The sequence below is a fragment of the Galleria mellonella genome, unplaced genomic scaffold (genome assembly GCF_026898425.1).
Source record: "Galleria mellonella isolate WM207_F2 unplaced genomic scaffold, CSIRO_AGI_GalMel_v1 utg6482, whole genome shotgun sequence".
Taxonomy (NCBI): domain Eukaryota; kingdom Metazoa; phylum Arthropoda; class Insecta; order Lepidoptera; family Pyralidae; genus Galleria; species Galleria mellonella.
In genome coordinates, this window is record NW_026442137.1 from 188,116 (window position 1) to 332,294 (window position 144,179).

The 144,179-nt window shown below is 37.3% G+C and overlaps 5 protein-coding genes across 5 annotated transcripts; 3 read left to right on the forward strand and 2 right to left on the reverse strand.

Moving 5' to 3' along the window:
• Positions 1-6,559: 6,559 nt before the first annotated feature.
• On the reverse strand, positions 6,560-27,531 carry LOC113509957 (structural maintenance of chromosomes protein 2). The gene is made up of 22 exons (XM_052900357.1): positions 27,204-27,531; positions 26,986-27,135; positions 26,451-26,612; positions 25,786-25,896; positions 25,508-25,629; positions 25,086-25,242; positions 24,696-24,887; positions 23,847-23,982; positions 22,660-22,835; positions 20,389-20,572; positions 19,067-19,140; positions 18,183-18,329; positions 17,626-17,847; positions 16,914-17,056; positions 15,823-15,922; positions 15,037-15,149; positions 14,552-14,780; positions 13,598-13,792; positions 12,899-13,099; positions 11,334-11,549; positions 10,719-10,928; positions 6,560-8,895 (listed from the first exon to the last, which is right to left on the reverse strand). Exons 1-22 carry the CDS (start codon positions 27,369-27,371, stop codon positions 8,782-8,784), a joined length of 3,522 nt encoding a protein of 1,173 aa, XP_052756317.1. The 5' UTR covers positions 27,372-27,531; the 3' UTR covers positions 6,560-8,781.
• A 2,237-nt stretch (positions 27,532-29,768) lies between these two features.
• On the forward strand, positions 29,769-49,403 carry LOC113510203 (nuclear pore complex protein Nup133). The gene is given in 24 exon segments (XM_052900362.1): positions 29,769-30,157; positions 30,249-30,367; positions 31,406-31,490; positions 31,492-31,564; positions 31,566-31,609; positions 32,155-32,354; positions 33,702-33,817; positions 34,529-34,763; positions 34,866-34,985; positions 35,396-35,548; positions 37,342-37,495; positions 37,617-37,704; positions 37,786-38,084; positions 38,495-38,658; positions 38,835-38,977; positions 39,404-39,628; positions 39,908-40,050; positions 40,580-40,725; positions 41,415-41,548; positions 42,373-42,606; positions 43,698-43,898; positions 44,392-44,502; positions 45,327-45,435; positions 46,446-49,403. Coding segments are annotated over 24 exon segments (3,570 nt in total). The 5' UTR covers positions 29,769-30,050; the 3' UTR covers positions 46,613-49,403.
• A 2,424-nt stretch (positions 49,404-51,827) lies between these two features.
• Positions 51,828-106,489, forward strand: LOC113520073 (uncharacterized). The gene is made up of 5 exons (XM_052900359.1): positions 51,828-52,094; positions 84,925-85,070; positions 85,316-85,502; positions 104,313-104,546; positions 105,409-106,489. Exons 2-5 carry the CDS (start codon positions 84,957-84,959, stop codon positions 105,498-105,500), a joined length of 627 nt encoding a protein of 208 aa, XP_052756319.1. The 5' UTR covers positions 51,828-52,094; positions 84,925-84,956; the 3' UTR covers positions 105,501-106,489.
• Positions 106,490-115,031: 8,542 nt separating this feature from the next.
• On the reverse strand, positions 115,032-118,172 carry LOC113520072 (uncharacterized). Its single transcript, XM_026905337.3, has 3 exons — positions 118,013-118,172; positions 117,073-117,246; positions 115,032-115,163 (listed from the first exon to the last, which is right to left on the reverse strand). Exons 1-3 carry the CDS (start codon positions 118,130-118,132, stop codon positions 115,083-115,085), a joined length of 375 nt encoding a protein of 124 aa, XP_026761138.1. The 5' UTR covers positions 118,133-118,172; the 3' UTR covers positions 115,032-115,082.
• A 14,376-nt stretch (positions 118,173-132,548) lies between these two features.
• Positions 132,549-138,956, forward strand: LOC113520071 (lipase member H-B-like). The gene is made up of 2 exons (XM_026905336.3): positions 132,549-132,780; positions 137,805-138,956. Exons 1-2 carry the CDS (start codon positions 132,627-132,629, stop codon positions 138,728-138,730), a joined length of 1,080 nt encoding a protein of 359 aa, XP_026761137.1. The 5' UTR covers positions 132,549-132,626; the 3' UTR covers positions 138,731-138,956.
• Positions 138,957-144,179: the final 5,223 nt, after the last annotated feature.

Sequence of the window (144,179 nt, forward strand, 5' to 3'; positions counted from 1 at the left end):
ACCTAAGTCCTTTGGAATGGCAACGCATGGGGGTATCATGGGCGAAACAGTATACTCTGTTATGTCTATGGTACTGCTCATGTCTATAGGCGACGGCTACCACTTTCCATCAGGTGGGCCGTCAGATTGTTTGCCATTCTAAGTTGTATAAAAAAAAGTAATGCAAATAAACTATATATCTATCATGCTGTTAGAAATCAAAGCGAACTTCTGTTTTGTGCGCCAAATAAATGAAACAAAAAAATGTTATTGAAACATAAGTAACGTATTCTTATAGATTTTTTTTTCAAAAATCAAGATAAACATTTTTAAAATGCCATTGTAGAGCTCAGAATTTATAGACTTCTCTAACTTCATCAAGACAAAGTCGCAAACGGTATTTTCACAAAATCACGTTAAACAGTTGTGGTGGATTATTTATTTACATCTTCATTAAATTCTTCTAAAACAGACAATAGGCACTTAGACTGTAGATATATTTTAATACTTGATGCAACAACTCTTAGTTCAGAATTCAAGAGATCCTATATGCGTCGCGCCTAAACTAAGCAATAAATTGTATTACGCCCAGTAGTGCTCAGCGAATTTTCACAGTCCTATGATCTCGGTCTACCCTCACGTACCTCACTTACTCCTGCTGCGAGATAACGTTAAATATACTCTTCGAGCTACTTTTAAGAATTAAGATTTCAAATAAACTACTGTATAATACAGATAACATATTTAAATTCAAATGATCTTTATTTAAATACACTTGTTTGAAAACATTTTTTAAATCGTCATTTATTATATACCTATATGTTAAAATAATATATATATATATATATATATATATATATATATATATATATATATATATATATATATATATATATATATAATTCTCGTGTCACAATCCTAGTTGCCGTACCTCTCCAATACGGTTTAACCTATTTTGATGAAATCAATATGTCCGAAATTAAGATATTGTCTATTTTTTATACCCTTAAGTAATAAGGGTGGCCCACCCCAAAAAATTTTTCCCTAAAAATAATAATTTATATGGCAAACAGTATACTCTGTTATGTCCATGGTACTGCTCATGTCTATAGGCGACGGTTACCAATTTCCATCAGGTGGGCCGTCAGCTTGTTTGCCATTGTAAGTTGTATAAAAAAAAATTATGCCAAATTACCTGGAATTAATATTACGTACGATAGTCTGAATACCTAAAGGAATAAATTGCTGAAACTTTGTCCAATAATTTAATATTAAGCAATTCTATTTTTATTGATTATTTATTATATTATTATTTGTAGTCCACTATTACCTAATCCCTTAAAATGGGGAGAAACGGATTGTTAGTAGTGGGGTCAAATAGTCCCATTACTAGCAATATACTCTGTCAGGTCGACCTCCACGTGGTCCCCCCTGGAAACCATCGTGGCCAATTCTAGTTGAATTCGTCAGAATGGGCTAACTGATCTGCTTTCATCCTCATTAGTCATCTATCACTGGTGCCCCGCCAGTGTATACAAATAGCGCAGACGGGGTTACCATACCATTATCACCCATTAGAAAAAAAATCCCTTAAAATTGTTATATTTCTTTCCATACTGTACAATTATATTTTATTTATTTAACTCTTTATTGCACCATAAATAAAAATATACAATGACAAGTGAATAATTCAAGTGAAATACAGTAACATAAATACTGATTGAAATATACACATAAAGGTATAAAAGGCGGTCTTATCGCTAGGGCAATCTCTTACAGACAACCTTTAGTTAAAGGAGAACAGATAGAAATGGGCAGGTGGCGTAAGAGTGAATTAATAATTTTTCGTGCATAAAATACAAAATTATATTAAAGTAAATGGCATGTGCGTTAATATTATATTATATTTAATGTTTGTTATATATGTTATAATGCAATATGCTGTTGGTATGTTCCTATGAATAAATAAATCTCTAATTATCTAAATAAAGCATTTTGTGTCTCTCTGTGTATTTGCAAGTACATGGAAGCTGCAGGCAAGTAAACGTGTCATATTTCATATTCTTACGTAAAGCATCAATTCCAAATATTAAAGTTTACTTCGAATAGTAAAAGTTTTATTTCCCACATGCCGGCCGAGGGTCGTGCGGTCCACGGGATATAAACATTCCCGCAGACGTAATAGAATTTTTACTTACGATGGATGGCCCCCACCTGCAGGACGCGCCATACATACAAAATGTTTGGTGGAATATTTATGATATAACACGACGAGGTAGAACGACGACGGCGAGAGGTGCTATCAGAGTAGAAACAGTTTGGAAACTAGTTATGTTAGCGAGTAACATAAATGCTAGTTTCAAACTAGAATGCCGGTTATATGCAAACCAAATAACAGCTATTATGAGGTTCAATTGCATCTAGAAGGGGGGAAAGGGATTGTTAGTAATGGGATCAAATAGCCCTATTACTAACAATATACCCTGTCAGGTCGATCTCCACGTGATTCCCCCTGGAAACCGTCGTGACTAGTTCTAGTTTAATTCGTCAGGATGGGCTAACTGACTTACTTTCATCTTCATCTGTCACCCCTTACTGGTACCCCGCCGGTGTATACCAATAGCGCAGACGGAGTTACCATACCATTATCACCCATTAAAAAAAATGGCATCTAGACCAGTGTTTCCCAAACCTTTTTGTGCCACGTCCCACTTGAACATTTCTAAAATTTTTATGCCCCCATACATAATTTTTCCCGACAAAGTTTACTTGACGATTCTAATCGCCCAGTTGATATTTTGGTAACGTTAAACGAAATTTTACCTAATAAGTATATACAGCATTTTTTTTTATTTACTTTCTTTACGTAGCATTGCATTTAAATGGCCCGGAGCAAGAGGGTTAAAATCGCTTCGAGTCCATTTTCTAATATTTTTTTTTTGATGGGTGAAAATGATATGGTAACCCCACCTGCGCTAAAGGGATACGCTGGCGGAGCACCAGTGAAGGGTGATAGATGAGAATGAAAACAGGCCCGTTAGCCCATCATGATGAATTCATCAGGAATTAAACATGATAGTTTTCAGGGAGAACCGCGAGGAGGTCGAGCTGGTTGAGTATATTGCTAGCAATGGGATTCTCAGTCTCCATTACTAACAATCCCTCCCCCCCCCCCTATTTTCTAATTGCCTTGTATAACACTATTACTTTATTTTCAGGTGATATTTTAAGGAAATGCTTTACATTTTCTTTATGCAACTTAGAATGGCAAAAAATCTGACGACCCACCTGATGGAAAGCGGTGACCGTCGCTTACAGACATGAGTAGCACCAGGGACAGCCTTACACAGGAGTAACCTTTCTGATGGTAAACGATTACTGCAGCTTGTAGACGCCTGTAAGAGCAGGAGTGCTATAAATAGGTTTTTTTTTTTTTTTTTTTTTTTTTTATAGAACTTAGAATGGCAAACAAGCTGACGGCCCACCTGATGGAAAGTGGTATCCGTCGCCTATAGACATGAGCAGTACCATGGACATAACAGAGTATACTGTTTCGCCCATGATACCCCCCATGCGTTGCCATTCCTGAGGACTCAGGTGTTATTCCTCTGTACCCAGTAAATTCACGCCATATCCCACCCTTCAAACCGAAACACAGCCATGCAAACACAACTGCTTCACGGTTGAAACACGAATGGGACAGAGGTACCCAAGCAATCGACTTTTGTACAAAGTCTCCCTCTGGTTACAGTATAAAGTCGAATAAATTAAATTCCTTGTAAAATGAAAACCTGCCGAGATATTTCCAAGAGACTACAGCATGGGGTTCTTCAAAAAAGGGGTAAAGAGGTTTCTTTAGGGTCGGCAACGCATACGTAATGCTCCTGGTATTACAGGCGTTCATAAACATCGGTAACCGCTTACCATCAGGTGGGCCGTATGCTTGTTTGTCACCTCAGTGGTATAAAAAAATTCTAGAAAAGAAATTGAATGTTTATTTCTTAAGAAACATGGGTTGAATGAAAATTTGAGCATTCCATAATTTGCTAATTAATAATGCTTAAATTTCCTAATTTTGCAAATGGACCAGAAAAATTTGACAAAAAGTTTTGGTAAAAAAAATCACTTATTTGGTAACCACCAACTCTCATAGTGGATAGTATTTCAGTTTCAACCACTTTTCATGAAGATTTTTATTATGTCAACACTTAACTTTAATAGATGCAGGTGACTCGGTACCGTTCCTTATGGCGGTCTATGGGGGAGGCCTACGTCCAGCAGTGGACAAATAACGGCTGATATAATGATGACGATTCTTTTAAATTGTACTAAATTTATCATTATATTTATTTATTTATACTATATCGCATTAATTCTAAAAACACAGGGGGAAAGGGATTGTTAGTAATGGGGTCTAACCGACCTATTGCTAGCAATACACACTGTCAGGTTGACCTCCAAGCGGTTCTCCCTAGAAACCATCGTGGTTAATTCTAGTGAAATTCGTCACGATGGACTAACTGATCTGCCTTTTCACTTCTACCAATCATCCCTCACTGGTGCCCCGCCAGTGTATACCGATAGCGCAGGCGGGGTTACCATTCCATTCTCATCCATTAAAAAAAATCTAAATGTAATGTGATACAATAATTTAAAATTGTTTCACAAAAAAATAAACATTAAATAATAATTTTGAACAAACCACTTGTTTTAAAAACTACTGATTTTTATAAAATTTCTTTGGGACCAATCTGATATCATATCTTTTTAGATAAAAACACATTTACTAAATCGGTTTATAAATGATTGAGTTATGAGGTAACAAACATAATAGAAAAAATACACCCGAATTTTTTTTTTTGATGGGTGAAAATGGTATGGTAGCCCCGCCTGCGCTAACGGGATACGCTGCCGGAGCACCAGCGAAGGGTGATAGATGAGAATGAAAACAGGCCAGTTAGCCCATCATGATGAATTCATCAGGAATTAACCATGATAGTTTCTAGGGGGAACCGCGAGATAGTCGACCTGGTTGGGTATATTGCTAGCAATGGGATTCTCAGTTTCCATCACTAACAATCCCTTTCCCCCCAATACAACCGAATTAGGAATCTCTTTGTTTTTTTAATCGGTTGAAAAGCGACTTTATCGCCAAACAATTTTTTCCGACAACAAAAACAACCTAATATTAAGAAAAAATAAAATACAAAAAGTAAGTATATTTTGTTAAATTATTGTCACAAATGTGGCAAAGAGTAGCGCAGCGAATTATGGAAGTGGCGTGTTCAGGCTGCCAACTGGATAGTTGTGGCGCGGCTGGCAACGGACCGCCGCTTGCTAAGCGTCCCGTCCTATAATCCGGCGAGGTATAATAAGACACTGAAATGTTTAAGGGCTAGGAAATATATTTGAATTTGTAAATATATTTTAGTCGACTGCCAAATAAGTCTGTTATATCCATGGTACTGCTTATATTTATAGGCGACGGTTACATCCATCAAGTGGGCTGTCAGCTTGTTTGCCGTTCTAAGTTGCATAAAAAAAAAGTTTTAAAAATTAATGTAAGATGCCCAGCAGTGACTATTGCAATATAAAATCTACTATTGATACCGAATCATTCTCATATAGCACAAGTAGATTTTTTTAATGGATGATAATGGAATGGTAACCTCGCCTGCGCTAATGATATACGCTGACAAGGCATCAGTGAAGGATGATAGGTGAGAATAAAAAGACTGGTCAGTTAGCCCATCGTGATGAATACACCTGGACTTCAACATGATGGTTTCCAGGGGGTACCACGGGGAGATCGACCTGATAGTTTGTTTCTTTATTTATTTCTTTATTTATTTTCTTATTTATTTATTTTCTTATTTATTTATTTTCTTATTTATTTATTTTCTTATTTATTTATTTTCTTATTTATTTATTTTCTTATTTATTTATTTTTTATTTATTTATTTTTTATTTTCTTATATATTTATTTTTTTTATTTATTTTATTTTGTTATTATACTAACAATCCCTTCCCCCCATACACAAATAGATTGCGATCCACAATCAAGAGCAATACATCAATCGTAAAAAATTCATATAAGTCGAATTTGAAAATTTTGTACAAAGTACCTAGCTCTTTTATATATACACGCACAAACGCGTGTTCTAAATATTTTTATTATTATTCTTTCTTTAAATAGTTGTACAACACTTAAATGCATACATTTATGTTTTAATTTCTTCAATGTATGGGCGGTGGTGACTCTTACATACTGTAATGTTTACAGACTAATAATTTCACCGTCACTTTAAAATAAATAAAACGCTATTTCAGGACGCGAGATTTCTTTATTTTAAAACACGGACACTATAATATTATGCTCTACAACTAGGCTTTTGCTGGAAATTCAGTCAAATTTGATGTATGGGTTCAATTCTTGCCTACTGGAATGGAAATCTAATCTTGCAATTTCAGTTTTTAATAAAATCAGCTCCCTTACTGTACTCCTTTGAGTACTTACCGCCTTTTTTACTAGTTATTTATTATATATATAAGGTACACCTTTGAGAAATAAAACAACCCATTGTATATATAAAAATATAATATTTACTGAAGTAATTTATACAACAGTGCACCGAGCTTAGAAGACGAGTTCGACTTAACATGCGTTAGTATTATGACTATATCGAAAGAAAAAAACATCAAAAGAATAATCCCAACACATACCAAACATATACAAACGTTGCTAAACCGAGAATACGATATAATCGATTATAATTACGGTACCATCGATTAACCCGTGGAGCGATCGACTTTAGGCTAGCTCGCTACACCTACAGCGTCACCGATTTTTGGAATTACTAAATTTCGATTAGAAAAGCCTAATTATAAATTTAATGAAAATGACGCTGCAAATTCGAGTTATGCAACAGACATTGCTGCATTAGCCGGTACCACATTTTGTTCGGTACAGCGCAACGTATGATGCATAAACGCTCGAGGGATTAACCGACATAAACCGTATCATTGTTTACCATTGATCACCAATCAAAAAATGTATGTTTCAAATCGATTTGAACAATCAAATAAACGAATCCATATTTAGAAGTGAACACTATCGATCAATCGATAATCGATTATTAGATCAACGAATTACATGATGCGTATGTGTTGTAATGCTTATGTTTATAGGTAACAATTCCCAATTTGTGTTAGCATGTTTATCATATCTGTACTATAAAAAAATGTTCAATGAATCTATCTATCTATCCCATTTAAGAGCTGCGCTCTTGTCGGTGGAGCTCTTGCCACTCACTACGATTTTGTTATGTACTGAACTATGTTGTTTCATTTGAGATTTCACGAAGTATGTAATTCGTAGATGGCATGATGGGTTTCGTCAGTAAACAGCAGATCTTGGGTCTAGTCAACTCGGCCACCCCTGAACATGAACGATCATTTTCCAACATCAGTAATAAAACAAATATTAATGTCCTTTGACAAAACTTAAAGAATTATATGCTTAATTCTAATTCCCATAGAGATTATTTCTGATATGATAACAATTCCTTCAATATCAATGTATGTGTCAAATATAGGCACAAAAACTTCTTTCCTTTTTCTTTAATTAGTATATTTGAGAAATAATTCTTGTAAGAAGCAATTTACAGTGGTACCTGGCACTTTGGTTATGTTTTGTTAAGAGAGAGACTGGCTGAAAACCAGCGCTGTGCAGCTGTTCACATTGCGCTGGGAGCTGGGACACTCACAGCATCAGCTGAGTTGATTCCTACTGCCAAGTATGGGACACTTGTATTCTTTCTTTCTTTATTCTTTATTGTACACAAAACATACTGTTAATCACAATTCATTTGAAACATAATGTACCAAGGCCAGCTTATCTCTAATAAGAGATTTCTTCCAGCAAAACCTTTTCATGTAGATTGTGTTATTTTAAAAGTTGTATGTTTACTGACAATAAATGTTTCTATTCTATTTTAAATACAATGCAATAGAATCGTGTCATTGACATCCACGATAGTTGAACACTCCAACACACAATATACAAGGCAAAGATTTGACACAATTTCTATCAAATATCATTTAGGATAATTTAGGAAGCAAACACTTCTGAATTTATTCGAGCCTAGGTGTTCTGGATCGTGCCTCCAGAAGTTCGTAGCCTGGTTCCTCACAAAACAGGGTATCCTAGCGAGACCTGGCGATTGCTGTGATTCTGTGACACTTATTATTATTGTCCAATGGAGATGAAGTGGACGTCAAATATAAGGTAACTTCCATTCAGGACCAGCATTGTTCTACTAGACTTGAAGCCCCTGGACAAGTTTTTAACAACACCACTATTTGACGGCAATAAGCCATTGTTCCATAAAAAAAAAACAACATCAATAGTGGTAAAATTAAGTTATTTTGATTAAAAAATAAAGTACTAAACCCATTTTGGAAAAATTTCACTAAACCCATTTGGGAAAAATTTCCATGGAACCCAGTCTGTAAGTGTATCATATTAGATAAAATAAAAAAATCCAAAGCGGTTTACAACTGACGGAATTGTGAAATAATAATAAAAAAAAAACCACCAAATTGTTTTACTTGTTAAAAAGTAACACCACTGTGTTATGAACCTGTATTTATGTTACTGTACAAAATGTTCAACGGTGTTCGTCCATTCACCTAAGGTCTGTCACTACATCTATTTCACGTCACAAATTATCCCATTACCCCTCGTGCGCACAGGCCATAAGGTCCAATATTCCGTGGCAGGCAGTGTTGTGCGGCCGAGTATCATCGGCGCGTGTTGACGGTGCGCTGTACGGACGACATGCCGTCCACGAACTTGGTCCGGAACAGCACGTTCGCGTTATTGAACATGCCGTCTTTTAACGACACTATTATGAACTGGAACAAAGAGAATCATTTCAATAATTTATGGAATTATGACCACGAATCTATCAGATCCTACAATCCTAAGACATTAATAGCTGTTCCTGGTGGTTTTGCTCGCGTGATGTCGTGCTTCCCCTTAAAAATGTAAAGTGTAGAAATTGTCAAAAATCCTCTCTTATCATCATCTGAGTGGATGCGTTGATTATATAATAGATTGTTTCAAATCTCAACATTTTAAACTTTGTAACTTATATACTTTGTAAATTATTTTAAAAATACAAACAATATATTAACGCTTTAATTTAAAAGTACAAATATGAAATTGTACTCATTTAGAGTACAATTTCATAGCTGTATTTGATAATTTTTGTTATATATATAGTACTGTAATAACCTATGAATGCTCTATGATGCCTCCAATTAAATTTCAATTCAATTAAATTTATTTCTAACAATAATACAGGGTGGCCCAAAAGTCCTTAGAAAAGTAAAATTTGAATTAAACGAAAACGGCGCGCGTGAGCGGTGCAGGGGAAGCGGGGCCAGTAACTTCGGTTTCTGGGAATTTAGTCACGATGGAGCGTTTCACCGGAGCGGACCGTGCGTTTTGTGTGCGCGAGTTTTATCAAAACAACAATTCGGCAACCGTTGCGAGGCGTAAACGCGTTACTGCTACTTCGGAGCGATATGTGGCCATGATCGAGGAGTTTTTCACACAAAAATTGCAAAACTTTCCAGGCTTTAATGCCCAAACATGGTTTCAACAGGATGGAGCAACTTCCCACACCTCCAATACTGCTATGCCCGTTATCCGTCAACTTTTTCCAAACAAAGTTATCTCTAAGAGAGGAGACATTTCCTGGCCACCACGTAGCCCGGATCTGACTCCAATGGATTTTTTTTTGTGGGGCTACCTTAAGGCTAAAGTGTACGACTCTAACCCGCGGTCAATTAATGACCTAAAAGAAAACATCCGCAGAGAAATGGCAAGCATTTCAGCAGTGACGTGACGCGCAGTCATCGACAATTTCAGAAGGCGTTTGCAAGAGTGCCGTGACTGTAACGGATTACATTTGGACGACGTTATTTACAAAAAATAATTCCCGTTTTTCTAGCTATATTTACAAATAAAAATATTATTCATAGTGTAATTAGTTTTATTTTAATTAATTTTTTTCATTACTAAGGACTTATGGGCCATCCTGTACATCGTGTGGAATATTTTTTTATAAATTATAAGAAGATATCATAAAATAATTTCCCACCAACAATAAGCTATCATCACACAGCTTACAACTAAATATCAGAAACTGATAGGCATTCTAACTGGATACTGTTTACCAATGTTTCTTCATCGAAGTTTCTAACCAACCGCTCACTATGCAGAGGAATATTGAAACTGTGCTGTGCTCATGCTGATGGAGCACCAGAGATTGGTCGTCCAATAGGTGGCATTGCTACGAACAACAGAATCCCTTCCAGAGTCTTGCAGCAATCTATGTCACCTTTTGACATTTTGGAAGAGTACAATTTTGCTGGAATAAGCACTGTTCACTAAACAAATTGTTCTTCAATGAAGTTCTAACCACTGTGCAAAATACATACAGAGACTGAAAACACATACTCATGTTAATGAAATCCCTCTGGGACTTTATCGATCTGGGACTTCATTGGTCAACTAAAGGACGCGATTGCTGTGAATACCAGAATCCCTTCCAGAGTCTTGCAGCCATCTATGTCACCTTTTGGCATTTTGGGAGTCCAAATTTACTGGACTAACCATATTCTCACACTCAATGTCCCAATAGCGAGGCGAGAGTCCCAGACAAACTAACCTGTGAGTGCTTGAAGTGCTCTTTGAGCATCTGTCCGATGTTCTGTGTGTGCGACAGGTCGAGCGCGGCGTCCACTTCATCAAGGATGTAGAGCGGCGCCGGCTTGAACAGCAGCATGGCCAGCACCAGCGACAGTGCCACCAGCGACCGTTGTCCACCTGACAGCTCGCCCAACGACTCCTTCCACGTGTTGTTGAAGCCCACCTTCACCTGATCGCACAGTCGATAGAGTAAACAACAAGCTAGTAAAAGAATGGAACTTATTGTACTCTTAAATGAAAAATTGTTACATGAAATATGTGGTTAAAGCAAAGAAAACCTTTTGCTAAACATGTGGAGCACCTAAAAATATTTCCTACGCAAAAATCCATTTCGCAATAAACATACGACACTTTATGTTATAAAAAAAAGAAGAGGGAAATTTAAAATTAGAACATTCTTCTCTTAACATAATTAACTTTATTTCTAAGATAATAAATAAAATGTGGCCAGTCTTTTATCTATAAGATTTATTTCACAAGACTTTCTGAGTGGCCAGCTCTAATGTAAAAAAATTGAAATTAGAACACTAATATTTTCCCTTTAATTCAAATTGTAGCTAGCCAGTGTGTATACCTCGAGTCCGTCGAGCACGGACTGGCCTTGCGGGGGCCGCAGACAGGCTTGCGCGCCAGGAAGCAGAGCGCTGAAGATGGAGCCGAAATCGCGGTTGACCTGTTCGCAGGCGGTCACCAGCGTGCGCCGCTTCTTCTCGTCCAGTTCCGCCATCACCTGCACCAGCTTCGCGCGGTCCGCCTCCACGATCTTCTTCTTGCGCATAACGTCCTGGTACTGTGATCACACAATTGCTATTAGTAAAAAGTAAAACAATTAAACTGTTCCACAAAATAAAACAGACTTCAATTTTTTTTATACCACAAAGGTGGTAAAACAAGCATACAGCCTGTCTGATGGTTAACAGTCACTGAAGCCTTTAATTGTGGTAAAAGTTATTTTTATTTAAAAACAAACTACTGAATCGATTTTGATAAAATTTCTATGGGTCCAATCTATATACCAATTATATGCAATCAGATAAAAAAAAGAATTTCTGAAATCAGTTTACAATTGATGGAGTTTTCAGTTAAAAAACAAAAGAAATTGTTAAAAATAAGAATCCTTTGTTTACATTTTTTTTATGCAACTTAAAATGGCAAAAAATGTACAGCTTGACTGATGTTAAAGTGGTAAACAATGATTCTAAGACATGAACAGCCTCATAGACATATTGGGATTGTTCACAGAACTTGTAATCACCTGATGCGTTATCAATCCTAAAAAATAATGTATTATGCCTCCATATCCAGCAATTTCATCGTCATTTATTTATTTATTTATTTCTGTGGTACATCCACAGATTACAAACAAAACTTTTAACAATAGAATACAACAATAGCATTATAAGTTTACAATCCAATTATAGTTGTACTCAACATTCACAGAGATGAAACAGAATAGGTTGATTTTTAATACAAAAAAGAATGAATGATAAAAACTATATAAATGTGACGTGTCAAACTTAATGGTATAGCGCTGAATAGGGTGTATAAATTTAAATATTTAGGACATCAGTTGGCCTCGGATCTCAAAGATGATGATGACATTGAACGGGAGCGGAGGGCGCTGGCGGTGAGGGCGAATATGATAGCATGCAGGTTTGCACGGTGCTCTAGACAAGTTAAAACTACGTTATTTAGATCACACGCCGAGCATCGTGTAGATTGTTTTTATGGTCACTATGCGAAAAAGGTACGCATCCCTGGAGCGCAGAATACATAGTAGCGCCAACAGCATCCTGAGTATGATAGCGAGCAGGCTGCACTGTGTGTACGTTAATCACTGCTGCGCATTTTCCAATGGAATTGTGCAGCGGTGATTATTTGTATATTATTTAATATATTATGTGTATTGTGTATGTAAATTTACTAATATTAGTTTTAAGAATAACTAACTACTACTAATAAATATTTAATGGACCGAAAAAGTCCGAAATAAAAATCTATCCTTCAAATTGAAATACATAGAATAAAAAACGAGTGGGAGATAGAGACAGTAATAATGTGAATGGAGGTGGTGGTGGTGGTGGTGGTGGTGGTGGTGGTGGTGGTGGTGGTGGTGGTGGTGGTGGTGGTGCGGCGGACCTGTTCCTCCTCCTTGCCGAGCAGCGTGTGCGCGCGCGCGTTGAGGCCGCGCGCCAGCTTGTCGCGGCGCGCCTGCAGCTGCTGCAGCCGCTGCGCCGCCACGGACGCGCCTCGACCACCGAAGTCGTACAGCCCGCCCGCCGCGCCGAAGTACTGCCGCTCACTCGCTATCCATGGATTCTCGTTCTCCAGCGCCTTCATCTATGTACCAAGGTAAAACGCCACTATATCCGAGTCTGTCAAATATCCGGCTCGAAGGACCAATATTAGCAGTATACTTACAAACCTCAGGTCACAGTATAAATAATACTACTATAAAATACAGTGTAGACACTCCCTGCCGTCTACCATACTCTAATTAATGTCTCTAGTCAACGCTTCAATAGCTCCCGGTTTCAGAAAAGGATAGAGTTCAATCCACATTATATGACATATGAAAGCACAAACTTTTCCCACGCTATCCCTAACAATACACGCAAACATTATCACATGTACAGAGGTTACTTGTTTTTATAGTTGTTATAATCACAAATAGACGTTTTTATAGTCCGGGTCCAAAGTATACTAAATACCTATGTTAGTTAAACTATTGCTAGGAAAATTGTGATCGTTTACCAATTGCGAAACCATTTTAAATAATGATAAAAATAATAAAAAAACACACAAAGTTAATTTTATCATACATATATTAACACGAACCCTCTTCTCGCAGTCGGCGGCCTCGGTCTGCAACTCCTTGATCTTGTAGTCGAGCTCCTTGATAGCGAGCTGCAGGTCGCTGCTGGTGGCCGCCAGCCGCTCCTTCTGCTGTAGCAGCCGCGAAATGTCACTGTTGCGGCCCGCTATCTCCGCCTTCTGCTTCTTGATATTTGCTTGCATTTCCTTCACTGCTTCCTGTTGTATCCAGTATAGTGTTTGAATAAACAAAACCTTACATATATTCTATGAATGTTTCTCTTAATATCAACCTATCAGGCCCATTACAAGGTAGTCAGAGAGAAATTTAATAGGTTTGTAAAAAGAAAAGAAAATTTTTAATTAAAATTAAGTTGACATAGGAATAGACACCCTATATATAATAAAAATTATTGTGAAAATCGCTTGATAATTTGCAACGTATTCATGTAAAATAGCCATTAAAAAGTCTAATTCAATCATCTTTAATCAAATAGACTTGTTTACAAACACTATTAAATAATTATTTTTCTTTAAATCTACTGCACGGTTTGGAAAATTGTAATATGCTGAGAAGAGCCCGCAAGAAACTCGACAGTTACTCTTTTATAAACAAACAAATTCAGTTTTTTTTTTATACAACTTAGAATGGCTAACAAGCTGACGGCCCATCTGATGTAAAGTGATAACCGTCGCCTATAGACATGAGCAGTACCATGGACATAACAGAGTATATGTACATTGCCATTCCTGAGGACTCAGGGGTTATTCCTCTGTACCCAGTAAATTCACGCCATATCCCACCCTTCGAACCGAAACACAGCCATGCAAACACAACTGCTTCACGGTTGAAACAAGAGTCCCCTTAAATACTTCTTGCATAATCATGCATGCCAAATTTAGCTCTAATTATCACATTAGAGCTAAATTTGGACATGGATACAAAGATACAAATATGTAATCCTATAACAATCTCACCATAGCTTTCTCATGTTCGTCCTTCGCTTCCTGCAGCGCGTTCTGTAGCGTCGCAGCCGATTCCTCGGTCTCGTTGAGGGACTGTTCGCTGCTGGCGACCGCTGTCTCCAGCTCCGAAACTTCGAGCCGCAGCGTCTCGAACTCCTGCTCGCGTTGCTTCCACGAGCTGCTGTGCTGTTCCGCGTCCTTCTTCGCTTTCTTTAGAGCCTCTTCCGCCTTTTTGAATTCCCTGTTAACAATATTTAAAATTTAAATTCCCATAAAGTATTCCAAATATGGATATATCTGCAATCAACATTTGGAAATTTTGAGCCTTGCAGAATAACACCACGCGAAGTCATTTAGTATAAGTCTTATCCAAGTTATTTGTCATTTTTTGATCTGATTTCTTCACTTTTGACAGTAGAAGATGCCTTTAAGAGTGTGCAAATGATTTGTATTCCATCCTGTAGCATTGTGCGGCACATGTAGGTGTAACGACTGACCTCTCGCGGTGGCCCTTGATGTCCTTGACCTTGAGCTCGAGTTCCCGCGCGCGCGCCGCCGTCTCCTTCTGCGTCTCCTTGTCGCGCTCCACTGCCGCCGTCAGCTCCTTCACCTACATTTATTTATTTTATAAAATATAAGTAAAGATAAATGTTTAGCAAAACAACAGTAAATATTAATATAATATTAAAAAAAAAAAACCAAACTTCATCCTCCAGAAAACATAACTATATAAATTAAATGTAATTTTTTTTTTACTGCTCTAAGAGAAGCTATTACAAGTAGACAGTCAACATTATATATTACTCCAAACAAATGTTTGGTCCAGTCATTGTAGAGTCTTCACAAGTATTATTCCTTTCTGCACATCTTGTATCGTGTTCTTAAGTGGCGATTTCGTGCTAGAAAACAATGTATACTAAATAAAGGAACACTTTACCTACGAGTCCACTAGAGGTCTATATTTAGCCATGGACAAAAAAAATGATAATGATGTTCCACAACATTAAAACTTTTTTTTAAAGAATGATAATGGAATGATAACACCGCCTGCGATAACGGTATACGCTGACGGAGTACCAGTGAGGGATGATAGGTGATTATGAAAAAGCAGGTCAGTTGGCGCCTCATGATGAATACACCTGGGATTCAGCACGATGGTTTCGAGGGGTGACCACATACAAGTCGACCTGACAGGGTATTCTGTTAGCGATGAGACTGGTAGACTGCATTATTAACAATCCCTTCCATTGCCCCTTAGATATAAGAATAGATTACAAATGGACCTGAGCGCGCAGCGTCTCGATCTCGGCGTGCGTCTGCGCATGCTCGGTGGTGGCCAGCCGCGCCTTGATCACCTCCAGCTCGTGCGACATCATCTCGTGCCTGTTGGCCATCCATATGTCAAATGCAATCAAAACTCTTAACTAGTCAAAAGTACTAATAACCAATCATTTTCAGTCACAACCACTATTGTTATATATATATATATATATATATATATATTTACACGGTACTTGTTTTACACGTTTTCGCTTTTACACGGTTTTCCAAATAAGTTTCTTTTTTTTTTTGTTTTTATCGCACTCTACTAAATGCTACTGTCTTTGAACTCGTGCGCTGTGTACACATCTCACGGGGAATCTCGAGCTTGTGTGCTGACTTGCTGCACATGCACACTGTGTCTGTATTTTTCATAAAATTAAAGTTTTATTCGGAAAATTGTATTTGAGTGAAAGTTTCACATCATATTCGTAAATTACAAAATATATATATATATATATATATATATATTTGGCATGGGTCTCTTGTTACCAGACGATATAAGCCTACATATACTATACTAATCAGGCAGTTTGATGTAATGGTTTCTTTTCTTTAAATTGCTATATTGTAGTTTATTTCCATAAAAATCGATGGCATAAAACTAGCAATATACAACCAGCTTTTTACACTACAAAATGGATGTCTTGGCCACTCCCTAAAAATGGAGTTTGACGAAGCGAACACACCCCCTGCCTTGAAATTTTGTTTAGTGTAAACATGTCAAGAAATGCATTTTTATACAATTTAAAACGACACATAAACTGACCTAGCTGATGAAAAACGATAACCAGTTGTCTAACCAGCAGTAATAAGTGGTTGTCTGATTGTTTAGCGAAAAGGCCACCTTTTATATCGCTTCACGTTAATATGTACTGTATTTATTAATTTTCTTAATGGTGCAATAAAGTGTGAATAAATAAAAAATAACAATTGCCTATAGACAAGAACAGCATCGAAATACAGTGTGCCCATCTGGATCCTTCTAAGGATAACAGGACATAACCAATACGCTCACCGGAGATCGTCTTCGTCCAGTATTGAATGTACTCACTTCTGTTGCACAGTGGAGTACTTCTCAGCGGCGTGTTGCATCGAGTTCAGCTCCGCGGTACAGCGTGACAGCTGCTCCTCCATCTCTTGCAGCTGCTGCTCTTGTTGCTTCAGCTCTTGCAGCTGCAGCAGCACTGACCCACCCTACGTAAAATGAAACCCCATACATAATATGTAAATAACTTTTTCTCAAACATGCTTGGAAATGTGAGCGTTATTTTGACAATCTTCTTTTAAATACTACCGTAGCGGCCGGCAAAAGTTGTATGAAAATCCATATTTGTCGTGTTTTACGGCCAGATAAATTACTGTGTAATCTCATATCTGTCCTGTAATTTAAAAATGGAATGACCTTTTACTTCGAAACATGGCTACCACGGGGGTAACTAATAAAAAGTTTTATTTAAATGTCTGGCTTGCAAATAGAAAGCTGTTAATTGAAAAAAAAAAACAAAGGAACATTATGGCGCGTGAAAAATTATTATTGTTCGTTATTCGTCATTGAACTTAAAAAGTAAAATTGTGTTTTTGATTTCCGCGCATTGTTTGAGAAAAGTACTATACAAGCCTTGACCATAACTAGGCATTGTTGTTGGCCGCTGCAGTATTGAACTATTTTATTTTATGGCGCCGCACGCCGGCGGAGGAGGTGGCGCTAGTACTAGGGAGGCAGAAGGCGAAAGGCGACAGGCGGCAATAGCAGCAGCAGGTACCTGCAGACGAGCGCCGCCAGACAGCGTGCCGGCGGGGTCGGTGACGTCACCGTCCAGGGTGACGGCGCGGCGCCGCACGCCGGCGTGGAAGGTGACGCGGCGCGCCGTCTCCAAGTCGCGGCACACCAGCGTGTTGCCCAGCACCCACGCCACGGCGTTGTGCGCCTCGGCCGGGTACGACACCAGGTCCAGCGCCAACTGAACGTTCTCGGGTCCGCCGCCCTGAACAATATGCCACAATTCGTTACAAACGTGCACAGGAAAATCGACAAAATAAAATGTTGTTACATTTACCAGTATTGCAAACAATACTATTTTAATCAAAATGCACTCCTTAATCAAAATATACAAGTAAATAAGTAATCTCTTGTAGACTATGCAAGAATTAGCTAGTGTATCCCAAGGATCGATTCTCAGCCCCTAGCCAAGTTCATGAGAATTTTTTCAACTATTTTATGTAATTAAGTTACACAAAATCGTCAAAATTTACCAATTGAGTACTCCACTTAAAAAACTGACTACGATTCTATATGCGATCAGCCATAATGGTTACGTACGATCTGCTGCGCGAGCCGCAGCGTGGCGGCGTCGATGACGTTCGCGGAGATCTTGTTGAGCGGGATGATGGTGGTGCGGGTCTGCAGGTTGCCGCGCTGCAGCAGCAGCTTGCTCGTCACCTCTGTATCCACCACCACATTGTATAACTGCAAATAATTGTGTGAAAACAGGTTACTCTCTAGTGACAAGTTTCTAAGCCGCCTGCGTTATACACAAAGATCTCTGACTTGGCTCACTAAACAAGAACTTTAGATGTTTTCCAAAATACAAAGTGAGTTGTTACTCAATTTTAAATTATTTTAAATATGAACATTCAGAGGTTTAAGCTGAGATCTTAAAATCTCGGGACCACAGTCAAGTGCTCTCCAATTAAAGTCACTGCTCTAAACATTAAGGTATACAATACTGTAGTACATTATTTTGATTTATCTCGTTTTCCATTTTAGCCAGCGTTTGCAATGTAAGCGCAAAAAATGTGTTTACGACATCACATTAGAAACCTCTAAATTTTATCAGTGTTTCTCTACAATATTATGCATGTATTATACATATAAACCTTCCTCCTGAATCACACTATCTACTTAAAAAAAAAAGTTGTGTAGTTTTAAAGATTTAAGCACACATAGGGACGGACAGACAGCGACAGCGACTTTGTTTTATATTATGTAGTGATTAATTCAGTCTCGCGCCACCTACCCACTTCTATCTGTTCTCCTTTAACCAAAGGTTGTCTGTAAGAGATTGCTGTAGCGATAAGACCGCCTTTTGTACCTTTATGAATTGTTCAATTGTCATAGTATATTTTTGTTTATGGTGCAATAAAGAGTTAAATAAATAAATAAATAAATAGATAACAGTGTAAATACAAAACGTATAAACTCACCCGACCGCCGGCCGCCGTTTCTAAAGCGGTGCAATAAACAGGGTCGCGCACTTCTATCAGCTTACATATTGTACCTGCAGAAATAAAATGTTCTTAAGTACTTTTTATATACAATAGTTCAACATGTGATAATACAGCGAACGCTATAAAAACAGAGTTAATACAAGTTTTACCAGAGGGAGATTTTGTACAAAAGTCTTTTGCTTGGACATCTCTGTCCCATTCGTGTTTCTACCGTGAAGCAGTTATGTTTGCATGGCTGTGTTTCGGTTTGAAGAGTGGGATATGGCAGTGAATTTACAGGGTACAGAGGAATAACACCTGAGTCCCCAGGAATGGCAACGCATGGGGGGTATCATGGGCGAAACAGTATACTCTGTTATGTCCATAGTACTGCTCATGTCTATAGGCGACAGTAACCACTTTCCATCAGGTAAGCCAGTCAGCTGTTTGCAATTCTAAATTTCATTAAAAAAGTTTTGTATATGTGCTAAAGTTTAAATAAACTCTTTATAAATAAATGCAATCGTTTATATGTCTACTGAAATTATTATAATTACTATATTAGTAAAATAAATGTTACTAGAGGACAACTGAAAAATTTTTCTGTTCAGTTTACAAGTAGCTGTAAATGGTTTTTTGTATTTATATGTATATTTGAGTATTGACAATAGGATATGAGACTCAGAATGAGAGAATGAACTTGGATTGTGGAAAAACTAATTCTGTATTTTGAAATAAAAGCTAAATTACTGAACCAATTTTGATAAAATTTCTACAGGACCTATCTAAACAATAATTCATTCAGATAAAAAAAATCCAAATATGTTTATAAATGATGGAGTATGAAATAACAAACAAAAAAATACAATGGAATTGAGAACCTCCTTGTTTTTGAATTTAGAACATTACAGGCTATCTAGGTATCTTAAAAATGTCAATGTATGCATTTTTTTTTTTGATGGGTGAAAATGGAGTGGTAACCCCGCCTGCGCTAACGGGATGCGCTGACGGAGCACCAGTGAAGGGTGATAGATGAGAATGAAAACAGGCTAGTTAGCCCATCATGATGAATTCATCAGGAATTAACCATGGTAGTTTCCAAGGAGAACCGCGAGGTCGACCTGGTTGGTTATATTGCTAGCAATGGGATTCTCAGTCTCCATTACTAACAATCCCCTTCCCCCCCTCAATGTATGCATTGTTGTCACAAAATATACTGTGACTAGTGTACTCTGTAACATTCATGTCTATGCACAATGGTTATAAGGTGTAAAAAAAAAACTAAATACAATAAGTATTTAAATAGCAAGACAGCTAACCTAATACGCGACGGGAATCGAACCCGGGCTGCGGCGGCGTGTAGTTGAAGTGGCAGCGCTGCAGCCGAGCGCTTAGCGACTCGGTAGCCTCTCGCCGGGACCGCACACTGGCCGCTAGAGTGCGCTGCTGCTGCTGTAGCTCGGTTCTACGCTCTGGACTGAACTGTATGCGGGACAGCTCCAACTGCAATACGACGACTGTTATTGTACGTACTGAGAACCAAGCTTTTATATGTATACTTTTTTTTTTAACTGGAATATAAATTATTGTATGTATTACCATTGAAGCATAGACTAGACCAGCGATTCCTAAATTTGTTTACGCAAAACCTAAATATTTCCGTAAAAAAGTCACCAGGTCTCCGCGAAATTATTTATACAGTGAAACAATTTAATTTTTCACATTAAAAGTCCAAGGAAACTATAAAATGCTATACGTTTAAAATATTTCTAATAAACGCTTTTGTTCTTATTTAAATTACATTGTATTTATTTGTAATCGTTTCATATGGGGTTCTATAAAATTAAAGGTATTTATTGAGTGTTCCATTCTATCTATCTATCCTATTTAAGAGCTGCGCTCTTGTCGGTGGAGCTCTTGCCACTCACTACGATTTTCAGCGAGTCTCTTCACCTCTTGATACGACACGACACCAACTCCTTCCTTGATCTGCCTGATGTAACTATGTCTCGGTCTCCCTCCATTATCTTAAAAATTTAGTAACTCCTAGACTAGACATCCATTAGAGTTTGGACGCAGATGCGATTTTGAGAAGGGGTGAAGTTACATCGCAGAAGGTGGAAGTGAATGTCCACACTGTACTTTAGTACTATTACTTATCATCATCCAATTAGCCAATAACTGTCCATTGATGCACATAGGCCTCCCCCTTGGGGAGGTTTTGCCAGTAATTGTCACATAATATCATTAAATTAAGGGAGTGAAACCGAATATTTTTCTTAAACAAACATTTGTAATAAATTTTGATCCTTCCATATTAACAGGTGTATCCAACTGAAGAATTAATTTAGGAAACTAAATTTTTTTATTTATTAACGATGAGATATTTTTTAAATAACTTATATTGTAAATGTTTAATATATATAAATATAACAATGTATAAAAGGACCATGATATTTTCCAACAATCCTTGCAATGTTACATTAAGGCTGCCAATTTGTTACTTTAAATTTATAGCCGTCATTCTTTTAATGTATGTGATATCGAATGTTATGCAGAGCAAGTTATTGAAGTGGAAATTTAATGATGTTTTATGTAATATTTTTTTTATTAATGTATTAGTTTGTAATCTGTTTAAATTTCTGCCAAGAAACAATTGTATTTGCATGGCTGTTTCGGTTTGAAATATAGGATATAGCAGTGAATTTACAAGGTACAGAGGAATGACACCTGAGTCCCCAGGAATGGCAACACATGGGAGGTATCAGGAGCGAAACAGTATACTCTGTTGTGTTCATGGTACTGCTCATGTCTATAGGCGACGGTTACCACTTTCCATCAGGTGGCCGTCAGCTTGTTTGCCATTCTAAGTTGTATATCAAAAAAAAACAGCACAACAAACTAAATGTACAATATTTTTAAATACACAATCGAGACTTAACACTATGAAAAAGCTTTTTACAGGTAAATGCTTCTTTATTGCCAACATTTCGACATGAATACACCACGTCAGGACTCAGTCCTGTCGCTTTTTCATTTTTAAACTTTTTCATCATGTTTAAGTACCGATTGTTGATTTAAAAATATGTATAAACAACACGAGTTTAAAATTAAATGTACAATGTTTTATGTACATTGTATATTCGCTGATAGCTACCAAAGATCTTACACAATAATATCAAGGTAATGGTAATTCTGAATAGTCGAGTGGTCGTCGTGTGATTTTAATAATATTCATTACCACGTAAATTTTTTAAACTACGTAGATGTTCTCTAAGGACAAGACCCGCTGACTATGTTTGTGTAAGTGTTCTATATAGAACCTAAAATAAGCCAAAGAAGACAGGGAAGACCATTGACACGATGGGTTTAACTATAATTATAAAAGCAGTAGCAGGTGCATTTTGGACAAGGATAGCCAAAAACAGAATAGAATGGAAAACTCTGGAGGAGGCCTTTGTCTTTGGACAAGACAGGGGTGACAGAACAGTTACTGATTGCATATTAATTACATTGAATTGTTTATTACGTTACTTCTTTAATAAAGGCTTATATTATTAATATTATTAAGTAATTTATATAGTATTCACCTGCAGCTGTTCCACTTGCGCCTGATGCCTGCCGATGCTGTCCTGGTCGCGCTGGTACTGTGCGCTGCTGGACTTGAACTCGCGCTCCAGCGTCTTCAGACGCTCCTCCGCGTGCTTCTTCTCCATCATGCTCTGCGAGATCCGCGTCGATGCCTCTGACGCTTCCGCTTTCGCCGCTGTGTTCAAATATCATAAATCAGCCCGTGATTTTGCGTAAAAAAATTTCAAACCAAAAAAGAATAAAAATTCAGAAATTCACTAGAGGTACACTTTATACAAAAGTCGTTTGCTTGGACATCACTGTCCCATTCATGTTTCTAACGTGAAGCAGTTGTGTTTGCATAGCTGTGTTTCGGTGTGAAGGGTGGGATATGGCGTGAATTTACAGGGTACAGAGGAATAACACCTGAGTCCTCAGGAATGGCAATACATAGGGGGCATAATGTGCGAAACAGTATACTCTGTTATGTCCATGGTACTGCTCATGTCTATAGGCGACAGTTACCACTTTCCATCAGGTGGGCCGACAGCTTGTATGCCATTCTAAGTTGCATAAAAAAAAATTAAACTATCACAGGAATTGAGATACTCTAATGTGTTAAGATAGTGAACATGCAAAATAAATACATTATGTAATGTACAATTAAAAAAAAACATATAGCGAGTTGAGAAGTTGTGACGCAAATGGTCGTACATGGTGGAAAGGACAAACATAAAAAATTCATAGTTTCTGTTATACATATTCTATATATTTAGCATTTTATTGGAATCATTAATGTATATACTTTGTTTGTATACACATATTATACACTAGTGATTTGCCCCGGCTTCACATAAAAAAATAAATTATATGTTTAAATAGGTAATTTTTTGATACTTTGAGTAACATTATTGTAATTTTCGTAAGGATCTATATATATATATATATATATATATATATATATATATATATATATATATATATATCAATAGGTGGAAGATTTTTTAAAATCCGTCGAGAAGTTTTTGAGTATATTTATTACAAACAAAGTTTTCCTCTTTATAATATTAATAATATAGATATAAATGAGACTCAGATCAATACAAATTATTGTAGTCTTTGGGGATGGAAACCACATGTATTTGACGGCGAGGCAGGGTGTCAAACGTGGTGATGAGTAATGTAGTAATGTGAGTAATGTACTGACCGATGAGCTGGTCCTGCAGCGACTCGGAGGCGCCCTCGAGGCCCGAGCTGACGGCCAGGAAGCGCGCCTGCGCCGCCGCCAGCGCCGCCTCGCCGCCCTCGCTCGCCGCCCGCAGCCTCTCGAACGTCGACGACACCTGCACACCACACATATCGCTTTCAAGTTTTATACTAAAACCTAAATAAAGTATACATGAAATACATTAAAAAAAATTAAAGCTCATGTTATTTATTATATTTAAATGTGGTGCTACCATTATAATCTGTAGTTTATTGTTACATTTGCAAAACTAGTAAATTTTTTAAAGTTAGGTAAATTTTGGTATAATATATTTGTAGACAAAGTTTATAATATCCTATACAATACAATCTATTTCTTATAATAGATGATTTTATTTAAAGTAATGTTTCAAATGTAATTAGTATTATTATTTTCTTTCAGCTTCTCAAAGGTTGACTGTAAGAGATCCCTTTATGGGATAAGTCTGCCATTGTACATTAAATCATTTACTAGTATTTAATTTGAGTTATGTACAATAAAGATTTTTACAATACAATACAATATTATTAAAAAAGCACTTGCTCTAAAATTAAAACATCCAAATATACTGTAGGTGTGTTTATCTATTATGAAGAAAAAAACAATCAAAATAATGTTACAAGTAATTGAAGCCTAAATACAGCTGGTCAGTATTGGAGGGAGAGGGATTATTAGTAATGGTGTTTTTGACACAACAGGACTGTTGGTAGCAATTTATTCTATTGGATTGACCTCCACATGTTGTTTTTGGAAACTATTGTGGTTAATTCCCGTGGAATTAGCCCACCAGCGCATATAGACTGTGCGTACCTGGCGCAGCACGTCCCGCTTGGCCCGCAGCGCGGCGCGGTCGTCGGCCAGCGTGCGCTGCAGCAGGCGCGCGCGCCGCGCCGCCGCCGCCGCCGCGTCGCGCGCGCCGCGCCACGCCGCGCCCAGCGCCGCCTCGCCGCGCTCGCGCTCTACCAGCTCCGCCTCCAGCTGCGCCAGCCGGCTGCCGCTCTCCTGCGCCCGCCAAACACATACTGTCACACTACGATCCACGCCGAGGGAATGATGCTATAAGGCAGGGGGAAGCACTAAGTATCCCGATGGGTAGACGTGTATCGGCTTAGCTGACCCCATATACGAAAATAAGATAAGATCTTCCTGGGATAAAAACTACCACACACCCTTCTTCTTCTCGTACCAATAAACTCTTACCTCATCCAATTTCTTGTTCATTTCTGCAACTTTCTTGTCAAGATCCTTTGCCTCTTTCTCATTGTTCTTTATGGTCTCCTTCTTAGTTTTAATATCATCCTGCACTTCTGTGACCTTGGCTTCAGCTTTCTTTGTACTCTCCTCTGCTGTTACATATCTAAACAAAAAATATACTGATAATAATAAATCAATATGAGTTACATTTTCACTTAAATTTGAAAATAAATAGGCTCTCAAGACATTTGACATTTTCGTGAATAAAACAGTTACTGCAGTATTAAATCAATAATTATAAGTCCAAAAAAAGAACAAACTGCAATTTTGGCAAAATTAGTACATAAATAAACTACTGTTTAAAAAAAATTGTAATTATTGAAATCTCATTTTTAAATCCATACAAGCATGTACACAATGTAACTTACTTCCAAGCAACATATAATCTAGTGAGATTCTCCAGTTCTCTAACAACCTTTTGGTACTCCTGGAACTGAGATCGTTCATCCTGCAGCTTCTGAAGTTTTGGAGCAATGTCCTCTATAATGATCTACAAACATACAACAGTGCATAATTATAAAATATAAATATAAGCTTATTGAAGTTTATTTGAGTAAAAATATTATTCTATTTTCAAAACAATGTTAGTTTAGGACTAGATGGCGCTGTGTAAAATGGCCAACAGTATTATATCAATGTTACCAACATCATTGAGCTCCCGTAACTTGGCATCTTTCTTCTCTATAGTTTTCTGTGCTGCCTGCTTCTTAGCCTCATACATTCTAGTGCCGGCCGCTTCCTCTACCATTGACAGAATCTAAAATTCACAAAATTGAAAATAAAAATAAGAAAAATTAAAAAAAATTCAAAATAGAAAAAAAAAATTATTCTGTTGGAATTTATATCTTTATTTTTTTATAATCTATATTTTTTCTTAAATAGAAAAAAATATTAAACAATTCTTGAAATTGAATAGATAATGAAAATTTATATAAATTATTAGATTTAAATATACTCAGTCCCCAAAATTCATATAAAATATATATAGTTACATTTTTTGTATTAGGATTATTTATTTACCTTTATTTAGGTAAATAAATAAACTTAATAGAATAGTTTAACTATCTTAATGCTATGTTAACATAAATATAACAATATACAGTCAGACTATTCAAAGTAAAAACAAACTTAAATCTTGACAAAAGTAATCAAATTAAACAATTTTAATTATAAAATTGTTTCACAACCACAATATGTTGGTGAATGTGAAATTTTATACTAACTCTATTTATAATTCTTAATATGCAATCACAATAAGAACTTCTATTTTTTTAAGTTGACAAATAAATTATAGATGACATGTAAAGCTACCTCGGGTGGTTTCATATTGAGGACTTTGGTGATCCGACCCTGCATGATGAGGAAATGAGGGTTGTTCACATTGAGCTGCACCGAACAGAACAAGTCACTCACTCTCTTGTTCTGGACATTTATACCATTTATCAGGTACTTGTTCTTGCCTCCCATCACAACCTGAAGCAGTCAATTTTATTTTCCTTTTTTTATGAAAATCTGCCAAGACACCAGGAACAACCATGCATTCTAAGAGAAAAAAATTATTAGTAATGACATCCTCCTTAGCTCGACCTCCACATAGTTCCATCATGATTGAATATCATAATGGGCCAATTAATCTTCTTTCATTCTCATTTATCATCTTTCACGGGTACGCTGCCCCTGTATACTGTTAGAACAGGTAGGGACACCACTCCATTTTCATACATTAAAAGAAATATAGCACTCACCTCTAGCAACAGCATTGTCCACTGCTATTAAATTATAGACAATTATGTTATTAAAATTTTCCTTGTGTTTTAATATTATATACCTAAATGATAATACTGACCTGTCTAGTCACAGTTATTTCATCATGATTTTCATAGCCAATAGGACATTGTTTCTTATCCCTATTGTCAAATGTGATGCTGACTGTGGCCTTGGTGATTCCTGCCTGGCCATGCTTGTAAATCAACTCTTGAAGGCTTCCAGCTCTTACCTAAAAACAAAATATACGTGTTGGCGGGAGTATAACCAACCTTTATAGTTTGCATATAAATTACTCACGTTTGACAAATTCGTTATCCCCAGCACAAAACATATTGAATCCAATATATTCGACTTCCCAGTACCGTTCAGGCCAGTAATAGCATTAAATTCAGAGTCGAAACCGGTGACTTCGACTCGGTTACCATATGATTTGAAACCGTCCAACACAATAGACTTGATATACATTTTTACTACGTTAAACACATCGATAGATTCATTAAATCACATCGCAATACTTTTTCAATCAGTATTTATTGTTAAAATCTGAAATTATTTAAGAGCGGGAACCGTTGGAATTTAGTTTTTTTTTTTTGTTGATAGATGCACGCAAACACAACCCAATGACATTGACATTTATTATTTAGTTTTTTTTTTTTTAATTAATGTTAGAAATAAAAACCATAATATATCTTCAATTATTTGTAGTTAAGTTGTATTTTAATCTAAGAGCAATTTAATTTTATTACTTCCACAACTACATCTCCATCTTTATCTTAAAAAGAATAATTTTTATCGAATCTATATATCTCAAGGTACCAAATTATTTAAGCCTGTACACGATCCGTAACTTAAGTACATAAAAATAGTTATATGCAAATGTATATAGCTATTTTTTATGTATAAAGAGAGAATGCTGCTCCTTTTTTATTATTGTTTGCGATAGTGGCGACCCATACGATTTGTATGGGTGATCGCTCAACAAATCGTGACCCTTTAGGTATCCAAGAAGTTGTGTATTGATTACACGTTCCACACCTTGAAGAAAAGAGAAGTGATGGCAATAGGCTTATAATTCGAAGGGTTTTATCTATCTCCCTTTTTAGGCACAGGATGCACGAGGGTGGTTTTCCAGTTGGATGGAAATCGCCCTGTGAAAAATGATAGTACGAAAAGAGATGTAAATACTGGACACAGTTCAGGAGCACATTGCTTTAATACTAATACCAGTATGATGTCTGAGCCATCTAACTTACTGACGTCAAGAGATAATAATTCCCACCGAACTCTACGTCATGATATGGAAATCTCTGGTATGAAATCCTCGCACCACGGGATGATAGGTGGTACAATATCTTCAGTGTCTAATGTAGAATACGAGGCAAAGAGAATGCCTAGCAAATCAACTTTCTTTTTTGCACTATTGGTCAAGTAACCATTTCGCTTCCATAAAGGAGGTAAGGATGACTTTTTTTTTTATACCACTGAGGTGGCAAACAAGCATACGGCCAACCTGATGGTAAGCGGTTACCGTAGCCTATAAACGCCTGCAATACCAGAAGTTTTACGCGCGCGTTGCCGATCCTGAAGAAACCTCTTTACCCCCTTTTGAAGAACCCCATGCTGTAGTCTCTTGGTAAAACCTCGGCAGGGAGCTCATTCCATAACCTGAGTGTTCGTGGGAGAAAACATCTCTGAAACCGCGTTATACGCGATCATTTAGGCTGTAAGGTATGAGTGTGAACTCCTTGTCGATGGCGAGCCGTACGATGATAAAAAGTGGCCGTAGGCATCATATTGAATAATTCCTCTGAGCACAATCCGTTGTATAAGCGGTAAAACAAGCTGACGGCAAAATCTCTGATGGAAAAACGTTTGATACGCCTATAGACATGAGGATCATGGACATAACAGAGTATCATAGCTCTTCGCCCATGATAGCCCCCATGCGCTGCCATTCCTGAGGACTCAGGTGTTATTCCTCTGTACCCAGTAAATTCACAGCCATATCCCACCCTTCATTCCGAAACACAGCCATGCAAACACAACTGCTTCACGGTTGAAACACGAATGGGACAGAGGTACCCGAGCAAACGACTTTTGTACAAAGTCTCCCTATGGTAAAATATTGAATAATTCCTTGAGCACAATCCGTTGTATAAGCGGTAAAACATGCAGAGTGAGGCAAAATCTCTCCTAAGACTTAAAGGTTTGATACCGCTTGCAAGCCTGGGATCATCGACAATTCTCATAGCTCTTCGTTGCATTGAGTCGAAGGGTTCAAGCTGGTATCTAAGTGCTCCCGCCCATAAGTGACAGCAATACTCCATATGGGGCCGGATTTGCGATTTGTAAAGCATTAATCGCTGATCCGGCGTAAAGTAATGCTTCGCTCTATTAAGCACACCGAGTTTTTTGGATGCCAGCTTCACCTTATCTTCGAAGTGGCCACGGAACTCTACATCACTGAAGATGTCGACACCAAGGATCCCAATGCTTTTAGAGATGTTAAGAGACGTGCCTTGTAACTGTGGGGCCACAGCAAATGGGGTTTTCTTAGCGGTGAACGGGAGACATTGGTACGACTCGTATAAAGGGCATGACTGACTTAAGTTGCTTATAGCAGCTTTAATCAGCAACCAGAAACCACGATTTCCAGAGTAATGACATGCCAGCCGCTCATCAATCCCACTGATGAAATCGAGTTTCACTGTGACGATGATTTTCATGATGAATTACATGTATAGTTTAAAAATTCCAAATTATTTATCAAATTTACATTCTATTTGTTATGGATACATTCTATGGTGGGGCAAAATCTACATTGAACATGTGCAAGATGTTACGTAAAGCTCTTTGTTGAGTTAAAAAGACTTTTTAAATAAATGGAAGTTTAAAATTATAGAAAAATACATTAAACCGCGGGCCATGAGGCATTTGAACTACGAGTCCTGTACTTAGATAAAGTACTTACTTGAAAATTTTGACAGTGCCATTATCTGGCTATCTGTCACTGTCATTAGCCGTCACTCGAGGTGATTGATCAACGATTGACTCAATTTATTTGATTGATTTTTTATTTTTTTTGTTCATTTTCTTAGTTTATCCGTTAGTTATTTTTTTAATTCTTTACTTAAATTTTTCGCCATGGATTTTAGTAATACAGGCGGATTGCGAAGTCCATTTTCACCACGAGTTCGACAATCTATAACTGGTCGAAGATCTATTGGGCTGTCTTCTAAAAAGAATCAGAGGTAAAAATTATAACCTGTTAATAACATAAAATTGTTTTAGAAGTACTAAACTCATTTTGGCACTGAGCTCTATATTTTATTATAGTTTCAGTAAATTTCTACACTCATCTGGACAACAGAACGGCGATGTCATCTATAAAACTCCAATAAGTACAATAGAGACTTATGGTTCCCCACTACCTGTAATGGTCACGGAGACACTCACATTTGGTTTGTAACATGTTTCATATCTACTATTTAAATGCATGTATTTCTGTAATTCATATCCACTTATCTAATACTTATACTTTTAGAAATAATATAAAACAGTATTTCCCATTTTCGCGCGTTTTTGCTATTTGTCAAATGCAATTTATACAGTATTCATAAATTGAAATAGTTATGAATATTTTTTTTCTATAGACTTGAATCCTCAAGTAAAGTAATGCTTATATATTCTGTATTTACTTTTGCTTATTTTTTATTAATTGTACATATATGGATATTTATTTTTTATCTAGTAGATATATATTTTTTCAATCTCTACTTGCTGTTGGCTGCATATGGCTTTTACAGCTTTACTGAATATGTGCAGGGGTAAGTGTGGGTAGAATTCTAAGTCCGCGGGAGGCAAGCGACGAAGTGTAGACCCTTACAGATGGATTGCACTGTTAGATATTGGATCACAATATGTCTAAATAAAATATTTTAAAATTTTAGGTGAATAAAAAAAAGAACAACTTATACTCTCACATACAAATGATTTTTAAAACTAATTGAATTTAATTAAAGTGTATGTATTTATTTAAGAACTCTTTATCAATGCTATATTTTTACATAACTTGTTAGATTTTGACATGTGTATCACTGGCTAGTTGGAAAAGGCTTTGTTGTCGAGTGTACTTAATTTTGAGTATTATTTTTGGAATTGTCATGTATGCATGACACATGAGGGTTTTTTTAAAGAATGATAATAGAATGGTAACCCCGCCTACGCTATCGGTATACACTGGCGGGGCACGAGTGAGTGATGATAGGTGAGAAAGACAAAGCAGATCAGTTTTTAGCCCATCATATATGAATACATACAGTTTAATTTATACCAACTTAATCGATAAGTTTTTTTCTCTTTAAAGGGAAACCACATGGAGTAGATTTGTTTATGTTATATTGCTAGCAATGGGACTGGTAGTCTGCATTACTAACAATCCCTTCCCCCCGACACACGAAGGTTGTGTTGTGCTTGTACACATTGTGAATGTGATGCAGCGAGCGGCGAGGTAAGCGTGCGGCTGTGGGCGGGCGGCTGGTGCTGGTTGGTGGCAGGGCGGCGCGTGCTGTGCTGGCCGCGCGAGGCCGCCACCAGACCCCGCCTGGTTCTTGCCCCGCTGCCGCCTGTTGGAGCTCACGCTGCCGCAGACCGACCTAAGCCCATAAGGCTGATAAAGTTGCCTTGTTCTATATAGGATGGAGCACAAGTAAGTCTCATTGCTTTTCCCTTTTATTGTTTTTAACAAATTATGACTCTCTTTAACATATATAAGAAATTATTCATTATTCATAAAATCCTTGTTTAGTTTAGTTTAATTTAGTACCTTAATGACTTAATCAATAAGTTTTTTATCTCTTTAAAGTAGTGAAAACATTAAACTTCTAAATCAAAAGATATGGCTGTTTATGGTTCCATTTATATCGTATATTCTGACAGTATATTCTGACAGTATATTCTGACAGTATATTCTGACAGTATATTCTGACAGTATATTCTGACAGTATATTCTGACAGTATATTCTGACAGTATATTCTGACATTCGTAAAGGGAATCAAAAGCTATAGGGTATTTCCTGTTGACCTAGAATCATGAAATTTGGCAAGAAGCAATGTCATGTAGTACAAGCTAAGGAAAAAATTCGAAAACCATAAATTTGTAGTTATTTCACAAAAAAACTTGATGATTTTGTATGGAACCCTCATTACGTGACTTCCATTAGCACTTGACTGGCTTTTTCCTTATTTTCCAGATGCCATCGTGTATTGGTGTATCGCCAGAAGGCATTGTTCGATACTGGCCATCAGTGGGCCAAGAGGAAGTGTATGCAGACGTGTCAGCCGAACTAGCCGGGCAGGAGTGCGAGCGACTTGGAGAACACTCCCAGGCAGGCCTGGTTCTTGCCACCACTACATGCACTGTTGTTTTACTCAATCCTGCTGTTGTTGGTAAGTATCTAGCATTTACTTTAAGCTACCTATAAAATTAGTATAAAATTAAAACTACTACGTAGGTAATATAAAATATATAATACAGAAATAAAACAAGTAATAGAAATGTCACTGGTTATTAGAATTACTATGTTTAATTTTGTTACTATTATATTTATATGTATGTGACTGACTGTGACTGGTGTGACCTACCTTTTTTTTTAATTGGTAATAATGGAATGGTAACCCCACCTGCGCTATTGGTATCCACCGGCGGAGCACCAATGAGGGACAATAGATGAGGATGAAGCAGGTCAGTTAGCCCATCGTCACGATGAGCTACATGAAGAATTCAACAAGAATTGTTCACAATGATTTCCAGGGGGAACCACATGGAGGTATATTATGTAGTAACAATACAGATAAAAGGCGCTGCACACAAAGCAAAACAAGAAACAAAAAATATACCATGGGAGACAGGCGTGACAGATATGTATGTATGTATGTACCACATGGAGAAAAATATGTAATCCGCCATTTTGATAGGGCATATAATGTTATTGATTTTATTATATTGTATTGTCATCTAAATTAAATGTGTGACCAAATTTCAGATCAATCTGACAACGGGAATGTTACGATAAGTGTTTGACCCAAATAAATAAAATAAAGCTAAATATATTGTTAAAAATAGGTTGATAATCAAAGCCTAGTGTTAGTCCATCGGTCAGTAGTAACGGTTAGAGATTGATGACTAATATGGAAAGTCATAGAACTTCTACTGATAATAATATTCTTTCTTTATCGTACACGAAATGTAATGTTAACCACAATTAATTTTAGATGTAATGTACAAAGGCAATCTTATCTCTAATAAGAAAGTTCCAGCAAACCTTTTCATAATAGTAAGTCAATCTTTAAATGTTTCACACACATACTAGTGGTAGTGGAATTAAACAAAATAATTCTAGTCAACAGTGATGTGAACTTCAGCAAAGTAACTCCTAGTTCAGTAAAATAATGGAAATGACAGACAAGCTAAGAGGGCACCTAAATAAAATGTATAATTCATTATCATCATCATCATCAGCCTTTAACAGTCCACTGCTGAAGATAAGCCTCCCCCTTGGGAGGTTTTGTCAGTAGTTTACATGCTTAGCAGGTGAATTGGTAACCACAGTTAGGTTTTAGAGATGTTTTAAGAAGGACACTGTTGCCCATTTCTCACCCACCCTTAGTCGCTTCTTACGACACCCACAGAAATGGAAGGGATGGCTTATTCTATGCTGGTCCCCACATGGCCAATGTAATAATTAAAAATTACAATTCAACAAGTTTTTAAGAGTCATCTTATTTGTGTCATAGATGGGCGAGCTACTGTGACTTGTCGCACTTTGCGACCGCCGAGTGGATGGCTGGGCGGCATCGGTCGACGTGTATCGTTGCTGTTCTTTGGCTCCATGCCTGCTCATGCAGAAACTGTAAGTGTTATAGAATATACTATATCCATAAATGATTTACACCAGAGCAAATAGATACAGTTTAGAATCAAGCCAAGCCACTAATAGGTTTTCACAAGTAGTAACAATACAGATAAAAGGCGCTGCACACAAAGCAAAACAAAAAACAAAAAATATATAAGGTGTTACTAAATTATCTGCATTCCTTGCTACAAGGCATAGTATTAGATATATACATTATGATAAAAAAGGAATTCCATGTCGAACTAGTATGATATTATTAAAAAATAAAATAAAATACTTAAATTTCTCATTCATACAATATATATTCAAACAGCCTGTGAATAAAAAAATTGCCAACTCAGTTGGTCTCTCGCTGATATTATATTTTCCGAAAATATGCCGATATTAAGAGTTTTAGAAAGAGTATTGCAGTTGTCGCTAGCACTCTTTGTTATTTTAAAATGATAAATTCTATCTACCTTCGCTTATACTATATTATAAATGTAGCACTTTATGGAATTCAGATGATTATTTATTAAAATAGTCTGAATTAGTCTGAGGAATTCCTCTACTAGAAGAACACTAACTAGTGTTCTTTAAAAAATTGTAAACAAAATAAAAAATAATTTTTGATATTTGAAACTTTTGTATACATTTAGCTTATATTGATTTTTTTGCCAGCATTTTTGAACAACAAAACACATTTAAAGTTTATGTTTATGTGTATAGAAGCTAGTGGGCGTAGTGGTGATCCCCGACAGCGGCGCGGAGGGCGAGGAGTGCGTGGCGCTGGTGGCGAGCGGCAGCGGCGGCGGCGGCGGTGGCGGCGGCGGCGGCGGCGGCGGTCCGGTGCTGCAGCTGTGGCGCGGCGCCGAGCTGCACGAGCACAGCCTGCGCCGCGCGCTCTGCGACGCGCACCTGCAGCCGCACCACCACCCCCAGCACGCGCAGCACGCATTACCCGGTATACACCAAGCTATACACCAAGTACGAACATCTTCGTACGGGACTCGTTTCACTTTGACCAATGGTAAGCACTTATCAGACATAATATCATTCTTTACAGGTGATTTGAACAGTTTGGAGATAATGGCGCTTGACGTTCGAGCGAGCGGTAACAATGGGTTGTTGTTGCTGATCGCGGCCGTCAACGTCGCAAGGTCGCCGGAATTGAGATACGCTATAGGTAATACAGTTATCCGTAACGTTCGTAGCTGTCTATTGATGTATAAGATAGTTCATAATAAATAAACACTATCGGAGATACTACATCTAGTTCCAAATTAAGTACAGTTGTACTATGAATACTAAATGACTGATTTAATTCCTTTTCCTTGTGAAAACATATTACAAAAATAAAATAACCAAACCAATACAAATGGATGTAATCATGAATACAAATATTTGTAGTGTGCGAGGATCAAGCTCGCAACCGCTAGAGCAGCATAGTCATCAGTATAAGATAACAAGGTTTTCTCAGGGTTGGCAACGCGCCAGTGACATCCCTGGTGTTGAAAACGTTAACTTATTCCAGTGGCCGCTTATCATCTACGGGCTGTTCGATTTATTGGCATGTTTGTTTGTGTATGTGCGCAGCGCACGTGTCGGTGGCGGACGCTAGCAGCCCGCGCGTGACTTCGCTGGTGGCGCTGAGGGGAGCGCCCGCCGCGCCCGACGCGCCGCCGCGCTTCCTGCCGCTCGGGCCGCGCGCGCTGCTCTACACGCACGCCTCCGTCGCGCTCGTCTCCAGTTAGTATTAGTCAATCAGTCAATGTATTTGTTTGCATATTGCTGCCGCTCAACTCTCACAACATTATTCCGAACTACATCTCTATACTAAATTTATAAACAAAGATGTCATTTTAAAGAGAATAGAAGTATATTGAGTTATAGTTATTTTTCAATATTTAAATTATATCTTACCTACAAAAATAAAAAGTGCAGTTTGAAATTGGTTGTAATCCTGGTCACGGCAACAAATTGTTAGTAAGCAAATATTTTTGAAAAATTTACATATTCTATGGGCATACCGATGGGCAGTGGCAATCGAGAGTAAGGGAGAGGCCTTAGCAGTTAGTCTGGATATTGCGAAGGCCTTTGATCGGGTGTGGCATAGAGCGCTGCTTTCAAAGCTACCTTCATTTCTCAAGGAACGTAGCATTAAGGTCGTAGTCGACGGTGCATGCTCTGATTTAAAACCTTTGAATGAAGGCTGTGTACTATCTCCGACTCTGTTTCTTCTGCATATCAATGATATGTTACAGATAAGTAATATTCATTGCTATGCGGACGACAGTACAGGAGATACATTATATACCGGTCATGCAAAGATCTCGCGGGCACATACCGATGAGTGCCGGAATAGACTTGTGTCTGAAATCGAAACTTCACTCCATCAAGTTTCGATCTAGGGTGAACAAAATCTTGTCCAATTTAACCCCAAAAAGACACAAGTCTGCGCGTTTACCGCAAAAAAGACGCCGTTTGTCGTATCTCCTCACTTTCAGGGCACTTCCCTTGATAAAAAGTCAAGTCTAGGAATTCTGGGCGTTGATATATCTTGCGACGTCCAGTTTTGCGGTCATCTGGAGGAGAAGGCTAAGATAGCTTCCAAAAAGTTAGGAGTGCTCAATAGGGTGAGACGATATTTCATGCCAGAACACCGCCTGAAATTATATAAAGCCCAAGTCAGGCCGCATATGGAATACTGTTCTCACCTGTGGGCAGGAGCGCCACAGTACCAACTCCTTCCGTTAGACCGCATTCAAAGTCGGGCGGCTCGAATTATCGATAGTCAACGCCTTACTGTCCGACTTGACCCATTGAAACTGCGCAGAGATTTGCGTCTCTGTGCATCTTCTACCGAATTTATCATGGGGAGTGTTCTGAGGAATTGTTCGGATTGATACCTGCTGCTGATTTTCACCACCGTACAACCCGCCACAAACTAAAGTTTCATCCCAATCATCTTGGCGGTCTTCCACCGTGCGTTTTTACTTTCTTCCACGCACAACCATTCTTTGGAATCAACTTCCAGCAGCAGTATTTCCGAACCGATACGACAACATGACCTTCAAAAAAGATATAATTTTTAAAAGGCCGGCAGCACACCTGCAATGCCGCTGGTGTTGTGGGTGATCATGGGCGGCGGTAGTCACTTACCATCAGGTGAGCCGCATGCTCGTTTGCCCACTGTGTTGTAAAAAAAAAAAAAAAAAAATTCTTCTGGTGGATGTCGTCTGATATTTGTCATGCGAATTATGCTGTCAAATCCAGAAGGAACATATACAATTCTTTTTAAAATCAATTTTATTGCCGAAAAAGTCTCAATTAATGACTATTAAAGTAACTCTAAAGCGTCTTTGAAGGATCGTTACTTAAAACCAGTCCAAATGTGTTGACGCATTTTTCAATACATTGGAAGGTATTTGATAATTTGGTAGGTCTGTATTTTCTGTGTTTAATTTTTATACTCGTATAATTACAATTTCGATGTGTTTTGCCAGTAGCAGACTATTTAAAAAAAAATGTCATTTTTACAGGCACTGTGTCAAACGATAAGCCAGACATTATCGACGTGAGCAGTGAGGGGGACCGTATACTCGGGGCCGAGTTATGTAATGGAGTTCCGTTGCTGTTCAGCAAGAAGCACGGTGTACTCGTACTCACTACTACTGACAGCTTAGCGCCGCAGCAGTGAGTACTTTATTATCGAACTATTAAAATATCGTCACGATCAAATTACTAGGTATATTGATACCTAGTAATTTGATAGTAAGGAAATTTAGTTCTAAAAAAAACTTACTTTTTGTTATAGAGGATTGTGTGACTCCCCTTTGGGTTCACCGTGCCCTTCTGACATGTACGACAGCAATTTATCACTATATGAAATCGATCCACACGAGGTAATTTACTAATTATATTGTACATAGCATTTATCATGTTAGTAAGGTATTCTTATAATTTTGATAAATTTATTTTTATAGGTTAGTATGGTCACGACGGACGCATGCGGCAAGTTGAAGACGGCATTCTTGTTCCACCTACGACGCGACACGGCCGCGTGCCGCGCGATCATTGACGAACTGTTCCCCGCGCCGCCCGCTCCCGCGCCGCCCGCCGCCGGCAGCGCGCCCTCGTCCCCCTCGCGCCGCGCACCCTCCGCCACCACCACCGTCGCTACAGACGAGGAACAGGACGAGCGCGACGTCGACGCGGTGCTGGACCGGACGGTGCTGAAGATCGCCACCGAGATGCTGGACGACATACCGGCCGGGGATCCCAGGTAATACTCCGTTTTAGTCACTGGTAAAATAAATATTATTGATTTTTGTATTGTTTTTATGTTGAAAAGTAGATTAAGTGTAGGGAATGAACTAAAATCTAAATTTTCACTGAACTAGGTAGGTTTGGGCTGAAAGAATAATAAAAATAACTACAAATGCATTTGAATAACAAAAAAAAAAAAAAAGATTTTCGCAATATAAACAATATTTCATTTCATTTATTTAGTGATACATAGGTAGATAACAATGGATGGTAAAACAAGATAAGTCCTTTATGATCAACCTCATACATCGAGGTATATAAATTTACAAACATATAAGAAAAAAAGAAATACAATATTTATTTATTTACATATTATAGTAAACATAAGTTTGTTGAGGGAAACGTGAGGTTGAATTGCGTGTTCAGATGGAAGCAGCGCGTGAGCGGGCAGGCGACCAACATCGCGCTGGGCAGCTCGGCGGCGCTGCAGGTGGCGGCGCAGCTGCGCGACAAGCAGCGCGCCCTGGCGCTGTTCGTAGACTTCTTGCGCGCCACCGGCCTCGCGCGCCGCCTCGGCCTCGTTACCGCACGTACGTACGCAGCATGCAGCGTCACATTGCATAGTGCGCTGCAGTTCGCATTCAGCTGACTCATTGCACATCTTAAATTTAATATAGAGCACTAAATTAATAAAAGTTCAGTATTATTTATAGACATTAAAAGATTGAAATATACTTAGAAGTATTTTGTAATTGATGATTTGCAGAAGGGGATGTGGGTGGCGGTGACGGTGTTGTAAGCACGTGGTCTGCGCTGGGTAACCTGGCCGAACAGCTGGCGGCCGCGATAGCGCTGCGGCGGCTGCAGCAGGCCTCGTACGGCGACCTCATCGACGCCGCCATATATCAGGTAATGGACTATCCCACCGATTTTTCCTCCCACGAACACTCAGGTTGTGCAATGAGCTCCCTGCCGAGGTTTTCCCAAGAGACTACAGCATGGGGTTCTTCAAAAGGGGGGTAAAGAGGTTTCTTCAGGGTCGGCAACGCACGCGTAATATATCTGGTATTGCAGGTGTTCATAGGCTACGGTAACCACTTACCATCAGGTGGGCCGTATGCTTGTTTGCCACTTCAGTGGTATAAAAAAAAAAAAATTTATATTAATTGCATTATATGTACTATGATCTGTGATATATGATGATACTATGATCTCAATAAAGAATACATTTACAAAATTTGCTGTTATTTCTTTTTAATGGAAAATTGTCTCAGTGTATGTTCAATATCATAAATAGATGTACATGACGTAGAAAATGAGTATGATTGTTTGCAGGTGGTGTGCGGGTCGGGCGGCGCGGGCGCGGGCGCGGAGGCGGAGGCGGAGGAGGAGGCGAGCGTGGCGGCGGCGCTGGCGAGCGGCGCGCTGTCGGCGGCGGACGTGTGCTACCGGCGCGCGGCGGCCGCGGGCCGCGTGCTGCGGGCGCTGGCGCGCGCGCCGCCGCCGCCCGACGCCGCCGCCGCCGCGCTGCACGCGCGCGACACGCTCGCCGTGCTCACCGTTAGTATCCGCGCTATGTTGCTCTATGTGGCTCGTGGGAAACGCCCGTTAAATCGGACATACACCATTTGTAGTCGATTGGGCCTACTTGACTTTAGAGAAGCTACTGTTCTATTATTTGTGAAATAATAGTTATGCCTGAATTATAGACAACTCTGTGTAATTAACGAATCATGTGATGTCATTCGATTTCTAGTTCGGGTCCACTTTTCGGTAACCAAAGCACCTGAATAATACCCAATGTAATTTGTAACTTCTATTTATACTACAATGTGGCAGAGTGTGCTGTCGGAGATGCACCGCTGCCGCGCGCAGTGGCAGGCGCAGCCTCCCGCCCCCGCCCCCGCCACGCCCTCCGCGTCCGCCCTCGGCCCGCGAGCCTTGCTGCCGGCGCTTGTAGAGTTCCACTGTCGCGCTCTCACGTACGATACAACACATTCATAATTTGATCACAATATTACTACCACAATATATAAGTTTTTGTTACAATTTGTATAAAACTTGTAATGATGTAGAAAAGCTGATAAAATTAATGTTACAGTCAATAATACCGTCGTGTACAAAATACACGTTTGAATGGGTGTTTTCCTGTGAGTTATGTTTTTTTTTTTTGTACGACATAGAATGGCAAACAAGCTAACAGTCCACCTGATGGAAAGTGGTAACCGTCGCCTATAGATATGAGCAGTACCATGGACATAACAGTACACACACATACTGTTTCGCCCATATAACCCCCCATTGCGTTGCCATTCCTGAGCACTCAGGTATTATTCCCCTGTAATGCACCCTGTAAATTCACGCCATATCTCACCCTTTAAACCGTAACACAGCTCTGCAAACACAACTGCTTCACGGTTGAAACTCGAATGGAACAGAGGTAGCCAAGCAATCGAGTTTTGTACAAAGTGTCCGTGTGTGTATTGCAATGTGCGTGGGTGGCGTCCGCAGCGAGTGCGCGCGCAGCTGCCCGGACGCGGCGGTGCGCGCGCAGGTGTGGGAGGCGGCGGCCGCGCTGGCCGACTGCGTGCTGGCCGACGTGCCGCCCGCCGCGCCGCACTACCGCCGCGTGCGCGCCCGCCTCATACGACCCTTCGGTCAGTGCGCGTCCCTCGCACACTCTTGCATTATAATAACACATGCATAAAAATAAAAAAAGTAATAGAGAAAACAAGTGATGCACACTCTAGTGTCTCTAAGCTTATGACATCTTATTTTTACACAAAAGTCTTTTTTTTTTTACAACACAGAGGGCAAACGATCATGCGGCTCACCTGATGGTAAGTGACTACCGCCGCCCATGATCACCCACAACACCAGCGACATTGCAGGTGTGCTGCCGGCCTTTTAAAAAGGAATATACTCTTAGTCTAATGTTACTTAACCCTCTGACCGGGCATCCCGCGATTTCCGCATGCAGTATCTACTAGTATAAATTTACGCATCCCACGATTTTGACGTACTCGCATTTTTATTGTTTATTGACTTTGTTATCCCGCAATTTTTGTTTTGGTACATTGACATTGTTTCTCAGAATGTCGCTGGATGGCTAAATACTTGTACTGCTATTTGTTGTCAAAGCGATGTGCGAAAATGAAGCGAAAAAAAAATACGCGGTCAGGGGGTTAATATTATTGATAATGTAGAATAAAAGGATGTGATTTAATTAATTAACGCATTACTAGTACAATATTTACAAGAACGTAGACTATATCATGCTGGTCTATGCCTATGATCCGGCTCGAAGGATTATATTTTATTTGAAGTTAACATGCTTTGGTTGCAGTTGAGGAAGGTCAAACGGAACGCGCGGCGGCTCTCGCGGAGAAGTTCAAAGACTTCGAGATGCTCATAGAGATGTGCTACAAAGCCAATGATATGGAGCGTCTCTACACGTATATAGACAAGTACATCAATGAGGTTAGTCAAGCTGCCTTTAATGGATGTATAAATAATTTAATGGGGTTTTTAAACAATTATTTAGTTCATTAGCTTTAAATTATATAGATTGAGTGTCACTATTTAAATGCTTTGCCAAAATAGGTCAACATTTTTATCCATGTATGCGTAAATAGGGGTCTTTTTATGGGTGAAAATGGTATGGTAATCCCGCCTGTGCTAACGTTGGCGGAGCACCAGTGAAGGGTGATAGATGAGAATGAAAACAAGTCAGCCCATCATGATGAATTTATTAGGAATTAACTATGATAGTTTTTAGGGAGAACTGCGAGGAGGTCGACTTGGTTGGGTATCAGTCTCCATTATTAACAATTCCTTTCCCTCTTGCGTAAATAGGGTTACCATAATGTACACTTATTACTAAGTACATGGGAAAAATTATACTGTATGGTTAAATTGAAAAATAAAAACGATAGATGTATATATATATATGTGTGTGTATGTTATTTATAATGATGTTCTTTATTGATTACTGTGATATAATTTTAAGCATATTAAAATTATTAAAAATAGCCTATTTTTTTTTAAATAATATATTTATAATATTGTGTAAATGATACAGAAATAAGAGGGAAAAAATTCTATTTAAATTTAATTAATCAATTTGATCTGAGAAATTATAGGTTTTGGTGATGTTTTAAGGGCGATTTTGTTTATCGTTTGATTATTAAGTTTTCTTATTGGTCTGTTACGACGGTGACGGGAGAGGAAGCGATAGTTCATTGTATGCTAGCTTGTAGTCGTATTTGGAGGAGGTGGAGTTACGAGGTGTGCGTGTCGCGCAGGGCATGGCGGAGACCGCGTTCGCGTGGCTGTGGTCGCGCGGCGGGCGCGCGCGCGCGCTGCTGGTGCGGGCGCTGGGCGCGCGGCAGGGCGCGCGGCTGCGCGGCTGGCTGCGCGCCGCGCCCGGCCGCGCGCCCGCCGCCGCGCTGCTGGCGCTGCACGCGCGCCGCCACGCCGCCGCCGCCGCCGCGCTCGCCGCCCTCGCCGCCGACCGCCGCTCGCGCGCGCGCGCCGCCGTCAGTACACCCCGCGCTCCCTTATACCGTACTCGTTCAACATCATCATCATCCTACGGCTCGCCATACACAGGCTGCTCGTCCTCATCTCCCACAACCTCAATACTCGCGTACTGCACGGTGTCAGACATGTTTCCCACGTCAAACACTCAGCTTGTAGAATGAGTTCCTTGCCGAGGTTTTTCCAAGAGACTACAGTATGAGGTTCTTCAAAAGGGGGTAAAGAGGTTTCTTCAGGGTCGGCAACGCGCGCGTAATACCTCTGGTATTGCAGACGTTCATAGGCTACGGTAACCGCTTACCATCAGGTGGGCCGTATGCTTGTTTACCACCTCAGTGGTATAAAAAAAAATTAAAAATATTGTAAATGTAAAAAAATACAAAAAAAGAATAAGTTTTAAAAAAAAATCCAGTTATTACCAAAAATAAACGATAATACTAAAGTAACTGCAAATAAATATAAATAAAAAATTAAAACATGTAAATGCACCAACCTTCCAAAATAAAAATTTCATAAATACTTTAAACTTACTTTTTACAGCACGTTAATTAATGCAATATATTATTACAACCTTCTTTGAGATAAATCAAAATTGCCGTACTGGGCAGATACATGCGGGCAGCGGCAGGCAAAAGTTGTAGAAAATCCATATCTGTCGTGTTTTGCGTTCAGATAAATTATTATGTAAACTCATATCTGTCCTGTAATTTAAAAATGGAATGACCTTTTACTTCGAAACATGGCAACCAAGGAGGTAACTAATAAAAGGTTTTATTTAAATTTCGAACTGGATTGCAAATAGAAAGCTGTTTATTGAAAAAAAAATATAAAGGAACATTATGGCGCGTGAAAAATTATTATTGTTCGTTATTCGTCATTGAAGTTAAAAAGTAAAATTGTGTTTTTGATTTCCGCGAATTGTTTGAGAAGAGTACTATACAAGCCTTGGCCACAACTAGGCATTGATGGATGTGCCTTGGCTACGCCTCGGCCCACATTTGCACGTTCGTCCATCAATGCCTCAGTTGCTGGCCGCTGCAGTAATGTACTATTAATTACCACATCACCAATTGGTTCACCTTGGCGACAGACGATAGCGTCGCTGGCGAAGTTATGCGCGGTGGCTTCGGAGGACGACTGGACAAAAAGCAGCGCCTTCGCCGAGGCCGAGTGGCAGCTGGCGCTCGCCGACCACGTGGCGGCGCTGCCCAGCGAGCTGCGGCTGCGGCACGGGCTCGGCGGCGACGACTCCGACGACGGACCCATGCCGCTGCCGGAGGAGCTGGTGCAGGTAAGCACCATGATGGCAACTGGAGACATTACTGGTGATGGTGGTGAAGGGATAGGCATGAGTTTTTTAAAGTGAAAATTTCTTCATTGGCGTAGTGCGTTTTTTGAGATAGAAAAAACCATTGAATTCGCGGCACTGTTACCATTACCGTAACGTCACGATGGGCCAACCTGCTGGGCTGACCTGCTTTTATTCTCACTAGTCGCCTCGCCAGCGTATACCGGTAACACAGACGGGGTTACCGTTCCATTATCACCCATTAAAAAAAACCCTGGCTTTTTTTTAATGGGTGATAATGGTGTAATTGGTAAAATTTCTATGTACTGACGTACCACACCATAGTTAGGAATAGCAATGTATAAAAAATGCATGTGTGTTCAATGTGTTTTATAATATCCATGGTGCCTTTCATGTCTACGGTTCGACGGTTGTTCTTTTCCATCAATCCATATACTGAATTACCGTTTACTAATTCGTACAATAACATTTGCAGATTTACATAGAATCGGACAGCAAGACGCTAACAGAATACGACTATAAGAAAGCTCTAGACCTCACCGACTACGTGCAAGACATGGAGCGGAGAGATGACCTTCGGCTTAGGGTATGATTTGTTTTCACTGGACATATTTGCACAACGCTATCTATTTTTTTTTATACAACATAGAATGGCAAACAAGCTGACGGCCCACCTGATGGAAAGTGGTAACCATCGCCTATAGACATGAGCAGTACCATAACAGAGTATACTGTTTCGCCCATGATACCACCCATGCGTTGACATTCCTGAGGACTCAGGTGTTACTCCTCCGTACCCAGTAAATTCACGCCATATCCTACCCTTCAAACTGAAACACAGCCATGCAAACACAACTGCTTCACGGTAGAAACACGAATGGGATAGAGGTACCCAAGCAATCGACTTTTGTACAAAGTCTCCCTCTGGTAAAACCCGAACCTACTTTTTTGTAACAAATTACTACAGAATAAATACAACTTTTTATAGTAAAAGAATATTTAAAAAGACAAATTTTTGTATTGTGCTGGAATCGAATCTGTGTTTATCGAAACGTGAGGTCATTTGTCTTTGGTGATAAACGATTGACGTTACAACGTTTAATTTATATCATCATTATTATGTTAGCCTTTAACTGACCACTGCTGGACATACGCTTCCCACTTGAGGGAGGGGTTTGTTAGTAGTTGACACGCTTGGCTGGCGGATTGGCAGCTGTAGTTAGGCTTTGGAGATGTTTTAAGAGGGACGCTGCTGCCCATCCCTCGCTGTCACTTAGTCGCCTCTTACGACACCCATGGGATTAACCTATTTATGCCAAGACCACATGACCAAATCGTGTACGGTAAATTCCCGTTGTCCAATGATATATAAATGTTTTATCGGGCTGGTCTGGCTCCTGTGTGCGGCAGGTGTGGTGCGCGAGCATCCGGCGGGACGCATGGGCGGCGGGCGGCGCGGCGCAGGAGGTGCTGCGCGAGAAGGTGTTCTTCCGGCTCGTCGACCTCGTGCACCTCATGGGTGAGTGCAGGCGTCCGTAACGCGAACGGGGGCAAGTGGCGAGGGACAGTAATAAAAGTGAAAGTAAAGCAAAAGTGAAAATATAAACTAATAGCAACAAACTACCGCCACATGATCTAAAAAGACTATAACGTATGGCTTTTTGAACCAACTTTAAAGAAGGATGTAATTCTGAATTCGGTTGTATTTTTAATGTTTGTTATTTTTTTTTATACAACTTAGAATGGCAAACAAGCTGACGGCCCACCTGATGGAAAGTGGTAATCGTCGCCTATAGACATGAGCAGTGCCATGGACATAACAGAGTATACTGTTTCACCTATGATTTGCGGCGCCATTTATAAACCGATTTGGAATATTCATTTATATATGAAAGGATAAACTTTCAGATTGGTATAAATGTGCTCGCCTTTTATAGGTACTTGTATCAGATCTAATCTATATATATATATATATATAACTCAAAAACGGGCTCACCTAGCCAAACCAAATGTTTACACTTTGTTCGAACTATTTAGTAGCTGGTTTATGTGAAGTTTGCACAAAATCAGTCGAGCGGCTCTTCATTTATCACATTTTTTGTAACAAATGAATTCATTAAATGGCGGATCATTTTGTTAATGGGGATTTTTGTGTCAAATTCAAACTTTTTTTAAGATGGGTATTGTGCTGTCAAGTTAAAACTTTTTTCAGTGTTGACAGTACAAGCGTATTTTTATGTCATTCATGCGGTCATTTAAAATTATTTGTTTTTATTATTTCACTTTATACGTAGCGAAGCACGTACCGGGCCGCTAGTTTTGTTAAATTTTTCATTTAATGTCATACATATTAGAAATTGTATTAAAATCACTTTAGTAGTTTAATTTTTAAATAACTGATTTTGATACAATTATAGTTGATTTTTTTTTTTTTGTAAAACACAATCTTATGTATGTTTATTCCCGAAGCTTTGTTTAAATAATCAGCACTAGTAAGGTTTAGTTTGATGGTGATTGAATCTGGCGCAGGCGGCGACGTGGAGGTGCTGCTGCCGCCGGCAGAGGACGTCCTGACGGCGCCGGAGCTGGCCGAGCTGGCATCCGACCCGCAGTTCCACTACCTCATCAAGTACGGCTACCAGTGCATCCACACCAGCCGCACCGCCACCGACCAGCCGCTCACCGTCGACGCATAAACCGCCTGATAACGGTCAAAGATCGACGTGTGGTCCCGCCATAGATTAATTCTCTTAACGTCTCTTACGATACCCACGGCAAGGAAGTGGTGGCCCATTCAATTCCGGGACCATATGGCTGACTCCATTCTCTCTAATCTCATAATATGACTGCGCGTATCTGTAAACTTCTCTCAAGTCTTAGGATGGGTATTACATAAGAGGTCTGGGGTAAGCTATCAAACTTTACTATATGGTTATTGAATCTCGTGAAATACACAAACATTCTTGTACAGGATTTTTTCATAAACTCCTTCTCAGAAATATATATTTAATAAAGGTCCAAGGGTGCATGACTTCTTTCAAGTGGGTATTAATAAATTTGCTGATACATCTCTGTATTTATATTACTAAATAGCCAAAAATAAACTTGCTTCTTAACTGTGAAAGTCTTACTCCGCGGTTATCACAGACTGTTCTAATTATGATTACAAAATTAAAGCGTTACATATTGTTTAGCAATTGAATATATGTATTTGTTCAGCATTTATAATATGATTTTAAAATTTGATAATATTTATGTATTCAAGAATTATTTGTTGTCGTATGAAGAGTTAAAAAAACAGATTTACAGTAAATACTTTATTTTAATATTTAATTAACTTTTTAAAATGTTTGTTGGATGAAATCTCTTAGAGATAAACTCGCTTTTGTACATTACGTTTAAAATCAATTGTTCTTACGTTTGTGTACAACAAAGAATATGAGTTCTAATGTGTTAAACAAACCGGCGCCTGCGACTTCATTCTCGTCAAATATCTAATAATGTCTCCCAGTGTGCTGTTCTGTTACAAAAAGTTTAAATACAATCAACGTGTAAAGTGTGGGGGAGGGATAGTTAATTATGCGGACTACCAGTCCCATTACTAGCAATATGGGTATATCAAGTCGACCTCCACGTGGTCCCCACTGGAAGTCGTCATGCTGAATTCCAATATTCATCGCGATGGGCTAACTGACCTATATTTTCGTCGTCACTTATTGAAGGGGAGGCGAAGCGGGGATTTTTGCAGTGACTCGAGCGTGTCAGATAATTATATGGAGAAAATCCTTGTACTCTTTAATATATACCTCTATATCATACCTACTTGTACAACAATTAGTCCATTACCTTAAGGTTGTCTTGAAAAGATTGCTCTCAGCAATAAGGCCGCCTTACTGTACTTATACAACTGTATCGTTGTGTTTGTAAATTGTCTCGCTTATTTTCTATATTGTATAATGCAAATAAAGTATACTCATTCATTCATTCATTCATATACTTTTAATAAACTTTTTTCGTTTTAAAACATAAACTTTTGAATTTAATAAGTTTCCATGACGCTCGGGCAACTGCAAATTTAGTATAGAGAATGAAAGACAGGTCAATTAGCCCATCGTGATGAATACACTTGGAATTCAGCACGATGGTTTCCATGGGGACCACGGGGAGGTCGGCCTGCTAGGGTATATTGTTAGCAATAGGAATGATAATGCGCATTACTAACAATCCCTTCCCCCCTATTTGACTGCTTTGGACTGTTGTGCTATACCTTATTTTCATTATTTGTTCCTCACTTTAGACTTAGTCTGTTTAGAATAAATATATTAAGCTATATAGGCTAAGTAATATATAGGTAGACATGATAATGCCACTAAAACTGGGTTATCAAAACGCGGCACGGATGGCCCTTTCTTACAGCTTGGCATATATATTTATTTATTGATTAAAAATAATTACAACATCAATGTTATAGACCTAGTGTGCTAACATACAAAATTAAAATAAATATATTTAACCCGACTCGAAATATGTCTGAGCCACTTCTAATATCTTTGGCAGGCTACTACCAAAAATATCAATGGTGTTTATAATATTTAATAACCGTACTGCGAACAAACTACCCTGACATCAGAGTAGCAGCCTAGTATAACGTTTACCCTTAGATTATATAAATACAGTGTCTCCATACAAATGCTTCGACAAAAATGGCTCAACTTTTTCATACAACTTTGCGTGATAAATAGTTATGAGTGATTCCTTTATAACTTCTATATTTATTTTGTCTTATAAATTCTGCATATTTTTAACTGCGTAAACACTCATTTTATTTATTAAATAATACGTTAAGGTACATTTTATGCGTAAATATGTAGAATACTGATAAAAAAACGAGTCAAGTTAAAAAGTTGACTCGTTTTTGTGGCTAGATGGCTCTGTCTATATAATCTAAGCGTGTAACCATACCACCTGATGGGCTAACTACATTAATATTGATATTGAGATAAACTGAAAATGTAATGTAATAACATTTTTTTTATGCAACTTAGAATGGCAAACAAGCTGACGGCCCACCTGATGGAAAGCGGTAACCGTCGCCTATAGACATGAGCAGTATTATGGACATAACAGAGTATACTGTTTCGCCCATGATATTCCCCATGCGTTGCCATTCCTGAGGACTCAGATGTTATTCCTCTGTACCCAGTAAATTTACTGTCATAAGATTACTTCAGGGTAGGGGGTAGGAAATGTGTACGTGAAACACCTCTACTCCTGCAGCTTACAATGACCGTTAATCATCAGACTGGCTGTATGCTTGTTAGCCACCTTTGCAGTATACAATAAAGTCATCGCTATGTTTCAAAGATGCCTCCCGTGTCCGCAAATAAAAACTCACCATTCGATATATTCAGTCAGACTGATTTAGATTTAAGCTAGATAAGTTATTTTTAGACTTAATATAATTAAGTATAAGTTGGCAGTGTTGAAGTGTTCTTTATTGTTTAATCTCTATATGTTAACCCTTAAAAGCCTTGGGAGGAAAGGGATTGTTAGTAATGGAGACCAAAAATCCCATTGCTAGCAATATACCCAACCAGGTCGACCTCCTCGCGGTTCCCTCTGGAAACTATCATCGTTAATTCCTGATGGATTCAACATGATGAGCTGACTGGCCTGTTTTCATCCTCATCGATCACCCATCACTGGTGCCCCGCCAGCGTATCCCGATAACGCAGGCGGGGTTACCATTCTATTATCATCCATTAAAAAAAACCCTTAAAAGCCTGGTTTTTTTAAATCAAATTAAAAAAAATATATAAGTGTTACTTTACTTTACTTTACTGTGTTTACTAATTGGGGAAAATAGTAAAAAAATCAAAACGATATTTTTATAAATTTATTTTGAAAAAAAAAAAAAAACATTTGGTAACATGTAAACAGCCAAATATTAAAATAAAATCGATTGTAGGCGCCCAATGCGATTTATAACTCCGGTATCAAATTTGAAACTTCAAGTATTTAAGGGTTAAATTAATTTTATAATAAATAACTAAAACAATTTTTAATTGACGTCAAAAAGAAGGTGGTAATCAATTTGCTTGTATTTTTTGTTTGTTACCCTCATTACTCGGTCAGTTGTATTTTTATCTGATAGTTAGATAGATAGATAGATAAACACTTTATTTGAGCCATTGATGACACAAGTAAATTAACAAATGAGTTCATACAATCAAATTAATTGCATCTTTTTAAATATAAAACAAAAGATAAAATATGAAAATATGTTTTCGCCATGTGTGTCGCAGTGAGCCAAATATGCAACAGCTCAGTGATAGTTTTGCTTAAAAGCAAAGCACTGATTTTCAGCTGCAACCTAAAACTTTATTAAAATCGCTTCGGTAGTTTAGTTTTTAAATCAAAATAACAAATTTTGTCACAGTTGAAGTCGGTCTTTGAGGATCGCAATCTTAAATAGTACTATAAAGTATGCAGTAAAAAAATGCTATTGTTTGCGCTAAATAATTTAGACTGTACACACCATGAGTTGATGGGGTAAATATCATCCTTAGTTGTTTTTTTTTTTTTTAGATTTGGTTACCAGATTATCTATTAGTATACTGAAGCATTAATGTATTTTTCATAGGGTTTCACAGTTTTAAATTAGACTGGCGACTCCACCCGGCTTCGCACGTTTGCAATGTTTAAGTTTTACACTTTTCAACATATTTAAGTGAGGCTAGTTTTATTGGCGTGTGTTAAAGTACTGTACTTAAATTCTCTTAAGATTTTAAAATTAACAGTCTATTTAGCAATTTAATAAGCTTATATAGTTCCTCCGAACGTAGCACGGACTTTGCCTCTTTATTATATTAGTATATATTTCAAGGTGTTTTAGGAAAGTTTACATGGCTTTTTTTTTCAATTTGTTCTCTTTTTAATCATATATTTATATGATTAATAGTAATTAATACTTAATGCTGATAGGTGTAGGTTTTTTTTTTATACAATTTAGAATGGCAAACAAGCTGACGACCCACCTGATGGAAAGTGGCAACCGTCGCCTATAGACATGAGCAGTACCATGGACATAACAGAGTATACTGTTTCGCCCATGATACCCCCATGCGTTGCCATTCCTGAGGACTCAGGTGTTATTCCTCCGTACCCAGTGAATCCACGCCATATCCCACCCTTCAACCCGAAACACAGCCATGCAAATACAACTGCTTTACGATTGAAACACGAATGGGACAGAGGTACCCAAGACCCGGGAATAACTTAGATTAACCCACTAGGATCAGTTGGATATTGTCTGAAGATGGAGTCCAGAGTCTCCAGAACTGGTGTGCATGCGTGAGACGAGCTATGAAAGTTCATGAAGCAAGAGATGTATGTGAGGATAGAGTTTTTTGGCACTCCGCTGTCTCTGCCTTCCCCGCAAGAGACTTGGCGTAAAGATAGATAGATAGTGATAATAAATACTGTAATATTAATTCTAAGAGTATATCTAGTGAGTATTACTACTGTTAGCTCCATTAATACCTAAGTAATGCGAGTCTGATCCGTTACGTTTCTCCATAAATACATTGTAAGGACATTTGCGAATGAAGTCGCGGGCGTAGTTCTATAAGGAAACAGCCATTGTCTTGTTTTATAATTAAAAAATACATTTTTATTCTCTAATCATTAATATGTATAACATTCTTAATATAAGTTGTTAATTAATGATAATTAGTTAATTGAATTTATTATTTTTAATTAAAAATTCACATCAATCTTTGTGTTTCTCTGTCAAATTTACAATAAAAAATAATATTAAAAAAAAAAAAAAGATTTTTTTCTCTTAATTCCTGTTTCGCGCCAATACCTACTTCAAATACTGGCTGGATGTAAAACCAATAAAACAAACCATTCCTGCACTCGACAGTCGGCGAGCAGCCACCGGCCGCGTTGACGCATGCGCGCTGCGGCTTACCACGATTTACGTATTTGTTTACCACACATTCACGTAGTTCCGAATGGTGCAGTTGTCCCTCATTGTAAAAATACAATTTTTAATGTAAAGTACATGTTGATTGCTTGTGCTTTTGAAGTAAAATATTATTAAAAAATAGCAACAGTTACTGGACTGTGGAACAGCGGATTTAGTCCGTTTTTTAACCAGCTGGATCACGTAACGTAAGTAGTAGTTTAATTAAATATTTACATATTTTAATGTTTTTATTGATATATTTATTTTTTAAAATAATATACGACTATATTTTATTTGTTTATATCTAATGGCTAATTTATAACTGTACTTGCGTGCTGGTAAGAAAAGCAATCATTTTTCTTTATTGATAGGTATAGTTGATTATCATATCAAATTTTATTTTGAAAAGCAACCTTTTTATAATGTCTTGGAATTTTTAAATCAAAATACAATCAAATTTGAAATTATAACTTACGATATTTCAGTATTTTACCAATCTGTTTGCATATATGGAGTATCATGGGTGAAACAGTACACTCTGTTATGTCCGTGGTACTGCTCATGTCTATAGGCGACGGTTACCGCTTTCCATCAGGTGGGCCGTCAGCTTGTTTGCCATTATAAGTTGTATAAAAAAAAATTGTCTTGTATTAATATTTATATTATTCTATCAATTTATAACTATTGAATTTATACATATATAATCAAAATAAAAATGCTATATCAATTTTGAAAATACTGTAATTTAATGATAGTACTGTCCGTTTATTATATTTGTACTGTAACACAGGACGTGCCAAAAATGTAAAGAAGTTTTTTTTTTAAATATGAAATATGTTAACATCTTAAATCGGGAACCATTTGTACTATTTCCATTGGTTTTTTATCTAATTCTACCACTGAGATCCTAACGATATGACAAACTTGAAACTTTTTAAACATGTTTGATTGTTTATCATGTATAAAAGGCTAAATTGATTTGAAATTTAGACAGATCTAGATGTAGAATATTCTTATCTCGATACACATGGGTAAAATAGCAATATATCTCTAATAGTATAAAAAGGGGGGGGGGGGAGAAAATATTAGTATTAGATTCTAACAGCTCCACTGCTAACAATTAGGTCGACCTTCACGCGGCTTCCCCTGGAAACTATCGTGGTTAATTCATGAATACGTTACGATAAGCTAACTAAGCAGCTTTTTCATCTCACCTATCACCCCTCACTGGTGCCCCGCCAGCGTATACCGTTAGCACAGGCGGGGTTACCATTCCATTGCCATCCTTTAAAGAAAATTGGCCAACTGACCTGCCTTTATTTTTATCGTTTCACCCTGCACTGGTGTCCCGTCATCGAATACCGTTAATATTTTTTTTTATTTTTTTTTTATGCAACTTAGAATGGCAAACAAGCTGACGGCTTACCTGATGGAAAGTGGCAACCGTCGCCTATAGACATGAGCAGTACCATAGACATAACAGAGTATACGTTTCGCCCATGATACCCCCCATGCGTTGCCATTCCTAAGGACTCGGATGTTATTCCTCTGTACCCAGTAAATTCACGCCATATCCTACCCTTCAAACCGAAACACAGCCATGCAAACACAACTGCTTCACGGTTGAAACACGAATGGAACAGAGGTACCCAAGCAATCGACTTTTGTACAAAGTGTCCCTCTGTTAAGCGGGGTGAACCGTTCCATCTTCAACCATAAAAAAAAAACACAAGATAATTTTTATTGATTTACGCGAGCAATGCCGCTGGATACAGCTAGTTTAAAATAAAAGGTTCTAATGTTATACAGTCATTTAATACAAAGACCAATTTAATTTCATGCATAAATAGATTTAACGTTCGCGAACCGAAATAAAAGGTAGTCTATAACGCTCTCTAAGCTCTCTAACGCCGACAACTATGAGTTACTTTTACCCCCTGACGTTGACCGTGTGACCTGGATTCTCGGGATCATTCTAAGTAGTATTAAGATTTCATGAATGGATGGGGCAACGAGGATATCCCCAAAAGAACTAAAGTAACCGACATAGCTCGAAGGACAAGCAAGCTGAACTGGCAATGGGCTGGTCAACATATCTCGAAGAAGCGATAAATGATAGGAAAGAAAGGTTCTTGAGTGTCGACCTCGTACAGGCAAACATATAGTATGACGACCCCCCACTAAATGGAGTGACGACCTGAAATGCATTGCAGGGAGTCAGTGAATGCAGGTGGCTCAGGACCGTTCTTTATGGCAGTCTATGGGGGAGGCTTATGTCCAGCAGTAGACGGATTATGGCTGAAATGATGACGATGATGGGGCAATAAACAAATAAATTCACTTTCACATTTACAATATTAGCAAAAATTAAATCTCGATAATAGACATGGTAAAAAACTCGAATCTTAGTGGCTGTGTCCTATACGACAGGCAACAGCAAGAAACGGACGTCTAGGAATGCCATATTCGTCACATGGATACTGAACTATTCGGGTCACGTAGGTAGCCACTGTCTGCGTCTCCAAGTAGTCTATTAGGAAACTGATTTTAAAGCGTCCAATAATATGTAATAAAGTATAAATTATATTATACTTTGAATTTAACCATCTGAGATGACAGTTCAGTGTGGCAGGATTCGAATCCGCAATAGTTATCCGAGCCGACTGTGTTTCTAGTTAGACTATTTTTTTTTTTTTTAATTAGATAATAAGTACTTATAATTATTCTCCTTAATGTTTTACGCTGTTAACTTTCTTAATTGTACAATAATATGATACCTACTTGTACAACAATTAGTCCATTACCCTAAGGTTTTTTTTTAATGAATGATAATGGAATGGTAACCCCACCCGCGCTATCGGTATACACCGGCGGGGCACCAGTGAAGGATGATAGATGAGGATGAAGCAGGTCAGTTAGCCCATCGTGACGATGGGCTACGTGACGAATTCAACAAGAATTGTTCACGATGGTTTCCAGGGGGAACCACGTGGAGGTCGACCTAATAAAGCATATTGCTAGCAATGGGGCTGTCAAACTCCATTGCTAACAATCCCTTTCCCCCCATTACCCTAAGGTTGTCTTGAAAAGATTGCTCTCCGATAAATGATAAATGTAACGATACAATTGTATCGTTACATTTATTAATTGTCTTGCTTATTTCTTACATTATTTAATGCAAATAAAGTATACTTATTAATTCTCCTATTCAATGTATAAAAAAAAAAAAATCTAGTGGCAAATATCTCAAACTCTATTGTATTTAAAATTAGACCAGTTAGTTTAATTTCTGCCAATCAGCTGCGCTACAGACTCAAATAATCACCCCGAATAAACCATTCTTAAAAACAAAAATCTGCATTGAAATTGATCTGTCCGTTTAGCGGCTTTTTTTTAATACATAAATTACTTTAAATTTGCAAATTTCTGTAAGCGACAGGAATTTTGGGATATCTTTGGCAGCCATATTTTTTATCTTCATAAAATATACAGTGAAATTACCAAAGGAGATCATTCCTGTCTGGGTGTGCTTTTTAATGTGATGTACCCCGCCTGAGCTGTTGATGTACGTTGGCGGGGTACTAGCTTATTTTTTTAATGGATGATACTCGTAATAAAATGGTTACTACGCCTGCGTTATCGGTATACGCTAGCAGAGCATCAGTGAAGGATGATAGGTGAGAACAAAAAGGCAGTTAGCCTGGAATTTAGCACGATGGTTTCCAGGGGGCACCGCTTGTAAGTCAATATGACAGGGTATATTGCTTACAATGGGATTGGTAGTTTGCATTACGAATTATTCCTTCCCACGGCGGGGTACTAGTGAGGGATGTTAAACGAGGATGAAATCAGGTCATTTGATATATTGGGGCGAAATTATCATTAATTAATACCATCATTTTGGGGGGAAAGGGATTGTGGGATGAGGTCTAATAGCCCCATTGCTAGCAATATACCCTCTCAGGTCGACCTCCATGCGGTTCCCCCTGGAAACCATCATGGTTATTTCTTGTCGAATTTATCATGGTGACCCAACTGACCTGCATTCATTCTCACCTATCATCTTCCACTGGTGCCCCGCTGATAAATACCGATAGCGCAGGCGGGGTTACCATTCAATTTTCAACTATTAGAAAAATGCCATCATTTTGAGCGGAGCTCACGTGGATGTAGGTATTACCTTATGAGCTACACTTCATTACCAATACTCTCTTCCCCTCAACCTTGCTAGGCTGTCCGGGTTGCAATCACATTCAGTTGCCTTTTCATGCCGCAGTAAGTGCAACTCTAGTTTACTGGCGTGAATTTACTGGGTACAGAGGAATAACACCTGAGTCCTCAGGAATGGCAACGCATGGGGGGTATCATGGGCGAAACAGTATACTCTGTTATGTCCATGGCACTGCTCATGTATATAGGCGACGGTTACCGCTTTCCATCGGGTGGGCCGTCGGCTTGTTTGCCATTCTACGTTGTATAAAAAAAAAAAACTTTAATTTAGTGTACTTTGACGAACAAGCAGTATCCTCGAGGACTGACCACGTTGCCTTTAGTACTTGCTAAACGTTTGTAAGTACTTAATAGTTGAGATTAGAGCACGCTCCAGTAGTTACAGAGGACGCGTGACGCTATTCACTGTCGGCGATTGTTGAATGAGAAAAAGTATTGAATTACCTGGCTCATTACGATTTGTAACTGGTTCACGGTTGTGGATAAACTAAACGCTTTACATAACGTGTAAATTTGTAATATTTGTAACCCGTTGTGTACGTATCGAGACACGATCACTGTGAATTGCGATTTAAACACACTAATAGTAGAAAATGCTTATACATAAAAAAGAAACAGTGTAACCTCTCCTTTTTGGGATTTTTTTTACAAAAGGGTCTTTATATTACTTTAGTACAAAGTAAATAAAATCTTAATGCTTATTAAGACTTTAGATTGTTTATATTTCAAATCGAGCAAGAGATCGTTGGGCATTCGTTAAAATTCGTTTAGAAGGTCTTTTAAACTATCCCTTTTGTAAAAATTCCTGACAATAGATGGATATAATTTTGTCGATGCGTTATCTATTAAATAAGTTTAAAATGTAAAGATTTTTTTTTATTTACGGATTTGTTTAATTCAGGAGCTTCAAATTGTTCGGTCACGCTCGACTCGCTGTAAATGCTCTGCGCAAACTCACCGAAGGCGACATGATATTGCTTGGTCTGTTAACAAAAGATGTTTTTATAGCATTGCTGTAAGTTATAGTTGATACAGTCGGTACTTAGGTGCATGATAAGTCGTTTTATACGTAAATAACCAGAGTTAAAATGTACAATATGGTCAATAATTTATACCTAGGTATATACATATCTAATCTTTTAAGCAAATATAATTTTATCTGGATTCATTTGTATTAAAAACATAATAATAAAAATAGTAATCTGTTGTAATAGAATACAATAGGAATATCCTAATCCTTGCTAATCAGAGGGAAAAGGATTGTTAGCAATGGAGTTTAACAGCCCCATTGCTAGCAATATACCTTATTAGGTCGACCTCCACGTGGTTCCCCCTGGAAACTATCGTGAATAATTCTTGTTGAATTCGTCACGATGGGCTAACTGACCTACTTCATCCTCACCTATCATCCCTCACTGGTGCCCCGCCGGTGTATACCGATAGCGCGGGTGGGGTTACCATTCCATTATCATCCATTTAAAAAACAAAATCCTTGCTAATCTATATAAATGAAAATTAATCGCGGAATGTGTTTCTAAGTAAAATAATCGAAAACGTCTGCAACTTTTTTCTAAATATTTGTTGATATCCGAAGATGATTTTAATGAAGAGAGAATCTGAAAAATTGCTTGAAAAACATAATGACTTCATTTTTATTTTTTCATACAAATCGCTTCTAATACTTTTTGAAAGATCGACATTTGTTGGGGTAATTTGTTATAACCTATAATATGAAAGTGTGTTTGTTATTCCTACGCAACTTATTTTTTTTTATTATTGTTATTATTTTCCCAGCAGTGGGACACCATGGGCCATTTATTGATTGATTGTCTGTAACGTCGTAACTGTAACTTCCACTGAGTCCACTTTGTGTAAGCAGTGGTCCATATCTATTCCAAGTACATTGAGAAATTAATATTTAGGATTATGATGGAAAGTCTGCAGTTACCTAACTAGGCAAGAACTGCCTTCAAGCCGCAGAGTTAACAAGTAATCTAATTTGGTTATCCAGGAGCACGAGGAACAATTGTGAGCTCCATTCATACTTTAAACCAGCCTTTCCCAAAGTGAGCGATAACATCCTCTTGTGGGCGCTGCAGGCCTAAAGGGCGGTAAGAGACCCAGAAAAAATTAAGGGCGTTGTGTAGAGGCTTTGGGGGGTGATTTGTTGATGTTGAAGTAATAGTGGTTTTTAAGTAGGTGAAGAAATGGGGGCGCTAAAAATAATTTATTCTCAAAGTGGGCAGTAGACAAAATAAGTTTGGAAACTCCTGCTTTAAACGAAGACTCGGCTCGCGCCGAATGCGTCATCTATGATAACTTATATGGATGCGTTCAAGTGACGCGAGCATGAATTGAAATGCAATTAAGACGGGACTCCCCAGTCTGAACTCTCAACCAAGAGATAGTTGATCATACAAATGAATAACTGATCAATGAACAAACGTACAACAAAGATAATTATATGTACAGCAGAACCATTCGCTCTATATTCGATGTATTAAAATTGTTGTAATTGTCAATTCATTAAATACTTAGAAAATATTTTTTTACAACACTGGGGGCAAACGAGCATGCGTTTACTTTTAAGTTACATAAAAAAAAATTAATTCATGTTTGAATTATTTAACGAATATTGGGGCTGATTCCGAGATACCATTTCTTTAAACTTGTAAATTAAAATTACAATAATTTTGTCTTAAATCTATAAGAAAATTTGTTACGATGGTTTCCAGGGGGAACCTCGTGGAAGTCGACCTGATAGGGACTAACCTCCCCATTACTAACAATCTCTTCTTCATCACCATTTTTTGGTTAGCCAAGTAAGAAGCTTTCGAACCTCGCATGAGTACTAGAATTAGGTAATAATGAGACAGTAGGCACATTAGGTACCCAGCAGAAGGCATTAACAAGTGTTTATTTTACTTTGTGTGAATTTTCTGTCATACATTTTTACTTCAGCTTCGTGTCTCATAAAAGTAGTACTTATGCAATTGTGAAATTTATTTGCACGGAAATAACAAGTAATCTGCATCATTACCTACAGTTGCAATTGGTAATTGTAACAAATTAGTTTTCAAGTTTCCACGAGTTGGTTATTGATTGCATTATGCTATAAATAACCATGAATGCTTATCTATTTGCAAATGACGAATTGTACCTGTTTTTTTTAATGGATGATGATGAAATGGTAGCCCTGCCTACGCTAATGGAATACACGGTGCTCGCGTGGCACCAGTGAGGGATGATAGGTGAGAATGAAAAGGCAGGTCAGTTAGCCCATTGTGACGAATACACCTGGAAATCAGCACGATGGTTTCCAGTGGGGACCACGTGGAGGTCGACTTGACAAGGTATATGGCTAGTAATAGGACTGATAGTCAGCATTATTAACAAATTCCTTCCCCCCCCCCCCCCCCGAATTGAACTTGTTACTCGCCCCAATTTCCTATTAAAGAGATGTCTTTATATGGAAAGGGTGATAGAATTACATTATACTAGCTATTTCCCCCGGCTTTGCTCACGTGAATCAATATATAAAGTATTCTACATGTTAAGTAAGGATATAACATACCCATGTACAAAATGTTATATAATTTTTTTCAATAGTTTAAACGTGATTAAGTAACAAACATCCTAACACCCAGCCTTTACTGTCCACTGCTGAATATAAGCCTCCTTGGAAGGTTTTGCCAGTAGTTGCCACGCTTGGCAGGCGGATTGGTAACCGCAGTTAGGCTTTGAAGATGTTTTAAGAGGGACGCTGTTGCACATCCCTCGCCTTCCCCTAGTCGCCTCTTACAACACTCACGGGAAAGGAAGGGGTGGCCTATTCTATGCCGGGACCACACGGGGCTTAGGCTTTGTAGATGTTTTAAAAAGACCTCTTACGACACCTACCGTCACAAAATCGGTTCAAAATTAGCAAAAACGTTGTATAACATAAAACATTAAACATAAATACAGACGAATCGACAACTTCTTGAATACAGGAAATTAATTTCCCGAGAAATAAATCGGAAATTAATAGACATTTTAACATATCGATCAAATCGAATCAAAATCGAATTGACGACCCGAGTGCGCCGAGTCGGTCCAGTGAACGCATCATCGCCCACTGAAAGCAGCGGTAATTGTAATCAATTAGTTTCGAGTTTCCGTGACTCGGTCGCTGATTGCCGCCACAAATAATTACTGACGTACTGAACGCGAGCTGTAAAGAAACCGATATTCTGATTGTCTTTGTTATTATTTCCTTTAATATTTTGCACTCGTATGTCCCCGTACGGGGGACATCAGCCGTTTTATCGTTGCGTTCGTATGTTCCCATACAAGGGACATCGCATTGTTATGTGGATTACCTCAATTGGGTTTTTTAAAAAAAGAATTGTTTACACTCACGATATATTAAAATAAAAGACTTAGGACAAAATAGTTTTGTATGTCCTTAGGCAACCGTTCGCTTTGAAGGCTCGAGACAGATTTCAAGAACGATATGATATATTGTTTTTTAGCAATGGGGTAATTTGATCGAATTATCAGGCATCAGTAATAATCCCATTAGTAGATTTTAGATAAATGATATTTTGGAAAATTATAAAAATCCATTTGTAAAATATTTTGATTTAAAAGTACTTACTTAGGTACGTACATATATACACACATATACAAATAAAACAATCGAGCGTTAATATTCTTTGTATTATACCCCTATGTGACCTCATAAATGGCCTTGGGAAGTGTAGAAATAAAAACACCATCTCCTGTTGGGGCTTGGGGGCGCATCCGTTTGCCTACGTAACGACGACCAATGACGTAACGGTTACAAATTGGTTTCCATGGTGACATTGACTGAAAATTAGCGTTGTTCTTAGGGTGCAAAGCGGAATGTGAGGACTATCTTAATACAAAAAAAAAAAAATGCCGTTCACGATGTCCGTTTACACTAATCTACGAAACCGTTCAACCGATTGTAATGAAATTTTGTAAATGTGTATTTAAAAAACGAACAGAGTTTCGTGCCTCCAGTCAAACTGTTTATAATTACTCCTCTCTATCCAAAGGTTGCCTGCAAGAGATCGCTCTTAGCGATAAGGCCGCCCATTGTTTTCTTAGTGTAATATTTTCTTGTAATTGTTTATATTTATAATAAGTTTATTATTATAATTTTATGAAGAAAACAAAAAAGAATATCTATCTATTCATCTATTTTTGCTCTAATTTGATCTATAGGATAGTTGTTATTCAAATGAGTGAGCAAAACATTTTCGGGGCCAACTATTAAAAATATAAATTAAAAAATCATATAAACTTAAAAAAAAAAAAAAACATATTGACGGCCTTGATAACAGTGGTAACTGTCGCCTACAGACATTAACGGCACTATGAAGCCAGAAAATACACTGTAACGCCCATTCTAGTATACATTGTCTGATCCTGTATAGTATGGAAATATCTCTTACATTTCGGGGTTGCTGTTAAACAAGTTAACTAATCAGTAGCGGATAATGAGGGTGGGGGGAGGGACAGCTCGCCCTGGGCCTCCGGTCCTGGAGGGCCTCCAAACGGCTTATTTAACTTTAATTTGAATTTCATTTGCAAGATTTTAACTATATATACAAGTATATATATACATACAAGTGTGAACTGAATAAGGTTTTTTTTTCAATAGATGATAATGGAACGGTAACCCCGCCTGCGCTATCGGTATACGCTGGCGGGGCACCAGTGAGAGATAATTGGTGAGGATGAAAAGCCATATTACTTAGCACATCATGATGAATATACCTGGAATTTAGCGCAATGGTTTCCAGGGGGGACCACGTGGAGGTCGACCTGACGGAATATATTGCTAATAACGAGACTGGTAGTCAATATTAATAACAATCCCTTCACCGCCAAATATGAAAATTGTAAAATGATATCAACTTCGTAAATTGAGGCCCTCAGATTTGTTACTTTGATACTTTGACGGGCTAAGTCCGTTACTTCGGGGGGAAAGGGATTGTTAGTAATGGAGACTGAGAATCCCATTGCTAGCAATATACCCAACCAGATCGACCTTCTTGCGGTTCTTCCTGGAAACTATCATGGTTAATTCCTGATGAATTCAACATGATGGGCTAACTGGCCTGTTTTCATTCTCATCTATCACCCTTCACTGGTGCTCCGCAAGCGTATCCCGTTAGCGCACGCAGGGTTACCATACCATTTTCACCCATCAAAAAAAAAGTCCGTTACTTCGGGCAATCCCAATGTTGATATAAAGCCGATATAAATAAATATATAGTCATTATACGTAGACACACACACGCCGCCGTCCTATAAATTTCAATTGAGTAACTAGGTAATTGAAAAACGATGTGAATGTATCCGTGAGAAATTTGTTCGAAACCAACACACGATAAAGTATTATTGTCATAAATATAAATAGAAATAATTTATGTCCTTTTATTATAACATTCTAGTAGTAAAACAGGACGTTTTTTCTTAAAGAAATAAGAATTCCTTTTTATATTTATTTATTTTGTGATCCATAGGTAACAATACATAACAATGGATGGTAAAACAAGATAAGTCCTCTATGATCAACCTCATCTATCGTATCGTAAACATATTATACCATATATGTAGCAAACAAGCATACACCCTGTCTGATGGTAAACGATTACTGTAGCCTATAGACGCCTGCAATACTAGGGGTACCACGTGCGGATTGGCGACCTTGAAGAAATCTTAAAAAACCTCATACTGTAGACTTTAATAGTCTTTAAGTTGGATTGATAAAGGACAATAAATATTGAAGTTACTATGAAAATTATTGGTATGGGAGGTATAAAAAAACATTTTTTGTTTTTGAGGAAAATAACTGTATTGTGTTGACTGGAAGAGATCTCTGTCAGAGATAAGTCCACCCTTGCTCGCAATATTTATAAATACATTAACAATGTAATTTACAGGTGCAATAAAGAATTGAATATTTATATATAAATGGATAACATTGGAATGGTAATCCCGTCTACGCTATCGGTATACACTGGTAGAGCACCAGTAAGGGATGATAGGTGAGGATGAAGCAGGTCAGTTAGCGCAGGCGGTGTTACCTTAAAAAATCTTGAAAATCGTGATTAATTTATTGTTGTATTCTTTTTTTTATACAACTTAGAATGGCAAACAAGCTGACGACCCGCTCCTCAAACCGAAACACAGCTATGCAAACATAACTGCTTCACGGTTAAAACACGAATGGGACAGAGGTACCCAAGCAATCGCCTTTTGTACAAAGTCTCCCTCTGGTAAAATCCATCATGATTTTTTTTATACAACTTAGAATGGCAAACAAGCAGATGGTCCACCTGATGGAAAGTGGTAACCGTCGCCTATAGACATGAGTAGTACCATGGACACAACAGAGTATACTGTTTCGCCCATGATACCCCCCATGCGTTGCCATTTCTGAGGACTCAGGTGTTATTCCTCTGTACCCAGTAAATTCACGCCATATCTTCATATCTTCAAGCTATATCATTGCTTCCTTTGAAGACAGTGCAAAGTATAATGCATAATAAACCAATAATACCATGATAGTTCCGATCGCTTCACAGATCCAACTACCATCAGTCGGCTCATTGTTTGCAAATAACTTAAACGTTCATGTCATCCATATTGCCTAATAACGCAGCTAGAGCTATTGTTGTTTCAATCAAGTGGTAACCCTCAGTTGTAATATCATGTTATTGAATAATTATTAGACAATCAGCAATGACGATGTCAAGATTAGAATTTGAACTTGTACTGATCAAAATTTATGATTTCAAAATGATGGAGGTACTCAATTTGTTTGTATTTTTGTATTACGTGATATTTTTAATTACAAAAAATATTTCAAGTAAATAAAAACTAAACTCAACTATATACCATATTCTATTGGACAAAACGCTTATTTTCAATGGCACGAATTAGGTGAATAGAGAGAGAGAGAGAGAGAGATAGAGCATCACTTAAAATCAAAGAATAATAAAATACTGAAGTTCTCATACATAGCATCAATCGAATTAGTAGAACAAATGGTGTCCAAAGTACGTACAAAATTAATAACAAAAACTTTATTTTAGCAGGATCTTGGATAAACGTGGGGCGTGTGGCTTCATATATATATATATATATAAAAACATATAAATTTGATTAAATATTTATTTTTTAAACAATGATTTGGAACGACTTTTAAATCTGGGTAGTAAACCAACTAGGTTACAAGCATAAAATAAGGGGAAAAGGGATTGTTGGCAATGGAGCTTGCCCTCATTGCTAGCAATATGCCCGATTAGGTCTACCTCCACATGGTTCCCCCTGGAAACTATCGTGGACAATTCTTGTTGAATTCGTCACGATGGGCTAACTGACCTGCTTCATCCTCACCCTTAATTGGTGGCCCGTCGGTGTATATCGATAGCGCGGGTGGGGTTGCCATTCCATTATTACCCACTAAAAAAAAAGCATACAATAAAAAACAGTAGGTATAAATCATAAAATTTTGTTGGTTTAAAATTATAAATAAATTTGAACGAGCATACGAACTGAGGAATTACAAAATGTGATAATTCACAACAGTTATTGTTTCTCTTTGAGTCATAGGTTACTTATATCACTTTGCGGTCTCGCACCAGCTGCGGCATGTTGGTCTTCATCTCGTAAAGTCATCTTAGTGTTGAAAGGAAAACTTCCAATGTATATATGTATTTAAAATATGAAACAGCCGTCAAACGAGATCACTTTGTTCTTGACCTATTTCTGAAAAGTCTCATTTTTTAGGCGTTTATTATTAAAAGATCAATACGTAGTGCCTACGAAATATATCTGGATTTATTCCGTCTTATGAGTTGCGAAGGTTACGCTTGTTTTTCTGTACTATTAAAGGAAAGATCAAGTGGCAACTGTCATTTATCATGAATAATACCTTGGAACTGCTTCCTATTAATATTATAACTTTGATAGTCTGTAACGTTGTTTATACATAAATTTGTTACAAAATCGATTCGCATGTAATTTGGTACATGTAGAGTGTAATTCATCATCATCATCAGCCCTTAACTGTCCACTGCTGAATATAAGCCTCCTCCTTAGGGGATTTTGCCAATAGTTGACACGCTTGGCAGGTGGATTGGCAACTGTAGTTACGCTTTGGATATGTATTTAAGAGGGACGTTGCTGCCCATTCCTCGCTCTCCCTTAGTCGCCTCTACACCTACGGGAAAAGAAAGGGTGATTCATTCTATGCCGGGACCAGGCGTAATTATAAGGTAACAAATAGGAACATTTTTTTATCCAAATTTACGCACTAATAATAAGTTTACAAAGAAATTTGATACCTACTTAATCAAGCATAAATATAACTAAACTGATTTTAACGAATTTTAGTATACGAATAGACCATATTCTGGATTTATATGGAATACTTTTGTTAAACCGCGAGATATAGATAGATATATTTTTTTAAACTTTATTTCTGTAGAATAAAGTTTCTTTCTTTCTTTCTTTCATATAGAATATAAAGGCCATTCTAATGCTTCATTTGGTTTTAGTACTTAAATGCCAAACTTCACAATGGGATATTTTCGAGTCCTATTTAGTCTGTCAAAGAAACCAATCCCGATAATTTATATAATGACCCAATCTAAGTAGGCAGGTGTGCATTGCGAGTAATATACCACGGCCCACTCATCTCATTCCGCAATTTAACGTCTTTAAACGAGAAAAATCTAACCATTTATGGTGACAATTTGCCTCTAATTCCAGTAAAAAGGATTTCCTCTCTTAGTGAAATCGAATTTAATTTCAAATTGCGCTGGCTCGTCCTTCTTTATTGCTTTTAGTTCGTAAACTAGGTAAATTAGAGTAATGTGGACTTGCTACTATTTGTCTACATTGACAGTCACGTACTATCTTACCAGATTATAAAAACGTTTTATCACTTTTTTACAACTATGATGGTAAATATACGACCCGTCTAATGGTAAGCGGTTACCGTTGTCTGTAGACGCCTGCACCACTGGGGAGTTATGTGCCCACTGCCGACCCTTAGAAAACTTTATTACGTCGACTCAATCTCATTACCCTCATCTACTTAGATAGATAGATACTCTTCATTGTTTCCTCCAAAAGATTACAATAGTAAACTTATTATAGATACAAACATATTATTATAATGTATATATGTCCCATCTGTGTTTCTACCAAGAAGCAGCTATGTTTACATGGTTTTGTTTGAGATTGAAGGGTGGAAAAATGTAGTGAAGGAGGGGGTGGGAAAGAGATTGTTAGTAATGGAACAGATAATATAATATTATGGAATGGGGTCTAACAGCCACATTGCTAGCAATATACTCTATCATGTCGACACCCACGCGGTTCCTTCTGGAAACCATCATGATTAATTCTTATTACATTCATCACGATAGGCTAACTGACCTGCTTTCATTCCTACCTTATCATCCCTCACTGGTGGCTCGCCAGCATATACCGATATCGCAGGCGTGGTGACCATTCCATATTCAGCTATTTAAAAAAATGGCAATGAAATTATAGAGTATAAAAGCATAACACTATAGTCCTCAGAAATGACTACGCATGATAGGTACAATAGGTGTCACAGAGAATCCTGTAACGCATTTTTAAGTCTATAGATTATAGATAGATAGATAGATAATTTATTTACGTTATTTACAGTACACAAATTACAATAAAAAAAAAACATACACATAATACACAGTAAAAGAGATAAAAAAATGAAAATAAAAAAGCACAAATAAAAAAAAAACAAAAAAAAAATATAAACTAACAATCTCCTTTCTTTCCCTTCCTTCATGCGTGTGCCATAGTAACATAAAATGGTCACAACTCAGTTTGATGATGAGTACCGCTTTCCACCGAGTGAGCCATCAGCCTAACTGCCATTGTAAGTATCATAAAAAAAAAAAACTAGTTTTAAAGAGAGTTGAAGGTGGCAAACTCGCGCGTTGCATTTCCCGCGGTGTGCAGTATCGCGTAGGTATAACGCGCATATGTATATCGGTGCATACATTGCATATTCATGCGCTTTGTACGACGCCACTCCCGTTTCCGTGGTACACGCGGCACGTAACACGATTAGCTAATCTTTATGTAGCTTCCTCTGATGAGAGATTACTCTCATTCATATGTAAAAGGGTTTTATCTTTAGTTAAAAGTACTTAGTAGTTAACTGATCTTCCTTAATTTCTCTTTCCTTTTTTTAGAATGCTGTGGCTTTTAACTTCGTGTCTTGGCTTAGTCGAGTACTTTTTTTTTAATGGATGATAATGGAATGGTAACCCCTCCCGTGCTATCGGTATACACCGGTGGGGCACCAGTGAGGGATGATAGGTGAGGATGAAGTAGGTCAGTTAGCCCATCGTGACGAATTCAACAAGAATTGTTCACGATGGTTTCCAGGGGGAACCACGTGGAGGTCAACCCAATAGGGCATATTGCTAGCAATGGGGCTGTCAAACACCATTGCTAACAATCCCTTTCCCAATAGGAGTGTACTATCTTGACTGAAATGTCGTGAGTTCGAATTTGGCAGACTTGAAGTTTTTATAAACTTTACGTTCATGTAAAACATTAAAGAAACCAAATTATTCAGAATAAGAGTGGTAAGGTGAAGTCGCCTACACAATAGTCAACATTGAGGGAGAGGTAGGGAATCTGATAGCCCCCAGGGGGGGAAGTGATTGTTAGTAATGCGGAGTACTAATCTTATTGCTAGCAGGCGACACATGGAATACTGTTCTCACCTGTGGGCAGGAGCGCCACAGTACCAACTCCTTCCGTTAGACCGCATTCAAAGTCGGGCAGCTCGAATTGTTAACGACCGGCGCCTTACTGTCCGGCTCGACCCACTGAAACTGCGTAGAGATGTTGCATCTCTGTGCATCTTCTATCGAATTTATCATGGGGAGTGCTCTGAAGAATTGTTCGGATTGATACCTGCTGCTGATTTTCACCATCGTACAACCAGCCATAAATTCTCCTATCATTAAATCATTTCACACTGGTGCCCCGCTTAGTCCTGATAGCGCAGGTGGGGTTACCATCCCATCTATGTATGGACGGTGACTAATTCTCAGTACGGACGGTGACGGTAAAGTCAACATTGTTAACACCGCCATATCTAGTGTTCATAGTAGAACTTACAATGCGCACCCTTTTCATAGAACTATTAGGGTGCCTAGTATACCTACTTTGTATAGACATGATTTTTAAGGCGTATGTTTGCTAACGCACAGTCCACACCCGTCCTCTGTCTGGGTTGCCAGTTTATTTTGCAAAACAAAACATTAATAAAACTATATCTTAATTTAATATTCTATTTACTTTGTACGCGTGGATTTTGGGAGCATGAAAATCAATGAAACCATGTCTTTTTAATATAAAACATATACTAGATTTAAATTTCAACCTTCAGTAATATATTTGAGAAAACTGTATTCATTTTGTTGCAGTAGTTTTTGTATTAAGCCGAGATAAACATACAGACAGATAGGTAGACATACAAACAAAATAAAAAAAAATATTTGGCATCTATTGGTCTTATTAAGATCCTTTATATCAATATTTCCTACTTATCTCCTATGCACAGACAATTTTATTATATTAGGAAGAGCATATTATAGGCAAACAAATTTTTTATTATTATTATAAATGTTGCCTAGAAGAGATCGCTTTTAGCGTTAAGACCGCCCATTGTTTTCTCATTGTGATTATTTTATTATTTATTTATTTAATATTTTATTTTATATTTATATTTTATTTATTTATAATTTAAGTTTACTATTGTAATCTTTTGGAGGAAACAATAAAGAGTATCTATGTATCTACTAAGAGTTAGATAAGATATACAAATATATTAAAGTACTCTATACTATACTGGAGTGGAACATAATTCTATATAATAATATTAGTTTTAAAAATTGGTCGATAAAAATCTTATTGGAAAAGGTGCTTTTAAATAGAATCAAGTCAGATAGGGTTTCGTATCTGCGAGCAGGTATTATGTTCCATGAATGAGACATTACGCCGCGTCTCGGGACAGCTGACCGGATACAAACATACAATGACATTGTACTATTATATATAAGTTGTATATACAAATGGGGAAATAACTTGGAATTGCGACAACTGTTTTCTATAAAAAAATATGTTTACGTACCTACTTATAAGTCACGCTACTGAGTAATCAGTGACTAACTCGAAATTCCCTACAAAATGCCCTTTAATATAAATTTACTTAATCTTTTTCTATGCAATTAAAATGGCAAATAAGCTGACGGCTCACATACTGGAAAGTGGTAATCGTCGCCTATAGACATGAGCAGTACCATGGACATAACAGAGTATACTTTGTCACCCATGATACCCCTCATGCGTTGCCTTTCTTGAGGACTAAGGTACGCTTCTGTACCCCGTAATTTAACTACCATATCCTTTCAAACCAAAACGCAGTGGAGGTTGGATTAACATTTCCTTACTAATAATCCCTTCCCCTCCACTTTTAAGTATTGGATAATACTAAATTCGTGGAACAGAGATAAGTGTACTTTCTATACCATATTGGAGTAAAATATTTCATGTAACTTTCATCATAACGGGAAATGTCGATAAATGATTTTGGCTACGTAATAAAGCATTACAGTCGTGAATATATGCAATTTGTTTTAAAAAAACTGTGGCTCACAATCAATATATATATATATATATATATATATATATATATATATATATATATATATATATATATATATATATATATATATAGGTATTATATTAACTAATCGTCTTTATACATTCATTACTTGGCTTTATCGATCTGAAAGTTTGGAGCCCCTTGACCTACTTTCTTCGCAACCTAAAGGGGATCACCTGCCCTGGACCCTTCGTTCGCAGACAGGGGTGCCGGGGTCGTTGACATCAAGTCTGAAGGTCAACGAACGATACGCCGTTGAAATATTGTCCTTGTTTGATTTAAAACTTAGGAGTACGTTTGATATTTTATATTATTATGAAATTAAAATAATTACTGACCTTTTAATATAGTGTTCTATCATTGGCGAAACAGTATACTCTGTTATGTCCATGGTACTGCTCATGTCTATAGGCGACGGTTACCACTTTCCATCAGGTGGGCCGTCAGCTTATTAGCCATTCTAAGTTGTATAAAAAAAAGGAAGTTAATATTCCTTTCCCTTAGGTGTCATAAGAGGTGACTAAGAGAACATAAGGGTTAAGGATAGACAGCAACGTCCTTCTTAAAATATCACTAAAGCTTAAATGTGGTTGTCAATTTGCCTGCCAAGCGTGGCAACTACTGGCAATAGGGGGAGGCCTGTGTTCAGCAGTGGATTGTTAAAAGCTGATATGATGGTGAGCATGACGATAGTATATTTATTGCTATATATAAACCCACACTCCACTGCTGGACATACGAGTAGACTGCTTTAAGGAACAATCCTGAGCCACCCGCATTCACTGACTTCCTGCAGTGCATTTGAGGTCGTCACTTCATCTACTGGGGGTCGTACTACACTGTGTTTGTCCATACGGGGTCGCCACTCAGGACCGTTTCTTCCCCATTCACACTTAGTCCTATATTAATTATATTTTTTGTGGAGCAAAATATTGCCTATTGCGAGGTAAAGTCTACTTATAGACACATGATTCTATATTTATTCAAATATTTTCAATCTATAATAATGTGTCTACGTTCAAAGTATCTAGTGTTTGATATGTGTTTTTTATTGTTACGATCGAAGTCGCTCTTTTTTTTTTTCGGAGTGGCTCTTGTAACACACTGTTATATATACTAGGCCGCCAGCCGTCACGGTCCCTCGGATGTCGTCGACTGTTACCGCTGACCCTTCGACACACCTTCGTCTCCACTCAGCCGTGGCATCCAATTGACTGCTTTTATGTACTTAGATATTGTTTATGATGTGTCCACTCACTTCTGTAGCCTTCTTATATTCTTGTAAATAAAGTAATTCTGGAATATCTCTACTGTATTCCGTATTTTTGTGTATAAATTAGAAAAAAAAAAACACCCTCAGAATTAATTTAGCATATAGAAACAACAATATAAACAACAATAAATAAAACTTACTTTTTTGTGTATTAGCCAGCATGTGTATCAAACTACATAGATTCAAATACTGGTCTGGACGGTCCACTAAGACCTAGGATAGTATTTTTTTAATAAGTGAAAATGGCATGATAACCCCACCTGCGCTATCGGTAAACACTGGCGGGGTAACAGTGAGAGATGATAGGTGAGGATGAAAAGGCAGGTCAGTTAGCCCATCGTAACGAATTTAACGATAAATTTGTCACGATAGTTTCCAGGGGGAATCGTGTGTAGGTTGACTTGATAAGGTATATTGATAGCAACGGAGACTAACCTCCCCATTACTAACAATCCCTTTCCCCCTTCAGGATAGTGTTAGAGCTGGCCCGGACTCTACGCATCAGAGATGTGCACCGCTTTCGCATAGTAGCGTAGATAGATAGATAGATACTCTTTATTATTTCCTCCAAAAGATTAGAATAGTAAACTTATTATAAATATAAACAATTACAAGAAATAATCACAATGAGAAAACAATGGGCGACCTTATCGCTAAAAGCGATCTCTTCCAGGCAACCTTTGGATGGAGAGGAGTAATTATAAACAATTATATAGTTATGTATCATAAAATAAAACGAATTAGAAATATCTTTTACATTATATTCAACGGTACTTTTCAGTGTTACAGTCACTGTGTTGAATGTAGACTATGTAGGTACCGTAATCAATACAGTCTGAAGACTCCTCTGTCGACTTCTTTTTGTACCAGATGAGAACTTTTTATAATTTAACGGTAAACTGGAGGCCGTCAGTCACACTCACGCCCGCTGGCGGCTATTACGATGATACTAAGAGTATATCGTCAGCAGCTTTATTTATTATTTGCTATTTTATTTATTTATACAAAAATAATTAATAATCTTCAACTGATTTAAAAAATAGGAAATACTAAATTTTACTATCTTTTTTAGTGCATGTTTTTTTTTTGATGGGTGAAAATGGTATGGTAACCCCGCCTGCGCGAACGGGATACGCTGGCGGAGCACCGGTGAAGGGTGATAGATGAGAATGAAAACAGGCCAGTTAGCCTATCATGATGAATTCATCAGGAATTAACCATGATAGTTTCCAGGGAGAACCGCGAGGAGGTCGACCTGGTTGGGTATATTGCTAGCAATAGGATTCTCAGTCTTCATCACTAACAATCCCTTTCCCCCCTTTTAGTGCATGTTACATAATAATTTTGCTAATTCTGTATACATTTTAATCGATTTTTTTATACATATGTTACTGATATAAAAATGTTGTCTATCTCTCTCTGTCAGTCTGTTTATTCCGGCATTGAAAATTGATTGCCACTTTTTATTCTTTATTCTTTTTTATACACAAAAGGTTATTGAAATGTAAAAACAAACATAATAGTGCACAAAGGCGAGCTTATCTCCAATAGAGATTTCTTCCAGCAAACCCAATATGAGAAAACTGACAGTTCATTAGTAGTTACAGTCACACATGTGTACCGATCGACATAAATGTTATAGTTAAAAATAAATAAATAAAATGTTTTTACAATTGAAAAAATTTCATAGTTGTGTTCCTGCAGGTCTAACTTAAGATCATATGTTTAACCCGATACGTTATTTAAAAGTGCTCCATTTGTTTGGTTTTTCAAATTCTGAAATCCACGTGTATGAAGCGGTGGGTAAAAGACAATTAAAATAAATAAATATGGTAGTCATATACTGTAAACATGCGAAGGAATCTTGCTTTGGAAATGAAACAGTCGGGCTTTACGTGCCTTATTTCGTAACACTTATTAAAAGAATTGTTTCATTATATTTTTATAAGTCACATTGAACAAGAGAATCAATAAAGTTGTTTCCACTAAATATTTAGTTTTTTTTTATACAACTTAGAATGGCAAACAAGCTGACGGTACATCTGATGGAAAGTGGTAACCGTCGCCTATAGACATGAGCAGTACCATGGACATAACAGACTATACTGTTTCGCCCATGATACCCCCTATGCGTTGCCATTCCTGAAGACTCAGGTGTTATTCCTCCGTACCCTGTAAATACACGCCATATCCCACCCTTCAAACCGAAACACAGCCACGCAAACACAACTGCTTTACGGTTGAAACACGAATGGGACAGAGGTACCCAAGCAATCGACTGTGTATGCAACTAGTCTATTTAAACTGTTATTTAAATATTGATCTTAAGGAGATCCGATAAGATAAGTAGCGCTAAGCTCACACTGTTATCGCATGAGAGACCACCATTTATTACGGAACACCACTTAGACCGCACTTGTGAAACTTTGCATTTAGCGTCCACAGATAAGCAGCTCTCACAACGTACATAAATCCAGCTTAGACAACTTATCGGTTGCTTGCCACCCAGAAATTACCTACTATCCTATTTTTCTCATTCTCGATGTTACTTTACGTAACTTTAAATGGCAAATAAGGTAAATTTTTACTTAGAATAACAAACAACTTAGAATGTCAAACAAGCTGACGGGTCACTATCGCCTATGGACATAAACAGTACCATTTATAAAGCGCAGTTAAGAAATTCGATCATTCTTTGGATAAAAATTAATATGAAATGTATGTTTTATTGAAGAATATCATATTTATGCTTCTCTTCTCCATTTTTAATATGTTTCTCCATCCAAATAAAAGGTAGATACCTTTCATTTACAATTGCTGAAGTTGGTAGAGCGCTAAGAAGTAACTAACAAACGAGAAAATCGCTTTTATATTTATTATAATACCTATTAGTGCTATTAGTAAGGAATGCGTATTTATGTTTCTGTATAATGTATAGAGTCTATCAAAATCAAGCACCCACTTGACCTCTAAAATATACCTACATAATAATTATAATGACTTATAAAACCCTCACACCCATGTTCGTGAAAATAAGCTATAGCCATGTTACTGAAAATATTATAATTTGTAGGTATTCAGTTTTTAATATTATACTTCCACGAATCGCGTGAATACGTGTACACCAGAGGGAGACTTTGTACAAAAGTCGATTGCTTGGGTACCTCTGTCCCTTTCGTGTTTCTATCGTGAAGCAGTTGTGTTTGCATGGCTGTGTTCGGTTTGAAGGGTGGGATATGGCGTGAATTTACTGGGTACAGAGGAATAACACCTGAGTCCTCAGGAATGGTATCACATGGGCGGTATCATGGGTGTAACAGTATACTCTGTTATGTCCATGGTACTGCTCGTGTCTATAGGCGACGGTTATCACTTTCCATCAGGTGGGCCGTCAGCTTGTTTGCCATTCTAAGTAGTATAAAAAAAAATCTTATGCAAAAGTTTGTAAGGTTGGATGGATAGTTTGGATTTGTTACTCTTTCATGCAAAAACTACTAAACGAATTCGAATGAAATTTAGTACACATGTAGATTATATCCTAACTTACCAAACAGGATACTTTATGTACTAACTCACGTGGGCGAAGTCGCGGTATACAGCTAGTATTAAATAACAATTTGTGACGTGTCAGTAGATCAAAGAAGTCACAATTCAACCATTTTAAATTTAAATTCAGTGGATGTATGACAATAGACGATTATTGAATAGCGATTTCAATGACTACTTTCTTTTCAATAACATATAGATGGATCTATAAACACGCTTGGATATGCGATGGGCGACGATATGAAGTTTTATTTCGGGATATCTTTCTCTTGTATTGTTGTATTGAGTTTTGTTTCCTCACTCAGTTCTTACGACATCCCGAAGGTATAAAAGAAAGGTGAGCACACATTGTAGTCTTTGTTCGTAACCATTGAAAAATAATTACCAAAAGCTTAGAACGTAACAAAAGAATATTGATACTTTTTTAGAATGAAAGTGTTGCGTCTTTGTGTCGGCTCGTATCTAAATCTGTACTAGGATATGTGAACCCAAGTGAACGCACGCGTTTATCTTTATAAAGTTCTAACGATTGCTTATATAACTCACTGATAATATAGCTTTTTCTAGATGTAAGATTTTTTTAAATCGTTTGAATACTTTTCGAATTTATTCATTCATTTTCATCATATCTGTTATATAATTAGTTATTATTTATATATTTATTAATTTAATATATGCTATGTATGGTTATTTATATATGTATTGTATGTGATTTATGCGTGTATATTTTTTGTAAGTATATTCCATATGTTTGTATGTTTATTTATCATAAATTGGTATTTTTCAAAATATTTATTTAATTTCCAATTTTTTTTTAATCTATGCACCGCCATTTACTCTCTCTGTTTAGCAGAACGGTTGACTGGTAGAGAATGCCATCAGGCATTAAGTCCGGTCTGTAGACATTTTACAATGTGTGCAAAAGTATTAATAAATAAATAAATATCAGCCTTTAACTGCCCATTACTGAACATAAGCCTCCCTCTTGGGGGATTTTGCCAGTAGTTGCCACGCTTAGCAGGCGGATTGGCATCCACAGTTAGGCTTTAGAAATGTTTTGTGAGGGACACTGTTGCCTTTTCCTCGCTCTCCTTTAGTCGCCCCTTACGACACCCACGGGAAAGGAAGAGGTAGCCTATTCTATGCCAGGACCACACGGCCATTTTATTCATTCATACATTCATTACAATGTAAAAGTTATTTCTTGGTAATTTCATCACACGAGAACTACAGAACCGATTTGGTAATTGTTAAAAAGTCCTTAATAATTAAATTTTTAAGGGAAAAATATAACTTTGTGTCAGATTTTTTTATATAATTGTCTATAAAACGTTATATTCTGATAAACAACGGAAGAGGAGTATTGAATATCAAAGACGTAGCGTTGTGATAACAAATGATATGCAAACCGCATCCCCCACTGTATTGTATTGTCTCGAAGTGATAACTAGAGTAAACGTTATGTAGCAAAAGCTTCACTCGAGACAGACGCTGGCACCGCAATTATTGATGTATCAATTGCATAGATTTACATAATACCACATCTCTAATGTGACAGTTTCTATGGTGCCACAGGAATAAAGGATTTAAAACTGTGTTCCTCAAAAACTTAACTCCTTACTTCAATTGTGGCATAAACCAATTATTTTGGACCTGATTTTGATAACATTTCTATGGAGGCAATCTATCTCTAATCGGTCTATATATGATGTAACGAACATAAAAAATATACTTGCTGACATATTTATATTGATAACAGGTGCTTGACCTATATATATATTATATATATATATATATATATATATCGGAGAGGAATTGTTAGTAATACAGACTATCAGTCCCATTGCTAGCACGCAGCAGGGTATGTACCCTGTCAGGTCGACCTCCACGTGATCCCCCCTGGAAACCGTCATGCTAATTTCAGGTGTATTCATCAGGATGGGCTAACTGACCTGCCCTTTCATTTCACCTATCATCCCTCACTGGTGCTCCGCCAGCGTATACCGTTAGCGCAGGCGAAGTTAACATTCCATTACCATCCATTAAAAAAAATCTTTGGACCTTTCATGAAAGATAGGGCATTGGGCCTTTTAAGGCAGAGCATTGCCCCTTAATGCCTCTTAGCTACTGCCATGTCACTATATATTATCATCTGCTGGATTTTCGATATTCTTGCTACTTTAGCATGCTAATCCTACAATTATAGAAGGGACCACAATTGTTAGTTATGGGGTCAAATAGCTCCATTATTAGCAATATGGTGGCTATAACTACGTGGTTCCTCCTGGAAACTATCGTGGCTAATTCTAATTCAATTTGTCAGAATGGGCTAACTGACCTGCTTTCATCCTCATCAGTCATCTCTCACTGGTGCCCCGCCAGTGTATACCGATAGCGCACACGAGGTTACCATACCATTATCACCCATAAAGAAATCCTGCAATTATAATATACTTTGTTTTATGCTTTCATAAAGTTATTATTAATAGTGCCCTCCGTAGCAAAATCGTTTCGCTTGACCGCGTTTGAAAAAAGAAAGTTATTTCTATCAACAATGAATACGATACCGATGTAGTTCAGGATTTTTGGAGCACCAGCATTCTCTATAAATAGTTTGTTCAACTACTTAAGAATTACAGAGCAGTCCTTGAAACTGCATTATCCAGTTAAACCCCAAGCACTACTTCTAAGCAGTTAACACTCACATAAATCGTATTCTCATAAAAATATAAATGAGTGTTGTAAAGTTGAAATAGGACTTACAGAGCGGACTTCGTTATACAGGCTATTTATTGGCCATATAAAACTCCAATGTAAACTTTCGCAAACACACGCAATATATTCAGATTGTTTTGTTGCGAATAGATATAAAATATATTTATATAACTTTTATATCATAAAATATGCAGAATGTTTGAACATTTACATAGTTGTGTATCGTTCAGCTAGTCCTATGCTTCATTTGTGTGGTCCCGGCATAGAATAGGTCACTTCTTCCTTTCTCGTAGGTGTCGTAAGACTGAGAGCGAGGGATGGACAGCAGCGTCCTTCTTAAAACATCCCCAAAGCCGTTGCAGTTGCCGATCCGCCCGCCAAACGTGGCAACTACTGACAAAACCTCTCCAAGGGGGGGGGGAAGAGATTGGAGTAATGGAGACTGCGAATCCCATTGCTAGCAATATACCCAACCAGGTCGACCTCCTCGCGGTTCTCCCTGGAAACTATCATGGTTAATTCCTGATGAATTCATCATGATGGGCTAACTGGCCTGTTTTCATTCTCATCTATCACCCTTCACTGGTGCTCCGCCAGCGTATCCCGTTAGCGCAGGCGGGGTTACCATACCATTTTCACCAATCAAAAAAAGCCTCTCCAAGGGAGAGGCTTGTGTTCAGAAGTGGCCAGTTAAAGGCTGATATAATGATAATAATGCTTCATTTGTAATCCTTGCTAATAGAAACAATATTAATTTCTAATTATGTAAATGCAACAATTTAAAAGACTAAATAAATAAAGGGGGCCGCCCTAGACGGACGTATGTTGACCAAATAGGCGACGTGCTAAAGAAGGGCCGAATTAAAAGTACCCGTAACCGGCGAGCGTGTATGAAAAGATTGATGAATGTGGAAGAAGCGAAAGAGGTTTGTTTGAATAGAAGCATTTGGCGTTCCGTTGTTTCTGTCTACCCTAATGGGAGACAGGCGTGACAGATATGTATGTACATATGAATGAATAAATATTGTTATTTTCCATGTTCATTTAATTACAATAACCAATGAGTATTTGTTTTTGACTTGGGTTTTCCCCAAAAGAGGTTAAGGATAAATATACGACTGTTTCTCTTGTAAGCTTATGCTTACTATTATGCAGTTAACTATTGACAATATGGGGGGGGGGGGGGAAGGAATTGTTAAAACCAAACTGCGTTTTCCAACCCGCATATCAAGCGTGCCAACTACTAACAAAACCCTCTTTATGAAGGCCTATGTTCAGCAGTGGACAGCTAAATGTTGATAATATGATGATGAGGTGGGAAAGGGATTGTTAGTAATGGAGACTGAGAATCCCATTGCTAGCAATATGCCCTAATCAGGTCGACCTCCTCGCGGTTCCCCCTGGAAACTGTCATGGTTAATTCCTGATGAATTCATCATGATAGGCTAACTGGCCTTTTTTCATTTTCATCGATCACCCTTCACTGGTGCCCTGCCGGCGTATACCATTAGTGCAGGCGGGGTTACCATACCATTTTTACCTATCAAAAAACTATTGACAATTTTATTACATTAGGCAGTGATATTTATGCGTTTTTTTTTTTATTATTTTCTATTCAGTTAATACAGTTATCTATATGTTTCAAATACGAGTAGATTGGGGGAAAAGGGATTGTTAGTAATGCGGGTCTTTTTTGATAGCTGAAAATGGAATGGTAACCCCGCCTGCGCTAACGGGATACGCTGGCGGAGCACCAGTGAAGGGTGATAGATGAGAATGAAAACAGGCCAGTTAGCCCATCATGATGAATTCATCAGGAATTAACCATGATAGTTTCCTAGTAATGCGGGTTTAACATTACCATTGCTAGTAATATACCCTGTCAGGTAGATCTCTACACGGTTCCCCCTGGAAAATATCGTGGTTAATGTTTCAATTTGTCATGATGGGCTAACTGACCTGCTTTCATTGTCACCTGTCATCCGTCACTAGTGTCCCGTCAGCGTATACCGATAGCGCAGTCGGAGTTACCATTCTATCGTCACCAATTAAAAATACGAATAGATTTAGTAGAGTTTCGTGAAATTCACTTGAATATTTTTATATGCTGTTTATAACCACTGATAAACAATAACGTCAGTTAAAAATTAATGGTTAAAATGGTTGAAAAGTCGTCTGCTTGAGTACCTCTGTCCCATTCGCGTTTCTGCTGTGAAGCAGTTTTGTTTGTATAACTGTGTTTCGATTTAAAAGGTGGAGTATAACAATGAAATGGCAGAGTACAGAAGCATAACATCTCAGTCCTCAGGAATGATAATCCATGAAGGGTATCATGGGCGATACAGTGTACTCTGTTATGTCCATGGTACTGTTCATATTTATAGGCGACGGTTACCACTTTCCATCAGGTGGATCGTCAACTTCTTTACCATTCTAAGTTACATAAAAAATAATGTATGTTTACTTCTAGAATAGTAAAAAATCTAATTATTATCATAATTAATACTTCAGCGTAATCTCATCTGCTTCCTACGTCTAGGAATATTATAAATATATATGAGGTAATTATAAAAACTAAATAAAATTATAAGTACTATTCTTACTGTTTTGATAGATCTATTATTATTTTTATTTCATGATTAATAATATTTTTTATAGAACTTAGAATGGCAAACACGCTGACGGGGTTCTCCCTGGAAACTATCATGATTAATTCCTGATGAATTCATCATGATGGGCTAACTGGCCTGTTTTCATTCTCATCTATCACCCTCCACTGGTGCTCCGCCAGCGTATCCCGTTAATGCAGGCGGGATTACCATGCCATTTACACCCATCAAAAAAAAAAAACACGCTGACGGCCCACCTGATAGAACGTGGTAACCGTCGCCTATAAACATGAGCAGTACCATGGACGTAACAGAGTATACTGAGGACTCAGATGTTATTCCTCTGTACCCTGTAAATTCACTGCCATATCCCACCCTACAAACCGAAGCACGGCCATTAAAACACAACTGCTTCACGGTAGAAACACGAATGGGACAGAGGTGGCCAAGCAAACGACTTTTGTACAAAGTCTTCCTTTGGTAATGTCTCTTTATGAAATAGTAAATTTGTTATATTAAATTACAATAAGTCATCTATAATTAATTTTGCATGCATCACACGCATACAAATTAACCGAATTTGATATAAGTAACAATATAATTTGAATAATTGTACAATTAAATTATAATAAACCTAATATTGTTCATTGTTTGCTGTGAATAATGGAAAAACCAGGATCATCTAATTGTCCCTCCCTTCAGGGTGATTTGCTAGTAGTTGCCACGCTTGGCAGGCGGATTGGCAACTGCAGTTAGACTCTGGAGATGTTTTAAGAGGGACGCTCTTGCCCATCACTCTATTACTCGCCTCTTACGAACACCAATAGGAAAGAAAGCCTTAATAGTAACTTATATATCTCCAATTTAGGGGAGGCCTATGTCCAGCAGTGGACAGTGAATTTACTGGGTACAGAGGAATAACACCTGAGTCCTCACGAATGGCAACGCATGGGAGGTATCAAGGGCGAAATAGTATACTCTGTTATGTCCACGGTACTGCTCATGTCTATAGGCGACGGTTACCACTTTCCATCAGGTGGGCCGTCAGCTTGTGTGCCATTCTAAATTGTATAAAAAAAAGTAGTAGACGGCTGATATGATGATGACCATATCTTTTTGAGTTAGAAAAGGCGATTTTTTATCCCGATCTAGATTATTTTATTATCCTTATTAATAATTTATATAAACAATAAATATCATGCAAAACCTATTTACCTAGAACAGTCGCAAGTGCTTCATAACTGGATGCATGCATGCACGGACCACAAGGAACGTAAGTGTAACGGCTTTTAAATGCAAATCCGGGTGCGAGGGCAATGGTCACACGCCACCGTCGGCCCTTAGGGCCAATCGTGTACTCTATTCAAGCGTTTTGGCCTGATTAATGTGACTGGCGCATTTTTATGGTCCTCCAATAACATTTTAAAGCCATTACGTGTCATGAATATTTAGGATAACTCTACGCTAGGTCAGTTACGTGGTAGGTAGAAAAACCGTATGCTAATGGGGGAAAAGGATTATTAGTATTGCGATCTAACACCGGAGCACCAGTGAAGGGTGATAGATGACAACGAAAACAGGTCAGTTAGTTCATTATGATGAATTCATCAGGAATTAATTATGATAGTTTCCAGGGAGAACTGCGAGGAGGTCGACCTGGTTGGGTATATTGCTAGCAATGGGATTCTCAGTCTCCATTACTAACAATCCCTTTCCCACCTCATCATCATATTATCAACATTTACCTGTCCACTGCTGAACATAGGCCTTCATAAAGAGGGTTTTGTTAGTAGTTGGCACGCTTGACATGCGGGTTGGAAAACGCAGTTTGGTTTTAGTGATGTTTTAAAAGCGACTCTGCTACCCATCCCTCAATCATATAGTATATTTAGTTGCTTCTTACGACGTGAAAGAAACGAGAAAGGAAAGAGTCTCCATTCTATTCCGGGAACACAAGGCAATTATCGAATGTTTTTCCAATATTGTTTTGGAGCAGATTTGTTTTTATTATAACACAAGGAGCAAACGAGCATGCGGCTCACCTGATGGTAAGTGACTACCGCCGCCCATGATCACCCACAACACCAGCGGCATTGCAGGTGTGCTGCCGGCCTTTTAAAAAGGAATATACTCTTTTCTTGAAGGTTATGTTGTAGTATCGGTTCGGAAGTACTGCTGCTGGGAGTTGATTCCAAAGGATGGTTTCCAAAGAATATCGTATAAAAATACAGCTAAATCGAGATGTTCTTCTTTTGACAGAGGTACTTATTTCTATAAGAAATATGTGGCTGTGTACATAAAAGGTTTGATCAGTTATTAATTCATTCTTTATTATTTTATTCATGCACTAGGGTTGACGATAAATGATTTATCTATTATGTGTCTATTTGTAAGTGGAAATTAGCAAATTATAAACATAGTAACATATCAATAGTTAACAATTCACTGCTGAACACAGGCCTTTCCCGTAAGGGGGGGTTTTGCTAGCAAAATTGCAGAATTTAATTTTTGTAATACGCTTGATAATGGAATATTTTTTTTTTTTGGGTGAAAATGGTATGGTAATCCCGCCTGCGCTAACGGGATACGCTGGCGGAGCACCAGTGAAGGGTGATAGATGAGAATGAAAACAGGCCAGTTAGCCCATCATGATGAATTCATCAGGAATTAACCATTTCACAACAACCTTTCCCCCCATAATGGGATATTGGTATGGATGAGATATAGGTACCATTCTTGTTATTATATTTGCTGAAAATTATATAATTTATATTTGCCAAAAAACTGAATACTTGCAAGATTCAATGTTGCAAGGAGTATTCAGTTTTTTATATATATATATACATACGTATTTAAATATCTAGTGATTTTTGGGGTAAAGTGTAATCAAAACAGCTTGATATTGATTTAGAAGGACCTTATCTTATCTTATATTCGCATATGGGGTCAGCTAAGCCGTTGCACGTCGACCCATCGGAATCTTTTGTGCTTCCCCCCTGCCTTATACCATCATTTCATAGATCCTTTGTGTTACCTTAACGATATCCCGCGATTTAAGATATCTGTAGTCCCCTGGCTCTGGATAAGCCGTTTCCAGTAGACTCATGCGCATGCTCGCTAATTACAGTTGCACATCAAGTGTTCCATGGATTCCGATTTCTCCCCGCATAGTCTGCACAGTGTGTCTTAAGATAGACCCATCTTGTGTAGTATATGCCTTATTGGCATATATCCAGTTAAGGCACCCATAATGAGTCTTGCCTGTTGTCTGCCACCGCTGTAGATGAGTAGAAGGACCTTAATTATAAAAGTGTTTGGACAGTTAATAAATATGACATAAATAAGTATACAACGAGGGTGGTAATCGATTACCACCCTCGTTGTATACTTATTATACTATTATATTATATTATATTATACCATGCTCGAGCATACCATCAAATTAACGAAAAACAGCTTTGGAAGCCGGTCCATGAATATTTACAGCACTATAGGTATTATTTGCGAGTTGTCAACCATTTACATGTAGATCTTAACAGTACCCAGTAATTTTGCTGTCAAAATTTCAAACTAAAGCAACACAACATGCATGAAAGTTTGCTAGCAGATTTAACAGAAAGGGATTGAAGCCAGTGCCTCTTTTATATGACAAACATTCCATTTTGACGTGATCAAATTATTTGAGAATGGCCGTTGAAGATTTCTAATGTAGTTGTAACTTCGTGCGGAATCGCACAATGGGCGGTCAGAAGGGGTCGGGTGCGGATTGCATACAAATACCTTTATTGAGTGCCCCGTTTAGTGCATGGATGCAGTCACGAACGGCGTCGATGACTAAGGCGTATTAACTGCTAGGTCCACATAATCATGGGGTTACCTAAAATTATATATATTAGATTAATTATTGATATTAGATTCTACGCTGATATTAATTGTCCTATGCTTTTAACAATTCAATGAATATGAGAAACGACGATAGACACCTTATCGAACCTAATCTTCTAAAAATCTTCAGTAATAAATGCTCATGCTGCTTATGGTGTTATGTGTCTTATGGCTGTTCAGTAATAAATTTTCATTATGGTAATCGACCATAATGGCATACAGTGGTCGTCAAATTCAGAGGAAATCTGTACACTCTTTATATCTTAATTAAGATAGTTAGATACCTTATTCAAAATGGATAGAATCATGAGTAACTAGTGCCTGCAGGCGCAGGTAAACACAAATTCGTATCACCGTATAAATATACATATTGTTCTAGTTGGTATCAGTGTTTTTTTCGGCCTTTCCTATAAAAATGTTACTGTATATTTATGAAAGAGTATAAATGGTTTTATTTTATAAAAAATGAATTAGAAACATTAGCAAATGCTTAGAATATCTGGGGAGCATATTTTAAACTTTTATTAACTTGCGTCATCATATTAGGCGTTAACTGTCCACTGTTGAACATAAGCTTCCCTCATAAAGGGCGTTTGCCAGTTGCCACACTTGGCGGACAGTTTGGTAACCACAGGCTTTGCTGATGTTTTAAGAGGGACAGAAAAGAAAAGGACGGTCTATTCCATGCCGAGACCATTTGACAATGGTCATTGTTTAGGTATGCTTTACGTCCATATGCACGACAGTTCTTTTTAATTGTAGAACTATCAGGTTTTAACTTCTTGAGGTGGTGTGTGCGAAAACGAACCCATGTCTTCGACATATGGCACTTCGAGGGTATATTGTCTGGTTTTTGGTGGGTACACCCCCGCCTAACGGGAGGATTCCACAGTATCCATTCACCTCCCACAAGGTGTATGGGTCTGCATATAGCATTTACCAGACGTTAAAAAAAAAGGTTTTAACTTCTTAATTATTTCTCAGCCGCATCAGTTTAGTTATATAATGTTCCCCAGAGCCCGCGGTGGATGTGCACGTGAGCGATGGGATGCGGCGGCAGCGGCGGCGGGCGACGCTGCCGACGTGGCTGGCGGCGGCGGCGCTCACCGCGCTGCTGCCACCGGTCTGCGCTGACCTCATCTTCCGCGTGCCTGAAGTCGTGGTAAGGATGATAAGTACAATAGGAATGTAACTAAAAATTCCTAATCATTAGTTAATACCTCTAATGATTCAGAATAATAAGGTGCTAATTTTTAAATTCGCTCAGAATTTAAAAATTTTATATATTAGACTTTTTATACAGCTTAGAAAGGAACAATCAAGGTAAACGATTCATAGTTCGAGTCATTAGGTTATACTGTAATACCCATGTTGTTTAGATTCAAAGTCGAGCATTCTACTGTGCAGGTACAACACGCAGCTGCGTCCAAGCCCGTCGGGACCGGGAAGCCTAATAGCACGAAGACCAACGACAGCGAGCAGTGGAGCCCCGAGGACAGCATCTACGAGGTCCGCTACGAGGAGTACTACGTGGAACATGACGTGTCCACAGCAGACGCGAGGCGAGCCGCCAGGTCGCTTAAATTAGAAGACGGTGAGTGCTTAGAGTCGCCTGAATACTCTTAATCTTTGTTCATCTCCGTGTGACGATGGAATCAAAATACATCAGAAACCAGCTACGATGTTACTAGTAAAAGAGTGAATAGACTGACCTAACGATGCCCTGCCCTTGTACTGTTAGTGCTAGTACGACTAATTAGATGGTAAAATTGTTATTAATGAAAGGTGGTCTGCTATAGTTCTGGAAATGGGAGAGTAAGTTTGAAAATAAAGATCTTGTGGACAGATTACTTACCGCAGTGTTTATAGAATATAATTATGCATAAAAAAGAAATATGCCTCCATTATCAAACATCACAACATACGTTAAAAAGACATTACTCGAAAGTAGATACTGTACCCAGGAGCTTCGACTTTGACACGCTATGCATATTATGACTATTCGGATATTATGGAATTACTTGAGATAGAAACGAGTCTGCTCATGTATAAATATGAATAATAACTTGATATCGCGGTAATGGTACGGCACACTCAAGGGTGTTTTTCGTAAATATCACCATATTGCATGACGAGAACCTCGTGAAAGCCGAAATCGAGAAAAAGAGAAAATATCTTGATTTGGCTCACGAGGTGACCGGATTTTGGGGGTGACGTCCATCGAAATCATTCCAATCGTTCTATAACGATAACGTTCAACGGAACAGTCTTATTCCGACCAGTATAGAACAATACCTCAGATGGTTGGGATTCCGAGGCAGCTCACTCTCGAGAAAGCAGTGCTCTTAAATATTGCCCGCATAGTACGGCGCTTTCTCTCCCTAGGATCCTAAATCTCGGCCGACTTCTGTCGGAGGTTAGTTTGTCATCTCCTCTCTTTAAAAGGGGAGATGTGAATTTTGTTAAATGTCTAATAATAATGATAAATTAATACGAATTTTAGTTAAAAAAACACTGCTATTTTGGGATTCTAAAACACTGGTAAGAAATATTACTATTTAAAAAAATACTCAACTATATTTTTAACCAATGGTAGACCTATTGAATGGTATGAAGAATGGTAATGGTAACCTGACTATACTTGGAGCATACTTCAAACAACATATCAATACATTTTCAAAAGTTATTTATTCTTTACTTTCCAAGTTATTCTAATTATTCGTGCCCTTTTTAGACCGCCATTGTGCGTGGATTGTCACAAAGACAATTACTTGAGCCGTCGCTGCTAATTAAAGTCTATTAATTCTCACAAATTGGGACGAGGTCTCTGCACGAAACCATGTTTCGTACGTACGATGGTGTTGCTTTCAAAACCCATGTAAAAAGAAAATTGTTAAAATCCTTCCATACCATTAACAGGTTACTAGAAACTAATAAATAACTATTTATTCCTAGTTTAGACATCTATAGAGAAAGGAAAGATTAGAACAGCTAGTCTGAGAAGGGAAAAGTGGGGAACAAAAGCTCAATGGTTCAACCTTATTCTTCATCGTTGTTTTTGAGCAAACACCCAGAAGTTTATTGTTTCTTGAAACTTTGAAGACTCTTTTTGAAGAATTTTGTAACTGGGATGGAATTTTTTTTTTTGTATACAACTTAGAATGGCAAACAAGCTGACGGCCCACCTGATGGAAAGTGGTAACCGTCGCCTATAAACATGAGCAGTACCATGGACATAACAGAGTATACTATTTCGCCCATGCGTTGCCATTCCTGAGGACTTACGTGTTATTCCTCTGTACCCTGTAAATTAACCCATTTTCTTCTCCATTTCAAATATTACATATATATCAGATTTAATGACGATTGGTACAGTTATTAAGGCGTCAAGAGACAACAAACAAACAAATAAACAAACTCACTTTCACAATAATATTAAGATATAGGACTCTGGTGTGCCGAGTTGTGATGTGGGCGCCAATTTATAACGACCAATAGATTAGTGCGACGTCGCTGAATGAGTAAGCATCGCAATGAATTCCACCGTAAACTGGATGATGTATTAATAATTGTGATTGTCTATAATTATCTATTGTTATTTGCAATTTATATATTTTTTAAATGACTAGCATTTCATAATGTATGTGCCTAATACCATCTAGAGAACTTTTTTCCCTAAATACGACTCGAGTACTCAGTAATTCGTTTCTGGAAAATTGTGTAAGGTTTTATAACTAACTGCCTAAGACTGTTTTGAAGTTACTCGAAAAAAATATTTCTAGAAAAATTACTTTATTTTTTCTTTACTGTACACAAACGTAGTGTTAAGAAACATTCAATTTTAAATGTAATGCAAAGGTGAGTATATCTCTAATAAGAGATTTCTTGCAGCAAACCTTTTCATATCAATTAAATTGTTGTTTAAAAATAAAATTAGCAGTAATGCTGTTTGTGTATTATGCAATAAGACGTCCTGTAAAAAGACATATTAAAAGATATTAGAAACAAAAACGTATAGTTAACATTTAACTAATTATATATTAAACTAATAATATATAATGATTGTTTTACCAAATAATAATCTCTATAAAGTTGTTATTTCGATTATAAACCTATTGATATTATTATTTTATCAGTTTCATCAGAAGCAGTCGTGTTTGTATGGCTGTGTTTCGGTTTGAAGGGTGTGATATGGCAGTGAATTTACACGGTACAGAGGAATAACACCTCAGTCCTCAGGAATGGCAACGCATGAAGGGTATCATGGACGAAACAGTGCACTCTATTATGTCCATGGTACTGCTCATGTTTATAGGCGACGGTTGCCACTTTCCATCAGGCGGGCTGTCAGCTTGTTTGCCATAACTAAGTTGCATAAGAAAAATTATATATATATATATATATATTACTGGAGTACTTTATAGAGTAGTGACAAAAAAAAAATGCATAAACAAAATATCTTTTCTATCACGATGTTTCGGTGAAAACCGTGTAGCTACTTTCACGTGAAATCGTGACAGGCGTTCGTTAAAAAACAGTTGATTGAGGTTTTATTGCGTATTACTGAATTTAGCTTCGCAAACGATTCAACGTAAAGAAGTTCCGCTTTATTTATAAAAAACTGAAACCTATAAATCAACTTTAATTATTACACCGTTTTGTTGTTTACTTTCTTTTAAATTGGGAATTTAGTGTAAATGTGAAAGATAAAACAGATTAATAAGCTAAAATAGAATTATGTGAGTTTTGATTTTTTTTTTAATAAGAGGCTTTAACTCTAGTTTATTAGAAGTAATGGTGATATACTTTATGATACTTTATTAGTAGTGATTTTTTCAGTGTCGGCAACGCACGCGTAATAATTCGGGTATTGCAGGTGTTCATAGGCTACGGTAACCGCTTATCATCAGGTGGGCCGTATACTTTGCCACCTCAGTGGTATAAAAAATAGTATATATCTTGCAGTTTAAACCGTGTAGACCAGCATATAAAGTATCTTATGGGCTAAGTTAGGAGTTAGTTACCTAGCCGTAAACTAAAACTTATTCAAATCCGTTTAGTAATTTTTGCACGAAAGAGTAACAAACATACATGGTGTGTCCATCCATCATTGTTACAAACTTGCACATTTATTATATTTGGATTATTTTTATGGGTGATAATGGAATTTCCACTTGTGCTATCAGTATCCGTTGGATAGACTCCAGTGAGGAATTATAGACGAGGATGAAAGCAGGTAAGTTAGCCCATCGTGGTAAATTCCACAAGAATTAACAAAATTGGTTTCTAGGGGGAACCGCCTGGAGGTCACTCTGATAGGGTACATTGCTGGCTATAGAGATATTAAATCTTCTCTACTAACAATCCCTGCTTCTCTATTAATAGGATTTTTTTCTGCTACTTAGAATGGCAAACGAGCTGACGGCCTACCTAATAGAAAGTGGTAACCGTCGCCTATAGACATGAGCAGCACCATGGACATAACAATGTATACTGTTTCTCCCATGATACCCCCCATGCGTTGCCATTCTTGAGGACTCGGGTGTTATTCCTCTGTACCTTGTAAATTCACTACCATATCCCACTCTTCAAACTGAAACACAGCCATGCAAACAAGTGCTTCTTGCTAGAAACACGAATGGGACAGAGGTGCTCAAGCAAACGACTTTTGTACAAAGTCTCCCTCTGGTATTCGCGTCATTCTTATGTCATAGTCTAAAAAAATAATATTATCTATGATTTGACGATCAAATAATTTTGCACTTAAAAAGTGTATATAATAAATTTACAGCGTATAATAAGTTCATATAACGCGAGGACAGTATTTTGCACCTGATATCATCAAGTGTCGATTACAAGCGAATTAAACGAGGAAGCCACCATTATGATACATGATATTAAAGGGCATGACTGTCCGTACGTGTGAGCTACGTGCTCGTGTACTTGCTTAATTAAGAGCTCCACTCCGACTGTCATTACGAGCATTACATACGTACAGTTTACGACGCATTGTAAACGCTAAATTGGACACTTATACAGTGCCTAATTAGAATCATATATGTAAACAATTTGCAGTATCTGTGACATTCTTTTATGAAGCATTTTTTTTTTTTATGAAAAATGGGCTAAATTCTTTGATTATTTAGAAACAGTATCTCCATACAAATGCTTCTAGAAAAACGGGTCAACTTTTTTATATAATTTCGCGTGATAAATAGTTATGAGTGATTCCTTTATAACTTCTATATTTTTTTATATATAAATCCTGCATTTTTTAATGCGTTAACAGTAATTTTATTTATTAAATAATACGTTAATATATATTTTATGTATAAATATATAGAATACTGATAAAAAAATGAGTCAGCTAATTAGATAATTAGCTAACAAAAAGTTGACCATTTTTGAGGCTCGATACTCTATCTAAATCCTTATTAATATTATAAATGGAAAAATGACTTTGTTTTTTTACCTTATACCGCCCTAACGGCTTAACCAATCCCTATGAAACTTAGTATATACGTACTATATGGGATGGAGGAGGGTACAGGCTAATTTTTATCCCAGTCAAAGAATATATCTCAGTTTTTGCGGACAAATTTGCGGGTAAAAGTTAGTATTAAATAAAGAGGCGCTCATACTATAGGAGGTTAGTTTTTATTAAACGGTTTTTTAAACGGTTTTATTTAGCTCGACCTGTACGGTATTTATTTATTTGGGTCAAAATTAGAAATTGAAATTTAAGCACCTTCCCGTTGTCAGATTGATCTGAAATTTGGTACACACATTTAATTTAGATGACAATACAATATAATAAAATCAATAACATTATAAATCTAAGATGGCCGCCGATACAAAATGGCGGATTACATATTTTTCCTTAACCCCCGCAATATGGGTATCAAATGAAAGGGCTATACTAGTAAAACACGATGATTATGTCAAAATTTAAAATTCAAGATGGACGCCGTTCCAATATGGCGGACTAGGTACATATTTTTCCACAACCACCACAATATGGGTATCAAATAATAGGACTATACTGAGACACCCAGACACTAGACACTCGGATACTAGACACTCAGACGCTAGACCCTCAGACACTAGACACTCAGACACCCAGACCCTAAACACACAGACACTAGACACTCGGATACAAGACACTCAGACACTAGACACTCGGACACTAGACACTCAGACACTAGACACTCGACACTCGACACTCGACACTCAGACACTAAACACCAGACACTAGACACTCAGACACTCGACACTCAGACACTAGACACTCAGACACCCAGACCCTAGACACACAGACACACAGACACTAGACACTCGGATACAAGACACTCAGACACTAGACACTCGGACACTAGACACTCAGACACTAGACACTCGACACTCAGACACTAAACACCAGACACTAGACACTCAGACACTCGACACTCAGACACTAGACACTAGACACTCGACACTTGACACTCGACATTTGACACTCGACACTCGACACTCGACACTCAGACACTAAACACTAAACACTAGACACTAGACACTCAGACACTCGACACTCAGACACTAGACACTCGACACTCGACACTCAGATACTAAACACTAGACACTAGACACTCCGACACTCGGATACAAGACACTCAGACACTAGACTCTCAGACACTTGACACTCAGACACCCAGACCCTAAACACACAGACACTAGACACTCGGATACAAGACACTCAGACACTAGACTCTCAGACACTTGACACTCAGACACCCAGACACTAGACACTCAGACACTAGACCCTCAGACACTAGACACTCGAAACTCGACACTCGACACTCGACACTTGACACTCGACACTCGACACTCGACACTCGACACTCGACACTCGACACTCGACACTCGACACTCGACACTTAGACACTAGACACTCAGACACCCAGACACTAGACACTCAGACACTAGACACTCGGATACAAGACACTCAGACACTAGACTCTCAGACACTTGACACTCAGACACCCAGACGTTAGATACTCTGACACTAGACACTCAGACACTAGACACTCAGACACTAGACAATCAGACACCCAGACACCCAGACACTAGACATACAGACACTAGACCCTCGGATACAAGACACTCAGACACTAGACTCTCAGACACTCAGACACTAGACACTCGGATACAAGACACTAAGACACTAGACTCTCAGACACTAGACACTCGAAACTCGACACTGAAAAACTAAACACTAGACACTAGACACTCCGACACTCGGATACTAAGACACTCAGACACTAGACTCTCAGACACTTGACACTCAGACACCCAGACACTAGACACTCAGACACTAGACACTCGACACTCGACATTCGACACTTGACACTCGACACTCGACACTCGACACTCGACACTCGGACACTCAGACACTAGACACTCAGACACTCGACACTAGACACTCAGACACTAGACTCTCAGACACTTGACACTCAGACACCCAGACACTAGACACTCAGACACTAGACACTCGACACTCGACACTCGACACTCACACTCGACACTCGACACTCAGACACTAGACACTCGACACTAGACAATCAGACACCCAGACACTAGACATACAGACACTAGACTTTCAGATACAAGACACTCAGACACTAGACTCTCAGACACTCAGACACTAGACACTCGGATACAAGACACTCGACACTCGACACTTGACACTCGACACTAGACACTCAGACACTCGACACTCGACACGACACTAGACACTAGACACTCAGACACTCGACACTAGACACTCAGACACTCAGACACTCAGACACTAGATACTCAGACACTAGACACTCAGACACTAGACACTCAGACACTAGACACTCAGACACTAGACAATCAGACACCCAGACACTAGACATACAGACACTAGACCCTCGGATACAAGACACTCAGACACTAGACTCTCAGACACTCAGACACTAGACACTCGGATACAAGACACTCAGACACTAGACTCTCAGACACTTGACACTCAGACACTCGGACACTAGACACTCAGACACTAGACACTCGACACTCAGACACTAGACACTCAGACACTAAACACTAGACACTCAGACACAAGACACTCAGACACTAGACACACATCTCACCAGATGGATGGTGATGATGTGGACTTAGACGAAGCTTGTGGACGCGAGAATAGCCTATTCACAATTGCTTTAAATTAGTTGTGATTATTTTTTAATTATACGATTTTTTAAACGGTTTTGAAATATTTGTAGGTGCAAAAGTAATGTTGCGGTCCAACATTGACGTTACAAAAGGATTGGTAAATGACGCTATAGGCCACATTACAGAAATTTTTTGGCCTCAGTTCCGTCGAACCCAAATGTACGAAACAGATCTTTAATTGACTTTGGCACAGACGGCATGCACGTTATTTACCCTAAAGCCATACAGTTTCCAGCAAAATTCAATTATGATACGGCTGAAAAAAGGATGTTGCCCTTAGTTTTGTCATGAGCATTCACCGTCCATAAAATGCAGGGCAGCACCGTCGACCATGCAGTAGTATATTTGGGCTCAAAATGGTTTGAGGAAGGACAAGCATACGTGGCTCTAAGTCGAGTCAAGTCTCTGGAAGGGCTATGTATTGAGGAATTAGATTGTACTAAATTATCAGGTAAGAAACCATGTAATAATGATGCACTGAATGAATTAAATAGAATGAGGAATATTCGGTAAACAATTTCACTAAATACTAAAAACAAGAAAATAAAAATCGGTAAAAAAACTTTTAAGTTAAACGGTTTTATTTTATGTGCACTGAAAACTACAAAATAAATAAATAGTTACTTACCTATCAACCTACGTAGGTGATCTCGGTCATTAATATCTCTGATGGTAGTGGTTGTCATAACATGAACCATGTCAGCGGCCGAAAGGCAGTTCATGAGAGAACACTAACACCAGGGTTTGCTTGGTAGGTAAACTAAGCAGCCCACACTATAACAAGTAGGTATTTTGACCTTCTAGTTCAGAAATATTTTAGTACTAGGCAGAACAGCTTTTAGGCATATTAGACTAAAATAAAAACGTGGGGCCCCTCTGAAATCATACCTATAGCAGAGCATATCTTATACTTTGGTAGATCATGAGCTCGGCGTTCGCTGGTGAAGCCGTAACGGCTGGTTATTGATGGTCACAACCTCCAGTTACGATTATAGTAAGTCGATTCAGCGGAGCCTGGACTCCGGAGCTATGAGGTTTCGGATGCGACCGGGATAAACCGCTAGGATGATGATGATGACGATTATAATAAGTCGATGCAATTCACACTTAGTATAGTAGAAAGTAATACAGAAATAGTTAATGGGCCCCACGTTTTTATTTTAGTCTAATATGCCTAAAAGCTATTCTGCCTAGTACTAAAATATTTCTGAACTAGAAGGTCAAAATACCTACTTGTTATAGTGTGCTGATACCAAGCAAACCCTGGTGTTAGTGTTCTCTCATGAACTGCCTTTCGGCCGCTGACATGGTTCATGTTATGGCAACCACTACCATCAGAGATATTAATGACCGAGATCACCTACGTAGGTTGATAGGTAAGTAACTATTTATTTATTTTGTAGTTTTCAGTGCACATAAAATAAAACCGTTTAACTTAAAAGTTTTTTTACCGATTTTTATTTATTTTATTTTTAGAACTGAACGTTTTAGACCCGATTTGCACTAATATAGTATTATAAAATCTATGGCGGTACTAATGCTCTAAAATATCCACTCTTTCAGAGTGAATTAATTAAATTATTATATGAAAATTTAATCATAGAAAGATGCGTGAAACTAAACAAAGAGCGGCACTAAGCAGGCTTTTTTATGGGTGAAAATGGTATGGTAACCCCGCCTGCGCCAACGGGATACGCTGGCGGAGCACCAATGAAGGGTAATAGATGAGAATGAAAACAGTCCAGTTAGCCCATCATGATGAATTCATCTGGAATTAACCATGATAGTTTCCAGGGAGAACCGCGAGGAGGTCGACCTGATTGGATATATTGCTAGCAATGGGATTCTCGGAGACTGAGATTACTAACAATCCCTTTCCCCCTGCACTAAGCAGGCTGTGAAGAGGTACACTTGTAGGCTGTCAAAATGACGATCGCCAACATACTGGTAGAATGAATTGCTGTGAAAGTGACCTTCACGTTTGAACCATATTACCTGTTTACCATCAAGGTGGTGGTGGTGTTTGACCAGCCCGTATAACAGAAAGAAAAGTAGAATAAGGGGTACAGAATGGAAGAAAGGAAAACGACGTAACAAACGGCGAAAGTTGAAATTTGTGCGCATTGTGCGCAAAATGTATTAAAACTAACAACCTTCCAGGCTTGATTGATGTCTAGACTAGACATACCGTTCAATCGTAATTATTTGCATAATAAATACTCACATCATGTATTGTTACTAGTGTCGTACGCTGCGGACTCTACAAGCCACCTAACAATTCACAGTAGTGTCATTTTGTCTAATTAGTACCCTTTATTAATGACACACCAACTAGTACTGTATCAAGGTTAGTGGATTAAACCATAGACACATATAATAAATAGTTTTGTTCTTTTTTTTTAAATAATATAAATAATATAAATTTAGACAAAGTTGATTTACTATATTAAAAGAGAACATATAACATTAAAAGAGATTTGAAAATTAATTGTAGTTTTTTTTAATAGGTGAAAATGACATGGTAACCCTGCTTGTAGTATCGGTTTACGCTGGCGGGGTACCAGTGAAAGGTGATAGGTGAAAATAAAAAAGGTAGATCAGTTTTTTTAAATAGATGATAATGGAATGGTAACCCCACCCGCGCTATCGGTATACACCGGCGGGGCACCAGTGAAGAATGATAGGTGAGGATGAAATAGGTCAGTTAGCCCATCGTGACAAATTCAACAAGAATTGTTCACGATGGTTTTCAGGGGGAACCACGTGGAGATCGACCTAATAAGGTATATTGCTAGCAATGGGGCTGTCAAACTCCATCGCTAACAATCCTTTTTCCCCCCAAGGTAGATCAGTTAGTCCATCGTGACGAATTCAACGATAAATTAGTCAAATCGTTTCAGACAAAGAGACGTTATCGCGTTACAATTAAAAAGGAACCAATTCAAAATTTTCTTCTTTTCGGAGCAGCTTAAAAATTACTTTTGAAAAATGGTATTTTAACTAATGAATAACATTTACAATGTAATACAACATTATTGGCTATAACAACCCCGTAAAACCACCTTACCCTTTTATCAAGATTTTATAGCCTGGTAAACGAGTAGTTCATAGTTATTGGTCTTGTGACAGGGTGGATGACGTCGCCATGACGTCACGGATGACCCAGCACCCTCGTTACTCCGCAGTTAATGCGTCTCGTGACTCAGACCCGCGATAAACACCGCAACGAGCTTACGAATACACTGCTTTTTATTTTCAGCGTCCTTTGCTCGCGAAATATTTAACATGCATGTCATGTGGCGGGATAATTAAAACCGCTCTAGATAAAAGTAAATTGTATTTTATTACAATTATATTAATCTGCCAGTAACTGCCGTGTTCGGTACACGGTTTGGCAACCGTAGTTTTTTTTTTTAATGCGTGATAATGGAATGGTAACCCAGCCTGCGCTATGATAAGTGAGGATGAAAAGGCAGTTAGTTCAGTTAGCCCATCGTGACGAATTCAACGATAAATTAGTCACGATGGTTTCCAGGGGGAAATGCGTGGTGGTCGACCTGATAGGGTATATTGATAGCAATGGTGACTAATCTCCCCATTACTAACAATCCCTTCTCACCGGCAACCGTGGTTACATCTTGGCAATGTTTTCAAAGGGGCGCTGCTGCCCAACCCTCAACCATTAAATTACCATAATTCTTACGACATGTAAGGGAAAAGAACAATATATATTCGATTATTTATCCTTTCCTATCCTATATATATATATATATATGATTAAGAGATTCTTAGATGGCATACGGACTATCTGATGCTAAACGAGGTTACGGTAGCCTATGGACAATTGTAACGCTAGGGATTTCACGCGCGCGTTGCCAACACTTTCGATACCTTAATATGTCCTTTTTGAAGAACCCCATGCTGTAGTCTCTAGGGAAAGTCAAGGCAGGAAGATTATTACACAACCTTATTGTTTGCGGGAGGGAGCTCCTTTGAAACTACATTGTGCGTGATCATTCTAGTTCTTAGGTGAGAGGAATAATCGTATTTAGGATGTTACATGACAATAAATGAAGCCAAGAAAATATTGTCTGCTAGCCTTTACCGTCACTCCGTCCATGTGATCAAGAATAAAATTGTCTGTGTCCTGTGTCCGAAATACTACGTGTAAATCAAATTTCATAACGATAGGTCGAGTCGTTAAGGCGTTAACGGGTAACAAACCAAACTCATTTTCAAATTTATAATATTGGTAAGTTTACACATAATTTTTTTTTTATACAACTTAGAATGGCAATCAAGCTGACGGCCCATCTGATAGAAAGTGGTAACCGTCGCCTATAGACATGAGCAGTACTATGGACATAACAGAGTTTACTGTTTCGCCCATGATGCCCATGCGTTGCCATTCCTGAGGACTCTGTTATTCCTCTATACCCTGTAAATTCACGCCATATCCCAACCCTTCAAATCGAAACACAGCCATGCAAACACAACTGCTTTACGGTTGAAACACGAATGGGACAGAGGTACCCAAGCAATCGACTTTTGTACAAAGTCTCCCTCTGGTATTAATATTGGTAAGTTTACACCTAAATTAATAAATAGTCCTTATTCTTACGGATGTACAACAAACGTTTTGGGGAATACACGAGCATAGCTTATTGATATCCAGTGTTATTCTATGGGATAGATTATTTATTTATTTATTCTTTATTGATGATTCTACAAAAAAAATTCTGGTACAAAAGGCGGACTTAATATTTATGTAATGTAAACTTTATGTAATTTTTTTTATTAATTTTTATTAATTTAAGCTTCTGTCGTTGTTTTAATGTAACAACCTTCATATCTTAGTTATATTATATATTTACAAAGCTTTTTTTCCAAGTTTAATATAATAATAGTTCATAATATATATAAATATATATGTCATAATATAATAAATACTATGTAAATTTAAATACTTGTGTTAGTCACTAGTTTAGATATTTAGTTCCATTTTGCGTGCCAATTTTTGTTACAATATTCTTTGTATAATATTAAAATTTAAAAATGTAAATCTTTGGATATTTTATGTGCTGTGAGTACATTGCTCATACATACATATATTTAGATAGATATTTGTAGTGATGTTTATATAATGATTATGTAGCATATGTGTACTTGTAAGGAGTTCCGGTGTATTGATATCTAATCAAAAGTTTATTTTGTGCTTAAACGTTTAACGTTTTTAAATGAATGATAATGTAATGGTAACCCCGCCTATCACGCTATCGGTATACGCTGGCGGGGCACCATTGAGGGATGATAGAGAAGATAGGCTAGTTAGCCCATCGTGATGAGTACTTCTGGAATTCAGCATGATGGTTTCCAGGGGGAACCGCGTAGAGACCTGACTGGGTATATTGGTAGCAGTGAGACTGGCAGTCCGCATTACTAACAATCCCTTACCCCCAAACGTTTAAGTTAGTCACAAGCTAAGGTGATCTCAGATATAAGATGGCAATATTTTGTTACGGTATGCTTGACGTGTCCATATGTCCTGTTTGGATTGCCCTTTGTTTAGGTTCTCTGCCGTAGTGTTCCCGAACAAATATGGAGATGCGAAATTGTCCCGTTTTTCCAAGACCCAGTTACAGCTTCCAATTCTTATTTATTAATATTAAGAAAGAGTGCCTTTAATTTATATTACTTAGAATCATCATCATCAAGCATCTGCATTAAAACATTGTTTTCTGCTGACAAAAAATAAAATGATTGAAAATTACTTACTTAATTTTGCTGCAATATATTTCAAAAAGGGAATGTTGCGTTGGGTCGGCCATTTGGAGAGGATGTATGAAAGAAGAATTACGAATGAGATTTATCGAGCAAGAATGAATGGAGATGTCGGTAGGGGCCGCCCTAGACGGATGTATGTTGACCAAGTAGCCGACGTGCTGAAGAAGGGCCAAATTAAAAGTACCCGTAACCGGCGAGCGTGTATGAAAAGATTGATGAATAATATATATATATATATATATATATATATATATATATATATATATATATATATATATATATATATATATTAATATTAAGAAAGAGTGCCTTTAATTTATATTACTTAGAATCATCATCATCAAGCATCTGCATTAAAACATTGTTTTCTGCTGACAAAAAATAAAATGATTGAAAATTACTTACTTAATTTTGCTGCAATATATTTCAAAAAGGGAATGTTGCGTTGGGTCGGCCATTTGGAGAGGATGTATGAAAGAAGAATTACGAATGAGATTTATCGAGCAAGAATGAATGGAGATGTCGGTAGGGGCCGCCCTAGACGGATGTATGTCGACCAAATAGGCGACTTGCTGAAAAAGGGCCAAATTAGAAGTACCCGTAACCGGCGAGCGTGTATGAAAAGATTGATGAATGAAGAGGTCTGTTTAAATCGAAGCATTTGGCGTTCCATTGTTTCTGTTTACCCTAATGAAAAACAGACGTGACAAATATGTACGTATGTATTTTCTTAATAAATAATTTTGTTATTTCATTGAGAATCTAGGATGGTATTTGAATAATTGTTAATAATTTGATATCAAAATTGAGTTTCCTACTAATCGAGAAAAATAAACCGCTGTCCCATTTTGAGTCAAATAAAATACGATTTCATTGGGAATGCCATAAACCTACTATCAATTTTTGACGGTTCTGTGAGAATGGCAATAAGTTTCGGATATCCAGCATCCTTGGTCCCTATATACTTATCACTCGGTATACAGTGACAATGTATTCGTGCAGAGGTCGCCGGGCGGGGCGGTTCTCCACAAATTACGAGTTACGCACCCAAACGGTTCTCCTCAAGGCCTTATGTCCGAGGCACATGTTATTTGCATCTGTCACGGTATTGTTACACCATTGTCGGGCTCGACAATGGTGTGTGCCGCTTAAACGTATGTTTTACTGAAGGATATAATTATTGCGTATGTTTATATAACGGAGTTTCAATGAAATTAAGGAAAATAAGGAGACTTTGTACAAAAGTCGTTTGCTTGGGTACCTCTGTCCCATTCATGTTTCAACCGTAAAGCAGTTGTGTTTGCATGGCTGTGTTTTGGTTTGAAGGGTGGGGTTTTAAGGGATATGGCGTGAATTTACATACTATATATATATATATATATATATATATATATACACGGTGATGGTCCATCTGCGTGGGAAGAGGGATTGTTAGTAATGGAACGTTAATTCTCATTGCTAGCAATATACTCTGTCGGGTCGACCTCCACACGGAACTACCTGGAAATCATCGTGATTCTTGTTAAACCCATAAGGAACAGTCCTGAGCCACCTGCTTCCACTTATTCCTTATCTACTATCTTTATATATATTAGACTATTTTTATTTATTTATTCATTAGTACATATATGTGTACATGGTGGACTTAATGCTAGAAGCATTCTCTCCCAGTCAACCATAGGGAAGTGTCAGAATACTCGAATAAATATTATACATATATTAAGTGACGAAATAAATTTACCTAATTTTGAATCTTGAGTGTTGGCCAGTACTATTATTACTAGTAAATTTATACCACTGAGGTGGCAAACAAGCATACGGCCCACCTGATGGTAAGCGGTTACCGTAGCCTATGAACGCCTGCAATACCAGAGGATTTACGCGCGCGTTGCCGACCCTAAATCCACTTCTTTTACGAGTAAATGAGTACTTATGAATATTTTTTAGTTCACGCTCGATTGAGTATGCTGAGTTTTTTTTTTGGCTAGAAATCGGCAACCTTCGATTTGTCGTGGTCACTGGTCAATTTCGTTGTGTCACGCCCAATTAGACAGTATTGTAGTTGGGTACTTCTGATATAATATCTCTGTGTAGTTTCCATATTTGAAGAAATATAGGCTTTTCTTAATGGTGATAATATTGTAATCCCTCTTGCGCTATCGGTATACACTGGCGGGGCACCAGTGGGAGATGATAGATGAGGATGAAAGCAGGTCAGTTAGCCCATCCTGAATATTTCAACTAGAATAAACTAAGATGGTTTCCAGGAGGAACCACGTGGAGGTCGACCTGACAGGGTATATTGCTAGTAATGGGGCTATCTGACCTCATTACTAACAATCCCTTTCCCCCCCGGAAATATAGGCTTTATTTACGATTTTGTCGACGTGGCTGGTATGTATTGATCGACCGGCATATAAAGTGGCCATGTCCTTTTCTAGCTGGAGGTAACAAACAAAAGACAAACTCATTTTCATATTTAAAATATTAGGTTTTTAACCGCGACTTGGTCTGCGTGTCTGATGTTTTTTTTTTTCTTTTTTTTTATACAACTTAGAATGGCAAACATTGTATGATGTACATTTATTGACCGGCATAAAAAATAATCTTTACTATACCATACAGTACATTATTGTTATTTTTATTTTTATCCTATAGTTTATTCTATGCAACTTTTTTTATACAAATTAGAATGGCAAACAAGCTGACAGCCCACCTGATGGAAAGTGGCAACCGTCGCCTATAGACATGAGCAGTACCATGGACATAACAGAGTATACTGTTTCGCCCATGATACCCCCCATGCGTTGCCATTCCTGAGGACTCAGATGTTATTCCTCTGTACCTTGTAAATTCACGCATAAACTTAGAATGGCAACTAAGCTGACGGCCTACTTGTTGGAAAGTGGTAACCACTTATAATCTGTTATGTCCATGATACTCCATGGGCATAACAGATTATATTGTAGCCTATGATACCTCTCATGCATTGCCATTCCTGAGGACTATAATGTTATTGCCATATACACTGTAATTTTATTGCCTTTCAAACCGAAATATCCATGCAAACATATACACCAAATTTAATAGAAATTGGTTAAATCGTTAACGCGCAAAGAGGTAAACAAATAAATACACTTTCACATTTCTATTATTAGTAAGAATTATTATAAATTTTAATTTTATCTTATATAAAACGAACTCATTTTATATTTATATATTAGGGACTTGTTATATTAGAAAATAATTCCACTTTATAAGCACATACATAATATTTTGTCATTAGTTAATTTATCTGCTTAAATTAAAATTAATCTGCTTAGAAATTAATTAATCTGCTTATTAGTATATATATGTCAATAGTTATTATCTGTATACTGGGTTTTATTTTTAAAACAATATATATATATATATATATATATATATATATATATATATATATAAAAGTCGATTAGCAATTAATCTGTCCCATTCGTGTTTCTACCGTGAAGCAGTTGTGTTTGCATGGCTGTATTTCGGTTTGAATGGTGGGATATGGCTTGAATTTACTGGGTACAGAGGAATAACACCTGAGTCGTCAGGAATGGCAACGCATGGAGGGGTATCATGGGCGAAACAGTATACTCTGTTATGTGCATGGTACTGCTCATGTTTATAGGCGACTGTTTCCACTTTCCATCAGGTGAACCGTCAGCTTGTTTGCCATTCTAAGTTGTATAAAACAAAAAATCTTGATAGTTTCACCCCATGCGCCCTTTATTTCCTGAGTAACAGTGTCTATTACATTTTGCAGTACTTATGCATTTGTAAATGTGCAACATGACGTAGGGCTGTGCTGTGCTGATCAATAGCGCATCTGATGCACTACACATGCGTGCACCTTATGAGATTCATAACAGGAAGCGTGCTTTGTTTGCGTTGGGAAAGCATTCGAATGTTTATATTTAATTAGCTTTAGTTTGCAACTTCGAATGCGTAGATTTAGCAACATATAGCAGTTTTCAACTGATTTCAAAATGAAAGAGGTTCTCAGTTTGTTTGAATTTTTTTATGTTTGTCGCCTCATGACTCCATCAGTAGTGAACCAATTTGGAAAATTCTTTTTTTATCTGAAAGGATATTCTTACAGATTGGTCCTGTTGGCGACAGATCTCCTTTTATATAAGTTTACCTTTTTTAGATTTATATTTTTATATTTTGAATATGTCTTTTTGATATCTATTTTGTTTTGCTTTTTGATTGACATATTGTTGTATTGTGTACGTCTAAAGACGTTCTTGTCGCTGCCCTCCTCTCCTACCAACATTGACTTTAGATCCTATAAAAAAATTATCAAAATTAGTTCATTAGTTTATTTTTAATACATTTGAAGTCTTTTTTATGTCGGATTTTTAATAATTTACATTATAACGACTGTAGTGTAGCAGTTTATGAAATCGCTTTTCGATAGTTGCACATCAGATCCTGGCACAATTATTTTTATACCACCGAGGTGTCAAAGAAACGTACTTCCCATGTGATTGTAAATGGTTATCATAGCCTATGGAATAACACTCGCTTTGTATGCTATTGTAAACAATACAAACCTTTGTATATATGATGAAGCCTGATTGATGGAAATGGAAACCCAGCGTACGCTATCTATATACGCTGACGGAGTACCCGTATAAATGATGACAGATGGGATCAACTATCGAATTCAACAGGAATTAATCCCAATTATTGAATACAAAAGACAAGAGTATTTAAAGAACTGATTTGGTAATTAAATAATAAATCCACATGATAAGAACACTGAATTAATTAATTTAGTCCTTAACTCTTTTGTAATTATATATTTCACAATCACTAAATTAAGCACAAGTTTTCGACTCACGATTCACTCTAAGAATGCCCTTAAACCCCAAAACAAACGAACGGTAATAAATACGTAGAAGGAACACTACGAGTCAGGGGGGAAAGGGATTGTTAATAATGGAGGCTGAGAATCCTATTGCTAGCAATATACCCAACCAAGTCGACCTCCTCGCGGTTCCCCCTGGAAACTATCATGGTTAATTCCTGATGAATTCATTATGATGAGCTAACTGGTCTGTTTTCATTCTCACCTATCACCCTTCACTGGTGCTCCGCCAGCGTATCCCGTTAGTGCAGGCAGGGCGGGGTAGCGCATTCCACTTTCATCCATCAAAAAAAACTACGAGTCATTGTTTCTGTAGTTAAAATATTTCGCCATTATCGGGGCCCATTTTAGGAATTCGACAACAGGGTCGTCGTTGTTTCTTGCTCTGCCATCGGTATGCGGTGTTTCGATTGCCAACACAATAGTTTTCAAGGTGCTATGTGTTACATATTCCGGGTGATTATTTACATATTTCTTCACGTTTAGTTCCAGAGACGCTGGTGGGGTGTGGCACGTGCAGCCGCCGGGAACTAGAGTACTGCGAGACGCGTGTGCTCGCCGACCACTGCTGCTGCGAGCGGCAGGTGATGCCAGAGCCGTTCCCCTGGCTGCCGCACACCTGCTACATCGGCCCGCGGCGCTGTCGCCCCCTGGCGCACGACTGCGCCCAGTACAAGCGCATCCGAGAATGTTGCTGCACCAGGAAGCTCGCTGAGAGATGTTAGTAAATTTTTTTTCTGCTGACATCAAATGTGGTAATCAAGCACAGCTCGATACTAATCAAAAACTGATATCTATCACTGATGAAATTTTGCAATATCAGAAATATCACTCGTGCATTATAAAGTCTTATACTATAAAGAAGTTGCCTACACATTGCCTGATCATTATCTCAATATTGTTAGAGTCACGTTACCCAGTATTTTTTTTTATACAACTTAGAATGGCAATCAAGCTGACGGCCCACCTGATGGAAAGTGGTAACCGTCGCCTATAGACATGAGCAGTACCATGGACATAACAGAGTGTACTGTTTCGCACATGATACCCCCCATGCGTTGCCATTCCTGAGGACTCAGGTGTTATTCCTCTGTACCTTGTAAATACACGCCATATCCCACCCTTCAAACCGAAACAGCTATGCAAACACAACTGCTTCACGGCTGAAATACGAATAGGACAGAGGTACCCAAGCAAACGACTTTTGTACAAAGTCTCCCTCTTGTAAAATTTCTCTGCCACTTCTCTATTCAAAGGGAATCACTGTAATATAAATAAATAAATGAATAAGCAGTTTCACCATCATCATCATCATATCAGCTTTTAACTGTCCACTGGTGAACATAAATCTGCCACTTGGAGGGTTTGGCAGTAGTTGCTATGCTTGGCAGGCATATTGGCAACCGCAGTTAGGCTTTTAAAGATGTTTTAAGAGGGACGTTGCTGCCCATCTCTCGCCCTCTCTTAGTCGCCTCTTACGACACTCACGGTAAAGGCAGCGGTGGCCTATTCTATGCCGGGACCTACACGGCGTGACTACTATATTTGTCTCTTATTTATCAAAATATGTATTCCTTTCCAGGGAAGAGCATTCTATCAAAATCGACACGCCTCGGCGTGAGCGGAGCGTCTCTCCTTCTTCTGTCGATGCTGCTGTTCGTAGCGTACCTGTGACACGGGCATCCCCAGCGGGTCCTGCCAGGTCCTGCTCATGTGTAGTCATCTACAGGTTGATCTATCACCGCCACGTCCATGTTCCATTTTAAAAAAGTGCACTTTTACCTAATATGCAGGAAACTGCAGTGCACTCAGTGGCATCAGGTTACAAAGTGCTTGAGGCTCATTGTTAAAGCCCCGGTTACGTATTTGTGTTGTTATAGTGTAGTAGATTATTGCAGTCTTTCTTTACCCACGCGTTGCACTTTTTACTGTAAATACTGCAAGAAAATTTATACTGGTATCACGCATATGTGTGGATACGATCCTGTATCTCACCAACATTATCTAGACCATATGCATATAGATGGATTATGGCCTTAAAAACAGTCAACTAACAGTCGACTGACGAGTCGTATTTTATACTGCACGAACGCCTTCATTTTCTTTTATATATTTAAGACCAGAATAATAAATAAATAAACCTTTACAGCATAGTCTGTTACTTCGCTAAAGTCGTTTTTCGTGCTGCAAATAGGACATTAAAGGACAGGGTAAGAGACTAGACTAGGATTACGTTCCATCGTTCCAAGTTATGGAACTGAAAGTTTAGTATTGATAAATATAAATAAATAAAATGTTGACTAAATGATTTGTATGAAAAAAAAAATTCGCCAGTTATAATATAATCGTAGGTCCAATTTAAAAATGAGTACCATGCGTTAAAAATGAGCGCCATTTTTTTTAAATCGGCCGTTTCGTCGTCGCGTTTTTAGAAGGATACGTTATCTAGATGTTATTCATCTAAGATAATGTCATAAATTTACCAAAGTTTGAAATGACTACAGTGAGTTATGGTTTTATTAGAAAATTTTATAATTAATTTTGTAAATATGTGTTTGTTCTCTGTCGGTGTATTTGCTTCATTGAATTATGATTAAGAATATTGTATATATATATTTATATTTGTATATTATGACGAGTACTGTAACATAGCATTTAATGTTATGTCCTATATATATATATATATATATATATATATATATATATATATATATATATATATATATATATATATATATATATATATATATATATATATATATATATATTTGATATTAATGATCCCTTTTACAATTTCACGAAGACATATATCTGAAACAGAGTAATAGTATAAATAATGGCCTACGATTAGGTAATGATTATCTTTTAGACTTTTAGTTTATGCTATCAATTATTTATGTATTTATAGCAGATGTAACCTGAGGATCTACTATGAAAATTTCGGTGCCGAATGAAACACAAATTTGATGTTAAAATTAAATATTACATACCGTTTATAAATATTAAAAATGTCGTAATATCATTCCTTTGGACCTTCATGGAAGGATTTATGATTAACAATATATTAAGCTCCATTAACTGAGCCGTTTTCGGTATGAATGTGTTCGGTACGAAATTGAGTCCGAAAATTCGGAATTTCTCATTAATAACACATGTAAACTATTATAGTTTATTTAAATGATCGCGTAGATTTCCGATTCTTATAAACTATTGTTCCTTTATAATGCAGACAACTCTATGAGCATTTATTTTGTATGTTTTATCTAATTATTGTATTTATTATAATTAACATACCATCTAAGCGTGGTTCTCAAATGATCAATGCATCTTTATTTACGGTTAACTTTAGTTATAGGGTTTTTGATGTTTCTATATTCTTCAAGAATAGATTTAATAGGTAGAAGAAAATGTAAGGACAAACAACAAGATCAATGTGTGCTGTGTACCTATATATATGTAATAAGTTGTTTAATTTGTAATTAGCGTGTTAAGGATTCGGAATCCATTTTGCAATTTTCATAAATTAATATTATAATAATTTTAAATGCAATATCAAATAGTGATGCCGTATTTACAATTAAACAGAATGTTCTATTGACAATTCTTGTATCATATCTGAATTTTGTCCAAAGAGTTTTTATAACTAGTTATTTTTTTAAGTGTGTTGGCATGTTTGTTTAATATATTTATTTAAGAACAAGTAGAATTTAATATTTGTTCGTAAATCGTAGGGTGCAACTACATAGTAAAAATGTAATACTTTAAATTTTGCTCTGCTAACATGAATCGCTATCAATTGGTAAAAGACTTCAATTCTGAGTCGTCAGGAATGGCAACGCATGAAGGGTATCATGGGCGAAACAGTGTACTCTGTTACGCCCATGGCATTGCTTATGTCTACAGCCAATGTTTACCACTTTCCACCAGGTGGACCGTCAGCTAGTTTGCCATTTTAAGTTGCCATTTTGAGTATTTACAATGTTCGTGTCAAAGGAATCAATAAGTACAAGTATATACGAAAAAAGATGAAATGCTAAAGTTATGATAGTGGGCCAACGAACGGGTTCGAACTCCGAACCCAATTACCATATTGTACAATAAAATTTATGTATATACGGACTTCGAGTCCCAGTGTGCGGAGTAATAATGTTTCAATTAGTTTGAAGTGTCTATCACCATGCAACTTTGTAGCTTATTTAATAGCTACATAAAAGCCTATTTCAGATTAAGTATCCAGTTTTTTATGTAAGTGTAATGTGAACATATTTTGTGTGTGATATGCGCGAGGTATTGTATTGCCACTAGATGGAGCTTAAAATATTTTTATTTTGTGGGTATGTATAATATGCTAAATGTACATATAAAGAACAAAAAATATCGTGATCACTGTGTTCTTCTAAAAAAATATAAGTTCATATAGTTTTAATGAATTGAATGCTGTCAGTTTTGAACAATTTGTATTTATTTCATACTTAAAGAAATTTCAGACAGACTTTATACATAGCAATCCTTTAAATTTTGCTTCATAATATAAATAATATAATATTTTGTTGCGTCGATTTTTAAGGAAATGGGATAGGTTTTTGTTACTGGATGATAATGGAATGATAACCCCGCCTGCGCTATCGGTATACACTGGCGGGACACCAGTGAGGGATGATAAGTGAAAATGAAAGGGGAAGTCAGTTAACCCATCGCGATATAATACACCTGGAATTCAGCACGATGGTTTCCAGAAAGACCACGGGGAGGTCGACCTGATAGGATATATTGTTAGCAAAGGGACTGGTAAGCCGCATTACTAACAATCCGTTCCCTCCAATAGCATAGGTATATTGATCTGTCTACGAATGATACGATTTGACACGTGGTCGAAATGATCTACGTGATATCTCAAGGATTTAAATGTTAAGGAGGATCCGTCTTAATGGAATTTTAAGTTTTACTCATGAACCTAAATATTTTTTTAACACACAACCGATTTAAAAAGTAAAAATTATTTTGAACCTATCATTTGAGTACGGCGCATCCAGTTATTAATATCATATTTTTTTCTGTGATGACCTGAAATAAATATAATTTAGAAGACATCAGAATTTAACAAAATAAGTTAACATTATATTTAAAATAATCCAATAAAAACACACGTGACACTCTCTGGAACTGTAATTTATCATTACATTTATCTTCGCCTTTCATAAAATATATGGATATCTCATCAAGAGTATCAAATTAAAGAAAATATAAGCTCACGTCATTTATGAATGTATCTGTACGTGAATAGACAGATTCTTTTGTAGTGAAATATAACAGATCGGATCTATCGAATCGTGTCATTTGTTATTTTTAGAAATAGACATAAGTTAGTTTTATCGCATACCAATGTACGGCTTTTCACTAATTTTATGTGGATGTAGGGAAGTGTTTTGGGCTATTTATTTATTGTTGTTACATTCTACACCAAAGGTGTGTTTAGTTAAGGTGGCTGGTATGAAATGAGGGTATGAATGATTCTAATAGTATTTTAAAATACTATTTATAGATACAAAAAATAAAATTTCTATGTATAAATATATAAAAGTAGATATTAAACATATTTCCACATTTCATATTTGTTTATTTGTGTTATATAAATTGTACTATATAAAATGAAGTCTTAATATATATCTGTATCTACTGTAACAAACACATAGTTAATGTATTATAATAGAAATAAAAAGAACAGTAATTTAGATGGCATGAACACTTTATGGTAATTTTAGGTACGTCCGTTTACCTTATAATGACTACTAGTGTTTTAAATCATTCTGGGATCATGATCTATGACGTCATTCTAGTACCTTGGAGACTTACTTTTTGCAGAATTAATTGCAGACTTCATTTTGTTTTATTCTGTGACAGAATGTTTTTTCTTTAATAGTAAATTAATTAAAACAAGAAATTTGTATAATAAATGCATTAAATACATTTTTGTGAATATCGGTACAAATAAGAAAAAACAATTACAAATAGATACACACATACTTTATTTATGTATTTCTCAACAAATATTTACTAAGATACCAAAATATAATAAATAAGTTACCATCGTTAGTATTGACTTTTTGTTTTAGCAACCTTACCCATAATTAAAGCATGTGATCCATTCATTTCATCGCTGTATGTATGCACAGATAATATAATACTAAACTAGATGTAGCAATAGAAAATACGTAAACATACTTATTTACCAGCAAAACATAGTTATCTCACTTAACCTGACTAGGTAGGTATATTCTGCCACCAATCAGCATGTTTTTTTCTTAATGTGTTAAAATGGTATGGTACCCCGCCTGCGTTAACGGGCTACGCTGGTGGAGCACCAGTGAAGGGTGATAGATGAGAATGAAAACAGGCCAGTTAGCCCATCATGATGAATTCATCAGGAATTAACCATGATAGTTTCCAGGGGGAACCACGAGGAGGTCGTCCTGGTTGGGTATATTGCTAGCAATGGGATTCTCAGTCTCCATCACTAACCATCCCTTCCCCCCCTCCCCAATCAGCATGTTAGCTGCAGTATTCTAGTTTGAATGGTAAAATGACAGTTAAATTGTTAGGTATTGTAATTGAGGATCTTCATGCGCAAAGGTGTGCAAATTTCCATACTTAGACCTTATCATCAGATGGGAATGATCGCCTCTGTCATATATATATATATATAGTTCAAATTTTTCGCTTTCATCACTTACCAGAATACAACCCATCTTTTGGACTCTCGGCGCCATCTACCCATAAAGGTATATAATAAATTTACTGTTGCTATTGAATAAGATACTGTGATAATTATATTACTTATGTTATGTTTATACGATAATAGATGGCGCCACTCGATCATAACTTCAACGATAGATTTTTCAATTGATCATGGATTTTTAGATTTCTTATAATAAAATAAAGAAACAAACAGAATGTGCAAATAAAACCTTATTTTTCGTATAATATTTGACTTGGAATATAAGGCAATAACATTTTGAGTACCTTTTTGAACCTTCTAGCAAAGTAAAAGTTTTTTTTTCAGTGGGTTATCTGTAATACAGACAACATAATACTATAATATACGTCAACAATAATATCTACAAATATTCTAAATTTGCAAGTCGATAGAATTAGTAGACGCTGAAATATATGATTGCGACAGACGGACGAATGAACGGACAAAGTCGTAGGATAAGGACTTCTTATGGCCTTTCAGAAACATATGTTATTACAAATAAAAAAAAAAATTAAGTATGCACTGTGACACCCATGGCATCCTTCATATCCATGGCTACTCTTAAGAACTAATTGTCTTTTTTCTTGTGTCAGATAAATTTTAACCTAGGAACAGAACTTGTTTTCGTTCAACCACTTATTTTAATCTACAATTTTATTATATATTATTTTAAGAACATTTATTTACAAGAAATAATAACAAAATATTACTTAATCCAATATAACATTAAAAAATTTAAATATATATATATATTTAAAGATACAAAATTTCTTTGAGAATTCTACAATTTAAATTAATAACACATTACTTTTATGCCATATAGAAATAATATCTTAACTCAATTTTAAGATTGAATAGTGCATTAGATATTAAAAATAGCTATTGAACGATAATTATGTTCGACGATCTAAAAATCCTCATTTAATCTCTTAAATTAACTCCGTACATCATAGATTATTGAGCTCTCGATACAGGTTCATTGTACGAGGCAGTACACCAAATTATTACGCCGTCTTGATCAGAATACTGATAAATAAAATATAAATCTCTACTATATATATTTTTTTTAATGGGTGATAATGGTATGGTAACCCCGTCTGCGCTATTGGTATACACTGGCGGGCTACCAGTGAGGGATGACAGATGAAGATGAAAGTAAGTCAGTTAGCCCATCCTGACGAATTAAACTAGAATTAGTCACGATGGTTTCCAGGGCGAACCACGTGGAGGTCGACCTGACAGGGTATATTGCTAGTAATAAGGCTATTTGACCCCATTACTATCAATCCCTTTCCCCCCGGTTTGTAGGATATATACATATTACCTATTTATACGTATTTCAATAGGTTGCTTACTATAGCTGCGGCTTTATTTGTACAGCATTTTATCAAATGTACTTTTTACGCCATCTATTGTAAATTAGCATTAATCTCTTATTGACAATAGATAGTTTTGAAACAATAATAGTTTATACCCCTCATTCATAAAACGTGAAATCTACTTTAGCTATTTAAGTATTTTGTCCTTTTTTTCATGCTAGTTTCTCAATTTGAAAGACAGTAACAAAATACTGTATAGTTAAAAAGGTTTGTATGAAGTTTTAATTTTTATGAATAAGGCGGTAACTCTTTTGAAGTGTAATTTTTAAACATTTTGATTGTGTAAAAAATTATTTTTAAACACAAAAACGTCGTCTATGTTTCCTGCTTATCTTGCCTTTATGTAATTAAGTTTTTGTGATGAAGGTAAATTTTTTTGTGTGTACATATTGTGAATCTTTCACCATTCTTTCGAATTCTTTGTATCATTCTTTGGAAGGAACTAAAGAGTTTTCATTCATTCAATCAAAAATAGAGAAAAAAAGTCCAAAAAAAAATTTTCGATTTAGTATCACTAAATATCGAGAAACACCATTTCTAAAAGGGGGGGAAAGGGATTGTTAGTAATGGAGACTGAGAATCCCATTGCTAGCAATATACCCAACCAGGTCGACCTCCTCGCGGTTCTACCTGGATACTATCATGGTTAATTCCTGATGAATTCATCATGATGGGCTAACTGGCCTGTTTTCATTGTCATCTATCACCCTTCACTGGTGCTCCGCCAGCGTATCCCGTTAGCGCAGACGGGGTTACCATACCATTTTCATTCATAAAAAAAAAACATTTCTAAAAATATTTAATGTACTCGTACAGTTTACGTGTATATGTAACTTTACGATTTTCTAATATGTAAATAAGACCAAGTTGACCTTCAAGTCGTTTGGGTTACATACTTTAAATATCTAAATAATCGATTGAAATGTGTCGTAAGTTATACTACCACATGCTTAATACGCCACTTTTTATTCACGGCAGTGTTGGCCGGTAATCCTTTGTTGGCATTTTCAAATTGACACTTGATATGGCCTTTGTTTGGACACACCGAATTCTTGCTTGCATTAGAATTCTACGCTTGCTTCGTTTACTTAACATTTTCTTTGGCTAAATGAAAATAAATTATATTTTTTTGTAAGATTGAGATCAGAGATAGTGATACTGGCATGTTTATAGTCCATGTAAATGCGAAGTGCAAATTATAGTCTGTTAATAAAACTTAAAAATCGATTAATCGATAAGATGTTATGATTTATTGCTAATTTAATTTAGATAAGGCACTTTCTTCCACGCACAACCACTCTTTGGAATTAACTTCCAGCAGCAGTATTTTTGAACCGATACGACAACATAACCTTCAAGAAAAGAGCATATTCCTTTTTAAAAGGCTGGCAGCACACCTGGAAATGCCGTTAGTGTTGTGGGTGATCATGGGCGGCGGTAGTCACTTACCACCAGGTGAGCCGCATGCTCGTTTGCCCCCTGTGTTGTAAAAAAAAAAAGATAATGTTTCTGTGATAATTTTAACAAAATTTGGCTACCTTTTCATTATAATCCATTGCAGATAGACTGCATTTGAAATCATAATCAGAATTATCCTAATATTATGAAATTATAATAGTACTTATTATAAGCTTCGTTTTTTTAATATAACAGTATCATGCCACAGAATATTTGGTAAGTATCGACTGAATATAAATTAATTAAATTTTGCCAATGTCAGTGAATATCTTGAAATACTCGAAACAGACTTTGTTTAGAATCGAGATCATACCAGAGGGAGACTTTGTACAAAAGTCGATTGCTTGTGTACCTCTGTCCCATTCGTGTTTCTACCGTGAAGCAGTTGTGTTTATATGGCTGTGTTTCGGTTTGAAGGGTGGGATATGGCGTGAATTTACTGGGTTCAGAGGAATAACACCTGAGTCCTCAGGCATGGCAACGCACTGGGGGTATCATGGGCGAAACAGTATACTCTGTTATGTCCATGGTACTGCTCATGTCTATAGGCGACAATTACCACTTTCCATCAGGTGAGCCGTCAGCTTGTTTGCCATTCTAAGTAGTATAAAAAAAAAGAAAAAAAATTTTGTGGGTCATTCTATCAATCAATTTGAACTAGATTATACCCAGAGAAACAGAAGTTAAAAAAACAATAAAACATTTCGAGCCTCCCATAGTATTACAGAGCGTTAAGTCATATTATTTTGTCATTTTCGATCTTGCATCTTTGGGGATTTTTTTAATGGATGATAATGGAATGGTTACCTGCGCTATCCGTATACACTGGCGGGGCACCAGTGAGGGATGATAAGTAACTATGAGAAAGCAGGCCAGTTAGCCCATCTTAACGAATTTAACGATAAATTAGTCGCAATAGTTTTCAGGAGGAACCGCGTGGAGGTCGACCTGATTGGGTATATTGATGGCAATGGAAACTAACCTCCTCATTACTAATAAACCCTTCCCCCGCATCTTTGGGGATAGTGTTCAGGATTACAAGTAGAAAACTTCTTTAAAAAACTATTAATGACTTTGATTGGGGGAAAGGGATTGTTAGCAATGGAGTTTCATAGCTTTATTGCTAGCAATATGCTCTATTAGGTCGACCTCTACGTGCTTCTCCCTGGAAACCATCGTGAACAATTCTTGTTGAATTCGTCACGATGGACTAACTGACCTACTTCATCCTCACCTATCACTTTCACTGGTGCCCCGCCGGTGTATACTCATAGCGCGGGTGGGTTTTTTTTTGATGAGTGAAAATGGTATGGTAACCCCGCCTGCGCTAACGGGATATGTTGGCGGAGTACCAGTGAAGGGTGATAGATGAGAATGAAAACAGACCAGTTAGCCCATCATGATGAATTCATCAGGAATTAACCATGATAGTTTCCAGGGGGAAACGCCAGGAGGTCGACCTGGTTGGGTATATTGCTAGCAATGGGATTCTCAGTCTCCGTTACTAACAATCCCTTTCCCAATTATTATACACAATAAATTTTCACCCATTAAAAAAAATACTCTGATTTAATCTAGTATACCGTCTTCATAGGAGAAATGAGACAAGGTCAATATTGTTGTGATGTAATTCATAGCATCGTTAGTCTGGTTGGAGATGGAGCACTAAGAGTTCTCGTTAACTGGATCTTCAGTTATTTCGCTGTTATTGGACGGAGGCTTCTCACCGATCACTGCTGGTATCACCTGATGAAATTCAGACCATAATTGTAGGTAAATGCGCAAAACCAGTATGTTTGTAATATATATATATATATTATCACAAAAATACAGAATTACAGAAAGTATGTTACATCAGCATTCAGAAACCACGTAGGTTTATATCAATGCTAAATACATAAAATCTGTTTTAACTAGTATTAAAATCATGCAAAAAGTATTGTTTTAATTTACACTTGATGTTGCTAATAGTAATATTATAAGATTGTTGGTTTGGTGCTTCACTGGCATGAATTATAAACCTGTAATCTACATAGTCACCTCTATGGCAAATTTACGAATCTGCAGTTTTTTCAAATTTGACATTTCTTAAAAACCTACATTTTGCGTCATACTACTTATTGTGGCTTATTTTCAAATTTCTATCTCTAACGGTCAAAGAAATCGAGTAGCTCGAATCTCCATATTTTTGTGATATACCCAAAGTAAACTTACTTAACATATATTTATAGTATTTTCTATAATAAATACTTTAATTTGAAAATTTCAATAATTATTTTATCAATTTTTCAATCCTAATTTAGTTATTTTACATGAATGATTGCTATAACGTTGTTATTTAAACTGAAGTTCTCTCCAAAATACATGATTTATACCTTGGTATATTTACGAAAGTGGCACTTTCGTTAGTTTGTCAAATATTAAAGTAAATGGTTTTCTTTGGCAACTTACGAAACTGCCACTTTCGTAGATTTGCTGTCGTATAACTCAATACTTAGGAACTCTCATGTATGAAGGTGCAAATAACGAATATGCATTTATTTTTGATACTTGTAATATAATAATAATTAATTTAGCGCATTCAATAAAAAACAGAATTTTAAAACTAAAATGTTAGCACGATCTTTTACAGTAGTCTTCTGTCAAAAGTTATTTGCATTCTAATGTTTCAAAACGTTTCCCCTGTGAAATGTATCTTTTTCAGTTTCGTAAGTTTACCATAGAGGTGACAACATATACTAATATTATAAAGAGGAAATATTTGATTTTCTTCCTCTAATGTTTGTTTATTAATGTATTGTTTATTAATGGAAAAACTCGAAAACTTTAGAGATTTCTATGAAGAGTACTAGATCACTATAATAGATTCACTGAATAGAAAATGATAGCATTACGGAATGTATTGCAAATCATATAGTGCATCTCAAATTTTGTCATTCCAGTGAATTAAATTAATATGCTTTTACATCTTGTAATTTTACTGCTTTTTTCTACAATTAAAACTGAAAGACAGGCGTGCAAGCACAACTGTTTGACTTTAAAAATACAACTACGTATTTATGTATTTCAGAGGGAGACTTTGTACAAAATTCCTTTGCTTGGGCACCTTTGTCCCATTCGTGTATCTACCGTGAAGCAGGTGTGTTTGCATGGCTGTGTTTCGATTTGAAGGGTTGGATATGGAAGTGAATTTACAGGGTACAGAGGAATAACACCTGAATCCTCAGGAATGGCAACGCGTGGGGTGAAGCAGTATACTTTATGTCCATGGTACTGCTCATGTTCATAGGCGACGGTTACCACTTTCCATCAGGTGGGCCATTAGCTAGTTTGCCATTGTAAGTAGCATAATTTGTTTTTATCAAAAACCATAAATGGCATTGAAGATATACCAAATTGCAACCGATACGAACAACAACACAGTTCGTTAAAACTACCAGATGGATTTCAATAAAAATCGGTAGATATTGTGCACAGTCTTACAAAAATACAGACGAATCGAGACTCGACTGCACACATTATAAATAAAACATGAAAGTTTAAAGTTTTAATATTAACTTAAAAAGATTTATACTCGGTTATCTATTATAAAAGAATGTCACTAGTTTATTAAAAATTAAAACTCATTCGTCAACTATTCAATTGCCTTGCTTACCTGTTCTCCTAGCATGACCAGTATCTGCGCAACCTTCTTTATGGTCTCCAAGTCGGGAGGCGTCGGCAGCGGCAGCCGGGGCTCCTGCAGCGGCTGTAGGTGCTGGGTATGAGTCGCAAGTCGCGAGGTCAACTCCGACACAGCGGCCAGGGGCCGGTACTCACCATCGCGGTACTGATGTCAGACACAAAAAAAAAATTAAAATTATAGTAATTGGTAACAGAATTTTTTCATCATAATAAGCTTTACTACTGCTAGACATAGTTGGACTTCTATATAAGAGGAGATATTATTAAACGAGCCAACCGACTTTGATTCTAACTTGATAATATTGTAACAAATTTTGAAACTATTTCTAAAACAAGTGTTGTCCTCCTCTCTGGTACTTGCTGTGCCCAACAGGGTTCATAGTTGAAGTTGAAATGTTATCTACTAATCACATTATGGAATGCAATAAGAAATAAATAAATATTTGGGGTGTTTTTCAAGACTTCCTGATCTTGTGTTGGTAATTTGAAGCTCTGACTCTCAAATACCTTTCGCATATTACACATCTACATATTTTGCTATGTATAACATTTTGTATATTTTTTTTATACAACTTAAAATGGCAAACAAGCTGACGACCCACCTGATGGAAAGTGGTAACCGTCGTCTATATACATGAGCAGTACCATGGACATAACAAAGTATACTGTTTCGCCCATGATATTCTACATGTTTTGCCATTTCTGTAAACTAAGGTGTTATGACTCTGTACCTGGTAATTTAATTACTAAATCCTATCCCTCAAACCGAAACACATCTACTTGACAGCAGAAACACAAATGGGACAAAGGTACCCAAACAGAAGACTTTTGTATAGTCTCCACTGGTAGTTATCTCAGATGTTTATTTGTTAAGTTTTAGGTATTAATAAGTTATCTATCTATGTACTTACAATGGGTTCTCCAAGTGCGACCGGCAAGATTAAACCAAGTAACAACCAGAAGAGGCACGGTGACGAGCACATTGTTATCATATGAACCTTCATCAGCTGTATGCCGCATTCAACTCCCATAACGAGACCATATAAAGTGATTGTAATTGATCAATTTCTATACAATTGTTATAGTTGTTGTGATTGAAGTAAGTAAACCTGTTTTGTTAGGATAATTTTTTTATAGTTCAATGTTACTTGATGATGAATTATCTATAATATTTACAATTGTTATTTAAGTACATTGCAATTTCAATCCGTTTAACGCTTCTTTGCATAATGGTGGAAATTTCCATCGTAACATTGAATGCTAAAATATTATATAAAAGAACAACTTCACTTTAAGTTGATCGTGTCTGGATTTTTTTTTATACAACTTAGAATGGCAAACAAATAAAAAAATAACTAAAAAATACTGTTCTAGCAACTATTGTTCTTACTAATATATTATTATGTTTTTAATTAAATATCTCCTATGTATATTTATATATCGTTTGGTTATAATTTTATTATATTACTAAGACAATTAGTGAGATATTTGAATTTTGAACGCAAACTCTTGTGTTTACAAGTAGATTTTGGTTCGTTAAGAAAAACGGTAGCTGTAATCATAAAACTTTAATAAATATATAAGTATATATTTCCAAACCGATACGACATCGTAACCTTCAAGAAAAGAGCATATTCCTTTTTAAAAGGTCGGCAGCACACCTGCAATGCCGTTAGTGATCATGGGCGGTGGTAGTCAGTTACCATCAGGTGAGACGCATGCTCGTTTGCCCCCTGTGTTGTAAAAAAAAACCAAAACAGTCCAGCATTGATATGTTCATCATCGAGTAACACACACAAAAAATTACTCCTTTTTGAGGTTTCTCAAAAATGCAATATCGTATTGTCGTACCTGATTAATATTTCAAACAGGTGATGAAAATTTAATTTGTAGGTAATTAAATGTAGCGCAATAATTATAAGGAGATAAATAAAAAAAAAGAAATTCAATTCACAGTGATACGTTTAAATAAATATTTAAATATTTTTTATTACAAAAAGCGCCGCCCTATTGCCATAACTGAGAGCCTTCCGTTTCCTCATGGACAAATAATACATCCACACCTATTTGTGCAGAGTTTAAATTCATCAACAGCACCGAAACTGGCAATAACAAAACATACACACTCATACATATTTAATCATGACCAGAAATATTAGTAAACTCGGAAGTAACTCGGAAGACCAAACACAGAAAGGGATGACGTCATGTGTGGCACACAACACGCGTCATGCGCTAAGAACAAGGAATTACATGGGAGTGATAAAATTGTCAATTCATAGCAGGCTAGTATTATAGAAAATGTTATACGGCCGTATAACCCTACCAAATTTAGATACAACCTGCTTGCATACTTTCTACACAAACTGTGTCGAATATATAATCTAGTAATGTAAGATTTGTCATTGACAAATAATTGACATATCAAACATTTTCTATACACTAGCCTGCTATGAATTGACAAGAATAGTAACTAATGGTTCAAACCGAAACACAGCCATGCAAACACGACTGCTTCACGGTTGAAACACGAATAGGACAGAGGTACCCAAGCAATCGACTTTTGTACAAAGTCTCCCTCTGGTTGCTACAATAAACGTCAAACCTCCCACAAACCTATTTTAGTTATAGAACTGTTTGTCCCTTTCTTGTGTGCTAAATTCCCAATTCGGAAGAAAGTGATAAAACAATGTAATAGTTTAAAACAGGTTTCTAGAAAGTTTTAAATTTTACAAATAAAGGCATACATTTCATTACCAGCTATATCCCACCCACCCACCGATAGAGCCATCATGTCCACGGCAACAACACGAGCGTGTTTAATGAAATGTTAATTATCTTTGAAAATTGACAGGCAATTGCGAGGTTGCCTTCGACATAAATGCTCTCAACAGCGTTACTCGACAGCCGCCGTATCTTATTGTCAATATTTTTGCAACATCAACCAAGGTGAAGAACCTCAATACATTTTGAATGTCAGTTCCGGCCGGAGCTTTGATAATCAACACCAATGTCACGATGTTATCTAATACCAGTACATAGGGCCATGTGAGTTATAATGGCAATGAGATCTTACGATCGATCTATTGTATTGATATATAAAAGGATACTAATAATTTAGAGTCAGGGGGAAAAGGATTGTTAGCAATGGAGGTTGACAGCCCCATTGCTAGCAATATACTTTATTAGGTCGACATCCACGTGGTTCCCCCTGGAAACCATCGTGAACAATTCTTGTTGACTTCGTCACGATGGGCTAATTGACCTACTTCATCCTCACCTATCATTCTTGTCTGGTGCCCCGCCGGTGTATACCGATAGCGCGGGTGGGGTTACCATTCCATTATCATCCATATAAAAAAAAATTAGTGTAAAAAATATCCGATAGATGGCGTTGTAATTATTAAATATGCGCTATTGAAAGATTGCAAACACACTTGTGCCATTTATAAAGCTCTAAGTAAGAAGAAAAGATACCAAACACAAGTAAAATACTTAATTTGGTTTTAACGTCGTGAATAAAAATCAAGTATGTAGTTACTTTTTCTCTACAAAAATTGTCATCACATTAAGCCCTGATAGTGTATTTAAAACAAGTAAAAACTTTTGATATCCATTTCCTACGCAAACTACGTTGGTTCTATTTTAAATTATTTATGAATAAACAAATTAAAATACATATAAACTCTTTAACTTAATAGGAATTTCAGATGTAAGCATATTAATGTATTTATATATAAGCCTTCCCCTTGGGGGGGGTTTTGCCAGTAGTTGCCACGCTTAGCAGACGGATTGGCAACCGCAATTAGGCTTTGGAGATGTTTTAAGAGGGACGTTGCTGTCCATCCCTCGCCCTCCATAGTCATATTCAATTTAGTATCGCAGTTCTTGCGTGATGCTGGAAATAAACATACAGACAGAGACAGAGAGACAGACAATATTTCTAAAAATTATTACCTTGGCTTCTATTGGTCTTAATAAAACCTCTCATGTTAATTGAGAATAAACTTATCCCGCAGAGGAGTCTTTTACAGTCAATTTTTGAAAAGTTGAAAGAAAACTATATAATGCTCGAGGGTAAAAACTATACACCACTTACTGTACTGTACTGTACTGTACTGTACTGTATTTTATTATATTAGTAAACTAAGATTGTGTGCTGTAATAAAATACAGTATTTAGTTACAGTGAGTCAATCTGTCTAATGTGATTACATTGGACAGATCCCACTTGGATAAGAGTGGATTTCTAGTGTACAATTTAGCAATTTCCACTTTAAACGTCGCCCAGAACAATAGGTATAGAACGATACTCGTATGCAAAACAATGATATCTGTGATCATAAATTGATGTTTATCATTACGGTTATGTTGACAGTGGGCTGGCAGCGGCGTGCCGTGATGTGGGGGCGTCTCAACGGACTAGGGCTGTCAGAGATTTGTCCTTTACTCAGTTGAAGACAATTTAAATTAGTTCCAATAACATCGTGTTTTAAAATGTATAAATACAGTTTATGGTGATGAAAATTCTATAGACCTTTTCATCTTTTATATGAATTTATAGTAATTGCCATTATTTTTATTGTTCTAATATAAATGTTTTTTTATAAAGTATTCAGAGAATTAACATCAGCTCATTAACAAAGCTTCTAATAAGCACTTTGAATTAGGTTACACAATGTAATTATATTTCTTAAGTAAGTTAAGTACTACTTAAGTATACAATAATCTTCTCAATTTTTTTATTTATTTTTCATTTAACAGAATTTTTTAATATTTTTTTTATTTATTTTTTATTTCAATAGGTACACATTACAAAGAATTAACATGGTTACATAAATTTATACAGTACAATAATGTTTCGTTCAAGCTAACCCTCCAAAAATATGTGTACACAGCATGATCAAAACATAAACACAAATAATAATAAAATAACAATAAATATAACATAATAATAAATATAACAAATACCTGTTAATTAAAGTGAATAATTATAATAAATATAAACACGAAGGAAATAAAATTCATATGAGGTCTTTTTTTAATATATTCATCCTGGAAACCATTGTGGTGCGTTGGAACTGCGTGGAGGTCGAACCGATAAGGTGTATTGTTAGCGATGGGTCAGTTAGACCCAGCATTTTACCAGAGGGAGACTTTGTACAAAAGTCGATTGCTTGGGTATCTCTGTCCCATTCGTGTTTCTACAGTGAAGCAGTTGTGTTTGCATGGCTGTGTTTCGGTTTGAAGGGTGGGATATGGCGTGAATTTACAGGGTACAGAGAAAAACCACCTGAGTCCTCAGGAATGGCAACGCATGGGGGGTATCATGGGCGAAACAGTATACTCTGTTATATACATGGTACTGCTCATGTCTATAGGCGACGGTTACCACTTTCCATCAGGTGGGCCGTCAGCTTGTTTGCCATTTTAAATTGTATAAAAAAAAAGTCCCTATGATTGATTGAGAGAGAATGCTCTTAGCATTAAGACCGCCATGTACACATATTTGTACTAATAAATAAAATCCCTTTCCCCTCGGGAGGCTTATGTTCACCAATAGACAGTTAAAGGCTGTTATGAAAATTAAAGTGCTGGTGGCAACCCTACGTGTTGCCGTGAGACGTTTTGCGCGGCGCGGCGCTGCGGTGGCGCGCGGCTCCAGTCAGTGAGTGCTTGCTACATAAGTGCGGTGGCGTGGCGATATCGCATCGCATCTGTAATGCGACCGCACGACACGACATCTTGCGGCTGCGGCTGCCAGGGTTGTTGTCCTCCGTTTCTTGCTATTTTGTTTTTATTGTCATTACGTTTAACCTAAAATTCTTGTGGGACGTACATAGCTTCTCTGTTACTCGTTTCGATAGCGATCTTATATTACTATTTTTAAACAACTTCCACAATGAAAAGATTTACGTTGAATTTCTACCTCTTGAAGAGAGTATTATGTGTTCCAGCTTGAGATGTATGTAGGTTCTTGATTTATAATAAGCTTTGATATGACTCCAAGATTTTTATCATTGAATTTTATATTAAACTAGATTTTTTTCTATGTAACTTAGAACGAATGACAAACAAGCTGACGGCCTACTTGACGGAAAGTGGTAACCGTCGCCTATAGTCATCATCAGTACCATGGACATAACAGAGCATACTGTTCCGCCCATAATACCCCCCATGCGTTGCCATTTCTGAGGACTCAGATGTTGCTCCTCTGTACCCTGTAAATTCACTGCCATATCCCACCCTACAAACCGAATCACAGCCATGCAAACACAACTGCTTCACGGTAGAAACACGAATGAGACAGAGGTGTCTAAGCAAACGACTTTTGTACAAAGTCTCCCTCTGTCAAAACTTAAGAGTGTATTAATCGTAATATGAATTCTTTCAATAGTATTATCGGCTAGTATCCATCGTATAAAATATATGTAGGCACATAAATACATACATCCATGTTAGTTAATTTATTTGGTCGCGTGCGCACATTGCACAATCTGACCATCGCGACGTGACCGCCAACACAACGGCGCATAGTCACGACCACTGTCCACAGCCGCGCGTGTGTCCGTCTGTTCAATAAGCACGTAATATTACCAAATCTAGATGTCGCACGATACTAATTGTGAGTTAAAACTATACTATGCTCTTTAGATAAGAATTTGTAGGAATTGGAAAATTGCACAGTTTAAATAATATGATATAAGTAAAAATGTAGGTTTTATTTTTCATTGGATGATAACGGAACAGTAATCCTGCATGTGGTAATGGTATATGCTGATGGGGCTTCAGTGAAGGATGATAGGTGAGAATGAAAAGGCAGGTTAGCTAGCCCATCGTGATTGACAGTGACACGTGGAATTCATCATGATGGTGTCCTGGGCGGACCAAGTGGAGGTCGACCTGATAGGGTATATTGCTAGCAATAGGACAAATAATAGAATTGATTGAAACAATTGGAATAGTCCGCATTACTAATAATCCCTTCCCCTCTGAATGTAAGTATTTTTTTTAATTGATGATAATGGAATGGTAACCCTAACCGCGCTATCGGTATACGCCGGCGGGGCACCAGTAAAGGATGATAGGTGAGGATGAAGCAGGTCAGTTAGCCCATCGTGACGAATTCAACAAGAATTGTTCACGATGGTTTCCAGGGGGAACCACGTGTAGGTCGACCTAATAAGGCATATTGCTAGCAATGGGGCTGTCAAACTCCATTGCTAATAATCCCTTTCCCCCCTGAATGCAAGTATTGGCCTATAGAACTTTCGTGATGCTATTGAAATATGGTAAAAAAAGTGGATAGTTGATACGGAATGACCTGAGAAGCAAAGAAAAGATTAAGGAAGTATCCAAAGAAAGTAATAAAAATAAATTTTCAAATATTTTTGTTATATGTAAATTAAAAATATAGATTTAGGACTGTTCCTGCCGTATTGTGGATAATACCTGGTTTCTATGAAGAATTTAATAAACGCAGATGATTGTCACGCTGTGTCATATGAAGAAGATATAGATTAGTTTCTTTTAGAGATTTACCAGAAGGAGACTTTGTACAAAATTTGTTTGCTTGGGCACCTCTGTCCCAATCGTATTTCTACCGGGAAGCAGTTATGTTTGCATGGCTGTGTTTCGGTTTTAAGAGTGGGATATGGCAGTGAATTTACAGGGTACAGAGGAATAACACCTGAGCCCTCAGGAATGGCAACGCATGGGGGGTATCATGAGCGAAATAATGTACTCTGTTATGTCCATAGTACTGCTCATGTCTTTAGGCGACGGTTACCACTTTCCATCAGGTGGGCCGTCAGCTTGTTTGCCATTCTAAGTTGCATAGAAAAAAAGACGAAATGAAATTCAATATTATTTCTAAGTATAAATTTGTCTATATTTAAATTTCATTAATATCTTTATAACAATTCTAAGTTTCCATATCGGTTGCTGACAATTAATTTGATTACTACGCATGTTGAGTTTGAACATGTTCCGTGAGGTGTGGGCGTCTCTCCTATCTACATCAAACTGGGTCTGTTGTTCTACTATTTGTAATAATAAATGGTACTATAGTATTTTTCTCATTGTGATTATTTCTTGTAATCAATTGCCACGCACAACCACTCTTTGGAATTAACTTCCAGCAGCAGTATTTCCGAACCGATACGACAACTTCAAGAAAAGAGCATATTCCTTTTTAAAAGGCCGGCAGCACACCAGCAATGCCATAGGTGTTGTGGGTGACCATGGGCGGCGGTAGTCACTTACCATCACGTGAGTCACATGCTCGTTTGGCCCCTGTGTTGTAAAAAAAATATATATATTTATAATGAGTTTACTATTGTAATCTTCTGGAGGAAACAATAAAGCGTATCTATCTATCTATCTATAATTGGAATACGTAATATCTTTCATTTTTTGTATAATACGAACAAGAGGAAAGTTTTTTTAATAGATGATAATGGAATGATAACCCCGCCTGCGCTATCGGTATACACTGGCGGGGCACCAGTGAGGGATGATAGGTGAAAATGAAAGAGCAGGTCAGTTAGCCCATTGTGATAAATACACCTGGAATTCAGCACGATGGTTTCCAGTAGGGATCACGTGGAGGTTGACCCGATGGGGTATATTGCTAGCAATGGGACTGATAGTCCCATTACTAATAACTTCTCCCCCCCCTCATGAGGAAGGTTTTGCTAGTAGTTGCGACGCTTGACAGGCGAGTAGGCAACCGCAATTAGGTTTTGGTGATGTTTTAACAGGAATGCTGCTGGTCATCCTCGACCATCAAGTTCCCTTAGTTACTTCTTACGACACCCATGGAAATTAGTGTGGCCCATTCTATGCCGTGACCACAGGGTAATCAATGTATACATATATGATCATACAACCAACTTTAAGAATATTTAAAAAACATTTGAATAAGGAAACCAAGCTATCTTCACGACATGTCATCTACAGGGTATTCAAAGAGAAATATACTGGATATACATATTTCATTATCTAATTTCAAAACTATAAGTACATGCGGAGGGAAAGGGATTGTTAGTAATGGAGACTGAGGATCCCATTGCTAGCAATATATCCAACCAGAACGACCTCCTCGCGGTTCTCCCTGGAAAATATTATGGTTAATTCCTGGTGAATTCATCATGATGGGCTAACTGGCCTGTTTTCATTCTCATCTATCACCCTTCACTGGTGCTCCGCCAGCGTATCCCGTTAGCGCAAGCGGGGTTACCATACCATTTTCACCTATCAAAATAAAAACATAGGTACATGCGAATTTCGAAAGAAAATATGGAACCTATTTTTAATACTAAAATATTCATAAATACAGACGTGTTTATTTACAACAAAACCAGGGCCATCGCACTAACTATAGTTTTTGCGAGTCGTATTGTGCGTGTCTCAAGTTATTTACAATATAAACGTATTACCTAAGTATTAATAGAAATAATTTAGTTTCGCAAGTAAATAAATATTTGCCACACAATCATAATAGTTGTATGAAATTAACTTACAATTTGTAACGTGAGAATCTGTTTATCATTTATACGAGTTATTACATTAAGAAATACATATTATAAATGTTAGAATGATTAGACGATATATCGCTTGCATGGGTACCTCTGTCCCATTAGTGTTTCTGCCGCCAAGTATCTGTTTTCGTCTGAAGGGCGGAGAATAGCAATGAAATTCCTGGATACGAAGGCATCATGTCACCGTATCATACAGCCGCTAACTGTCCACTGCTCCCTATAAAGGTAATTTTGCCAGGAGTTGCCACCAAACGACCGCAGTTAGGCTTTTGTGATGTTTTAAGAGGCTGTTGCCCATTTCCTCGATCATTAAGTTCCCTTAGTCGCCTCTTAAGACCACGCGGTAATGCCATAATCTAACTTAAATTGAAAGTCAACCAAGAATCAAACGCAGATTCATATTTCTACCATCAGGGAGGTAGTGATTTAACTACTGGTATGACTTTGGGAGTAAGTAACGGCATTTGGTAAAAAGGAATGAAGAATTTATGTGAAAAAGAGAAAAGGAGACACTGCAGTTACAGAGGGAGTAGTAATCAGATTCTGTAGTGACTTGAGAGGCCTTTTTTTTAACGTCTGGAAAATGCTTTATGCAGACCCATACACCTTGTGGGAGGTGAATGGGTACTGTGGGTATCCCCACGTAAGGTGGGGGTGTACCCACCAAAAACCTGACGATATACCCTCGAGGTGCCATATGTCGGAGACATGGGTTCGCTTTCGCACTCACCACATCGGCTTGAGAGGCCTGGGTCGCATCGTATACCCGTGTGCCTTTACTCTAGAACTGGACAGATCACTAGAGGAGAACGCCCTTGGTGCATTCATCATCAGTTTACATATATATAGCCGTGTGGTTCCAGCATAAATAGGCCACCCCTTCCTTTCCCGTGAGTGTCGTAAGGCGACTAAGGGAGGGCGAGGGATGGGCAGCAGTCCCTTTTAAATTATCTCTAAAGTCAGGAGTCAGGAGGCTTATGTTCAGCAGTGGACGTTTAAGGGCTTATATGAAGAAGATGATTACATATATAATTCGATTGACAGAGTTGCAAAGTATCATCATCATGAACATCATTCCAGCCATTATCCGTCCACTGCTGGACATAAGCCTCCCCCATAGACTGCCATAAAGAACGGTCCTGAACCACCTGCATTCACCGATTTCCTGCAATGCATTACAGGTCGTCACTCCATCTAGTTGGGGGTCTTTTTTATGTGTGAAAATGGAATAGTAACACCACCTGCGCTAACGGGATACGATGGCGGAGCACCAGTGAAGGGTGATCGATGAGAATGAAAACAGGCCAGTTAGCCCACCATGATGAATTCATCAGGAATTAACCATGATAGTTTCAAGAGAGAACTGCAAGGAGGTCGACCTGGTTGGGTGTATTGCTAGCAATGCGATTCTCAGTCTACATTACTAACAATCCCTTTCCCCCCTCTAGTGGGGGGTCTTCTTACACTGCGTTGCTGCATGTGCACTGCAGAATACTGTATGTGTATAGATTTTGCACCTGCATATTTGCACATTAAAACCAACTTCATTTGACTTTGGGCGGAATTAATTCAGTGACAGTATGTTATTTTGTTTTCTAAGATACTTAGAGTGGTAAACAAGCTAATAGGCTACCTGATGGAAAATGGTAACCGTCATCTGTAGACATTAACACCATCATTATGCCAATGGTACTCCTCATGACTTGCATTCCTGAGGACTACGTTTGAGTGAATCATTCTGTTACTATTTCATCAGCAGCGTCAAATTCAAACAGTTCAGGTGCATTGTCCTTCGAAAAATCCGCTTTGTGTGAGTGCATTGTCGAGATACATCAACGACGATTCGTGAATTATAACGAACCGTTATTATTTTGTATTCGTTCACAATTCCCGTGACACTGTTCACGTGCTCAAAGATCGTGCACTGTCACGCCATCTGGTTATGTGGACTTCTAATTGTTTTTGTACCTGCACGTATACATAAGGCAGTGAAATTACAGGGTACGGACGCATAATACCTAGTTCTCAGAAATGGCAACGCATGAAGGGTTTCATTACTGTATATTCTTTGATGTCTTTGGTGCTGTTCATACATACGAATAAAAGGCTTTTAGTTTATACTTTTCATAAAAAAATCCAGATTTTTTAAATAGATGTTAATGTAATTGTGACCCCGTGCTAACGGTACATGATGGCGGAGCACCAGTGAGAGATGATAAGAGATTGAGGAAGTCATTTGCGAATCGTGAGAAATTTTACCAAGAATAGCAAACGATGGTTTCCCGGTAGACTACGCAGTCACCTGACATTGCTATTTTTAGCAATACCTTCCTACCAATCTACTTGTAGGTGTACACAATGCATACCTTTAATTTTACATTACCATGATAATCTGTCCAGTAGGGGGAAAGGGATTGTTAGTAATGGGGTCAAATAGTCCCATTACTAGCAATATACCCTGTCAGGTCGGCCTCCACGTGGTTTTCCCTGGAAACCATCGTGACTAATTCTAGTTGAGTTCTTCAGGATGGGCTGACTAACCTACTTTCATCTTCATCAGTCATCTATCATTGGTGGCCCGCCAGTGTATACCAATAGCACAGACGGGGTTACCATACCATTATCACCCATTAAAATAATCTGTCCAGTATTGTGACACGCATATAACGTGACATAGTAACATCAGAACGTAATATTTGAATACTAAATCATGACACTTTTGACCATTCATCGGCACAATTAGGTACAATTTAGGCCCGTGGTGCGCGGTGCGTGGGCTTGTTCACAATGTAAATTAGGGTCTTATTGCACTGTCAGACATGAGAGATCACGATCAAAATAACAATTTAAGAGGAAACAAACTCTAATCCACAACTTTATCCATGATTTTTTTTTAATCAACTTAGTATGACAGACAAGCTGACGGTCCACCTGATGGAAAGTGGTAACCGTCGCCTATAGACATGAGCAGCACCATGGACATAACAGAGTATACCATTTCGTCCATGGTACCCCCCATGCGTTGCCATTCCTGAGGACTAAGGTGTTATGCCATTGTATCCTGTAAATGAAAAAAACAATATCTTGCATACAGAGTTTAAGGAACAGTGCATCCATTCTGCTTATGGCAATGGTGTACAGTACCAGAGGTCTAGAAGAAGATAAAAATGACGAGGTTAAAGTTAGGTCAATCAATATTAAAATTTATTGGAATTAAATTCATCACGTCTCCAGGGAGTACCACGACCTGTCAGCGAGTGATCTCTCTAGGGTACTGGTTTGTAATGATTTGAAAATGGGATACTCAGCCTGCACTTTAAGCTGGTGGGGCTAAGTGAGTGCTGATAACTAAGAATATATGGGGGGCAAGGGATTGTTAGTAATGGAGTTTGATAGCCTCATTGCTGGCAATATGCCCCGTTAGGTCGACCTCCACGCGGTTCCCCCTGGAAACCATCGTGAACAATTCTTGTTGAATTCGTCACGATGGGCTAACTGACCCGCTTCATCCTTACCTATCATCCTTTACTGGTGCCCCGCCGGTGTATACCAATAGCGCGGGTGGTGTTACCATTTCATTATCATCCATAAAAAAAAAATGGAGATGTCGGCAGGGGCCGCCCTAGACGGACGTATGTTGACCAAGTAGGCGACGTGCTGAAGAAGGGCCAAATTAAAAGTACCCGTAACCGGCGAGCGTGTATGAAAAGATTGATGAATGTGGAAGAAGCGAAAGAGGTTTGTTTGAATCGAAGCATTTGGCGTTCCATTGTTTCTGCCTACCCTAATGGGAGACAGGCGTGACAGATATGTATATATGTAAAAAAAAAAAAAAACTAAGAATATAGGTTTCCGAGCCAATAAGAACAATTTATGAGATTGCTATTTGGCACTGTTCTGTTTTATATCTATCTATCTATCATACGAATAAGCATACAATACAATATATAGGACAGCGTAATAAGTCTCTTAGCGGCTACGAACAGTCATGGCAAAAGAAGATGGATGCAGGTGAAGGTCAACCGAGGCGGCGGTCAGAGCAAGCGCAGGGCCGAAGGTCGCTGCCGGTGATGGTTACAGTGTGTTGCAGCATTGCCATGCGTCATTTTATGGTCATTACTATATTGTTTGTTACAATTATATATTTCATCTCCGATATAAGCTTAAAGTGATTTAATATAGTTGATTAAAATCTATCTTCTATGTTTCCAATTTTGTTTAAATATAAAAAATGATTAGAAGACTGTCATCATTGTGCTCTCTTTTATTTGATATTTATATGTTGTATTTAACATATGTATATAGGTATGTATGTGTGTATATATATGTGTATATGTATATATATTATGTATGTGTGTGTGTGTTTGTGTGTATATATGTTCTTATTTATGTAGGTTTATATTCATATGTATGTATTAATATTGTATATTTCATATATAATGATTTATAATTTATGTAAATATTTATTTTAATTTCTGTCTTGCACTACTACTGCCCACTCACTACTTCCTATGCCACTGCGTTAGGTTGACTGGAAGAAATCTCTTTTAGAGATAAGTTCGTTATTAATTGCTAATGCAATAAAAAATATATATATATATATATATATATATATATATATATATATATATATATATATATATATATATATATATATATATATATATATATATATATATATATATATATATATATATATATATATATATATATATATATATATATATATATATATATATATATATATATATATATATATATATATATATATATATATATATATATATATATATATGTATATATATATATATATATATAATATATATATATATATATACTTGAAGGTGTTTTATTTTAGTGTTAATTAATGGATGATTCGAACGTAACATTGCTTCATAATAGAAATTACAAATATTTTAAATGTTAATTAAATACTTTGGTCACCTTTATGGTAAAGATACATTTAGAATGAATCTTATACGCAAATTTATAAGTATTAAATTTACTTGTACATTGTATGTACGATATTGAGTCGTGAAAAATACTACAAACTTTATGAATATTATGGTAGTTTTTTTTTTATAACACAGGGGACAAACGAGCATGCGTCTCACCTGATGGTAAGTGACTACCGCCGCCCATGATCACCCACAATACTAACGGCATTGCAGGTGTGCTGCCGGCCTTTTAAAGTGGAATGTGCTCTTTTCTTGAAGGTTACGATGTCGTATTGAAAATACTGCTGCTGGAAGTTGATTGAAAAGAGTGGTTGTGCGTGAAGAAAGTTGCTTGAAAAATGCACGGTGATAAATTCGGTAGAAACCGCACAGAGATGCAACATCACTACGCAGTTTCAGTGGCTCGAGTACTATTACCTAATGCTAGTTAGATACAGTAATGCTTAGTGAGAGAGTTTTAAAATAACTTCTATATTTCCACTTACGTACAGAGAAATGTAACCATTAGCGATACTAGTGTTTCGTTTGTTTTTAATATCTCTTATCACGCATTTGCAATCGACATAAAGAGAACTTAATCATGAAGCGCATTAGGTTAATTTTTAACTGCCACACTGAGTATTTTAGCCTTTATATAATAAGTATATTTAATGAAAACAAACAGTAGTAGCATTAGTATTGAAATATATTTCAGTATGAACATTAATGCACGATATAAACAACAAGAAAAATCGTCAATTTCGCATAAATTTAAATTACGGAAGCGATCGTTTGCAAACGATACAGTTTGGTCTTTATTTATATAAACAAAAATATGAATAATTAAACTTTTAATAAGGACTTTTTCGTCACGATTTCCGTGAACAAATATGAATTAGTGGAGCCATATTTATCATCGGAAGCGATGCGAGTGCACGCATTAAATCACATTGGCCATATAAAGTGGCGTATGATGCGGTATCAAGGGTAACCTAAAATCTCATTGTTTATATTAGCGGTTATGCAAACGCGGGTGCAGTGTGAGCGATGAGACGCGCGAGTGCGGCCGCCAGTGGTTTGCTGATGGTGCTGTACGTCATTGCTGATGCTGGCGGCGACACGCTGGACATCCTCGGGGCGGCGCTGCCGCCGTTCATTGCCAACAACTTCGAGCAGCTCGTGAAGGCGGCAGCTGACAGTTGTACGTGTTTGTGATTAGGGTGATGCTGTGTGTGTGAAACTAAATTTGTGATAATTTTTTTTTAATGGATGAAAATGAAATAGCAATGTTTGTGCAAAGGACCTAACTCAGCATATGTCGCAGTTTCAAATCTGAAGCTACGACACTGATTTTCAGTAGGCTCTAAATACGTAACTCACAGACACATGTGTGGTAAAGATGTTATGTATAAATATATAAGTATAATTTATAAAACAGTGATAAATATATAGGATAGACACGATAATAAAAGTAAGAAATATACAATAGAAATAGATCCAACGATCGGTCACATGGGAAGGATACAAGTAGTGGCTTATAGTGCACAGAACCTATCCCTGTAAGCTGTAAGTCGTATGTCGTTAAATGGTCCAAACAAATAGTGGTTCCGAGTGTGCTATCAATATACACTAGCAAGGAACCAGTAAGAGATGATAAGTGAGGATGAAGAAAGTCAGTTGGCCCATCGTGAAGAATTCAACGATTATTAATCACGATGGTTTACATGGGAAACGCATGAAGGTCAATCTAATAGAGTAAATGGGGCAGTTAGACTCTATTATTAACAATCCTTTTTCCTCTAAATTAGTGATAGTGGCCATGTGTTCTGGATAGGAGCATGGGATATGACAGTGGGATAAGTGAATTAGTGGGGAGGTGTAACACGTTAATCCTCAGGAGTGGCAACGTATGAGAGATACCATGCGCGTCGCAGTGTTTTCTATCCGTGGTGAAGTTTATGCTTACAGTTGATGATTAAGCACATATACACTACTTTTCATTAATCAAACTGCAAGCTTGTGATTCATGCGAAATTGTATTAAAATAAAAACTATAGATACACTTGTAAAGGCAAATTTATAAATTCTTCTCATTTTAATTCTACTCCTTGTTTAAAAGCGATTTACAATATTTTATTGCTTGTATTTTGCGCGAATACGTCGAGAATTCAGAGAGGATTTTAATATTGACATATATATGACTGTATGCCATATAATATATATGTGTATATGTCAATCAATAGTTTGTACTTCCATGTTTATAATGTTAATTTGTTTACGATTGATTTACTTTTTGTGGCACTAATTTTATATCATAAAAAGATATATTCACGGCTATAATCCCTAAATAGGTAGTCAATTATATTTGTAGGCTGTTAACCGCTAAAAATATATTTTAATTTAATTCTCGGAATTGTAGAGTTAATAGAATAGAATTAAGACAGTTAAAAAAATAAGGTTTCAATTTTGTATATAAATCTAAAATCTGACCATGACGGTCAGATTTTAGAATTGATCACTTCATGATTTTTTTATACATTATACATTTTTATACAATCACAAATTAATCATAATTGTTAAATTTCTTGCTTCGACTTCCACGAGACCACGATACTACAGGCTTTGCCTAGTGTGGAATCATAGATATATTATACCATAGGATAATTTTATTGTACCATAGGCTAATTTTGTTTAGGGAAATAAAGTCGTTCTGTTCTTATGGTGTGACCGATCATTTCATGAATGGTTGTCTTGCATTATATGGCCATTTAAAACTTATTTTTCATTGATCTGGCCGGACTACATCATGATGTTTGTAGCGGGTATTTTACATGAAATATTATGATTTACATTTCATGGAATGTTTGGCCATATTATGAACTGACCAATTCTAAGATCAGGTTGCGACATGTATCATTATCGTATGAGCCGTTAACTGTCCACTGCTGAACTATGTGCCACCCCTGGGGGGGGGGGGGGAGTTTATCAGTAGTTGCCACGCTTGGCAGGCGGATTGGCAACCGCAGTTAGGAGTGTTCTGAGGAATTGTTCGAATTGATACCAGCTGGTAATTTTCACCACTGTATAACCTGCCATAAATTAAAGTTTCATCCCAACCATCCGGATGAGTGGAGGTCTTCCACCGTTCGTTTTTTAAGCACTTTCTTCCTTACACTATATACTTTACATGCAGTATTTCCGAACCGATACGACATCATAACCTTCAAGAAAAGAGCATATTCCTTTTTAAAAGGTCGGCAGCGCACCTGCAATGCCGTTGGTGTTGTGGGTGATCATGGGCGGCGGTAGTCATTTACCATCAGGTGAGCTGCATGCCCCCTGTGTTGTAAAAAAAGGTTTTGGTCATGTTATAAAAGGGACACTGCTGCCCATCCCTCTACCACTATATTAGTCGCCTTTTACGACACCTACGGAAAGGAAGGAGTGGTCCATTATATGCCGGGACGACATGGCAAGATTATGTTAGTATGTAACAGAAACTAATACAAATATAATATAGATGTATGAATAATTCGAATAACGATGACAACTGTTGTTTAAATTAAATATTAATATTAGGAGTACAAATAAGTTTCCGCCGTTTTATTGTGGATGGCGCGGCACGGAGTTTCGGTTAGCTTTCGCAGATGATAACCGGCTTAAAAAATAGTTTCGACATTCAAGACCAACATAACCTATTAATATTATTGATTTGATATTGGTAAAATATAATTTTTATAACTTGAAAATGTCAAAATTTGAGCCAAATAAGCGTCATTTGCGGGAAATATTAATTTACTTCTTTAATTTAAAGAAATCTGCTGCTAAGGCGCATCAATTGCTCGTAGAAGATATGGTGAGTGTTTTTTGAGTGAGAGAACGTGTCGAGAGTGGTTTCAAAAGTTTAAAAACGGTGATTTCGACGTAGAAGACAAAGATCGCAGTGGAAGGCCAAAAATTTACGAGGATGCAGAATTGGAGGAATTATTGGAGGAGGATTCATCTCAAACACAAAAAGAACTTGCTCTAACATATAGAAGTCACTCAGCAAGCAGTCTCACATCGTTTAAAATCATTAGGAATGATTCATAAACAAGGAAATTGGGTTCCGTACGAATTAAAGCCGAGAGATATTGAACGCCGATTATGCTTAAGTGAAATGCTGCTAGCTAGACATAAAAAAAAAGGGTTTCAATTTTTTTACATCGTATCGTAACTGGTGATGAGAAGTGGATACATTATGACAATCCATTAAAAATCACAAATTAAAAAAAATCATGGGGATTACCTGGCCACGCGTCAACATCAACAGCAAAACCGAATATTCACGGAAAAAAACTTATGCTGTGTATTTGGTGGGATCAGCTAGGTGTAGTGTATTATGAGTTGCTTAATCCGAGCGAAACAATTACTGGAGCCCTCTATCGAACACAATTGATGAGATTGAGCCGAGCTCTGAAAGAAAAACGCCCTCAATACTATTCTAGACACGAAAAAATTATTCTTCTGCATGACAATGCTCGTCCACATGTTGCGGCTCCCGTAAAAAAGTACTTGGAAACACTTGATTGGGAAGTGTTACCCCACCCGCCGTATTCACCAGACATTGCACCGTCCGATTATCACCTGTTTCGGTCCATGGCACATGCTCTGACTACGCAGCGGTTTACATCTTATGAGGATACCAAAAATTGGGTTGATTCGTGGATAGCCTCAAAAGACAAGGAGTTCTTCAGACGTGGAATTCGAATGCTGCCTGAGAGATGGGAAAAAGTGGTTGCAAGTGATGGGCAATATTTTATATAAATCTATATTACCGTTCTTCTATAATAAATATTTAATTTGTGTTAAAAAACGGCGGAAACTTATTTGTACTCCTAATATATATATATATATATATTTTTTATAATCATTATCATGTAATAATTTTCTAGTGAGACGTAGATAGATACAGCAGATTAATTTTATTGCCGATGTTACAAAGTGTAAAGAACTCTCTTCGTTTGTTCGTTCAACTATGGCTTCTGGCATAAGTTGACAAATGTATGAAGCCATAGCTATACCATCAATGCAGTTATTGACGTCACCTCCGTAAGCTGGGTATGGGGTACAGTGGTGTTAATTTACTGATGGAAGAATTTGAAGTTCGATATTATCATATAAGATTTTTATTCAGTAACCTAAGATTTTGCTCTGCAAAAGGAGCAAATTAACTTACGTTTAAATTGAAGTGATCGTTACTTGTCTTTGACGTTAAACCTCTAAACCACAGGAGAGGCATTTGTATATAGAAAAAGGTAGTTTAGAGCTCTCGATTCTCATGATATCAAGGTATGTAGGTATTGGTGCCACCATCACATGAGTAGTAGAAAGGGAATTTTTACCAGAGGGAGACTTTGTACAAAAGTCGATTGCTTGGATACCTCTATTCCATTCGTATTTCTACCGTAAAGCAGTTGTGTTTGCATGGCTGTGTTTCGGTTTGTAGGGTGGGATATGGCGTCAATTTGCAGGGTACAGAGGAATAACACCTAAATCCTCAGGAATGCAACGCATGGGGGGTATCATGGGCGAAACAGTATACTCTGTTATATCCATGATACTACGCATGTCTATAGGTGACGGTTATCACTTTCCATCAGATGGGCCGTAAGTTTGTTTGGCATTGTAAGTTGTATAAAAAACAAAATCATTTAAACCAATGGATACAAAAGTGAAGTAGTGTGTTAAACCGCTACACCATCAAGATCGTTGTCAATCAATTTCAATATCATGCAGAATACGGCTCAATTAACATTACTGAGAAATACGAGTGAACAATAAGTAAATTAATGTTTTGATTATTTTTGTGTTTTAATTCATTCACCAAATAATAATATACGTACAACTGTAGGTTCGTATTGCTGTAATAAGAATTTAAAATGCAGCAGTCACTGACGAAATCGCTTCGAAATTTTAATACAAACTTTAAACTCTCAAAAGAATGCTATTTCAAAAATTCTTTCTTATCTTGATGAGTAAAGTATCATAAAAAAGTTACTACGATGATTGCCGAGAGAGTCGTATAGAGGAAGGAAGACCTGATAGGAAATATTGCTAATAATGGAATTACTAGTAACGCTTACTAATTAACCTCTCTCTCCTAGATAAATCGGTCTAGGCTGATTCCGCGTATTCATTGTTAGAGTTTTATTAAGTTTAAGATTTTTATAAATGTTTTCACAGGTGACATTCTACCTCTGGAGCTGCTGTTCTCTCGACGATACACATCTGAGATACCATTCCTCGACATGGTGGAATTTACACGGGAGAGCACACGAGCGTACAAGATTTCTGCAGCTCACCAGCGATTGCGTGACCATCCACCTCCACCGTTACTCATAATATACATCCCAGGATGGTGGAACACCCCTACAGATGAATCCTCTGAAGCCCTAGTGACGGCTCTCCTTCACAAAAACCCCATAGTGTTAGTTGTCGACACGAGACCTATTTTTCGGCGAGGCTACATCGCGTCTGCATCCCGGGTGAAAGCATTAGCTCACCTCCTGCACAGCTTCATAACAAAAGTACATCAACAAGGATATCCTTTATCGTCTATCCATCTTATAGGTTTCAGTTTGGGGGCTCATGTAGCTGGCATGACAGGAAAGTTAGTACAAAGGAGTTTACATGGAAGGCTAGGGAGGATCATAGCTCTGGACCCGGCGAGGCCATGTTTCATGAGGCCCTCTGATTACCGGCTAAATAGATCAGATGCGGACTTCGTTCAGGTGGTGCATTCTAGTGCTGGAGTACTAGGGCTCGAGCAACCAGTAGGAGATGCGGATATTTATGTAAATGGGGTGTCGGTAAAGCAGCCTGAATGTAGAGACCGGAGCATTACTCTGGAGTGCGACCACGCGCAAGCCTGGAGGCTGTATGCGGCTTCGGTGATAAACGAGCGATCTCTGATGGCCCGAAAATGTTACACTTGGGAGCAACTGATGAATGGATACTGTACTGGCAATGAGACAGCGATGGGATACTCGTGTAGTGTTAATTTTCGGGGTATGTTCCTTTATAAGTCAAATAATGGGATACAACAAAAGACAGATACTCATGTGCAAGTGTTCAACCCTTTCGACATATTTTCATGGTTTCAATTATAACATAGTCAATTAAATTATAGTTTCTGTTATTGTGTTTTAAGTTTTAATATTTTTGTTTGGTTGTGTGACTGTATGAACATGAAATTATATCGTTTATTGCATGGATATGTGTTAAACGCAACAGTTGTTTTTTGTTCACGTTGTGATTTTGTATCTGTGATATTAGATTATGTGCTTACTGTATTTATTTATAAGTGTACAATAAAATAATGGTTTTTGAAACACATTTAATCATGTGGTTGCGTGTTTATTTAAATCTCATTACAAGACCTTGAATGCTTATATTTAGAAAAGATAAAAAGTAATAGAGTTTTTTTTTCATTTTACTTATTTACTTTGGTCTAAATAAGTATTTACTCTAGTTTATAATTTCCATAAATACAATTAAATTGCAAAGGAAAGTCGCAGAGACAGATGATAAGGGCCATAAAATAGAAAGACCACAGTTTTTTCGTCTGTGAAAACAGGGAGCATCTACTATCACGTTCTCACAATGACTTCAAGACCTATCCTTTTTTCTTAGTCAAGGCTATATTTGTTTAGTTGGTTTTAAGATAAATAACATCTATAATGTTAGTGTCCTTCTCCTGTATATTAATACCCAAAATATTCACCATGGTGGTTGATCTGAAAGCCTGGAAATCTGCATAATATTAGCCTGAGGGAGTTCGACCTCATACCCTACAGTCTAGATAGTCGCTTTTTAAGAAATGTTTTTTACGCTCAGGTTATGGAATGAGCTCCTTGTCGAGGTCTTTCTAAGAGACTAAAGTATGGAGTTCCACGAAAAAATGGGTAAAGAGGTTTAGGGTTTAGAGTCAGCATCGCGCGCTTAATATCCCTGGTTCATAACCTACGGTAACCGCTTACCATCAGGTGGGCTGTATGCTTTTTTGCCACCTCAGTGGTATAAAAAAAAAAGAATGAATGAGTATACTTCATTTGCATTATACAATATAGGGAATAAACAAGACGATTAATAATGTAAAAATACATACCTATATACAAATATGCACCTAATGTTTTGTAATTGTTTGTTAGGTAGAAACTTCTATAAATAAAATGGTCAGCCACCTAAAAAGAAATTTAAATCGTGATGGTGTGGTAATGATTTTTGGTTTGGCCTTTAACACTTTTTAAGGCTTTATGACCTAGATTGCGTTAATTTTTTTTATTATAATAAAAATAGTGATGAGCAAAGAATATTTTTTTGCAACAAAGAATGGTAAACAAGCTACATACTTGAAAGAAAGCTATTGCCTGTAGACATGAAATAGCACCATGAACATCCCTGAATACTCTCTGATACCCATGGTAATTAAGTGCTGCTATTTTCACTACCATATTCACATATGTGTATAGAGGGTGAAAGGGATTGTTAGTAATGGAGACTGAGAATGCCATTGCTGGCAATATACCCAACCAGATCGACCTCCTCGCGGTGTTCCCTGGAAACTATCATGGTTAATTTCTGATGAATTCATCATGATGGGCTAACTGGCCTGTTTTCATTCTCATCTATCACCCTTCACTGGTGCTCCGCCAGCGTATCTCGTTAGCGCAGGCGGGGTTACCATACAATTTTCACCCATAAAAAAAAAATGTGTATAGACACAGTCATACGAGCCCAGCCGCCTCACGGCAAAAAAACGAATGGGACAGAGTTATTCAAACGGACGACTTCATTTAGCGAATTTAATTGGAGATGAAAATAACATTCGTAATTTTTTTTTATTGTCTTAATTTAATCTAAAAAAATAAACATGTCCACGACTATGATCCCTAAAGGATGATTAGAGTCATTAAACTTATTGTCTTGTAAAATATTTATTGTAAATAATTCACATTGAACACTGATAAATGATTTAATGTACAATGGCGGACTTATCCCATAAAGGGATCTCTTACAGTCAACCTTTGAGAAGCTGAAACAAAACTGTAGAATGTACAAGGGTAATAACCGTACAATTAAAGATTATTTTTATTATTTTTAATAAACTTATTTTTATGTTTATTATAAATTTAAAGCGGGGGGAGACATTTTTTTAACGGGTGATAATGGAAGGGCAACTCCACCTGCGCTATCGGTTTACGCTGGCAGGACACAAGTGAGGGATGATGGGTGACGATAAAAGCAGGGTAACTGACCTGATCACGTCGATCTACCTATTCATCATTCTAGTGAAATTCGTCATGACCGCCCATCGTGACGAATTCCACTAGAATTAACCACGATGGTTTCCAGGGGGGACCACGTGGAGGTTGACCTAATAGGTCATTTTTCTATTGCTGAAAATGGGTCAGTTAGACTCCATTACCAACAATCCCATACCCCAGGTGGAGACATTGTGCAAAGTGGCGAGTAAAAAACAAGTTTTATTTGAAATTTTGCATGTTATTCACATGAAATTTTATAACTGTAATTAACTTTTGCTTGCTATGGGTGCCCTAACATATGTCAATAAGGCATATACTACACAAGATGGGTCTATCTTCGGACACACTGCAGACTGTGCGGGGACAAATCGGAATCCATGGAACACTTGATGTGCAACTGAATGTGAATCTGAATTAAAACTGCGTGAATTTACTGGGTATAGAGGAATAACACCTAAGTTGTAAGAGAGCTTAGTCGCCTCTTACAACACGTACGAGAAAGGACCAAGACCAGAGGGAGACTTTGTATAAAAGTTGTTTGCTTGGTCACCTCTATCGCATTCTTGTTTCTACAGCGAAGCAGTTGTATTTGCATGGCTGTGTTTCGGTTTGAAGGGTGGGATATGGCAGTGAATTTACAGGGTGCAAAGGAATAACACCTTAGTCCTCAGGAATGGCAACGCACGGGGTGTATCATGGGCGAAACAGTATACTCTGTTATGTCCATGGTATTGCCCATGTCTATTGGCGACGGTTACTACTTTCCATCAGGTGGGCCGTCAGCTTGTTTGCCATTCTAAGTTGTATAAAAAGGAGGGGGTGACCTATTCTATGTCAGGATTTACACTGCTAGTATAATAATTATTCGAGAACATTCTCTCAGGCGATTCCCTCCTCCCTCCCTGCCTCTATCATTGAAATAATGAGTTACTTTACAAACTTTTGTTCCACCCGGGCCACGGTAAATCACGTTAGCGGGCCGAATACATGGGAAAATGTAATTCATTCGACAACAAAGAGTTGTTTAATTTTATTGTGAAACGTCATAATGTGCGCTGCGTCGGATAATGACGTCCTATTATGGTCATATAATTCATGGTTCCGCCGTGAAGGGCAGAATACGGAAACCGTGTGTGTCCGAGCACACCGCAGGCAGGAGGCAGCCGTCTAGTGGTGTCTACGCTAATGATGGGGTGAATCATTCTAATAATGAACGGCCTTAGCAATGTTATTTTGTAAAATTTCATATTTCAATTAGCAACTCAGCAACAGTAAAAATATTAATATTTTGTAAACTTGTCATAGTTGGCAAATGAAGTGATATGAAAAAAAAAAAATTAAAAACAAAACAGAGTCCTAAGTATAATACCTTACTTCAGTTCACTACGCTGCTACCTTATAGAAATGCCACTGTCACGTCTTCGCTCTACTTATTTATAGATTACAAAAGAAGCAGGTGATTTTTTGGAGTTATCTCTTTATATCTATTTAAAATATTTTAATGATGCTTTTGTATCGTTAAATTTATTGCAGACGCTTACAAATTTTGTGATAAAAATATAGGTTTTTCATATTTTAAAATGCAATTAAAATATCAATTTTAACTTTAAAATTAAGATTTTTATCTTATTAATATTTAGGTGAGTATTGTTGTGTAAAAAATACTATATTTAATTTAACACAGCATTAAAAGTTCGGTTTTACACTTAAATAAATACTAAAGTGTATCTTTGTAATCTATTTTTATTTTAATACCAATTTAAATTTCAACCAGAATAATAATGGATGTGCGTAGTAACTGGCGCCATCTACCGACTGTATTAAGAAGTATAGAGTTTATTATAGCAAAGTCGTATACAGTAAACTCTCACTATACTTACAGTAAGCAGATGCAATCGCTAGATTGCAGTGATGTCTATACTATATGAGTTAAATATTGTATGTGTATGAAATTATGAACATTTAATAATGAAATTGTATTTTTAGTGGTATGTTGAAATTGAGACACATTTATTTATACATTCATTATGATAAATACGACAAACTTTAAATATTTATATGTAAATACAATATCAATAAATTGAATTATAAATTGAAGTTAAAATGTAATGTAATTTTACTTATTTTAAATAATTGTAGCAAATGCTTTAAGAAAGATTCTATATAATATTTTTTTTTCGTTTCTTTTTGTGTTTTTCTTTTGTTGTATAAATATTTTTGTTATTTCTATTTATATTTTTTATTTCTATAGGTATTTATACATTATTAAATATAGTTAAAATGTAACAATTTTTATGTATTTATATTTTTTTCTTTTCAAAGTATTTGTTTAATATATATTGATATTACCAATGAGATTTTAAATAATTAAACGTATGTTATATCGAAATTGTTTACTTTTATTTCTTATGTATTATTAGATAAAAATTTAACATGTAGTATTCATTGATTCTTCTCTTTATAAATGAGATGTGGTGAGACTTTGCCAAACCGGTGTACACATTTATGGACGCCCCTGTAGTCGCCTTGGACAATAGAGCGATAACTTAGTCCTCGAAACAATATTTAGGTAAATGACAATGCGTTGGTTTTTTTTTTATACAACTTAGAATGGCAGACAAGCAGGTGTATATTGATAGCGCAGATGGAGTTACCATTCCATTATCACCCATTAAAAAAAAACACTGCAAAATAATTATAAAAACGCCTGTGCTGATAATTATGAATTTAGATTTGTAATTGTATCCGATGGAAGCCATCTGGCGGCGGTCGGCGGACGCAGTCTGTCCGTATAAACTTATCACGTGACCACATCGGCCGGATTTCTACATGAGATCAAACTACCCGTATTTAATATAAAACAATCGGCCTCCTCTCAGATGAACTCAACATTTCGTATAGGTAATGAATAAAATGCCCACTACCTTAACTCCTGATGGGTTAGTCAGAGACTAGAGGTAGACTTTGTACAAAAGTCGTTTGCTCGGGTACCTCTGTCCCATTCGTGTTTCAACCGTAAAGCAGTTGTGTTTGCATGGCTGTGTTTCGGTTTGAAGGGTGGGATATGACGTGAATTTACAGGGTACAGAGGAATAACACCTGAGTCCTCAGGAATGGTAACGCATGGGCGGTATCATGGGCGAAACAGTATACTCTGTTATGTCTATGGTACTGCTCATGTGTATAGGCGACGGTTACCACTTTCCATCAGGTGGGCCGTCAGCTTGTTTGCCATTCTCGTCGTTCTCTAACTAAGATACCTTAAGATGTAGGAAGCAAGACATTACATATC

What these genes read in the sequence shown, in the direction of transcription:
- LOC113509957 (XM_052900357.1), bottom strand. Translation starts at nt 27,371, where the DNA reads ATGTATATCAAGTCTATTGTGTTGGACGGTTTCAAATCATATGGTAAC. An exon ending in AAACGGCGGCCGGCGGTCGG is followed by an intron (nt 18,330 to 19,066) that starts GTGAGTTTATAC and finishes AATTATTTGCAG; the next exon opens with TTATACAATGTGGTGGTGGA. An exon ending in CTGGCGGCGCTCGTCTGCAG is followed by an intron (nt 17,057 to 17,625) that starts GTACCTGCTGCT and finishes CATTTTACGTAG; the next exon opens with GGTGGGTCAGTGCTGCTGCA.
- LOC113520073 (XM_052900359.1), top strand. Translation starts at nt 84,957, where the DNA reads ATGCGGCGGCAGCGGCGGCGGGCGACGCTGCCGACGTGGCTGGCGGCG. An exon ending in GTCGCTTAAATTAGAAGACG is followed by an intron (nt 85,503 to 104,312) that starts GTGAGTGCTTAG and finishes CTTCACGTTTAG; the next exon opens with TTCCAGAGACGCTGGTGGGG. An exon ending in CAGGAAGCTCGCTGAGAGAT is followed by an intron (nt 104,547 to 105,408) that starts GTTAGTAAATTT and finishes ATTCCTTTCCAG; the next exon opens with GGAAGAGCATTCTATCAAAA.
- LOC113520072 (XM_026905337.3), bottom strand. Translation starts at nt 118,132, where the DNA reads ATGGGAGTTGAATGCGGCATACAGCTGATGAAGGTTCATATGATAACA. An exon ending in TCGCACTTGGAGAACCCATT is followed by an intron (nt 117,247 to 118,012) that starts GTAAGTACATAG and finishes GTCTGACATCAG; the next exon opens with TACCGCGATGGTGAGTACCG. An exon ending in TGGTCATGCTAGGAGAACAG is followed by an intron (nt 115,164 to 117,072) that starts GTAAGCAAGGCA and finishes GAATTTCATCAG; the next exon opens with GTGATACCAGCAGTGATCGG.
- LOC113520071 (XM_026905336.3), top strand. Translation starts at nt 132,627, where the DNA reads ATGAGACGCGCGAGTGCGGCCGCCAGTGGTTTGCTGATGGTGCTGTAC. An exon ending in GAAGGCGGCAGCTGACAGTT is followed by an intron (nt 132,781 to 137,804) that starts GTACGTGTTTGT and finishes ATGTTTTCACAG; the next exon opens with GTGACATTCTACCTCTGGAG.